The 130507-nt window shown below is 37.9% G+C and overlaps 1 protein-coding gene across 4 annotated transcripts; it reads left to right on the top strand.

Moving 5' to 3' along the window:
* The first annotated feature begins 16715 nt into the window (after positions 1–16715).
* Positions 16716–128643, top strand: GALNT3 (polypeptide N-acetylgalactosaminyltransferase 3). 4 transcript variants are annotated; one of them, XR_008627445.1, is made up of 12 exons: positions 72594–72675; positions 99534–100157; positions 104597–104769; positions 108796–108945; positions 111579–111813; positions 112752–112869; positions 115167–115367; positions 118609–118740; positions 118953–119054; positions 120200–120246; positions 125117–125269; positions 126087–126216. XR_008627445.1 is itself a non-coding variant. In XM_055123404.1 (11 exons), exons 2-11 carry the CDS (start codon positions 99643–99645, stop codon positions 126207–126209), a joined length of 1902 nt encoding a protein of 633 aa, XP_054979379.1. In that variant the 5' UTR covers positions 16716–16914; positions 99534–99642; the 3' UTR covers positions 126210–128643. The 4 variants fall into 4 exon arrangements, 3 of the variants coding, with proteins under 3 accessions (XP_054979379.1, XP_054979378.1, XP_004601179.1); XM_055123404.1 differs by lacking the exons at positions 72594–72675; positions 120200–120246 and adding an exon at positions 16716–16914 and having other exon boundaries at positions 126087–128643; XM_055123403.1 differs by lacking the exons at positions 72594–72675; positions 120200–120246 and adding an exon at positions 72257–72358 and having other exon boundaries at positions 126087–128643.
* Positions 128644–130507: the final 1864 nt, after the last annotated feature.

Raw genomic sequence — 130507 nt, 5'->3', positions numbered from 1 at the left:
ATACTGTAACACCTAGAAGAGAAGGTACACAGACTATATTTGGGGCCCCTGGGGACTCACAAAGCTTGCCCTGCACAAGGAACTGATTAACTTACTGTGCCTCACAGAATTAGTGGAGCAGTTGTCTTTTATTTTCAATTTAATGCAATCATAATAAACTCAGTTATTAGCATTGTTTCTGACATTTGTTTTTCTATCTGTTTCAGTTGTCTTTAAAAATACAATCACATTCTTGAATTTCAGTTGCATTTTTAATAACAAGTATTTTAAATTTCTGCCCTCTTCATGTTCTGTTTATTTTGAGCTACAGTCTCCTGTTTCTGATCACTTCTTCAATTACCCAAAGTCTCTTTAATTCCAGTTACATGTTAAAAATTCCAGTCCTCTTTTGCACCTTCCTCTAATTGTTCTAGGGAATGTGCATCCTGGAATGCTAGAGTTCGGGAATTTGAATGAAATAAGTAGAACATCTGATCTCCCAGCATGACCTTTCCCAGTTCTCCTGTTTAGAATGTGGTGTTTGATTTTATTTCTTAAGCAATAGCTTATTTTATATCTGCTGGTACATGTTAGGTACTGTTCTAGGACCTTTCCTTAGGTAATTACTTTCAATTCCCTTTCACCTCTCTGGAGAAATACTACCCTTGTTTTTCAGTTGTAGAAGATGAAATGCAAACTAAGTGCTTCAGGTCACAGGAAAAGCAAAGCATCAGAACCTGGATTTTGTGCTGCCCAAGCCAACACCAAAGCCCTTCCCTTATTTCCTGTAAGATTCCTTTCAGAACTAAAAGACTGGGTCTATTTTTAAAAAGGGGTAAAAAACCAAAAATCTGCATCTGGCTAGCAGATGAAACTAAGCATTTTATCATAGAGATAGCAATAATGAAGATAGAGATGAACTGAGTGGAATGAACAGTCATTACAAATGTAGAAACTATCAAAAAGAAGTCTCAAGAAGAGCACTGTGATGAAGCAATAGGATTTGAAATCAGACCAGCCTCAGTTGAAACTTTGGTCCGACTACTTACCAGATGTTTCTGGAACTTTATAAGCTCATCTGAGAAGCCCAGGACAATGAGCCTGATTTAGATTGTTGTAAGAATTAAGTGAGAGAACATGTATAAGACCTATAATGAATTTAGCACTCAAGCACTTAATAACAGTAGCACTGCTTAATTATTTTAAGTGGAACAGGGCCAAGTGATAATTGCAGCTGAGAAGAACTTCCTTAAAAGAAATGACAACACAATTCAAGATGAAGAGAGCCCAGTAAAATCCCTCTAAAGGCATCAGCTCAGAGCGTTTAGCTTCTCTAATTTTCTCTTCTCCCCTACCTCTTCTTTTCCACCCTTTATTTTTCCCTCTATATCTTTTCCCCTCTCTGCTCTCATGCAATATTCTAACTTTGATCTTATTTTACTCATCTGGAGAACATTATTTTGCCCTCCCCTATCCTCTATCTTCAATTTTCTTCCTCTCCTCCCTTAGCCTACTCTGTCTCAGGCTTCCCTTTTACCCTTTGTAATGGCATATACCCATTTCTTATCACCTTCTCAAGCTCTGTTCACATCCACAACCTACAGCAGCCAGCCTGTTACTATATATCACGTCATCTTTTTAAAAACTCTATTTGGCACTTACTGATTCTTCTTCGCCCCCCACCCCCAGAGGTTTGGGCGCCTTAAACTGAGGTGCTCAGGCTTCACTCCTGACTTTATGCTCAGACATCACAGCTGGTGGTGCTCAGGGAACCATATGCGGTTCTGGGAATCGAGCCATACCTGCTCATATTCGAGGCAAGTACCTTAACCCTCATAACTAATAGTGTTTTCTAAAAAAGACCAGCTTTCTCAAACTTGCTTTTTGTTCTTTATAGTTATTTTGCTGGGAAAAAAAATGAATAGATGAAGAATAAAAGTTGGCATCCTTGAAGCTTAATACCCACCTCCTAATTAATTTTTTGAACAAATATAATCTAGAACTAGATTGTATTTCAACTGTCAGAGAAAAGGGTTCAGGAAGTTACAGACACAGAAATACTGCCAGAAAAAAAATGCAGTTGGAGAGGCAAGAGCTGAGTAGCAGGAGGACACTGTAGTAACTGAAGGGGGAAGAGAGGTTCAGCCCTGTGACCTCAGGAAAGAGTGAGAGCAGAAACCTAGTCTCTGCGCTCAGCAACCGAGTTTTAATGACGATGCTAGCCACAAGTGCCAAGTATCTGTAGGCTTAACTGAGCCCACACAGGGTCATAATGTGTAGTGGGCAGCCTGTGTCCTGAGCAGTGATGGGGGAGTTGTGGAGGCTGAAAGCACCTGCATGCCTTGAAGGGATCTCTTTTTTCTAAGCTAAACAGTGTCCTTATAGATTATTGATCACCATGAGGGCAGAAAGAACTAAAGACAGTACAGGAGAAGCAGGAGAGGGAGGGATTGGTTTTAATGTATTTTTAGCAAAATGGGAGTTTTTTTGAACATTTTGGGATACTTATGAGGAAAAGCCAAGACACTGATGCAAAGAGAAAGAAAGGGTGTTTCTGGGGAGTTTAGAAGCCTTAGAGCTGGGGACACAGACTGAAGGGTGGAACCTTATCGTGCGGGATACCTAGGTTCAATCCCCAGCACTGCCTGGAGCAACATCCATACCAAGCTGCAGTAGTCCCCACCCCCACACCACAGCGTGTGGCCCCCAAACAGAACAGATTCTGGGCGCTCCCCCCCTAAAAAAATTAGGAGTTTTCCAATTATAAAGGATGTGTATTTTTCTAAACACCTGAACAAAATAACTGCAGGGGGGAAAAAGTGCTACATACACAGATGGTCTCAGGAGTCCTTATGCCAATTAGCTCCAATAGTTTTAACAAGTAAAACGAACTTTAACCCGAAGGCAGTACCACTCCTTCATAATTTAGGAATTTAGGGCCTCTGTTTTCCTTGGGCTAGGAAGTATTTTTCACTTACTTCCAGGTCCCTGGTTGTGGTTGCTGGAAGTGAGCCGGCCAGATTAGAGGGGGTTTACTGTACCATTATAAATCATGATTCTGAGCAAAAAGACTGCTCCTAACTTTTAATATTCTCCTTAAGAACCAGATGTTTTCTAGAAAAATCTGCCTTACTGTGCACATAAATGAATCTGGCATCATGCCTGTAATAGCAATTTGATCCCATAAATGAGGAAAGCTGAGTAATGAGCAGGTTCTAAATGTCTTCCTTCCGAGTGGTATAACCTTAGAATCTATGGCAATCTTTAAACCAGGTTGTTTTCAAATAGTGTGTATGTTATTTTTAACTTTCTTCAAACAAAATCTTTTGGCAATGTTAAAGAAACTCTGTTTTAAAAAAAACATAGAGTATTTTAAGAAGGTAATTACTATTTCAGTTTCCGCCAAAGGCAGGCTAGTTTTATTTTTAATGGGGAAATGATGTAAGCCTTGAAAAAAAAACAAAAACACTTGAAATGTGAAGAATAGGGGTGTGAAGTGTTCAGTAGTATCCTCACTTATAATGAGTCAGGATAATAGATCCTGTTTCACAGTTAGAGATTAAACTTTCTTTGAAAAAAAAACACTATGCTTAAGAACTTTGATGGGGGAAGATGTGCTAAAATGCTAAGCAGTTATGTAAATGCTCTTTTCAGTTAAAATTAAATACTTGGAGTTGCTCTAGTCAATGAATGAAAACTAACATATATAATCTCTTGAGAAATATCTGCACAGTTTTTCATGTTGAGTTAAATCACACATTGAAAATGATACTTTGAGGAGGATTTGAGAGTAAGGTAAAGTCTGGGATATTGAGAAAACCCAAGAGCACCGTTAAAATGATTTAACATAGGGGAGAAGAAATGGAACCAATGAGGTATGTTAGAAACTTAATGTCAAACCTAATATGCTAACCACATAACTCAACTGCCTCTTAAGCAGTGTAATATCTCAATTTGGGTGTTAGGTAACTAACTTTCATAGATTAAACTTTTTTTTTTAATTTATTTTTTGGTATCTTGCAGTGCTGGGAATCAACTTTGGTGTTCCTACATACAAAGCAAGCTTTTCTATCTCAGAGCCACATTCTCAGCCCTGTGTTTTCGTAGATATTTAAAATGACAATTATTTATTATTTTCCCAATAAGATATCCTTTATTCATCCCCCAGAATATTAGTGGGAGTTTATTTTTCTTAATTTCTCAATTAGAAATAATTTCAAACTTAGAGGTAGGAATATGAAAAGTATGAAGAGCAACCAACATACCGTTTACCCAGACACATTACCCATGTATAATCACCTTAAAAATTGATATTTTACCTCATTGGCGTAATCCTTCTCAGTACATAGAAACTTTTGTATATAAGTTTAGACATTTTTTATATAAGTTTAGACACATGTACATAGTCAGAGACAAAATATTTTTCTGATCATTTTGTGAGTAACATATACCTCACAGATGCCGTTTTTGTGCGTATTTATCAGTACTTGATTATATATTTTTCCAAGAACAGATATATTTCCCAACATAATCACACAACAGCTATCGACTGGAGTAAATAACATGGACACATTACTTTAGCTACCTCTTTTTATACCAATTCAACCAGAGGTGTCCTTTATAGTATCCTTTATCACTGGTCAGGTTCTGCTCTGGGATCAGGTCCTGCATTTACTTGTCCTGTCTCTCTGGTCTTCTTTCATCCGGAGCAGTTGTTATACAGCCTCTCTTGGCCTCTTCACCATTTTTGAAGAATACAGTCCCCAGCTACTCCTTTTTCCACTAAAGTAGCCTTCATTTTGGTCTGCTATTACCTCGATTCTTATTTCTGTCCTATACAGGTGATGCTGTATAGCATCATGTATAGTACTCAGATAACCCACTACACCCTCTGCCCTCATTAGTGGAATTAATTTTAGTTTACGAACGTTTTCCATAGTTACTATTTTCTTCCCCTTGAAACAATCTGTGAAGAGACACTTTTAGGTCCTACAACTTGCCTTTCCTCTTCCACTTAGTGTTCTCTCTTGCTCTCCCAGGTTTTATTCCTTTCTCTACCCTGAAACCTTGGATCCCAACAGCCTCAATTTACTCAGAATTTTTCCACTTGAACATGATTAACAGCAACAACAAATTGACAGGGAACGTAGCACTTAAAGGTAGCACTTAAAGTGCTTTCCTTGCACGTGACTTGACCCCAGTTCCACCTCCAGCTCCACTTTTGGTCCCTTGAGTACTTTGGGTGTGGCTCAAAAACTCAAAACAAAACAAATCTACTAAAAGAAACCTCAAGATTTGTTTGCTGTCTGCTGCCTTGCTACCTGCCACAGCACAACTCATTTTTTAAAATATTTTTTTAGTTGTTACAAAGTTGTTCATGATTGGGTTTCAGTCATACAGTGTTCCAGCACCAGTCCCTTGTCCCTTCATTAGTGTACTAGTGTACATTTCCCCAACACCAATGTTCCTAGTTTCCCTCCGGGCCCCTCCACCCCTACCCCTAACCCTGCCCCCACCTGCCTCTATGGCAGACACTTTTCCTCTCTCTCTCTCTCTCTCTCTCTCTCTCTCTCTCTCTCTCTCTCTCTCTCTCTCTCAGCATCATTCATTTTAATTGAGTTTTAATGCAGATTAATTTATCTTAAAATATTTTCATAAGCATACTGCAATATGCAAATATGATGTATTTAAAAAGTCAAACTGAATAATTTATTGATGACAAGAGTGTATGCTTTGCTCCATGCCCAGCTTCTCAGTCTCCTTCCAGAGATAAACTTCCATGCAAAATAAATGCTCTTCCTCTTTCATTCCAGTCAGTGTCACATTGATGATGCAATGGTAGGAAGGAGAGATGGAGACGCTGAAACTCAGCAAAACATGGCATGAAGCTTGAGCACTATGCTTTCTATTAAACATATGTAGTAGTTCAGATTATCAGATTAATTTATTATATATTTGTCCTTGAGGGTTTTCAGATCTTTGGATGTCATAGTTTACATGGCAGTTATAAAGATCTCTAAAGAGAGGTTTTGAGCAAATTTTCTACTTAGAGCATTCCAAACACAAGATTTGGGTTTGTAGCAATTTTACCCTGTTTGTTATTTTTTTCAGATTGCTTTCTTTTCTCATTGAGTGAATCCTAGTCTTTGCTGGAAAATGTTAGATTTATTTCCTCTCATCTTTATTTTTGTATTTATATTTTATATCTTTTTTTCTGGAGTCCGACAGCCTCACAGAAATGGTTTTGAATAGCAGAGCTCCAGAGAGGATGGGGAGGTCAGCTATGTTAATTTCAAAGCACCCCAGTCTTGGTGTGAGGTTGCCTAGCAACCCATCTCTCAGGCCGCCTTTGTGGATGCAAGGAGAGGAAGCAATTCTATTCACTCTACAACCAAGGTGGTTTTATCAAGTGAAAAACCTCCTCTTGCAAAGGGTCCAACACAACCCCATCTCTCCTTTCCTGACCACCTGGTACACTTCACACACCATGTGAGAACTACTCCATCCCTTGATGCTTTCTGTCTAAAGCAGATATAAAATGGAGCGATGCACGCCATGGTCAAAAAGTGGAAGTGACCCGTCTTTCTATGTGAAATTGAGACACATTAATTAAACCATTCGTCTCTCCCTTTCTTCTAACATGAAAGCATACTTTCCCCTCAAGTTCTAAAAGCCAGTTATGTTAAATGCAACAGCAATTGCCTGCTGAGCATCAGTTACCATAGCGACGCGAGGTAGGAGTGGTGTTTTTCTCTTCAGGCGCAGGATGGCTGAAATGTGTTCCACCCGGGACTCGGCAGCATGCTGACTGGAAACCCGGCATCTGGGCAGCCCCCTCTATGCCTTTTTCTCTATACTGACTTGAAAAAAATAACCCACCCCTCCACTTCCCCAAATCGGGAGCTTTTTAGAACTGAAGTTCAGTGGGTGGTCCAAGTGCCCTACCTTCAGACACTGTGGAGAAGGAAGCAGACAAACAAGCTAGAAAAACCCACAGGAACAGCTGAGAGGTGGAGAAACAAGTGCTAAGGCAGAGACTTTGCCCCTTCGGAATCTTGGGAAATACAGAGTGAAAGCTACAGGTATTCTTCTATTTTCACATAGCAAAAAATATTCAGGACAAATGTCTGAATCATTTGGGATCCCATAACTTAATTTTGTATGTGGATGATGCTAATCAGGAGAACATTTGGGTTCTGCTCAATAGTAGGTTCTAGAGAGTCTTTAGAATTGCTAATTAAATTTGAAATTAGGCAAAATGCTTTGTGTTGTTCTCATTGCCTGCAATTATGACCGAGCAGGGAGATAGTTTTGCATCCTCTATTGGTTATTAGCAGGGTGATTTCAGGCAGGTTCCTTCATCTCTCCAAGCTGCGTCTCCTAATATTTAAAATGGAGCTCAATGGAGGATGATTGGTAGCTGGAAGTAAGACAATGGGTGGAAAGCACTGTGAATTTCAGACACTGAGCGATGTCCTTATAGATTTGATTCAGTCATACACCCAGAGCTTTTAAAGACCCAGCAAGTGCTTTATGTGGGAGGAGTGCTGAGTTCCCAGGCAGCAAAAGGGCAACCAGGTTTGCATTGAAGGCTTAACCACATTCAATTTCCGGGACATTCTCACGACTGTGCCATCTGACATGACACAACACGTTTTGCTGGTCTGCCTGCAAGGCCAGTTCATGGGGAAAGTCGCTGTTTGACAGCTAGTTCCTGCTTGTCTACACAGACCGGTGTTATCAGCAACTTCTTTCACCATATTGGATGGACAGATCTGCCTCCATGGAGTGGGTTAAAATAACGTACAACCGGTTCTGAATGCACTTCCCCAAAGACTTGCCAAACTGTTTTTAAAGCAATAGCATCACCTGGATAGTATAGGAATTGCCAGAGTCTCTATCTTGGATTCTTTTTTTTTCTGACAATTGTCTACACTCTAATGATTTACTTACAAATCATCCTAGTTCTTAAAAAGCATTTTCTCTTAAAAATCCAGATCAGGGGTCAGAGAGATAGTAAATAGGCTGATTTCAAGCTTTGCATATGTGTGACCAAGACTTAATTCTAGCACTTCATGAGTTAAAGTTGAGCACTGAGGCAGGAGTACTCCTGGAGTATTGCCAGGTGTGACTCCCAAACAGAACACAAAATATTTAGACACTTAGTCTAACCCCTTCATTTTATTCCACCCTGCTTTCCCTTCATTATTGCTAGTGTTGCAATGACTAGGGGTTACAGACTTGCCTAAATGTTGATGCTCCCACTTTTAGCTATGGTGCTCACATTGTGTATATGAACTGAGGGGGTGACCCATCAAATTGCATTACTCACTTGAATGAGGTGCTCACAGAGGGTGACACACCTTTGGTTATGATGCTGTGCACATACTCCCTGCAGGTCCCACTCTTTTGTTTTGTTTTTAGGCCATCCTTGACTGTGTTCAGGGCTTAATCCTAGCTCTGTGCTCAAGGATCACTCCTGGTGGGGTTTGGAGATCCGTCTGGATTGCCTGGAATTGAATCTGGGTCAGCCACATTCAAAGCAAGTTCCTTACCTGTATACTATCTCTCCGGCCCTGGGGTCCAGGGCTCTATTTGTGATGCTCACATGTTGTGATCATAGTGCTCAATTTACCGTTGCTATGGAGCTCACAAACATGCTCATCGGAAGCTGCACTTCTAGACTGTGGTGCTCACGCACATCTTTAGTTGCAGTGCGCAAGGGGCTGTGTTTTTTTGTTCTGGTATACACATATACATGGCTCCAATGCAGCTTATACTTGTGGCATTAAGGATTATGAGTAGAACTGCCAATATCATGCTGGGTCTTTGGGACTGCATCAGTGCAGGAACCGGAGAACTTATACTGCAAGGTGTCATTTTAAGCCACTGAGCTCTTTATTCCTCAGAACAAAGATCAGAGATATAGATAAGTGTATGCAGTAACTTGGAGCTATCTATATACACACAAATGTGTATAAATACCAGTGTGAATATTTGTTCATGCATCTATACATAATAGTACATATATATTATATATGCACACATATACACCTTTTAATTTAAATGCATACATATAAAGAGAAAAAAAATCTTTAAGAGTTTTTTTTTTCATATTTAGCTCAACCTCTGCCCCTCTCAGAGAGCCTGGCAAGCTACTAAGAGTATCTCACCTGCACGGCAGAGCCTGGCAAGCTACCCCGTGGCATATTTGATATGCCAAAAACAGTAACAACAAGTCTCATAATGGAGACATTACTGGTGCCTGCTTGAGCAAATCAGTGAGCAATGGAATAACAGTGACAATGAATTAGCTCAAGGTAGTCTTCAAACTCTTTTATATTGTTACTTGTTACAATTTGAAAGTAGGAGAACAAACTTTGGATATCCCAAATTATAGGCAAGGCTTTAAGAACTTTGTAAATCCTACTAAGGTCAACACAGGATTTAGGTGTTTACCTAAGCCTAGAGTCAGGGCAAGACTCCACACCATTCCTCTAGTGTTTTCTGCATGTTTGTTCATTCAGATACTCAGAAATTGACTAAATGAAGTGATTAAACAGATACAGAAGACCTGTCCTAAGGCAGCTCTATTCAAACTAGTCATCAAGTCCTTTGTACCTTTTCCTCCACTTAGTCCAATATTCATACACACAAAGACAGGCATGTAGGCTGCTGTCCAGATGACCAACTTCTAAAAAAAGCACACATTTCAGTTCACTAGAGGAGAAAATTGCTTTCATTGATAAAGTAATTATAACACGATAGATTATTTGCTCAAAATCATAATTCTACCTTCTGTTTTCTTTCTGCCAGATGTATGAAAAACCCAAAAAAGGGCATCAAGGATTGCATATCTTCAGTGTAGAACTAAAGATGAATAGGTCCTAGATTGCTGAAAGGTTCAACAGGTTGAATTACCCAGGAAATTAGGACAAATTCTTTCTCCCAAGTTAGGAAGATGCCACCATAGAGATCAATATACCCCCATAACAGTATAGTAAGCAATTTCAAATAGGAAGATATGAAAGGTATGACCTTTATTTTCCTACTTCTGTGCAAAATGGCTTCTATATTTACAGGTTATTTTGTTAACATATAAAGGAAGCCACTTATAGACTAACATCTCAGCTGTGAAAATGACAAGGGAATGTTGATATGTATGCTGCAAGAGATTAAGTCAGTTCCATCAGCTCCCAAGGATTCCTTGCTATACGTCCAGGGCTAGACTTCCTATTTCTTAGGCCCACTGTGTCCAGGGGAGCTGTGAGACAATGAAAATAAGTCAGACCAAACAGGAACCAAGAAAATGTAGGAAAATGGGTGCTGCATTTTGGAAGATGCTAGCAGATAGTATGAAATCTATAGGATAAGCAGGAATGTACTGCTGACTGATCCTAAAGGGTAGGATACACTCATCTGCACAAATGCTAAGGATTCCTGTTGATGACTCTGTCCTATGAGTTGACTGACAGGCGAACCATTTCTTTTATTCATTTGGAGCTAGAACACCAGTGTAAGGTGTTTAGAAGGTTCGTCAGCACTACCCCTAGCCTCTTATCTCTCCCATCCCTACTCATGCATATGTGGGACTTTCCTCTTTTTCATAACAGAGCTTCCTTGCCTGCAGCAAAGCCCTACTTTCTGCTTCAAGTTATTTTCCTGACGCCCCAAATTATCTTGTTCTAGCTTTTACCCAAAATATCTTGCTTTATTCTCTTGCCCGCATGCCTAGCTGTCTTCCCCGGTGCCCCTCGGAGGGGATGGGCTCCAGCTTCCCTCCCCACACTGAGCAGAGCTCCCGGCGGCCGAGGACCACCAGAACCTAGCTACAGCCATGCTGGAGGCCCCTCTCCACACGTTTGGACAGGCCTCATGCATGAAGGTACCGGCAGAGGAACCCAGGTGTGTGTAATCCCATCAACAGCCAACATCCAGAGAGACTTAAAAGCAAGCTTTCAGAAGCAATATCTTTAGCCTACTTCTCCCTCTAGGAGAAACTGGCAATCTTCTGAGAGTTTCCTGCCCACATGGGACAGCCTTGCAAGCTTCCCATGGTGTATTCATATGCAAAATCTAGTAACAAGCTGGATCTCATTCCCCTGACCCTGAAGAGGCCCCATTGCAACATCGTTGGGAGGGCCAAGTCCAGATGGACTTCTAAGATCTCAGGGAAAGAACAGAATGAGATGTTACTGGGCCTGCCCGAGAAATCGGTGATTAACGGGCTATCGTGATCATGATCATGATTTTGCTTTATATATTCTTTAAACTAATCTAAGTATAAATCTCTTTACTATTTTTCTTCTTTATAATAAATCTTGGACTAGAGCAATAGTACAGTGCATAGGGCATTGCACGCCTTGCATGCAGCCGACCCGGGTTTGATTCCTCCATCCCTCTTGGAGAGCCCAACAAGCTACCGAGAGTATCCTGCCCGCACAGCAGAGCCTGGCAAGCTACCCAGTGTGTATTTGATATGCCAAAAACAGTAATAACAATTCTCACAATGGAGACATTACTGGTGCCCATTCAAGCAAATCAATGAACAATGGGATGACAGTGCTACAGTGCTACATAATAAATTTTGATGATCCATCAGACCCAAGTATATAACCAACAAGAGCAAAAGAATATTTATTTTTGCTTTAATGCAGGCAGAGTTTAAACTCCACACTACCAGGGTGCAGCAAGGGAGGAGAAGAAAAACAGAACAGTTGGTTTTATATCAAAATAATAGTAATTCAATATCCACAACTCAAAGGATATTACTACAGAATCAGAGAAGTGGAAAAGGTGCTTTGTAGAGCTTTTTGCAGACCTTTCTGTATCAATCACTTCTCTCCTTTTTATCCTGTAGAGGGCCCCGCCTGTGCTGGACTGCCATCTGTCATTGGGAGAACACAACCATCTGGAGTCGGAACAGATCATCAATCCTTGCATAGATCCAAGTTCTTTCCAATTTAAAAGCCATATATATATGCATGTGGTGTGTGTGTGTGTGTGTGTGTGTGTGTGTGTGTGTGGTGTGTTACACCTCTGAAGGTTAGAAGTCCAAAAGCATTTTATGGGACTCAAATCAAGGTGACCGCAAACTGTGTTTCTTCTAGAGTCAGAGAGCATCTTTTCTTGACTTTTTCTTGACTTTTTCTTGACTTTTCCAGCTTCTGCCATCTCTGACTGGTGGTCACATGACTCTACTCTCTACTTCCAGTATCACATCTTTTCTGACTTTCTCCACTTCCTTCCTGGTTCCCTAATAACACCTCCTGGGGTTATTTTGAGACCAGCTGGAAATATGGTAAAATCTTCCCATCTTAACACCCTCAATGCAATCACCTTTACAAAGATCCTTTTGCCAATTAAGTGAACACATGTATAGGTTCTGGGACCGTTATCTTATCTATTATGGGGTCTGACATGAACAAAACATTTAATTCCTAGAAATGTTGAAGCCTAATTTCCAGTCAACTATTAGGAATTTCAAGCAGAAAAGTGCAGGGGGGTGTTGGCGTCTCGGTTTTATTTAGCGGTAACCTAATCTTTGGCTCTAATCTTTTGGAGTGTAGGGGTTGTAAATTAGATTCTGAGGAGAAAGGAGCAAGGGCTCTTAGACTAGACTAAGCATCCCCTATCTGCCACTTAGGTGGTCTGAGAACTTGGGCACATCCTTTTGCCACTCAGGACTTTAATTTTCATTGCTCTTTTATGGACTGTTTAGGGAAAACAGATTCCTAGACAGACACTTTCCTGCAGGAATTCACTTCAAAATCACACTGTTAAGGGAGTGAGGAAAGTAAAGCTGGACAGTAATTAAATCACAAGAAAGGCTTCAAGGAACCCAACTGAGCCTCAATTGCTGGGATGACTCTTTCGGATGGTCCCCCTGCAGGGCAAAGAGGCAGGCACTGAGATCTCCCCTAGGGCTGGGAGTTAGGAGAAGTGAGCAAAGCATTCACTTCAAAGAGAAAATTAAGGGGTAGCAGAATTGATCATCAAGATAAATAAGAGTGTAATGCATAATTTTTAGAAATCCTAATGAATGTAATAAAACACATGCTAAAATTACTAAACATTAGGCCAGAGCAATAGCACACATGGTAGGGTTCTTGGCTTTCACATGGTTGACCCAGGTTCAATCTCCAGCATCCCTTATGGTCCTTCAAGACCTATCAGGCATAATCTCTGAGCCCAGAGTCAGGGAGTAAACCTCAAGCGAGGTGTGGACCAAAATCAAAAAACAAAACAAAATTACTGAACACTGAAAATGAAGACCAAATTGATAGTGCACTCAGAAGAGCATATTGGAGCCTCCGCAAAAGGTGGAAATGCTTGTGACTGAGTCTATCTTTACTTATTATTGTGATTTGTTCAACATCAAATCTCCGCATCTAAAAAAAATCAAGATTGTGCTTAAATTTGATTTGATTCACTTGATTACTGAATTTTTGTCAACCTTTAAATCAGGCAACCTCATTTGCCCTGACTTTTGTAGGAGCTACCCCTTTTTCTGCTCCAGGTAAACATAATCTTAAAAGACAACTGCTGGAAAGAGGATGACTGGAGGCAGTCAATAGCTAACATTTGGGGTGTCCAGGGAAAAGAATACCTTGTCCTGAATATGGAGAGGGTCCTACCATCACATACACTGGCAGAAGAATGATGTCCACCAAATAATTAATTTTTGTCATGTAGTTTTCCACTCATTGGGATAGACAGACAGACCTGAAGTATTTAATGTCTTAAGTAGCTACTAAGGCAAATAGTTTCAGAACCTACGACAGCAGTCAACCTTGGCCTGACTCTTTCATTCTATCTTCCTGACAGGTGAACATCTGAGCAAAATTTTCTGATAATTTTCTTAGACCTGAGACTGCCATCAATATTGCTGTCAACATATGGCTTTGACAGATGGTACATTTGGTTAGGATCACCAAACAAAACAGAGTTAAAATTCATTCTATCCTCTGGTCAGTGTAGACACTTTCTTTAAAAAAAATTATTTATTTTATTGAATCACCATGTGGAAAGTTACAAAGTTCTCAGGCTTATGTCTCAGTTATACAATAGTCAAACACCCATCCCTTCACCAGTGCCCATATTCCACCACCAAAGACCCCAGTATACCTCCCACCCCCACCCCCCACCCCCCATCCCTGCCTGCGTAATTGATAAATTTCACTTCATTTTCTCTTTGCCTTGATTACATTCCATATTTCAACACAAAACTCACTATTGTTGGAGTTTTCCCCCAAGAAAGACAGCCCTACTGCCAAGGAAGCATTTGATAATTAGTTTTCCATTGCTGAGAATGGAGAAATATGAAGTCCCACTGTTTCAAGTACATAGAATATTTTTTCCTTCTTCCCGCGTCACCAAGTTCATGCCTACTTAATAAATAGTCCTCATACTATGGCTGACACCACGCTGCCCGATGAGAAAAAAGGGTATTTCCCATCCTCGGCTGGCGTGGGGCTATGGCTTAGTTCACAGTCTAGAGACATGGCTGCAACAGTTTCTGGAACCAAAAGTAGTCTAGTTGGCCTCCGGATTCTGGTTGATCAGCAGCAACGCGGCCGCACAAAAGTGTGGCCACCCGGGTCGAATCTTGGTGGAGTATGCGCTGATATTGGCCTGAGACTGCCCAAGCATCCCGCTGTTCCAAGTACATAATTTTTTTCCCCCTCCAATTCCCGTGCCTCTAAGTTCGTGCCTGCTTAATAGACCTCATAATATGGTGGACGCCACACCGTGTTTTTCCCCGAAAATGGAAAAGAACCGAGGAAGGAGGATATTTCCTTTCCTTGGCCGGCATGGGCTGTGGCTTAGTTCACAGTCTAGAGAAATGGCTGCTACTTTGATAACCTTCAATATTTCAACAAAAAACTCAGTATTATTGTTTGGAGTTTCTCCCCACAGTCAGACCTGCTAACAAGGAACCATTTCACTTTGCTGACAATTAAGAGATATTAGGTCTTGGATTTTTGTATGAAGTCCAGGGAAAATTCTGCCAGTAATTGCATCACTGCAAGCTTTTACTTCCCTTTTGTGGTGCTCATATGATGGAGAAGCCTGGAGAGAGAAACCCTGCCCCACTGGCGCTGCATGGGTCAGTGGCTCCGATCACAGTCTGGAGGCATTTCTGCGAGCTGCTCGTGTCCAAAGTAGTTCAGTTGCCACCGGGATCATGCTCATGCAGCAGCGGTAAAGCAGTCAGTGTAGACTCTTAAATGAAGACAATGCTCTTATTCTGGTGACCACAACCAAATGGTGAATAGGTTGAAAATCTTCACTGCTCTAAGAAGAAAAAAAAATTATGTGCAGGGGACCCCAGATTAACAGGCCTGAAGCAGAGGGTGCCACTAGGATTAAGAAAAAAAGACAGAACTAAGAGTAAAATAGCATAGGATCAGAAGTCTAAACAGCCTCATTGTCTGAGATCCCCAACTGTCCTCCATGAACAGTATTCATTGCTTAGAACCAATAAGCATTAAAAGGAGAAGAACAACATTCTTCTCCGTAGGTCAGGCGCCTAACGATCTTGATCCATCCAGGTTAGCCTATTCCATATGAGAGAGCATTATTTTATCAGGATAAACATAAATGTAAAAGCCTTTTTAAAGGAAAAATCCTTCCAGGAGGGGGAACATAGATATAACAGATGATACCCCCGCTGGGGTCAGCATTCCAGAGCAGCGGTACATAATCTGGACTCCAGCATTCTGGATTCTGGTTCCCAACATCTATGTGCATATTTACACATCAGAATCCAAGCAAGACTTCCCAAATGTGCTTTAACTGAAAGCCCTTGATGAATCTGGCATATACCATATTCTAGGAGCTTATTAGTTGGCATGAAGAAAAAGTGTAATTATTTGTTTTCATTCAAAGATGAGTAATTTCCAGAAAAAAAAGACTGGAAGCCAGGAAGATGAGTTATCCTCAAAAGGGAGTTTACAATCCTAGGAATGAGAACGACACCAGAATCTCTGAAGCAAATATGAATGACATACAAAAAGGGCATCATTTATAGAAATAGCTGCTTTGTTTCAGGAATATTGGAAATTTCTAGTTTTTATATTTTAGCTTAAGGGAAAAGATGGTAACTTTATTACAGTTTACTAAGCCTTCTCCATTGGGAAATGAGCATTCATCCTCCCATGTACTCTAAGAGCCTGATACTAATGCTTTAGTTTTCCTCTTTAAAAAAAATAATAACTTCAGCATCCATCCTTACTAATGCAAACCACACATTGTTTCTGATGAAAGAGGCAACAGAATTTCTGGACACTGTGTACTTTTCAGATAATGAATCTCCACAATGAATCAGTCTCTTTTTCTAATTTTGTAGATCATTTAGCAAAATGTGCATCCTAAAATGGATTATGTAAATGCTGTCTCATCTGTGAGCTTTTTATATTTCCTCTGGAATTTTTCTTTATGATTTTAACATCTTCTAGGATAGGGTGGCAATATTTTATGTTTACTTTTTTTTTCTGATTGCCTCTTAAACCAAACCATCACTTCTCTTTCCTCAGGATAGTCATTTCCTTTATTATCTGAAGCACATTGTTGCATGGGGTAGGTTTTTGTGTTTTGTTTTTGTTTTTGCTTTTTGCTGCTGCAATTCTAGTTGATTAAACAGTATCTTCATTGTTACTCAGTGCTTAAGTCTTTGAGGTCTTAGCTGCAGTGTTCAAGTCATGATGAGTTTCAGTCACAGCCACTGAGGAAATCTCGTGCTTTACAGCGCTCTTTGGAATAATCTTATTTATTACGGATTTTTAGGTGTAAAACAGTGGTGCATCTAGATGATGTGATAGAGGTTACACTTTCTTGGACTGCAAAAGACATTTTTCTGTTGTTTATTAAGAAGGAAAAAAGAAAGAAAACAAAATGAGCTAATAGAAGAATCTGCATGGCAATTATCTTTTTGTGAGTATTTTCCCCTTAATTCCTTCCCAAGTTGTACAAGATAGTGTGTAACTGAATGCACACTCCGTTTTCATAGCTTTTTGCAAAACAGTAACTTCTATATTTCAGGGGGGAGAAAATAACAATATTTTGGAAACTATGAAGAACCTTGAGTCCTAGAATGTTAAAACAAATTTGTAGACATATTAATCTTTCAAGAACTAAATTGAAATAAGATGCAAAATAAATTATGATAACATGGTGAATTCCTGAGCTTAATGGTGGAAAGTGTAAGGATGATTTTCAATGTCATGAATTGTTGATTTTTAATTATTACAAAATTGATCATTTAAAGTGGCTCAATTTTAAACCAAGTGGACAATTTTAAACCAAGTTTTAGATTTATATTAAAAATAAATGTCATTAAAGTTCTTTTGTCATGTGTATATGTGCAGCAGATAAAAATATGTATATTTTTACATATTTCTTTGTTGGAAACTTTCTATAGTATCATAGTATTTATCAAGTTTAATTTATTTTATTTCTGACACAAGTGCTAGATTGATTAGACTCTTCTCCAAAGTTTATTCTTTGAAAATAATCACCTATCATATGCTTATGGTCTTTATTTACATGTCAAAAATATGCTTAACTGCTTTGTCACTTCTTAGGCATGGGGCTTTGGGGTAAATCCATTACTCGTAAAAATTTTATACACTCACATCTATGACTTGGGATAATGCTAAATTTACACAGAAATATTGTCTTTGTGACATCGTGATTGACTGTACGTTATTGTTTCATGACATTAAAGAAAGGATTCTAGAGATAATCTAGCATTTTTCATTCCTTTCACAAAAATAGCCTATGAACATTTGAAAAAAGATCTTTTCTTAATACTTATTTTAAACATTATTAGATTTGAGTGTGATTGTGGAAAGCCACATGGAGTTTATGGTTTTGAGACCTTCTAAGTGTTGCTCTACTGTGTACCTCTGACTCCACTCTCCATGCTGAAAAATACTCATGAAGCATTCATCTGTCTTCATGCTTTCTGATTACTATTTGATTGAATTGGCAGGCATGACAGGGTGTAGATCCCAGACCACCCAACACTCCCTCAACTCTAACAATTACACTTTGGCAGAGCAGGAGAGTTGCTGATGCTTAAGGGAGCCCCTAAGTTAGACAAATGCAGATCAATGCAGAAATGTTTTTACTGCTGAACTTCTCAAACCAGCTGGGTCATCAGATATGTCCTTCTTTGTAACAAAGGAGCGAGTGGTCATTATTATTATTTTATTTCATTCTGAAACAGGATACAAATCATAATTAGTTAAGGTTATTTTGAAGCTTAAGAGAAGAAAATGGTGCTTTAATTATAAAATACCTACTATGAATGAGATGTGTATTTTGTATTTGAAGGTTTATGTTTACAGGCTATTGTTTGGGTCAGCCATACTAAAAATTCAGCTTCAGAAGAGTTCAGTGAAAAAAATAGATAATTGCAGTTTTATTAGAACTCTGCTGCTAAGTATGGAAACATTGTCTCGCTCTTTTAAGTTGATTCTATATAGTTGGAGAGTAACGTTCTATTTTTTTTTAGTCTGGAAATTTTTAATTCTATCTTTTCAGATTAAGTAATGCTCAGATATACCAGTGGTAACTTTTACTATAGTTCTAACTAGAACAAGTAGAAATCATATTTCAACCTCTGAACACTTTGAATTTGCAAAAGAGAGGAAAGAGAAACTTATTTTGGACTTCTTAGTAAAATATACAGGTGGCACAATAGAATATATAATACTAAAATTTTAGTAGACAGGAAAATTATAGTAAAAGTTATTTGTTTATTTTCATATAGTTTGGGGCTCAAAGGATTCACTGCCTGGAAAAATTACTAGGTATTTAGAATTTTCAATGGGCATGTAGTTAGATGTACACTCCAGAAAGTAAGAAGAAAATAACTTCCTCCATTGCACTCACAAAGTTTTGTGGGTTTTGCACATGGGGGGATGTGAAGATAACTGTACAAGCCTGGCCAAAGGAATGAGAAAAAAGCTAAAATAAATAAGGTAAAATAAAATCATGGCAAAAAGAAATTAGAGAAGGCAGAAAGAAGATGCCATTGTGGTGTGTAATGTGTGTCACTACAACGCTATTTGCAAAAAATCCATCCTATAACACAAACTCTCTGAACTTACTGTTTTATGTCACAGTAAATAGCTGGAGATTCTCTGATTACAAGTGCATAGCTAACACTTTCTAATTGCCACCAACCAAATGAAAAGAAGAGATGTCTTGCTTTAATTTCCTTGGCCCTGATTGCTGGGGAGGTTGACTATGTCACCATACATGTCTTAGTCATTTGGAGTTCTTTTTTGTGCATTGATTTTCACAATATTTAAATTTGCCTCATTCATGAACATATTGAAGAACTTTTTAAAAATACAAAGATTGGAATGAATCAGGATTACCTTTATAGCATCCTTGGGCATAAAGTATAGCAGCAGAGTTTAACATTAGATTGTTTTGGGTAGATTGCAGATAGTGAAAAATATAAGCATTTTTTTTGCTGGATAATTTGGAGCAAGGTACTACTTGTACGTCTCTGGCTATCGATGCATGTGTGTGTGTGCTAAAAATATGAAAAATAATTTGTTACTTACTGTAAAAGATTTAATGTTTAATATTTTTAAAAGTTTGTGGTACAGAACATGAACAGATATAGGTGTTCTATAAATATTTATTTCTGCATCTGGGGTGATAACTAAAGTTATCTATGTCTAAAGATCAGGTACCTAATATGTGGAAGGCACTGAGTTTGATGCCCACTGCCAGATACACTCCCTGGCTCTGCTTCTGCCAGATACAGCTCTACTGATCCTCGGGCATGCCCTGGGCTAAGCATTCGACTATCAGTCCCTACAATTTTGAGCCAAGTAACAGAAGGAGAAGCCATACTGCTCTCTCAGCACTACTGGAGTGACCACTATTTTTTAAAAAATATATCAGTTACTTATTTAATCTGACATTTATACACAGTTTCAAGAAGTTGAAACATAATAAATGACATCATCATCAGCATTGCATCTGATAAGGTTTCTTGTTTTGAATTTTTTTAGGACTACACCTGGCAATGATCAGGGGTAAATCCTAGTTCCATGCTCAATAATCACTTCTGGCAGTGCTCAGGGGACTATGTCAAACACCAGGGATGGCACCCTGGTTGGCTACATGCAAGGCAAGTGCCCTACCTGCTCTGGAGCCCTATATCATCAGTTGTAAGCTCTTTTTCATTCCTGTGTGTTCACAGAATTTATCCATATGAACTTGCCTAAACCTCTATTGGCAGTAAATTGTTATATTTCTTACATTCTCTCCCAGTCTAAGTAAATATTTGATTTTTCTATTTTCTTAAAATCTTATAATTTCCTTTTTGTGTTTTCTGTATGATTTTTAAATTGTCAAATTAAGTCTTCAAAAATTCATAAACTGGGGCTAGAGCAATAGCACAGCTATTGCTAGGGCGTTTGTCTTGCATGCAGCCGACCCAGGTTTGATTCCCAGCATCCCATATAGTTTCCTGAATACCACCAGGAGTAATTGTAAGTGCATGGGCCAGGAGTAACCCCTGTTGCATCACCAGGTGTGACCCAAAAAGAAAAAAAAATCCATAAACTTCGACTGGAGGAATATTTCTTCCTTCCTTCCTTCCTTCCTTCCTTCCTTCCTTCCTTCCTTCCTTCCTTCCTTCCTTCCTTCCTTCCTTCCTTCCTTCCTTCGGCTATTTATTTTCAGACTCTTTTTATTACTTGACACCTTTTATGAGATATCTCATGCAGTATAATGAATTAGCATACACTCTGTGGCTTTTATTATCTCACAGTTTTGTGAATCTGGAATGTAGGCAGACATGGTTTAGTTTGTTTCTTTGCTTAAGGTCTGCAAGACTGCAAGCAGAGAGTGAGCTGGACTGAATCTCATCTGGAGACTAAACTAAGAAGTAATCCACTTCCAAGTTCATTTTATTTGTTGATAAAATTCATTTATTGCAGTTATAGGACTGAGAGGCCTGACTTTATGCTGGTGTCTCCTGGGGATAACCCACACATCCTCGCAGTCTCCCCTAGGTGCTAGAGGCCACGTGGATATTCCTGTGAATTATTTCACCTGACTAGCAAGGAGAGTCTCTAGAGAAGTCTGCTAGTAAGAAAGAGCCATTTATAACAATCACTTAATCACAGTGACAGCTCATTGCCTTTGTCACGTTTATGGGTTTGAAGTAGATCGCAGGTCTTGATCACTTTACAAGAGAGGAATATTGCACGTAAGTGTGGACTCCAAAGGCCAGGAGCCATGGGAAGTTACCTACCTGAGAATGTGTCTGCCACTTCATAACTCCCTCCATAAACAAAGGTACATAAAAGCCAAGACATGGGACTGAGACCTTCACTCAGGTCTCTCAACTGGTGGAGGCCAAACTTGCACCAGCAAAGCTTTTCTGTGACTTGAAAGACTGGCTCTCCCACTCCTGGTGAATCCCTTACAGAAATTAAGGCAGAGCTTTTCAAGGACAGAGGGATAAATGAAGGAAAGCAAGAAATCATATGATGACATTGAGTTCAGAGTTATTTCTAATCTAATTAGGACCACAGAAGACTCTAGTAGCTGATATACTGAAGGTAGCAACAAAGATCCAGTGGCAGCATAATGGGGGTTCTGATACAATTTAGTTGGGGTGAGTTTGGAGTACTGGGAACAGTGTACCAGGGAGAATGGTACACTGGTGATGTGTATAGCACTGGAATTATGTCCATGAAAACAGTATCAAAGTCCCCTGCCACAAAATTCTAAAAAAGAATTTAAAACTTTTTTTTTTAAAAGACTTCAGCGTTGTCACTCAAGAAGTCAGAAATACTCTGCAAGAGAAATAGTTGATGATATGCTGCCGATTACTAGTAATTTATAAGCAACCGATTCATAAATAATTGATTAAGTTACTTATAAATTTCTGAGCTGTAGGGTAGGAGCTACTCTTGGTTTTATTTTTTTTTAGCAATATTTACCTGGACTTCTATTTTGAAGGCAGAATTATGAGTAATTTAAAAAATAATTTTATTTAAGTATTTTTTTACTTGGACGTACTGATTGGCAGTGTTGTTATATTAGAGTTTCAGATATACAACGTTTCCACCTCCAAATCACCACCTCCAACCCTTATCCCAGGTTCCCTCCCACCTCCCAACCTCAATAGCTGACAGATACATTTCTAAAAATGTAATCACTAGTCTGTGTCTCATGCTTCCCGGAGTGTTGGGTCTAGTGGTTCAGACATATAGAGTTATGTTGCTTCTACACAGACAAGCCCAAGCAAAGCCCCTGTGCTTTGGGCCCTATGCTACTTCCAGATCTTCTCTTTTTCTCCCCCACTCCGTGTCTCTTCTACTTTGGCAATTTTGCTTCTGTCACCTAGAATTGTGTGCATTTTTTAAAAATCTATTTGGGGCTGAGAGTGGGGCTCACACAAGCCTTCCACGTGAAAAAAAATCCTACCCAGACTTTTCTAGGCTTGGCTGTAATTATAGTTTAGACATTAAAGAAATGCAAACTAATCAGCTTTACAGGTCAATGGAATTATTATTTATTTTTTATTATTAGGGGTTTTTGTTTGTTTGTTCATTTTTGACCCTTCTGGGTGACAGCTTCTGTCACAGCCCTTCCTCAGCTCCAGGGTCAACACAACCTCATTCCTTGTCTGTTTAGAAGCTCAGCCAGGTCATTGCTCCTCCCAGGAACTTGCCACCCACACCAGGCACTCCCTGTGATTCATGACGCAGGGCAGCCTGATCACCAGTTGTCAGGTAAGAGTCATTAGATTCACTTCAATCTCTGCAGGTATCAAAGGTCTGGCTAAGCCTTGGTGAACCCCACTAAGCAGGCATCCTTCCAACAACTGTTCATTTAGTTTCCCGAATGCTCCTGTAGCTGAATACATTACTTGTTGCCTCATTATCTGGCAGATGAATGAAGTGTGATTTGGGTTCAGTTTTGACACTGAATGGTTAGTCATAGAGTAGGAAGATCCTGGAAAAAATAAAACCAATATGACACATACCACTACCATACAACAGAGCCCATATATACATATGTAGTCTATGTAGAAGAATAAGCTACTTCTCTGACAATAAATATTGACACTAAGCTCAGAGATAAGGCCAAGCCAATATTTCTGTTTATTATTTTCAATATGTGCCAGAGCTTTGACTAAATACTCCCAAATTACCTAATGAAATTTTACACAGTTGTTCCATGCTATTTTATGAGCGGCCTCCTTCATTTTTACAATTGATTTCAAATAATAAAGATGTTTAAAAGTTGAGACAGAGCTGTGGAACAAAGTTAAATTAGAAAACAAAATAAAATATAAAGCTCCTACAGAAAATTACTTCCTGGAATTTTTAACTTCCTGAAAAGCATCATCCCTTTTCTTATTTATGTATTTATGTCAGCTTTGTGCTTGGGAGCTCCTTCTAGCAGATGCTCAGGATTATGCCTAGGATTACTGCATGCAAATCATGCACTCCAGCTCTTAGAGTCATCTCCCCTGACCTTTGTCCCATCTTTTTGTAAAGAGAATATGTGTTTCTGTATCATTGTACAAATAATAATAATAATAATAATAGGTATTGAGTCACAAAAAATATATCATTAAATTTTTGGCATAGTTTATTCCAAAGAATAGGTGATTTTAAAAAGGAAGATGTCAGACTCCCCTCATATTTTTCTCAAGTCCTTACTATTTATTTTAACAACAAATACTGCATTGATTTTTTGGGGGAGTAAATGAATGAAAGATGACATAGTCATACGTTTTTAAACACTTTACACTATCCTGATGAGCATTTCACCTATGTCATAAAGCATCAGCATAATAAATGACAAGCCTATAAACATTCATAGTTGCATAAAGTTAAGTAAATCCAACAAAATAAAGAAGTATATATTTCTTAGTTCATTTCCATGCATTGATCCATGTAGTACGTGTGCAATTGCTAATACAAGTGCCAGCGTGTTAGTAATTATATCAGTATAAATGATGGTGGCTATAACTATGACCAATTTAGCAAAAAGAAGAGAGGAATAAACAGATGTTGGAATAAAACTAGCCATCACTGTCACAGTGTGTCACCATTCTACACATGAGGTGAGCAAATTAAGAGATAAACATGTTTTATAGTTAGTAAGCAATAAAATCAAGTTTGTTTCACTCTGACATCTATTCTGGTTCCAGTTTCATGTCATCTTAGTTAATCTGTTTCTCAAGATAGTTAGAGTTCAACCAATCATTCAAAGTGCATTTTAATGTTTGCTACTGGTCTGAGGATCTGTTTGCACTATTATTTATTCTGTTTGCCAAAAGTTAACAGTCACTCTATGCATGTTTACCTTTGGTCAGTACATACTTTATTTTAATTTCTTTCTTTCTTGGGGGCCTTCCAAGTACTCAGGAAGCCTGCCCTACATTCAATTCTCTGCCAACCAGTCTGGGTGGTTCAATACAAAAGCCCAAAGATGTGAAGTTGCAGTCCTGGAGGTCCCCAGAGCCACACATGATGGTTTTTCCACAGGGAGCTTCCAGGACTACACTTGGTAAAAAGGGGACTAAGTGGTGTTGGAAATTAAATACTGATCAGGTGATGCTAGTGTGCACCTTAACTGTTGTATTATTTCTCCCGTCCCTCAGTGCATAGGTTAAAAGTAGGAGTCTGTAAGTTGAAAAAATGTTTTCGTGTGGTAACTATACAAGTGGTATTCACAGTAAATAATATGAAAATCCTTGAATAAAAAAAAAGGGCTTCCACAGGACCTATCAAGAAGATTGCTCCTCAAAATGGAAAATTTTTAGAAAATGGAAAAATAGATCAGATTGAGTAAACTGGACAGAGGGTAGGGGTGACACTAGTTTAATGATGATTGCATTGGCAAGGCAATGCAGTTACCAAATCAAAAGATATGTAGCTATAAGTATTATGGTCTAACAGAATATGTGTGCCCAGCTAAAACGGCATGTCTGTTGAGCACTGAAAATATGGTTAGTTCAAAGTGAGAAGTGCTAAATGTCAAATGTGCACAGAATTTTAAATGCTGTACAGAAGAAAGCAAAATAATTCGTTCATGATTTCATATTGACTAATTTTCAAAATATTTTAGATATAATGGCTTAAATATAATAACTACATTTAATTTCACCTCCTCCTGCCCCCTTTAAAATGTGGCTCCTAGAAATCTTTTTTACTAAAATTGAGGCTTTTGTTACATTGCTATTTGATGGTGGTGGTTTATAACCTAGCCTCTTAAACTGGATTTGCTTAACTGAATATTGGGGGTCATGAAAACTATTGGCAACAGTAGAAAGCTTCTGAATATACAATGACCAAAAATTAATTTTAAATCAACCACATAATGAATTTAAGGTGTCTCTGACAGTTTTGGCTGCTGGTGCATTTCTCAGGTTAAAAGGAGTCACAAGTGTAACTATTTAAGAAGCTTTGGTCTAAAGCCATTTCCCAGTTAATAATTTAACTCCATCTGTACCACCTAGTTAAAAATTCTGGATTTCCTCGGGAGACATCTCCAAACTCTACAACACTTATAACCCAGTAGTAGCACACCAGATTGGATGGGATGTAATGTGGAAGTCAACCAATTTCAACTAACAAAAACACTAACACAGGAGACTTAACTTGTAATATTTTAGTAATTCCTAAGACAAGGATTTAACGTCTCCATGGTGATAAACCACAATTTTCACTAATTTTCTTCTAAGGAAATATTTTTGATTATTCTGTTAGCAAGTTATTGGTTAACTCTGGGCCTGCTATGGGGACAGGCTTGAGGGGTGGTTGGGAAAGTTGAAGACAATAATGGAGGGAAGGTGATAGTGGTGGTGGGATTAGTGTTGGAATATTGAATGCCTGTAATAAATCATCATGAACAATTTCGTAAGCCACAGTGTTTAAATCAAGTCTGTGGGCGAGGGGAAAAATGCTTGGTCTATAGTAACAGGAACAAGGAAGACAAGGACAGAAGGTATCCACCATATTCTAGGAGGAAAAGAAAAAGAGTTTTCCTGGGGTACATCAAAATTTCCAGTCATGAGAGGTGACTCTGTTTGTGTCTAAAAATATTTCAACCCTAACTTGAGGAAAGAGGAAAAAATAGAAACAGACAAGTTATAAACATAGAACTAGAGAAAAGAGAGAGAAAGTTTGGGGACTTCCTAGATCTTTCATAATGGAAGGGAGTTCCTGGAGTAGGAGATAAAGGTGTTTTTTTTTAATTTTTGGAAATATATTTTAGTGAAACTAAATGCAGTGGTGCTAAATTAGAGAGAATGCTTCTAACACTCCACAATTAAAAAAAAAACTGCTTGAGCAATAAGGGAAATGTTGAGGGCACATACCTGATATTACTCAGGAGAACTTACAGTTCCAGATTTAATCTAGGACTCCCGCAAGTAAATCGTGTGCTCTAGTCCATTGAACCATCTTTCTGATATGCTAAGGCCAGAGATGAGAAGGGCACAGCAAGATATACTCTCTGCTTGTCATTGACTTTTCTTCAAATTATGTTTATAATAATAAACTGGTGACTCTGCTTCTTCTCATTGTTATGATTTTTTTCTTCATGATTAAAATTCCAGAGTAGATTTTATAATATTGAATGTAATAAATTATTGTGAACAACTTTATAAAAATAAAATTAAAATAAGAAATAAAATTAATAAGTGAAAACAAACCCCCAAAAATTCCAAAGTAGAATCACATCATTATTTCACAAGTTTTTTTTTCTGGCACTTGTATATATATTTACTTATTAAGTACTTACAATGCAATGTTCCAAGCATAGTTACTGCTTTTATGATGTTGTTGTCTCTATCCTTCTCAATATAATAAAAATCAAAATGACAAAAATCATATTCTCACTTTTGTCAAATGTTTGGTGAAAATAGCCCTTCAATATGCTGAAATCTACCTATAGCACAAACACAGCTTTACATGCTTACATCTGTTGAGATTTAGCAGTTAAATTGGGTGGAAGAGTCACCCCTGTCAGCTCAAGTCCTTCCTGACATGAAACTTGTATCAACATGCTTTTTTGTTCTTCAGTGATTTAGATCTTTAGTGACTAATCCTCAAAGGGTGATTCTATGGAGATTCCTGCCAAACATCTTTGTCCAAAAAAGGAGAGCAAGTCACAATCGCCATGGTTCTTTGTGCTTGCTTCTGCCTATTTTATTCAGAGACTCTATTGGGCATGATTCTAGGAGAATACAAGGCTGAGCCTGGATGCCAACTGAATTTATGGCACTGGCTTCATCTGTTTAAGCATGTCTCAGAGCCATGAGTGGAAGGGGTCTCAGAGAGACACAAAATATGCTCTCACTTGTAGTTGTGAGGTGCTTTTTCTGGAGCTTTCATTTGGCTCTTGTAAATTCAACCAGTCTATGGTTCAAGTTCCTGATGGTGATTCTGGATATGTTTTCTCACAGTGATAAATAGGTTGATTGGGGACTCTCTCTCTAATTCTTTGTGAAGTATGCTTCATTTTGTTTTTGTATCTGTCTGAAACAGGAGAAAATTCATGTTCAGAAAATAAGTGACCCCATGACCTCCTAGTTCATAAACACAGAGACATTAGGGGTCCTGATATAATGACTTGAAATAGATTAGCGGTCCCCAAAGAGTGTTTTCTCAATCAGCAATAGCACCTGTGTCTTGTTTGAAATGTAAATTCTCAGGGTCCAGTTTAGACTTGTTGAATCAAAAGCAATTAGGGACAGAAAAATGTGTGGTTCTTCCACCCTCCAGGTAGTTCTAAGATTTTGTTGAAGTTTGAAACTGATGTTTTATTCCACAGTTTACAGTGACAAGGGGTTATCACCATGTTACTTATTAACAGTGAGCTCTTATTTTTTTGCTTTTAATTTTTATTTTAGTTGAGATAAGATAGTTATAATAGTATTTACCTTTATGCTTATGGTGTTCAAAATTACTGCCCTCCACCACCACCACCAGTTTCAGTTTTACTTTTACTCCCCCTCTTCATTTCCTCATTCTTCTTCATAACATCAGTTCTGAATTTAAGGTCCAAGAGGTTCTCATTACATACTGCCTGCTTCTTTGCTTTATATATATATATATATATATATATATATATGTATATGTATATATATAACATATATATTGCATACAAATGAATTCATCAAATATTTATATTTCTCCTTCTGACTTCCATATTCCATTGTCTATTATACCACAATTCATTTGTTTGCATTTCTTGGCTATTGAAATAGTGCTGAAATGAACATAAGTGTGTGCAAACTAACTTGAATTAATGTTTTTTATTCTTGGGAAAGATGTCAAGGATTGGAATCCTGAATCGTACTGGAGTTCAACCTTTTAAACCTTTAAACCTAAGGACAGGCAGCTGGCCAAGAACCAGTCCAAGAACCAGCAGTTAATAACCACTGTGGTAGATCAGTATTTTTCAACCATTTTATGCCTGGGGACCAACATCTGTTAATGGAATAGCATTTGAAAACCACTAGGCCACATCCCCTTTTGCAGATGCACTTCACAAAGAGTTGATCTATTAAAACAATGAATGTATTGTTTTTGAAGCAGTGTTAAATTGGAACTATGTAAACCTTTCACTGAATGTGGCACTTAAACTATAGACGCATAATATACTATACATAATTGACGTACAATATAATACATGTTCTTACACACAGCACTAAACTGCCAAAGTTTAGGGATCAACCTGTGATTGTTAACAACAGAAGTTTTCAGAAAATATCTTCCAGGCAACTTTCACTGTTCCTATAGTTTACTGTAACTGAATAAAACTAGAATAGGTAAAATTTCCCCTGCTAACCTAATGCGATATTTATCTTAAATTTAGAATTTTAAATAAACATTTCAAATAAACACTGACTAAAATTTCAACAAGAGAAGTTCAATTTGACAGTTATATTTTGAATAATTGATTTCATAGTTTATAGTTGTTTAAATTTAAATGTTTCCATGTGGGTGCTTAGTTACCTTTTCCCCTGTGAGATCTCCTTGACTACTCTCTGTTTTTACCAACCCTTGTAGCAAAGACTACTTTAGAAGTCTAATCTCATTCTCTGTGGCAGAAATGAAATGAACAGTGAAATGTAAGCAATGTCTAGTGACTTGATATAAATATATTTTAGACACAAGGTCTCTGTCAAGATTATCAAAGTCCAAATACTATCTCCTCAGTGAAATGGTTGCACCAGAGTTTAAACATATATACTTCAAAAAATTATGTTGCATTTTATTTAATACTGGTTTATCTGTTCCTAAAAGACAAAACTTACTGTTTGTGGACATCTCTTTTCCAAAAGTGTTTTAACTTATAAGGTTTCTCTGACACATAGAATTCCACTTTCTTTCCCCTTAATTTGAAGTACTCCTTTGAGTTTTCAAAAGGATATATTCCTTAAAATACTGCTTTTTAATTAAAAAATTAAAATTTCTATAATCCTAATTATAGAAATTAATTTGGATGATATTAGCTAAGAGAACTGATGACACACAAAGAGAAAAAAATCACTAATCCAGACAACAATTTTATTATCTTTATTAGAGGTGGCTTATCATAGGTATAGTCTTAGTACTTAGAAAATAGTTTATTAATATGCCTTAGTGGGAGGTCTCCTCTTAAATTCCTCATATATACTTCTATGACTAAGTTAAATGTAGTAGAGATAGACATTTTTAGTCTACTGAGAATCAAGCAACAATGTTGTCTAGTAGACTTTAAAATAAGAGATATGCAGGGGCCAATGATAAGTACAGGGATTAAAGCACCTGTCTTGCATTTTACCTATCCTAGTTTAATCCCCAGCACCACACATGGTCGCTATGTACCACCAGGAGTGATTCTTGCATACTGTTGAGTGTGGCTTCAAAATCAACAAAGAAAAGAGCAGCCATCAGTGTTATTTCTGGACAACTAGCTGAAACTCACAAATCTCAAACTATACTGCTTTCTTAGTGCTTCTTAGAGTAGTACTACCACTTTCTCCCATAGATCTATAGCATATATGTATGTATACATGTATGTTTGGGGGTCACATGTAGTGATGCTCAGAGATTACTCCTTACTCTGCGCTCAGGAATCACTTCTGGTGGTGCTCAGGGACCATATGGGGTGTTGGGAATAAAAACCCAGCCAACTGCATGTAAGCCAAATGCCCTACCTGCTGTACTATCTCTCCAGCGCCCCTCTCTATTGTTTTTCTGCATAATTTAGAGATATAAACCAACAGAAATATGATGATGATGATGATGATGAAGACGACGATGACGACTTCTTCGGGTTCGGGAAGCTGGATGGTCTCAGTGCACTCACTGATTTTCACTTGGCGAGTTTTTAGTTATTGGCGTGATTCCAAAGGTGGATGCTCCTCACGAGTGCTCTTTTATTGTATGATCTCTTGAGCAAAACATCAGGGAATTAGGCTTCCTGCGAGGGAGCTCCAGGCTCCCAAGGCACACAAAGAACTTGCAATTGACTCTTTGGTTCCTCCCTCTAAAATATGAACACATAACCATTAATTACCAGACCTTGAGAACAGCCGTCTAACACAAAGACTAAAATAAACCTAAATAGAAAGAGAACTCCGAGGAAATGAATATAATAACATACCATACAGGCTTACTATTTTTCGACACTCATGTTCTAAGTGACTTGCATATATTAATCTCATTTGTACTTCCCCAAAATTCTATGCAATAGATATCATATTATCTTAGTTCTATTGAGAAAATTGGTAACTACCAGTAAGGTAACTTTCCCAAGGTCATTGATCAATGTCAATGGTAAACTGGCATTTGAATCTAATACAGAGTAAAAGTTCCTTATAATTATTCCATTCTCTAGAAACAATTCAATAGAGCAGCTGGAAAACATTCTGCACAGTATCTTCAGAGACTAAAATAGATGTTGCACAAACAAATAAAATGGAAGAACACTATATTTAAAAAACCTTTCAGAAAAAAAAGTCATTTAAGGTTAAAAAGAATGCAGTGATACAAACAAAAAAAAGCAAGAACTGAAATAAAAATTTTAAGATTTTTTTTTCAGAAACTTGAATAAAAAACAAAGGTGGAAAATACAACAGAAAACCCAAACCTCAGAAACTTCATTATTAAAAGACTTAGAAAATGTGTTTTACGGTAATAGATTAATGAGGTGACATTATCAAAGAGGATAAAAATGTTTGGGTTGAAGGATATTTTCAAATTAAAGGAACTTATCAAGGGTTCAGTGCAATGAAGACTATCCAAATCAAGATGTATTGTTAGAAGGTCAAAGATACAGAAAAGAAATTAAATGTTTTTCCAAAGAGAGAGAAAGAGAGAGAAAATGTTCTCGTGAAAAGGATATGAAATCAGGAGGGATTTCACTGAACTTTTCAACAGTAACACAGACCATGTGCCAGTTGAAGGACTACCTTTAACATTCAGAGGGAAAATGAGTTTTAAGCTTGAATCCTGTATCAAGCCAAGCCACAATCAAGCTCAAAGACACAATAAAAATATTTTCTGACTTGCAATACCACAAACCATTTACCTCGCAACTCTCCATTCTGAAAAGGCCCTTGAACGATTTGTTACTTCACAGTGGACTAAGGCTTTTTAAAAGGAAGGCATTTCAGGGGCTGGAGCAATAGCACAGCAGGTAGGGCGTTTGCCTTGCACGGGGCCGACCCGGGTTCGATCCCCGGCATCCCATATGTTCCCCCAAGCACCGCCAGGAGTAATTCCTGAGTGTAAAGCCAGGAGTAACCCCTGAGCATCGCTGGGTTGTGACCCAAAAAGCAAAAAAAAAAAAAAAAAAAAAAGGAAGGCATTTCAACCATGTTATTAGGAGTAGACTACAAATGAGAAAGGATGGGCGTACTCAGTGTAAGAGCAAAAGAACTGCAGAGGAGCAGCAGGCCGAGAGCACAAAAGGACAGACAGCTGCCGAAAGACTGTCTCCATGGAAAAGGAAACTGAAAGTTCATCTAAAATGTCAGAGTCTAGTGAGAGTTCAACTTAAGTGTCAGAAACACACAGGAGACTATGGGAACAAAACAAGCTCTTTTAAAATCTAGGAAAAGCAACTTAATACAAGAAATATAAGCCACAAAATAAGGTGTAGTTCGGCCCTCGGTGATATACACAGTTATGGCATTAAATACTGATTTATCCCTAATGCAGGCTGAATTGAGTGGAAAGATGAGGGGTCTGTGCTGGAAAAATGAGTCTGATCTCTTCATCTTTATTTTTCATACAGGGAAGTCAATCAATTATGTCAAGTTGAAAACTCAGTGGAGAGATAAGATAGATGGGAAATTGGAATATTCATATTGCAAACAAATCCAGCATAGAAACTTCTTTTTTTTCCTTTTTAGGTCACACCCATTGATGCACAGGGGTTACTCCTAGCTATGCACTCAGCAATTACTCTTGGCGGTGTGCAGGGGAACATATGAGATGCTGGGAATTAAACCCAGGTCGGCCTCGTGCAAGGCAAACGTCCTACCTGCTGTGCTACTTTGCTCCACACCCCCAGCATAGAAACTTCTACTTTTTGATGTAGTGTGATGGAGATGGAATGATGGAGCAGGGGCAAGCTATCTTAATGAGACGTTGTAGAGTTTTGTTTTATTTATTAAATTTATGTCAGATTGGAGAGATAGTTCAGAGGTTAAGGTACTTGCCTTGCCTTTGGCTAACCGGGTTCACCCACGCACACTGCATGTGGTTTCCCAAATACCACTACGAGTGATGCTGGAGCATGGGACCAGGAGTAAGCCCTAAGTTTTACCAGTGGGCTTATTATTAAAATATTAAATTATTTTTATTTTATAAATATTAAAGCTTTGCAGAAATGGCATTTGTCACTGCCTTTCTACCAATATCTATACTTTTGACCAGAAGCCCAAGAACTGCTGTCTTCTTTGATGGAGTTGAGTGAAAATGTCCAGTTTGGAGTTTGGAGGCATGACCCCGTAGTGCAAGACCCCTCTTACAAAATGTCTTGGGGTATATTAACTTTCTAAACCTCAGTTTAGCTATGTGAAATATGGAAATAATAATAGTGTTTATGAAGAGAGAATGAAGGAAGACGGGGGGTGGGGGCTGGGGGGGGGAAGCATCTGGAAAGTGTCTGTGTACCAGGGGAGGAGACGAGGTGGTGGTGGATGCGGCCGCAGGCAGGAGAACGAGCAGAACCTGCAGCAGCTTGCAGAACTCTGAGCAGTGGGGGGTCTGTGGGGTCAGAAATTGTCAGGGCGAAAGACTGTAAGTGCCTTTTCAATATTTTCTCTCCAAAATAGTGACTTTAAGTGGAGCCAAACTGGTGCCCGCGAAGGAGTGCCGGTTGGAGTGTGCCTCATGAGGGTGGCCGGGAGCTACGAGAGCTACTGCAGCTCCCAGCGCGATGGGCAGCTGGCCGCTGCAGAAATTTAGCAGGATGAATCGGGCTCCACGAGTCCAACTTGGCACGGCCATAGAGCATGGGCCCCAGAGTTGAAGGGGTACCTACCTGGGTTCCCACCAGGGGAGGCCGGCTCACGCAAGTCGCCGCTGACAGGGTGTCGCCACCTCCATTTCTTCCCCAGACCAGCCTAGTGCTGCCACTGCCGCCTGCAGCATATTATGGGGAAACCCTTGCTGAGCACCAACTGTCTGGAGATAGGAGTGAGCCCCCAGGCAGGTTCTGCCAGAATGGTGGCTACAGCCCACCCAGAGCGCAGGAGCCACTGACAGTAGCAACTCTGGCTATTGTGTCATGGCCCCTGCAGGGGCCACAGCTGCCACTGCCACTAGGGCCCAGAGAGCACAGCAGTACTGGCGGGTTTACCTGGACATAGTGGGACAAGGCCATCAGCAGCTTCATGGTACCCTCTGCCTCCTGACACCCCCAAATCGCCACCATAACTCTGGTTAACAACTCAGGACCAAGTTTTCCAAGAAATTAAACTCCCAAAAGTTTAAAAAACCACCTCGGTCTCAGCCATTCAAGCTCATCTATCGGTCTTGCTCCAGAGACCCTGAATCAATCTCGAAAGAAATTCAAAGCACCAGTTAATCTCTGACCCCCACAGAACTGAATAGACTAGGACAGATTGGCGGGAGGTGGTTTTGCCCGGTGCCCGCCCAAATAGAGCCCCAGCAGCTGCTTGTTCCCATAACCCATAATCGCTGCCATGACCCCAGTCAGACTGCACTGTTTGGGCACAGACCTTACCAAGATATGAGTCTGTTGAAAATTCGGGAATGTGTGTTTTGTGACTGAAATCTCTAGGCTCTCCTGTTGTCGGGATGGATTATCTCCTCTTGCCCCTCCTCCGCCCTCCCCCCCCCCCCCGCCCCCGTTCCTGCATCCCCCCCCCCCACACGCTCTGGAAGACCTGGCAGTCAAGTCCATACCCCAAAGCTGCCACGCAGTTAAAAAAAAAAAGCTACTCCAGCTGTACAGCTATAACTTCCTGATAAAAATACTGAATGCCCTGAACAAATATGATGACTTCTTAGCTATTGCACATAATGATACACAAAAGGAAAGTGAGGGGGCCAGAGCGATAGCACAGCGGGTAGGGCATTTGCCTTGCACGCAGCCGATCCGGAGTCAATTCCCAGCATCCCATAGGGTCCCCCTAGCACCGCCAGGAGTGATTCCTGAGGCAGAGCCAGGAGTCAGCCCTGAGCATTGCCAGGTGTGACCCAAAAAGCCAAAAAAAAAAAAAAAAAGGAAAGCGAGAGGTGAGAGCATGAGTGAGTGGAGACAGAGACAGAGACAGAGATAGAGAAGAAAGGTCCTGCCATAGAGAGAAGCATGGGGAGGGTATTTGGGATGGTAGTGGTAGGGAAACTGGGGACACTGGTGTTGGGAAATGTACACTGGTGGAAGGACGGGTGTTGGAAAATTGTATGACTGAAACCCAATCATGAACAGCTTTGTAATGGTTTATATCAGTGATTCGATAAAAAGGAAAGAAAATGTCCTGTTTGAAATAACCTGGATTCCCTTTATACATTAGATCTTTCGATACTGAGTCTTTTAAGGTATGTCTTAACTTGATCTTGGTACTTCCAGTAGTAACACACTGAACTCAGTTATGAATGGTCAGAGAGTACATCAGATCTCCGAGCAGCTAGGGAGATCCCAGCTGGCTCTCCCTTTCGCTGCCTGGGTTTGGTGGGCTTGGGCCACTCCCTGACTCAAGGCAGCCCATGCCATTGGGCATATGAAGGAGGAAACGAGAGCCAAGCTGATTAATTGATGATCAGTTGCCGTTTATTCCATTCTCCCCATGCACCTGTTCCAATCTCACTAAGCTCCCCATTAACTGTCCTCAGGACATTGCTCTGAATTAACTATGTAAAGGACTTAAGGAGAAGAGAAAAGCAATATTTACAAGTTAACAGAACACAAAGAAAAAGATTCCAAATAAACACAGAGGAATGGGAGCACTGTGATGGGAGTAACCCAATAAACCTAAGCTTCAGCAAGGTGGAAAGGACAAACCAATGTTATCCTACAATTTACAAGTGTGGTGAAGAAATGAAGCTAAAGTTGATGTAGAAAGTGAGGTAAAAATGAATATGAGGGCCCCATACATTAATACTTTCTTAAAGAATCAGAGCTGGACTAAAGGAGAGGAAACTTGGGCTGAACAGAATCAATGGAGAGTTTACACATCTGAGAATAGTGGGAAGATGGAAAGAAAGTAACCAAATGGAAATAGTTTTATCTTCCATACATGTACAGAGAGCTAGTTTTGTAGGAAAGATATCCTCTGTGGTTTTACTCATTTAAAAACACACCTTGAATTAAAAATTTGTAGAACAGTGTAAGATGTATCATAATTGTCTGTGAAAGGAAAATTTTAACATAACTTCTATTGTCTAAATGAGTTTAATTCCTCGAGGTTGTTTGTTGACCTAACTTAACTTGGTAGGTTCATGTCAAGTTAAGGTCTTTGAGATAGGGGGAAAGGGAAGCATTGCTTACTACAAGAGTGTAGTAGAAAAAAGGAGAACTTGTTTAACAGCCCTTTGAATAACTAGGAACATCAAAATAGATTCAGAAACCAGCTCTTGTATCTTGTCCAATCTGAACATAAGACTTATAAGACTTTCTTGTTCATTTAAGCTAAAAGTTTTGGGTTTATCTATTTTAGTTAATTTGGAACAGAGCGTGAACTTTCAGCAACTTATTTTAAGTAATACCTGACTTCAAACAAGATACTCCTCATTAAATTTTTTTTAAATCTCCAAGCTATACTCATTTTCTATCATCCAATGAACAATTTTAAAACATATTGTATATATATATATATATATATATATAATATATGTACCATTTTCTTCAGCTTCAATGGAGAACAGTATGGAATGGAGAATTTTCCAATAAGTGTGGCCATATGGTCCAGCAATTCCACTTCTTAGCATCTACCACCCCAAACCAAAAACATTAATTTGAATATACATATGCATATATATATAGAGAGAGAGAGAGAAAGAGAGAGAGAGAGAGAGAGATCTGTGGACATAGAGTTTTGGCGGCAGTGCACACAGTGGCTCATCCACTGTGGGGTGCTGTCAGCCAACCACTGGGTGACCTGGGACTCAGCATGGGTGTTTGACCTGGCGCAGACCCTCTGCTATAGGGTCCTGCTCTGCCAGCTGCTCAACAACCTCTGGGCACACTCCATCAACCTCAAGATCAACCTGAGGCCGCAGATGTCTCAGGTGCTGCCCAGAGACACAGGCAGGTGTGTGCTTGTCAATGTGCAGATTGTTACAACATGCCAATCAACCAAAAGCTTACATTCAGTACACTGGGAGCACCTGTAAAAGCTATTAGAGGCTGCCCCCAAAGTCTTCATCGTCCATCTCGGAGAATCTAGCAAGCTACCAAGAATATCCCGCCTGCATGGCAGACCCTGGCAATCTACCCATGATATACTCCATATGCCAAAAACAGTAACAACAATGGTCCTCATTCCCCTGACCCTGAAAGAGCCCCCAATATGCCATTGGGCTACACTAGCACGAGACAGGGATGAATAGAGATGTTACTGGTGCCCACTGGAACTAATCGATGAACAACGGGATGACAGTGATACCGTGATACAGTGATATATACCAGATAGTCTTGCTCATCTGTGGCATATAGAGAAATAAAACATGGGGATGCAAGATGCCAAATGATAATAATCCCTTGGTCCTAGATTACAGCACTGAGAAGGGCAAGTAAGGAGGAAAGTGGGTGAGGGTGAATTATGAGGTATATTGGATGCAACACAAAGATTTTGGTTGAGTGTCTTTGGCACTTTGATGGTAGTGAGGTTAAGTGTACATCAAAACTGTAATTGTTAGCAATTTCACATTGCAATCATGTGAAACAAGCTATAATAATTTTAAAAATGAACTTGCAAAGATAGGGTGGGAAAAGGACTTGAGATTTTGATGGAGGGATGCTGGCACTGGGAAGAGGGCAGTGGAATTGAAACACTGCACATCTAAAATTATTATTAACAATATTATAAATTACAGTACCGAAATGAAAATTGGGAGGAAAAAAATCCCATCTTCCCCTGCCAGTCCTCCATCCCTCTTCACCATTTCCTTTTACCAAAACTTCTTTTTAAATAACATTTTTTGTGAAGTAGAAACCTTCTTTTAAGGATATGAAAACCAGGATTTAAGTTTTTAACATTTTTGAGGACAAGTTAAAAACATAGTCCAAATATTTTTAATATCCATTGTCAGTAACTGTTAATAATAAGGCATAAAGATACAATTTTCCCACACACGGTGATTTGTGTAATCTGAAATTGAACAGAATTACTTAATTTTCATTAAAAGTGGACTTATAAAAAAAGTGAACTTATAAAATTGTGCAATAAAAGAAATTTCACATGCAGGATTATGAATGGTGAGGTAGAGAATTATCTGCTTTTTAAAGTTATAGCTTAATATTTTAATTTTTATATATTGAATACAAATATTCAAAAGTCCTCAAGATTATATTGTTAATTTTGTCTTTCAAAGTTGTGTATGGGGCTAAGGGAGTGACTCATGTGGCAGAACACTTGCCTAGATTGTTTGAATCCCAGAGTTGAAGTTCAGACATCTCATACTCTTCCTCCACCCTCAGTACCTCTGGGTGTTGCCCATGTAAAAAATTAGAAGTAAGTTCTATTTATATATAAAAGTATATATGTGTACCTGATATTGATTCACATAAATGACCAGAAGACTGTACCTAAAATATTTAGTTATTTTATGAGCACTTTGAAACATGGGTTGATTTCTTTTTTGTTTTATTTTGTTTTATGTTTATTTCACCACAAATACACATTATTTTACAGAAAGAAACGATTGTCTAAAAATATATACCACAGTAAATTGCCTCTTGATTTAAATTTTTTAACAAATTCTTTCAATAATGAATTTACTCCATTTCCCATAAATGCAAAATAACTCTTGGGGAAAATAGTTAAACAACTTGTGACTCATAAAAAGAATAGCCCAATTCCAAGAAATTTTCCCTATTGTTGAGCAAGTTATTAAGTTATATAAGTTTTTCTATTTTTCTTGGGGAAAACATTTAGGGGTAGTGTTGAGGGCTCTACAAGATTAACGGTGAATTTTAAAGAGAGTTATTGATGCCCACTGGAGGCAGAAACTGCTTTTATAAATTGAATGAAAATAGCTGACAAAATGCTTTTACATGTACATAAGACAGGTCAAAAACATGATTGCTCTATTAACAAATTGGGAAATAAAGTTTGCTTCCTCATCTAGAATCCTAAAATACAACTGTGAGCTTTAAGAATTTCTAGAGTATAACAGAAGCCTGTGCAAAAGTTTTGATGATACCACACAAATATTGTCTGCTCATCAGCATAAGACAGAACAACTTGATTAGAATAATTGATCAGAGAGACACTGGAGCCTCTAGAACAGAAAGATCCCATTGACCTGCAAACCTCAAACCCACTGAATGGAAACGAAGCAGCAGATCTTCTCGGAGATTTTAAGAGTCCCCAATGTCAAATACCAGCTGAGCCAAATTTCCTTTCCTGCCAGTAAATATGTATTGCCTTTGTAAAAATCTTTCTTTTAAGCTGAGTTTGTCATTACTCTTCCTACTAATGAGGACAAGAAGCTTGGTTTAGATCCAATTTAAGGTCTGGGGAAATTAGTTTGGTTTTCTTCCAGACTAAGCCAATGAAAATAACTGGTTCCATTCATTTATTAGTCCAGATAAACAAAACCGGTTTTATTCTGGGCATAATGCTTATCTGTGTGAGTGACCTGCACTGAAGCAGAGGGGAAGATAGAAACCATAAAAAGCAGAAACTGAAAAGTTGGACTCCTTCCCTAAAAGCTGACTGTGTTCCAGAGCAAAGAGAAAGATTACTCAAATGAACTGCAGTTGAGAGCGATCGGCTCTCTGTTATTTTAGACCTTTGACTCTAGGAAAATCAAAGCAATTCTGCTATTTAATCCTCCAGACAATTTTCTTAGTTTGTCCTACATTTAAAGATACATAGGAAGGCAAGTCAATTATTATTTAGGCATGATTACTACCCTTTCCTTTTACCCAGAAGTGTTTTTATTTTTATTTTTTAGGCCACATCCTGTGGTACTGAGGGCTTACTCCTGGCTCTGTGCTTGGGGATCACTCCTAGTAGTTTCAGGAGATAATAAGCTGTGCCAAATATTGAACCAGGGTTGACTGTGGGCAAGGTAACACTCTTGTACTACTTCTGTACTACTTCTCTGATCCAAATTTTTTTTTAAATAAAAATAAGGTATCATCTCTTTTTTATTTTGAGATCTTAAAATAATCTGGTGTACAATTGAGCTATTCAGAAATTGATTTGCCATAAAAATAGAACTGGAAAGTACTAATCTAGATGTTAATGTGCAGATTGTATATAACCAGGCCAAGCAGCAGAGAATCTTGTCTTCTATAGATGTTCAAGGTACTGAGTTTGATCCCTGACACTACATGACTCTTGCATGACCACTCCCACCACAGCAAACCTAAGTATAGTGCTAGTGGTTCTGAGTACCATCATGAGTGGATGTCACAAACACATAAACATACAAAACTCTGTAATTTTTACTTAGTCTTCAGAAATCCACCATGTATTTGATAAAACACAAAAAACACAAAACTGATTTCTCTCCCTTAGTTTTTTTTTTCAATTTAAACAAATAACAACAACAAAATTATATTAGCATGGTGGAACACGCACAATACAAATAATGGGCAGAGAAAGTACAGCTGTTGTCTAGTTTAGATTTCCACCCAGAAGTAATCATTATTTGAATTTTCTGGTTCATATTTTCAGAAACTTTCTGTATATAAATAGCATTCACATGTAATAAATGATTATTATAATTCATATACAAAAACAAATATTTGTTTATTAGAAATAGGAACTTTCTTATTTATATCTTTATAGATTTATTTTTATCTTTTATTTATATTGTTAGATACAATTAGTATAACTAGGACATAATTAAAAATTATGTTCCAACTATTATTTCAAATGTCATTATAGATTATTTACAATACTCTTTCTAATAACTACCTGATATTTAATTATGTTATTTAATTATATTTATGAATATAATTTAATTATAAAGTACCTGAATTTATCAGTTATTGATTCATTTAATTTAGATTATCAATTATCATACTGAAGGATAAATGGATTGCTACCTTCTTTTTCTTTTTTCTTACAAATAATGCTTACAGATAAGCAATGAGTATCCATATATATCTATATATGTCTCTGTGTAGATGTGAAAGTATATGTAAGTAGGAGCAACTCCCAGAAGTAGAACTGAGATATTGAGAAACAATAAGGTCTAAATTTAGCCCCTTACTGCAATTAAGAATCATAACCTATTAATCCTTCACAGCTAGTTAAATAACTCTCAACACAGGTGCTCTCAAGGTCAAATACCATCCAATCTACATCTCCTTTAGGGCGAAATAGGCAGGCAGTAATGAACCTTCTTAGTGGCTCCCAAACTGTTGATGTAAATATTATTGATAGTCCCAATTTTCAGTCTTTTGACCAAATGCTTCAGTCCCCAGTTAGACACAGGCAGACAAGTGATCTTGAATTCCCAAAGCAGAGTGCAATTTTCAACAGATAAGGAATTTGCTGAATTGAATGGAAGCTATATGCCAAAAATAGTAACAAGAAGTCTCACAATGGAGACGTTACTGGTGCCCACTCGAGCTTTTGAATTGCCAGAGCTGGAGCTTAAAACCCAGGTTCCCAGGGCTGGAGCAATAGTACAGAGGGGAGGGCATTTGCCTTGCACGTGGCCGACCCGGGTTCGATTCCCAGCATCTCTTATGGTCCTCTGAGCACCGCCAGGGGTGATTCCTGAGTGCAGAGCCAGGAGTAACCTCTGTGCATTGCCGGGTGTGACCCAAAAGATTAAAAAAAACCCAGGTTCCCTTGAGGAGTCAACCATGACATTCTGTCCTGTGCTACTTCCCTTATGATCAGAGATAATAGCTTGTACTCCTATCTTTCCACTAGACTGCTCCAACCAACTGTCAGGGAAAAAGAGTTTTGTTCTCTTACACATTTCTTTTTCTTTTTCTTTTATCCCCCTTGGCTTCTGGGCCATGCCCAGCCGTGCACAGGGTTTATTCCTGTCTCTGTACTCAGGAATTAATCCTGGGGGCGTTCTGGGGACCCCATATGGTGTCAAAGATCTAACCTGGGTTGGCCGTGTGTAAAGCAGGGGACTTAACCACTGTACTATAGCTCTGGCCCCAACATTTCCATTCTTTGAACACAAAGAATCTGAGTTCTGTGACAAAACTGCTAGTTCAAAGTCTCTATATCACTAAAAAATTTTCCAGAATCATTTCAAAATAAAAATATGAAAAATCAAGGAATTTACAATATAAAAGGAATCAGTAATGGACATTGATTTTATGTCAGGGAAACACTGTGTGTGTGTGTGTGTGTGTGTGTTAAAGGGGATGAATCAGGGTTGCCTGGGACAGAACCTAAGGTCTCCGCATGCAAGCAAGTGCTCTATCTCTGAGCCACATCCCTGGCTTCAAGCACTTAAGTGTTCATGTTCAATGTCTATAAAATCAACATCCAGATACTGTTAGGCCAAAGAGAAACCCTACATGGGGCTGGAGCTATAGCACAGTGGGTAGAGCTTTTGGCTTGCACATGGCCCACCCAAGTTCGATTCCCAGCATCCAGTAGGGCATTTAAAGTCTCAAAGTTCATTATTGCATTATTTATTGTCTACAGTTCTTTGCCAGGCTCACCTAGAGTGTACTAAGAATACTCTGCTCATCATACAAGAACATGGGAGTGAGTGAAGAAAAGTGTACAGGCAAAGTATTTCATGAAAGAGTTATAATGGGATGTTGGTGGTGGAAAATGTGCACTGATGGAGGGATGAGTGTTCCACCATTGTATGGCTGAATCTCAAACATGAAAGCTTTGTAACTATCTCATGGTGATACAATTTAAAAAAATGCAATGTGGAGTTCATGCCCAATTCAATCAGCTTAATTAATGGCTGGACAAATAGCAGTACTCCTATATTATTTTTAAAAAGGGGGGGCTGGAGCGATAGTACAGCGGGTAGGGTGTTTGCCTTGCATGCAGCTGACCCGGGTTCAATTCCCGGCATCCCATATGGTCCCCTGAGCACCACCAGGAGTAATTCCTGAGTGCATGAGCCATGAGTAACCCCTGTGCATCACCAGGTGTGACCCCAAAAGAAAAAGAGTTATAATGGGGGCCTCATTCATAGTAACCTGGAAAAACTTTTATCCTTTTTTTCTCACGTGATATAACTTTGTCTTTTGAGAATATGAAGGAACATCAATTATACCACTTCTCACATGGCAAAAGTTTGTCATGCAAGCCATAATAGAATGGAGGACACATTTTTCCTAGCACAGATGAATATCAACAAATGTATTTTAAAGGTAGGAATACAAGGGCAGGATAGGAGGAAACAAAAATAGGCAAAGAAAAATAGAAATAATCTCAGCATGCATCATCTGAAGATTTCCATATGTCTGATTCTTTTCAGTATACAAATAAGGGAAGTGACAGCCGCTAGTTGGTACATTAAAACCTTAAAACCTATCTTCTTTGAATGGTTTGCTTTTCTCTGCAACATAATCAACTCTTTACTTTCTCAAGCTTTTTCTAAACTCCTGAATACATGTTGGTTTTTGCCAGGAAAGTCTTCCGTGTATTAGTCCTAACAGTAGCCCACTTATTCATGCATCACTGACTCAAGTGTTAATATTTTGCTATTTTGCTTTCCACCCAAAATGATTCATCCAACCCTTCCCAAGACATATCTGCATCATAGTTTTTTTTCTTCCTGACCTTTTATTGTTCTGACCAATACGAATTTTGTTTTTTACAAAATTCATTAAAAACTGTCAATAATAGTGACTTGCTAATATTGTCTGTTACAAGGCTATTATATCTTTGTCTTCACTAAACAGGCAGGCTTGAATTTCTCACAATGGTTAGCATAGTGTTTTATATTTAAGAATAATAAAAAAACCTTACTAGTGATGAAGTGATAGTACAGTGGGTAGAGTGCTTGCTTTGCACACAGCAACTCAAGTTTGATCTGTAGCTCTCCATATGGCCCCTTGATCCCCTCCAGGAGTAATGCTTGGATATAGAGCTAGGAATAACTCTTGAGCATTACCGGCTGGCTTAAAAACAAAAACAAAAACAAAAACAATTTTTTTAAATAACATACCAGGCATATACTATGCAGGCAGCAAGTAAATTTAATGGTTTGCATTCCATCATTAAACACTTTATTAGAAAATGATTATAGGTGTTATCCTGTGTAGACACATTTTAAAAAACTCTACCTAATTGACTTAATTCTCACCATATTCATGAAATGGATTGGAGCAATAGCACAGGGGGTAGGGCCTTGCACACGGCTGACCTGGGTTTGATTCCTCCATCCATCTCGGAGAGCCTGGCAAGCTACCCACATAGCAGATCCTGGCAAACTACCCGTGGCATATTTGATATGCCAAAAACAGTAACAGCAAGTCTCACAATGGAGACATTACTGGTACCCTCTCAAACAACAGGAAGACAGTGCTACAGTGCTACTCATGGAGTATAGGATTTCTACTGTGATGGTTGCGAATTTCATATGTGAAAACTGAGGCTCTAGCATTTTTCAGTAATATGCCCAAATGTTCCGTTTTGACACCAGATACTTGGAACCATTATTTGAGGTTGATGCAAGGTGTGAGTATATCACAAATACCATTCCAAAGCCAAAAGCAAACTTGTTTGTCGTGTCTTAGGAGAAAGCCAATGATGATGTTAACCATGGATAAAAATGTTCACTCCCTCTGTACACTGACCCTGATTGAGAATGACTACTCAAGAGCTTCTTTTTATTTCCTCAATGGTTGACATTTACTTTTCTTATGCAAAATATGTCATTTATTTCTTTTTACCCACAGTGACATTATCCTGAGTGTTTTCTCAGAAGAAAATTGTTCTAACAGCTGTCAGGCAATAAAGTGCTTTGTGGTTGCTCATGTAAAGGGCATTCCATCTCATTCATTGTTAGTATCATGCCACAACACTGCTAATTGTCATATTAGCAGTATTAGAAAAATAAGTGTACCTAGGATAATATTGTGGGTCCCAATACTGGCAGTTAGAAGCCCTAAGTACTATGAAACCAAGGAAAAGTGAAAGAGATTAGCAAAAATGTGGAAATTCAACAAAATGTAAATAATTTTGTCTTTTTTGGCATCACAACTCTAATCCCTGTTCCTGACTAAAGACCCCAATAGGGGCTGGAGCAATAGTGTAGGGGGTAGGGCATTTGCCTTGCACGCGACCAACCCAGGTTCGATTCCCAACATCCCATATGGTCCCCTGAGCACCGCCAGGAGTAATTGCTAAGTGCAGAGCCAGGAGTAACCTCTGAGCATAGTCAGGTGTGACCCAAAAAGCAAAATAAATAAATAGATAAATAAATAAATAAATACCCCAATAGTTCAGTTAATTTCCAGTCTCTTGTGCTTAGTTTAGAAAGATTATACTCTTTTTTGTACAAGGACAAAAGATTGTGGGTATCCTAGGCAGTAGTATAAAAGAGGAAGTATTTATTAAGAGAACATTTAGCTGAGATCACTTCTGCCCCATGTCACAGTCATATTTCTTCTCTTTTTGCTACTTTTCTCCTACATTTCCCTCATTCTCTCTCTATTTACTGGATGACAGTACTGAGCAGAGTGGAACCTGGAGAGGAAGGAGCTCAAAGGAGAGTCTGGATAATCGCTATTTGGTGCTCACAAAGTGGCAGTCACTGTGCTAAGACTTGGATCATCATGTAAATTCACTACCCCACAATTATTAAACTAAGTTTGCAAATAAGGAAGTGAAGGCGTGGAAATATTTTTTTTTAAGGGATCAAGGTCACACAATCTGTGCTCCACTTGCTAAGCAAAAATGAAAATGTGAGGTTGCAATAGGTGAGTGTGAAAGTCTTGGTGACAGAAATCAAAAAAACCTATACAGGAATCCCAGGTTGATTGTTGTTTATCCTTTTAAAATTCTCTGAGTCCCAGTGGTTCAGCTGCTTGTATTATGAGGCAATTGTGAAAATCTACTAAGACAATATTTACTTTACGGGGTTTGTCAGTGTGTGCGAACCACAACAATGCAGTGCACTATTTTAGTAAATGTAACAAAAGAGAATGTTTTGTCAGGGACTTCTCCGAGCATTGATGTGGAGGGAGACCAGGCTGAAGATTAACTGGGGTACAGAAGTTTGATAGTTGAGAAAAAGTAGGATCCCATAGAGAAGGCTGCACCCAACACACTTCTGGGAGAGCAACAGGAAGTACCAAGTGGAAATGAGTAAGTGGTTGGTGATCTAAGACTAAAAAAAGAAAGAGAAAGGGGTGAGGAGAAGACGTGGGAGGAGGTAGAGAGAACAGTGAATGCTGAGGAAATAGTTAAAACCCAACTTATCCTGCATAGGAGAAAACTGCAACACTGTACCTTGCTTTTCATGTGTGTGTTCTAGGGACTGACTCCAGAGGTATCTGAGTTATTTCTTTGAATGAGTTAAAGAGAGAGTCATACATTCAATTTGAGATTTCTTCTAAATTTCTTAGAACTTTGGTCGTCAGATTAAAATGTAAAGATCCATGGTGCAGCTTTGTAAGTATTAACAATTAAAATAAAAGATACCCAATCAAATTCAAATTTCAGACCAAGAACATATGAGTTTTTGATCAGAGGTACTGTAAGGACATTTATATTCTATCACAAATTATTTTTATCGTAGTTTTTAATTAAACCAATAAAATGTAGTGCTTTTAATTAAAAATATCTTAGAAAAAATTATAAATGCCTACTCATGGGCTGTGATGTACCTTAAGTAGTAGACTTTGTAGACTTCATGGCTTGCCTGAGATTTTAGGTTTGATTCCCTGGTAGGTCTGAACACCAGAGCACAGAATTCACTGAAATGGAGGAGGCAGAGAGAGAGAGGAAGGAAGGAAAGAAGGAAGGAGCTCGTGTATTCATGAATCACTACTTGTGGTGATTTGGGGACCATATGGGATATCAGGGATCTAACCCTGGTCAGCCACATGCAACAATAACCAATTTTATCACAATTTCAGTAGATAAGGAAATGATTGCCCAAGATTAGGGAACTTGCCAAAGGCCACATAGGTAACATTTAGTGGAGTCAGAGTTTACTCTCAGACCAATTGTTTCAAGGTCTGCACTAAGTTCAGAACCTGACAGAGGCAACAGCAGGAAATATGGGTGCATTTGCCAACACAAATACTTTTCTTTATTCTCACTTCCTTCAAATCACTACATTTTCTAAAGCATAGTCAGGGATATGATTTTCTTCTTTCTAGAATTGCTCTAAAACTGCATATTTTGATGAATAATACTCAGAGTTTGGTAGTCTTTGAAAAGTTTGAAAGAAAAATATGGTGAACTATTAGAGAAGGTACTATTTAAATAATTCATAAAAAAATCCAGAGAGGGGCTGGAGTGATAGCACAGCGGGTAGGGCGTTTGCCTTGCACGCGACCGACCCGGGTTCGAATCCCAGCATCCCATATGGTCCCCTGAGCACCGCCAGGGGTGATTCCTGAGTGCAGAGCCAGGAGTAACCCCTGTGCATCACCGGGTGTGACCCAAAAAGCAAAATAAAATAAAATAAAATAAAATAATAAAATGTACTTATCTTTAAAAAAAAAAAATCCAGAGAGTTACTACTAGCTAAATCCCATCATCATGAAGGAATATGTCAAAGGAGAATTAACCATATCAGGAACAGGTCAATGAAAGAATTAACTGCAGCCGATTAGATTAGAAGGGGAACAGCTCAAAAGAAACAAACATGTCTACAGTTTTCTAGCAATTGCAGAACTGGCAGAAAGGACATGGGTTAAATATTACTTGGATAGAAAAGAACTTTGACTCAAATAATATGGAGATTGTATTTTTAGAGAGATAGCACAGCAGGTAGGGTGTTTGCCTTGCACACAGCCAACCTGGGTTCGATTCCTCTGCCCCTCTCAGAGAGCCCAGCAAGCTACTGAGACTATCTTGCCCACACAACAGAGCCTGGCAAGCTACTCATGGTGTTTTCGATATACCAAAAACAGTAACAACAAGTCTCACAATGGAGATGTTACTGGTGCCCACTAGAGCAAATCGATGAACAATGGGATGCAGTCCTACAGTGCTATTAAAGATATATGCCATTTGTTTTTCTGGGATCTCCACCCCCACTTTCTGCATTGTCCCACCTTGAGGGATAAACCTATACAATTTGTGTTGAGCAGTGAAATGTGAGAATATTAAAGACTGCTGCATAATTCACCAGTTTCTTTTGCCATGGACCTGGAGTCCCAGATAAGGGCTTTCATATTCACCAGGAACACAGAGAGAAAATTATGTTAAACAGAGCCAAACTGACCTATGATAGGCACATAATGCAAGCTAATTAAGACTTAGTTACTAAAAATCACTGACAGTTAGGCTGGAGATTGTAGCTCAAGGGGCTGGTCCTGGTTTGATCCCTGGCACTGTGTGATCCTTTAGAACTGTCAGGAGCACTTCCAGAGCACAGAGCCAGGAATAGTCTATGAGTGCAGCTGGGTGTGGCCCCAACCCATCTGCATGTGAATTACTGACCTTTTAGGGCTTTTTGTTACTGCAGAATAGCTCAATTATCAGGACTGGGGAAGTAAGAAATTTCTCACTAAAGTGCCAGTGTCCTGTGAGAGAGGAAGAGGAACCTAAGGAAGTAGTGATGTTCCTGGACTGAAAGTACTCGGCTAAAGCTAATGCGCATTTTGAGATGGCATTAAATGGAAGAAGAGAAAAGAAAATAGGAGAGAGTGCATGCAAGATGAGGTGGGTTGAAATAGTGGCTCAGTGGTTAGGACCACTTGCCACATAGACATTCTAGGCAACATTAGCAGTGAGCTAAAAGTAGGTGCAAAATAGTCAAGGCATTTTGCACATCCATGTGTAAAACTGCTTTGAAGAGGAGAAACATGGTGACTAGGGTAGAGTAATCTCAGCTTGTGGTTACTGAAATTTGGAGTATTAATTTATGCTTGTTTGAGAACAGACTTTTGGAATGTAACTAAAAGGAGAGTTAAATATTTATGTGGTTTGAGATTAACCATAAAGGACCTTCAGGGGAGATTTAGAACACAAGAATAGCTAGGGAAAGTATAATTCAGCCACTACCATGAGTCTCTCCCAGAGTCCTGCTAACTGTTAGATGTACGGTGCCAAAGCCACAGGCTTGGCCAGAGATCAGAGGGCAGAAATGTGGAGTGGGATACTGCCATTCCATCGATCCACAGCCCAGAGAAATACTCTGTCAGTATTCACTCCTTCTTCTCTCCACTCTCTTTGGTCCCTTCTCAGCCTCACATTTTTCTTTTAGCTCTTTTTCCACTCTAAAATTAGCCTCTCATTCTTAACATTGTATCTCTTCATAATCTGATTTTCATCATTTTAGCATCTCTCATTAATTCACTCTGGTTTCCCGCCTCTCATTTATCCAAGTCATCAGTGAGAAAACAAGGAATGAAAAGGAGTAAATGCAACATTTTAAGATGAAGGAAGCTCCATTCACAGAATGAAGCAAGCCTTTTGTGGTGTTATGTACGCAGTAAGCAAACCTGAATTAGAAGAGACCTCATCCATTTTCTGCTCCATTGAATGACTTAGTAACCTCAAGCAAGTTACTTAAGATCTCAGAGTTCCAGTTTCCGAACCTTAAATTAGGTCAATAACTGCTCAGCATGATTGTTGGGAAGATAAGTGAAGTAAGATCTGATTTGTTGTTAATATGTAATAGGTATTAAGTGAAAAGACTATATTATTCTCTAGATTACATAGCATTTTATGCTAGTTTGCACCTGTGTTTAAAGTTTTTAATCTTGATTTAAATGCCTTAAAATCTGGAACAAGTTTCTGTTGGCTTCTATTGTATTGTTGGTTATAGAAATGTGTAAAACGTACTGATATGAAACCAAAACCTACTCCAGATGTATTCTATACTCTTTCTCTCTCTTTCCAAGTATATGTACACACATATATAAGTATATATATAATGTATTTATAATATATGCATAATGTGTTTATTTTCATGATTGTGTTTATTTATATATGTTTATATGGCATATATTTCAGATATGTATTATTACACATTCTAGCTATGTAATACTATTAGGTTTTGAGTCAAACCTGGTGATACTTGACTTATACTCCTAGATCTGCTTTCAGGGATCACTCATGATGGTGCTTGGGGGACTCTATGGGGAGTCGGGGATCAGTTTGGTTACATGCAAGGCAAGCATCCTGCATGCTGTGCTCTCTCTAACACCAGCTATGTAATATTTATCATGTCTTTTCACTTTCTTAAGTATAGGACTTACTCATTACAAAAATTGTTGGCACTAAACATTCTATTTCAAAGATAGGTAATAAACACTACTATCTTTGTACTAAGGCAATGCCCCCAATGCAATTGTAATACTGCAGTATTTCATAGTATATAAAATGTATATAAAATGTATATTGTGTTTGTTTTTCCCTTCCCAATTCATTGTAGGACCGTAGCTTCTACTGTGGAGGTTTAATGTTTGGAAGTAGGGCTGTTGGAGAGTAGGAAAGAAATCAGGTTTGATGAAGTCATGAAATGGGGATCCAAGTTAGGATTAATGATCATATAAAAAGAGAAAGAGGGACCAGAGCATTTTCTCTCCATCATCTGAGGAGAATCAAAAAGGTAATAGGTCTTCTCTGCAAGCCAGTAGAAATGCACTCTCCTTAAGAACTGCATGTGGAGGCATACTGGTCTTGGATAAATGTCTGTTGTCTAGGCCACCCAGTCTAGGGTGTTCTGTTATAACTGCCTCTGCTGACTGATACATAAGTACCTATGTATAACACTTTCCATTGCTACAACTTAGTGTAATTTGGGGATTAGCTTTAATATATTGATGTATCATGTCAATTAATCTAGATATCTATCCATTCATCAGTCTCTGACTCGTGTGTGTGTGTGTGTGTGTGTGTGTGTGTGTGTGTGTGTGTGTGTGTGCTGTAATGCTGAAAATTGAACCCAGGGCCTCATACCTGTAAGGCATGCACTCTTTTGGAGGCATAACCACAACTCGGTTGTGTCAACATTTTTTTGAAATAAGCTAAGTCCTATACATAAGGAATGTATTATGTACAATGCCAGTCTTTAAAGATTTCACATTTCACATGAGCTAGGACATTTCACAGCCACATTTTGTTCTTATCACGTAACCATCTTATGTCTTCTTTGCTGGCAGACTTTATGATTTTGCTTGAAACGTACTCATGCCTAGTTAGTGACTGGAAAGGTCTGATTCAGTCATGAAGCGTTCCTGATTCTTGATCATCGATGGAGGTTGGAACTCCAGATTCCTCCTCTCGAGTGAAACGTAATACTCCAAGGATAGCTCTTTCGATTCCTCTTTGGGAGACCCAAATAGTGTTCTCATCCTGTTTTCGTAGGGCCCAGGTCTCTGAGGCGTATGTTAGTGCAGGAAGAACAGTGGAGTCGAAAAGATGTGCCCAGAGCCGAGGTTCTTTGTCCTCTTAACAACTTCTTCAACGCTCTTGAAGGTGTTCCACACTGCTCTCTTCCTCCTACACAGCTCAGGTGCCAAGTCGTTTGTCATGTTGAGAAACATGGCACACATAACTGCTGCATTGGGAGATGTTCGGGGATGTTTATAACTGGTGTGTGTGGAGGGCTTTCCCAAGCAGTGCTCAGGAGGTCTGAGAACTACGAATCACTCAGTGTTTCTCCATAAACTGGGCAGTCACTCAGTGCAAGGGCCCAAGGATACAACACTCTTCTGCAGTGGGGGATACTGGGACCACGCACAAGTTCCTAGGGGTCTCTAGGGCCACACCCAAGATGCTCAGGTGACTATGTGATCAAGTTTATGCCAGTGTGCACCCTAACTTTTCTACTATCTCCTGGCATAATCTTTATTTTGGAGGGGGAGAGGCGTAAATTACAAGTTATCCATACCACCTTCCCTTCCCCTTATTATTATTGTTGCTGTTGACTGAGGGTAATATATATTTAGTTGTGGCATTGAGATCACACAAAGTAGTGGTGTGAAAACAATAAAAAGGAGAACTTTCTGAAGAGCTATTTTTCTCAGAAGATTACATTTTAATGGGATTATATAAGATTATGTTAGATAGCTGAAAGGCTGGAATGCATGTATTGCAGGTAGGAGACACTGGTTTGGTCCTCAACACCACATGATTTCTCCAGGCATCCATGGGTGAAATCCTCAAGCCCCAGCCCGAGAACCACCAGATGTGGTCCCAAAACAAAAGCAAAAAGGAGAGTACATTTTATTTGAACAACTAAAACCTTTATTACCAAGAAACCAAGCAGAGTCAATGGCGTTTTATAGTAAAGCAGTTTGATTTTCAGTGTTTAGAAAATTCTTAGAGTAAATACGATAAAGAACACAAAACTTTATACTTTGAGTGAAAAGAGCCATAGTACAGTGGAGAGTGCACTTGCCTTGCACACAATTGACCCAGGTTATGTCCTTGTCACCACCATAGGATCTCCTGGACCCACCAGAAGTGATCCCTAAATGCAAAGACAGCAGTAAGCCCTGAGCACTGCCAGGTGTGGCCCCAAAGCAAAACAAAAATTTCTCTGTACATTAATTCTGAAAGGAGAAAGAATATATTGTATATACATTTCAAAGCATTCACAGAGAAAGCTAGGCATGTGTGATTACCTTACATGAAGGAAATTTTGAAGGAGAAAAATTTTATAGTAAATATTACTTATGTAGTGTTGGCAATTAACACACAGTTTTACCAGCTGTCTCCACATTTGTCAATATCATGTGTTAAGATATTTTAAAGAAAAAAAAAATAAGCATCAGTAAATTTCATTAAAACAAATTTTGTTTTTTGATGCTTCTGGAGGTGCATGTAAGGATTGAAGCCTCTGCTCCAGCCCATTGAGCTATTTCTCCCTGACTTTTCATTTAAATTTTTGAAGTGTCAGGCTGCTGCTGTATGATTTTAAGGAGGGAGTCACACTCAGAGATGCTTAGAGGATCATGTGGTACTGGAGACTTAACCCAGAGCTTACATTATAAAATGCTCTGCAGCAATTTAAGTCATCTTAAATGTTTATTTGTAAGATAAAAATAAAAACATTTGTAACTAATAGAACTGATCCTGCTGACTACTACCACAATTTTGTTGTCTGTACACTCATGGTAGCTCTGTAGCACTGTTGCCCCATTGCTCATTGATTTGCTTGAGCGGGCACCAGAAAAGTCTCCATTGTGAGACTTATTGTTACTGTTTTTGGCATATCAGATATGCCACGGGTAGCTTGCCCGGCTCTGCTGTGTGGGCAGAATACTCTCAGTATCTTGCCGAGCTCTTTGAGAGGGACGGAGGAATCTTCGAACCTGGGTCGGCTGCATGCAAGGCAAATGCTCTACCAGCTGTGCTATTGCTCCAGCCTCATTTTGAAGTGTTTGCATTACTGTTATCTTTTTTTCTTTTTTTTTGCTTTTTGGGTCACAACTGGCGATGCACAGGGGTTACTCCTGGCTCTGCACTCAGGAATTACCGCTGGCTGTGCTCAGGGGACCATATGGGATGCTGGGATTTGAACCCGGGTCGGCTGCGTGCAAGGTAAACGCCCTACCCACTGTGCTATCTCTCCAGCCCCGCATTACTGTTATTTTCTATTGAGATATTATCACTTAAGGATGAATTCTGTAAGCTTTACTTTTTTACTTTTGTGAATCTCTGAATTTTGTGTTTCTAATGCTGCAAATTTTCTATAAAAGCAGGTCTTATTCACAGCCTTGTTTTCATGAAGGTGTTGTTCATGGTGGAAAACTTTATATATGGGCTTTTCCTGTTAACCTCTTTTAAAACTGGTTTCCTTATATTTGCAATTTGCAATTTGGTCATTATCAAAATTTCCAGATTAAATAGCTTCTTTTGATTTGTGATGTGATTTGATTTGTGATTTTTGATTTGTGATCCAAAATCCAAGGATCAGAGTTGATTCAGAAATTCAGAAATTCCAGAGAAATTCCTTGAGCATGTATATCTATATAGTTATAGTGGCAATTTATACAGTGCTATCAATCGATGTGTATAGTCTGAAGTTCCAGAAATTTGTCCCACTGTGTTCTGATATGCAACAATATGCCTTAAGTGATCAAATAAAATTTTAATAGCGATTGGAATGAATAAATATTTCATATATCTGTAAACACACTCAATAATTCAGATTAACTATGCAAGTGTTTCTCTTCCCCACCCCTTCCACTTCCTCTCTTGATGTTGTTTTAGTGTCTGAGGTTGCATACACACTTGGTCGTGGAGTTTGCCAGGAGCCATGCATTTGTTTGCTGTGCTTGAGTTTTCAGCTGCAGTGCCTGCCAGGGGGGGTTGTTCTCTTTGAGTCCTGGGACTTGTAAGTTGTAGTGCTTGCACATGTGCCCACCAGGAGTCATACCCCTTCACAGTGATGGTCTTATACATTTGGACTGTGGTGCTTGCAAGGGTGTGCCACTGATGCCCACTTGGGGATCATGAACAACAAACTTGATGGGATAAAGCAGAAGATTCTGCCAGGATTGTGCTCAGCATCTGCACTAGCACCCACGATCAAACATTAAACCTCAAGTTTGAAAGGCAGGTGTTTAATGCTCCTTAATAAAAAAAGGTCAGTATTTAATGCTATTTTAAAAGAAATTTAAGTGGTAGCAGAACTCAAAATTATTTTCTTTGTTTATCATCACAGTATATCTCATGTGGCTCTTGTCATGTTTTGATTTTGATTACGTGTATTTGTGTTTGTATTTTTCTTCTCATTTATGCTGCAATTTCTTTGGAAAGGATGGTGAATGAGTCCTTGTTACCACATCATAATAAGCACAGTAGGCATTTCTTTCTGTTGTAATATAATGTTTATGTCTAGTGTTAGGGCAATCAGAATTTCTAGATATGAAAAGGAAGATGCTAAAGGAAAACATAGTCTTAGTATTAAACAGTGTAGTTATGGACAGACCTTTCTGAATTAGTTTGTATGGGTTGAATCCTTCTGCTGCTCAATAACTTATAGCCTTAGGTGGCAGATAATCTTTTAACCCTTAGTTTTTGCTTCTGTAACATGGGAATATGTATGTTCTAGGAATTTTATGAAAATTTAATTTTAAAAGTTATGTAACTGCATAGCATATATGATTAGCATTTGATAATGTTCATGCTAATAACATTGCTTGAACTTAATAAACTTAATTTTTTTCTGACTGATAGAACTTTGCAATATGCTGTCATAGTTTAGAAATCATCTCTGTATTGAATGATCCTCATTAACAAAATAATAACAATGACCAAGTAATTTAAGATTCATATAAATTTTGCCTGGCACTCTGTAATTGTCCATTTAATTTTTGTAATAAATGTAATATCTTTCTTATAATAATATTAGATACAAATAATTTCCAATTATGTTAATAGTAAATATTTCTTGGAATGCCCTGGATTACTTATGATTACTCATTATGAAACTCATTAATCCTTTCAAGGAAATTGCAGTATAAGTAGGAGGACAAAATATGAACACAAATATACATAATTAAATATACATAATAAAAATCAGAACATGGCAAGTGCCACATGAGATATACAGTTATGATACACAAAGGAAATAATCTGGGATTCTGTTACCATTATGTTATGTTACATATAACATAATGTATATAAATATACATATTATATATACATATTTTAGTGAATGTACTACCCCATTGAAATGAATACTTCATGAAAGAACTGAATTACTATATCTTTTTTTATAATTTATTTATTTTTAATTAGTGAATCACCATGAGGGTACAGTTACAGGTTTATACATTTTTGTGCTCATGTTTCCCCCATACAAAGTTCGAGAACCCAAAAGTTACTATATCTTAACTGTAAGAGTTGTACAGTTTTCTGGGCCTTGTACAGGAGAATATCAGGGACAAACATGAATTAATTGTGCACAAGGGCTGATTGGGGAGGAATACACAGTCAAGGAACTTTCAAGATAATTTTACCATTTGTTTGATTCTAACTTAAATAATTTGAAGTTGTTAAAACACTGGGAAACTTTGAAAAGTAGGATGTTTACACAAAGGGAATAAAAAAGAAAAAAAATTGGCAATTTGCAAAATGTTCCTTTAAAAAAACATGTTTTTATGGGCCTGCACTGATTAAAGAAATCTTATTAGATATAAATGAGAAGCATGTGCTTCTGGTAGTATTATACCCAGAGGATTTTAGTTAAGTAAAGTCTAAAATTTTAGAGTATTTGAAATATACCCAGTTGGGCAGTAAATGGACCCTTTTCAACTTACAGTGGAGAATTGTTAGTCCCTCAAAAAACAAACAAAAAAACCTCCAGAAATGTACTTTTCAAAAAATTATTGATAAAACTAAAAGATACTGAAATATTTTTGGTGTTTCTATTATGATTAAACTTTCAGAATTATAGTTAAAGAAGTATACCTTCTCTCCATTGCTGAAATTGCATTCTTCCATAAAATGTTGTTTTGAATGCCAGCAATTATCTCTTGGTCCCCTTCTGCAGAGGACCAAACTCAACAATGGAGTGAATGACTATTTCAGTCCTTCAAGACATAAGTGGAGTAATAAGAGACAAGTGAAAGATAAATACATTTGTTTTTCCTTCTGTTAAGACATAACTAAAACATTCTTCCCATTTTTTCCTTAATATTTTGTTTCCTGGCAACAAATAACAAAAATTCCCACATCTTTCACAATTCTTGGTTCATTGAAAAAACAGTATTGATACTATTATTTAGATTTTCAGCATATTAATATATTTTGTAAAGAAAGTAATTATTTCAGAAAAGAAAATAATTTCAGAAAAGATTAATATATTGCATATATTATGATATGAAATTACATAAAATAAAAGAGCATGTGGCCAACTAAAGGATATATTATATAAACAACTGAGAATTATTGGTAAGTCTTCTATAACTCATCAATTTCACTTTGATGTATTTACCCAAGATAAATCTTTTCATAAGTACAGGAGAGCAAGAATAAAATTATTTCTTTTTCTTTTCTTTTTTTTGCTTTTTGGGTCACACCCAGATGCTCAGGGGTTACTCCTGGCTTTACACTCAGGAATTACTCCTGGCAGTGCTTGGGGGACCATATGGAATGCCAGGGATCGATCCCGGGTCGGCCGCATGCAAGGCAAATGCCCTACCCGCTGTGCTATCGCTCCAGCCCCAAATAAGATTATTTCTTAGAAGCACTGTTTGTTATTTCTTTCTTGTTCATGCAAACTAGAATATTTTTCAAATGTTAATCAATAGCCAAACAGATAAGCCCTAAACAATGTGTATATTAATTAGTGATAGCAGTATGCAAGAATATGTGTAAATTATGTGCACACTGAGAACAAAAAATACCAAGTAGAATGTTGCACAAATATTTCCGTAATATAGAAAGTAAAAAAAATACAGTATTTTGCTTAGGCATACAAATAAATGTGGCAAAACCCAAAAGAAAATACTGTCACTGTCACTGTCATACCATTGTTCATTGATTTACTTGAGTGAGCACAAGTAACGTTTTCATTTGTCCCTGTCATGTGCTAGTGTAGCCCACTGGCATCTGCTCGCTCTAGGAACACTAAGAGCATGCTGTTGTTACTGTTTTTGGCACATCAAATATGTCATGCATAGCTTGCCAGGCTCTGCCATGCGGGAAAAATAAATTAATTAATCAATTTAAAAAAATAGAAATAAAGAGGTTGCACAGCCACAAATGCAACCGCGTGCTCCAGGAAAAATTGTGTTGCTCTCTGCTGGGAGCTTTGTTTTATAGTCTCTGGATCTTGGCCACTGATGGGATTACACAGCGCTGGGGGAAGTTTGTGGGGTGTGACTGCCAAGCTACTGGAAAACTGGGAATCTGGGTGGAGGAGGCCCAGTCCTGACCCAAGCAGGCTTGGAGATCTCAGCCACACGTCCTGCATACTTGGGTTCCTCTGTCGGTTTCTTCATGGGTGAGGCTCATCCGAGCATGTGGAGTGTGGCCTTCAGCATGGCTGTGGCTGGGTTCTGGAGGTTTTTGGTCGCCAGAGTTCTTCTTGGGGCTGGGAGGGAAACTCAACCCGCCCCCCTCCAAGGGGACCCTGATGAAGACAGCCTGGCTCGGGGACAGGAGATTCTGCATTGCTCTCTTCTGGGAGCTTTGTTTTATAGTCTCTGTATCTTGGAAAGAAAATAAGGGAAGGATTAATGCAAAATTCAAAATTGTGGGGGGACAGAACCTGAATGAGACCCAATGAGGATACCAGAATAATCTTCTTTTTTAAGTAGATCAAAGTTTCATAGTTGTTCACTAGACTGTGATTCTTTTTTTTTTTTTCACTTTTTTTTGTTGTTGTTGAATCACTATGTGGAAAGTTACAAAGCTTTCAGGCTTAAGTCTCAGTTACACAATGCTCAAACACACATCCCTTCACCAGTGCACATTTTCCACCACCAAAAACCACATTAAACCTCCTCCCTACCCCCCCAAGGTCTGTGATTCTTTATATATTGCATATACTTAAGAAATATTCGTTCAGTATTAGATTAAAAAATAAAAAGTTAAAAGTTAGGGTGCTCTACAATCATTGCTATTATAATTTCAAAACAAAATATTTTTATAATAAGGTAACCTTTCAAGCCTTCATAAATCATCTACTTGTATTTGGGATGTTATTTCCTGATTTCTGTGGGACTGTGGCAGTTTTTAATTGCTATTACAAAATAGAAGATGACAAAACTGGTCAGTCCAGTTTATTATGATCTGTGATGCCATGAAAGGTCAAATTGCACTTTACATTTGACTTTTTTTTTTTGCTTCTTGGGTCACACTCAGCGGTGCACAAGGGTTACTCCTGGCTCTGCACTAAGGAATCACCCCTGGTGGTGCTCAGGGGACCATATGGGATGCTGGGAATTGAACCTGGGCTGGCCACGTGCAAAGCAAATGCCCTCTCCGCTGTGCTATCGCTCCAGCCCCCCATTTGACATTCTTTATATCACTGTACCACTGTATCACTGCCATCCCATTGCTCATTGATTTGCTCGAGCAGGAACCAGTAACGTCTCCATTGTGAGACTTATTGTTACTGTTTTTGGCATATCGTGCAAGCGAGATACTCTTGGTAGCTTGCTGGGCTCTCCAAGAAGGACAGAGGAATCAAAGTTGGGTCTGCTGCATGCAAGGCAAATGCTCTACCCGCTGTGCTAGCGCTCCAGCCCATTTAGTCTAGATAGATAGACGAAAAAGAGTATTGTATTATTACAGGGCGCTAGAGAGAGAATTAAAGGGTAGGTGCTTGCCCTGTACACAGATGAACTTGGTTTGATCCTTGGTACCACGTATGGTCCCCCAAGCACCACCAGGAGTAATTCCTGAGCATAGAGCTAGGAGTAGCCCTAAGTGTGGTCCCAAAACAAACCACCCCCCAAAAAAATTACTATCACTAGTATCATAGTACATTCAATATTTTTAAAGCTTTTTTCTACATTTTAGGCACTGTGATTTATAATACTGTTAATGATAGGGTTTCATACATAAACTATTTCAACACCACACCCTCCACCAATACTCCCCAATATACCACACTATCCCTACTGATGATCTGTATAATCATTTTATTGGGTTCACTTCTTAATTATGAATGGACCACAGGTCTAGAGACATTCTTTATAACACAAAGTTCTTTTGAAAAACTCTCTTACTTTGATATTATAAAATATGTGAGAAGTTTAATTTGTGTCTACCCTTCTCATAGAGTTTATATTATATACTTCTAATTTATTCCTTAAATACATTCTAGGCACTATAGTTCCATATTCTAATATGTATTTATTCAATTAAATTACAAAACACCACATTTCATTAATTTATTTTTGGTTTTGAGCCACACTCAAAGATGCTCAGGGGTTACTACTAGCCCTGTCCTCATGGTGCCTTTCCCACTGTGCTATATCCAGCCTTCCAATTCCATTTTTTATATGAATGAAAATAATTAGATAGTTTCAATTCATACTTTTTACTATTTAAAGACATTAAGTTAAAAACTACTGATCCAAATGAAATAAAATTGAAAAACAAGAAGAAAACCATCACATCTATGTCAGTTGACAATGACCATGGCAGCAAGAGCATGAAATACAGGAAAAAAAATAAGAAAACCTCTTGAATAAAGTACGTTGGGAAACTGGATAACTACAAGAAAAAGCATAAGATTTTACACCATAAACAAAGGTTAACTTAAAAAGAATTAGATATCTTGATGCTAGACCCAAATCCATAAATTACATTGAAGTAAACCTAGGCAGAACTCTACACGCATGACATTGACATTGAGTTTAGAGATGCCTTCCAGTGATTTGATTCCATTGGCAACAAAAACAATCACTGTCACTGTCATCCCATTGCTCATCGATTTGTTCAAGCGGGTACCAGTAACGTCTCCATTGTGAGACTTGTTACTCTTTTTGGCATATCGAATACGCCATGGGTAGCTTGCCAGACTCTGCTGTGCAGGCAAGATACTCTTGGTCGCTTGCCGGGCTCTCTGAGAGGGACAGAGGAATCAAACCCGGGTCAGCCACATGCAAGGCGAACTCCCTAGCTTCTGTGCTATCGCTCCAGCCCAACAAAAACAATAGCAAAATTAAACATTTGTGGTTACATCAAACTGAAAAGTTTCTGCACTGTAAAAAAATTTATTGCTAAAATTAAAAGGCATGTTACTGAATTGGAGAAAAAAATTGTATATCATACATCTGACAAAGTATTCAAGATAAGTAAAGAACTTGCATAATTCACCAACAAAGAATAAACAACACCATCAAAATTAGTGGAAGAACTGAACAGATACCCTCCCAAAAACCATACAAACATCTAGAAACTGCTCATTACCAGGAAAACACATATCGAAATGCAATAAGATATCATCTCACAACATTGAGAATGGCTTATATCAAAAAGGCCAGGAACAAGTGTTGGGTGGGGTGTGAAGGAAAAAGAGCCCTCACACAGTGTTGGTGAAACTGCAAACTGACTTCCTCTATGCAGAATAGTGAGAAGAGTTCTCAAAAAATTAAAAAATAGAATTACCATGTTATCCAGCAATCCTATTTTTAGGTATTTATCCTAAGAACACGAATACATTAGTTTGAAAAGACATATATACTTTTATTTTCACTGCAGGGGTATTTACAAAATCTACCATTGGACTGGAACGATAGCACAGCAGGTAGGGCATTTGCCTTGCACATGGCCTACCCATGTTCAATTGCTCCATCCCTCTCGGAGAGCCCAGCAAGCTACCAAGAGTATCTTGCCCACACGGCAGAGCCTGGCAAGCTACCTGTGGCATATTCAATATGCCAAAAACAATAACAACAAGTCTAACCTAGAGACGTTACTGGTGCCTGCTTGAGCAAATCAATGAGCTATGGGATGACAGTGATACCGTGATCCTTCTGTGGCTAACTGAGCTTTAGCTGTGTCAGCCTATCCTTCATCACTGGAAAATAACCCAAGTAGCCAAGGACAAATGAATAGATTTTAAAAAGTTGTGAATACATAACAGGATACTACTCAGCTATAAGCAAAGATGTATCACTGTATCACTGTCATCCCATTGATCATCGATTTGCTTGAGCGGGAACTAGTAACGTCTCCATTGTGAGGCTTGTTGCTGTTTTTGGCATATCAGATATGCCACGGGTAGCTTGCCAGGCTCTGCTCTCAGGGTGGTATACTCTCGGTAGCTTGCCGGGCTCTCCGAGAGGGCTGAAGGAATCGAACCCGGGTCGGCCGCGTGCAATGCAAATGCCTTACCCGCTGTGCTATCTCTCCAGCCAAAGCAAAGATGAAATCTAACTTTTCATTACAATTAAAAAGGAACTAGAGGTTGTCATGTTAAGCAAAATAGGACAGAAAGAGAAAGACAAATACCTGATGCTATCATTTATTTATAGGAAGTATGGTATCTGAAGACACACTGCAAGGGAAGATATAATGCCTAATGAAAACAAACGCATAAGAGAACTGTAGTTACTAAGAGGGTAGGTAAGTGTATGAACAGGAAGAGTCCTAAGAACTGTAGAGTTGCTGTCAAACTCAGGGTGTGTGTTTGACAGCACCGTATCACCCAAACACAGAACATTTACATTCTTGTAAACTTGTCACTTCAATAAAAAAAGAAATAAAATCTTAATATGATAAGCATCTAAACATTTAATATATTTTAACGTCTTAATGTTCTTAAGATATTAAAAATATGTTAAAATGGAGAGAAAAAGAATCACTGACTTACTCTTTCAAGCCTGTGTTCCTCCATGAACAACTCTCCTCTCTCTTAATAGAAACTATTTTGCTTCAAAAAAGATTCATTGGTCCAAAAGCCTTTATAAGCATTTTATTTTCAACTAAAGTTTATGTATTACTTAAACATGAATTCCTGAACCAGGGATGTAGCTCAGTAATTGAGTATTTGCTTTGCATGTATGAGGTCCTTGGTTTTGTCTCTGCCATTGCCAAAACCCCCCAAAAAGCCAGGGTGAATATATTTCTTAATGTTCTCTATATATAATAAGTGGGAATATTAAAGTATTAAATATCATAACTTGTTATTTTAGAGGACTTAGTTTCATTTTTAAAATGCCACAAATAGGGAATGAAGCAAGAGTACAGAGAATATGGCATTTACCTTGCACATGGACGACCTGAGTTCAAACTCTGGCGTCTCATACGTTCCCATGAACACCACCAGGAACAGTTCCTGAGTGAAGAGTCAGGTTTAACCCCTGAGAATTACTGGTGTGGTCCATCCCCAAATACCATAAATAATTATCTAGTATGCATTGCGTTTTGTACGGTATATAAATTTTATATGACATATAGCTATGCAGTTTTTCCTCTTGGAGAGCTCAGCAAGCTACCAAGAGTAACTCGCCTGCACGGCAGAGCCTGGCAAGCTACCGGTGATATATTTGATATGCCAAAAACAGTAACAATAACGAGCTTCATTCCCCTGACCCTGAAAGAGCCCCCAATACAGCAGCATTGTGAAGGACGAGTAAGGAGAGGCTGCAAAAATCTCAGGCTCTTTGTGTTCCTGTAGCGAGCAGACGCCATTGGGCTACGCTAGTACGTGACAGGGATGAATGGAGATGTTACTGGTATCTGCTCGAGCAAATCGGTGAACAACAGGATGACAGTGATACAGTGATAGCTATGCAAAACATTTTGGGGTGGGAGCAAACTGGGAGACCACTTGTAGTTCTGGGCATTGTATTAGGGTCGATTGCATGCTTTCTTTCCAGGTCAAGATAGTTTTTTTTTCTTTATTCCCCCTTAGTTCTTCTGAATTACCTAGAGGTTCTAGTGATTCTCAGCAGTTTGTAATAAAATCAGTATTCTGTTTTTTTTGATATAACAAATCCATAGATTTTTGTATTTAAAAAATCTATACATGAAAAAAATTAACAATTTTTATTTAACTATGTTCAAAGTTGTAGTAGTATTTGTATAACCCTGGCACAAATTTTCTTCCAGTCCCACATCCCAGCTCAAAGTAAAAAATAAAATGTTCTTAGATGGGGGCATAACTCATACACAGGACTATAGCATGTGCTTTGCATACAGAAGGCCTGGATTTAATCCCTGGCACTGCCCACAGATGTGACCAAAAATTACACCCCCCAACCACCCTCCCCAACACACACAAATGAAAACCTCAAAACGCAATAAAAGTAGAAAATTTTCTTAATCACAAAACATCAGATTATTGCAACAGATGATAAACAACTTCCTTATCATTCAAAGCACTTACCAGTGTTTTTTTTTGTGATATAAACCACAGACCTCAGAATGCTTACTCCACTGTTTCCTTCCACTCATTTAGAGGATTTCCAACTCGCTGTTTTTCTTTTAGTTTGGGTGTTTAGGACAAGAAAGAAAAATGGTTGTCTCAGGGAATGCAAAAAAACTTACAATGGAGAAAGATTGAAATTAATAGATTGTGCTGTTCACTATGGAATGTATTGAAGTAGGTCCTGGTTTCTGAAGGTAGAATTAGACATATAAGAAATTTAATGCAGCATTGCTTTACTATGTATATGCATAAAGTTAATTTTTCTCCCAATACCTAGTACACCAAACATTGCTACACATTACATAAGTAATGCTTAAGTAAAGTTGGGAATTTTCCCTGTTTAGCAAGGAATGACATTATACTCCATAGATCTAAAGTGTATGGTTTTGTGGGACACAATCAGTGTTAGGCTGCCAGATGCTGCTTTTTGGCTATGATCAATAGTGTTTATTTTCGTTTTGTGTTATAAATCAAGATTTGGCTTTCCTAATTTTCTGGTCTTCATAAAGATCTGCAAAATTTTCTTCTACAAGGGGCCTAAATGAAATCTCAAATATTTTATATATTGTAGAACATATAATTTCTGCCACAAGGAACCACAGACAACAAAGAAATGATATGCCTTCCTTCCAATAATATTTAATTTACAAAATTAAAGTGATACACAGCTAAATCATCCTAACCGATATAAGAAAATTAGTGGTTTTTTTATATCAAAACATTTGTTTTTCGATATTTGAATTTTTTCCTGGGTCACAAGATGCTCTGTCATATGTGCCTGAAGACCCCATTAAAAAATGTGCTTTGTTTTTACTCATATTGGCCAAAGATTTAAGCTGGCATTTTAGGGTTCTCCTAGGTATAGTTTATAAACCTAGTTTATTTTTCACTCTAGGGGTCCCCTCTTCAATCTGTGTCTTAGGGTCAAGTTGGCATTAATGCACATCTTATCTATGCGACTAGTGGTCCATGAGTTGTGCAGTCTTGCATGGTGAGATGGCAGGGATTCTTTCATGCAAGCTGCCAAAGACCCAGCCCCAGTCTACCTGTCTAGTCTCTGTGCTCATTATACACATACATTATCAATACTTGGAATGTAATAGAAAACTGATTCAAACTTTAAAATATATGGCTTATGTCATATTTTATACATAATATTTAAGAATTAGACTTAAAATTCCAACAAAACTGAGTATTTGCATATCAAAAGGGTTTTTTTAATATGAGGAGGGCACAAAGAGGGTACTGATGTAAAAGGCATTTATGTCCCTTCTTTCCCTTTTCAATTCCTGGCAGTGCTCAAAGGTTCATGCGGTGCCAGGAAGTGAACTGAGGCCTCTCCCATTCTCCCATGCAAAGCATGTGATGCTTTGAATCATCTTTCCTACCCAATGTTATTGCTCTTATTGATAGAAAAACACAACAGTAAAAAAAAAAAAAACCACGACAGTGTCATGGCAGCATTCCAGAAGAGTAAAAGTGTAAGGTAAAATGTCTCCCACAACCTGGTACTAGAAATCTTATCACATACCTTTTATCTTATTGTATGAGTCAACATTAGCAACACCAATACTTCAGATTCAGAGTGAGGACACAGATTTCACCTGACTGAACACAGGTTGTGTATTTTGTGCTCTGCACAAAGGTATCCTGTCAAAGGGCAAGGAAGGCTGAACTGTAGCTTAAATTCCCTTCTGCCACATGGATGCTCTGAAATAGATTTACTTTCACCCTAAGGAAAGGGTCAGTCATTTGCCTCGTCATATGCTCCTGGTCTCTGCTCAGTGGCTTTAAAAAAAAAAACAAAATCAAACAACTGTGAGTTACTAAAGGCCCTGCTGAAGCTTGCTGAGGCCCTTGCTAAATTCAATATACATAGAATCTTGATAAAGATCTTTACTACAAAGTTTAGGTAGTTATTCTAAAGTTGTATTGGAGTGTGGAGAGAAGGGGAAAGAATAGAAATTGGTTTGTTCTTTCTTCTCTACTCATTATTCCCAGGGAGTAAAGTCCCATTACCTAGACTTTGGCAGTAAGTGTCCCCAGAAATCTTCCTTAAGACATCGGGGATATTCTTTGAGAAATTGGATGAGTTTTCTCAGTCCACTCTTCCTCATTATCACATCCCAGATCCCCTAACTCTTTCCTACAATATCTCCATCTCCACTCTATTTTCTTAGTTATCCACCAACCCTCCCACAAGATTTACATATAGTCATGGTCTCTTGTGCAACTCCAAATGACAACTGCATGTTTGACTCTGGAAGTCTTTCAGAAGAGTGGAGTGAGATCTTGAAATCTACTGATTTCCTTGGGATGAGAGAACAAGGGCCCTCTTATTCTGATGAGATGGAGGGAAAGATGTGATGCTAGGGTTCGATCTTGAGCTATGGCTATGACTTTTTTCTTTATTCTTTTTAATTTTGTGTCAATAAACTAAAGCCTAGGAATTTAGAACAATAATTTCCTTTAAACACTTTATTTTTATTGTAATTGAGATAACAGTTACAGTAGTGTTTACTTTCATGCTTGAGATGTACAAAAGTAAACTTGTGCCACCATCATCACAATGCCCAAACCCTCCCATCACTGTTCCATTTCACCTCATCCTTCCTTTCACCTCTCTCCAATAATTTGTAACCTCAATATTCAAAGTCAAGGAGTTGCCCTTACAACTTTTAAAACTTTAATTACAATAATGCTGTTTCTTTTGGTCTAATATCTTGGGTATATTATATAAAAGAGCATTCTTGTTATTTGTGTAAGCAATAAATAATGCCAGTCCCTGATGTCTCCACAATGCTCCCTTGATGATACTAGAGCAAAAAGTACATTGGAGGGTGGGTTCAGGGAAAGAGGAAACTTTATTTTATTTCACTGCTCTGGAATATAAATACTAAGGTGATCTGGGTTGATCGAGGAGATTCTATGAGTGTAGGGCGTTCAGATGGGTAAGAGGGAATTGGAGGAGCAAAAAGAGAGAAACATGTCATATTAAAAGATACACAAATCAGAGCTGGTCATGTGGCTCAGTGGTAGAGTTCATACCTCCCATGTGTGAGGTTCTGGGTTTGGTTCTTAGCACCACAGGTAAAAGATTTTACTTCTGTGAAATAAATGGAAGACTCTGTTCCCATTTTTCTAAAGAGGTAAGGTTTTAATTATAGTAATCATCTTTTACATAAAGGTTTGATAACTAGGATAAATATCCTTACAATAAGAAAATGTTAAATTCTTAATATTCTTTCTATAATTTGTTTTTTATGTGATACCTCTAATTACACAGTTAATTGTTTAGGATCTTGTATGATGATAGAAAGTGCTTTACAAAAATAAGAAGGAAGTCATTACAAATGTTTGAACAGATGAAGAGTGATCACAAGATGATAATCACAGCACTGCTGGCAACAGCAAAAGCTGAAAACAATATTCTTGTCCTTATAAGTGACTCATTTTCCATATAAAACAAACCATGCCATAATTTAAAATGATAATTGCTAAAATAATTTTTTTGAGATGAAAAATTGTTTAGTAGAAAGCTCTGGCTACAAACAAAATCCTTCAGGATGCTTTTACTTTAGAAGCATCTTCCTTCCTCCCAGACTCCCATTCCTTTTCCCACAAATTTTCCATCAAATAAAGCTTCTGGAAACACACACACAATACATATATATAAACATATATTCTATTTATATATGATACATAATTTATATGAATCTGATAATACTGGTTCATTTTCACAGGAGAAATTTTTGATATTTCTCATTTATCATTTTTCTTTATTTCCTGATATTTCTATAATGATCATGTATTGCTTTATAAAAAATTATTTTATAGAAAAATAAAAACAAGTTTGGGAAAGTATGAGTCAAAGATAGCCGAAGTCCATCCTGAGGTCAACATATTGCAGTACTGTCATATTTTCCCAGAAAATATTCTTTGGTGCCACTGTCAGAATTTAAAACTCACTAGATTGAATATTAGCCTGACTCAGCATGGCATATTTTTTGTGTTCTTATACTAATGCTTAAAAGCTTTGAAACTCTGTACTCTAGTCAATCCATCTCATCAAATATTTATTGAACACCTACTATGTGCCAAACATTAAGGATACTAAATTAACAAGGCATAGTTCTATTGCAGTTTAACCAAGTGCCATATTAAAAAAAATAATTAAAAATCGTGCTTCTTTGAAAGACACAGATAATTGTTTAATGATAGTTTTTAATGATAGGTTGAACAATAATGACAACAACAAAGCCAAGCTACTGGGATGTGGCTTAGCAGTGGTGTACATGCATGTGCAAGGCACAGGATTTGAAGTCTGGCATTGCGCGTGCGCACACACACACACACACACACACACACAGATATAAAACACCTGAATACAAATTTATACCCAAGAAAGTTCATATTACAAATAAAATGTGTTTTCTATTTAATCTTGTAATATTATGTTGTAATATTGTTGAAGATAAACACCTTGTATCTCTTCACTATTCCAGCACCATTCTTTTGAATCAGTAGCCTTCTCAATAATTTCAGCAGAAATTACTTAAATCTTTTTCATCTTTGAACCAATATCTCAATTTGACTTTGAGATACCGATGGGAGACTAGTTCTCAAATGAGACAAATTTCTTGTTAAAGGCTAACTAAGTCAGTATGTTTCAAAACAAAAAGGCCTGGGTAAGCAAAAAATGACTGAAATCTTTTAAAATTGGATTTAGGAATATAATTTTTTAAATTATATATTAATAATCAATTATAAGTTAAAATACAATTTCAGTTAATTAATATACATTTCTTCACCTTGTTTTCCATTATTATTTCTATATCCAGAAAGTATTTTTTCTTTATTAACATTCTCTTTTCATAGAGTTCTATGAATCAGAGTGCAAAGGAACATGGAGGTCCCCTTGTACCACCAATTTATTCTGTGGGGAAAAAAACAACCTAAGCACTGAATTAAAGCAATTTTTAGGGTTATCAGTTGACTTGCATATGCCTTATGAAATAATAGCCACAATAATTGGCTATTATTATTATCAGAAGTTTGTTCCTTATATTCCTAATCCATTACTCACATTTGTCTTAGATTATTCCATGTTTGGAATATTATTTGGTTTATTTGGTTAAGCAGGTCTTTGGACTTTGTGTTCCACTATGCATTTTGGTCTTCTCATGGTATTTAATAAAACAATGTATTCAGTTAGCAAATATTTGAGATCTTATTAAGCACCAGATACTGTTCTTGGCATTACTTTAAATATTTAGTGTTAACAGATTATTAAACAGTTGATACAATTTCAAATTTATATATATTTTATATCTAGTCCTGTGTGTGAATGTTGAAAAGGAAGGGAGAGAGAAGGATGAGGGTTTGGGGGAAGAGGGATGAAAAAAAAGTGGGAGAGTGGAATGGGGTATGTTTTTCCTCTTCTTACCTAATAAAATCTAGTAACTTTTCCATTTTAACTTCATTATAAGTCAAATACATACTATTAAAATAAGCTTGTGTCTACAAAGCATGTTTATACTGTGCTTTATTTAAGATGAAATGCTAATTTCCTCACAAGAATTCTTTATAATTTGAATAGCATGATACTTTCAAGCCCTTTATTTGATAAGATTTAGGACTTTAAACATGTAAGCATAATAATGTTTTTTTCTGGGCCTGCCCTGCAGCATGTTAATTTTTTAAATGAAAAACTTTAAAACTTTAATTATAAGACTCCCTTTATAGGACAAAATGAAATAGTATATGTAATGTTGGTAGGTATGCCAGACCTAAAAATACTATTCTCCTTGTTTAAACTACCTCTATTTTAAGTAATTTGATTTCATATGTTTTATACTTTTGACTCCTCGTGAAGCATTTGGTCCTATTTATTCTTTTTTTTTAAAAAAATAGATTTGCCATAGCTTTTCTTTTCTGTTGTTATTTGACATTACTAGTCTTGCTGTCAATGCATGTTACTCCTTGGGTTCCAGATTGCTTTTCTATATCCATCTGTGCTGTCCCTCTCTGTCAGTGAAAATTGCTGCTTTTTGCCCGGAAGGACATCAAAACTCTGATAATCTTTGACTAGTGCCAGAAGGATAGCCTTTCATCAGTGATGTAGGACAAAAGATAATAGATTTTTTTTAACCATACACTTATAATTTCTCCCAAATTTTCATTTAGAAGTAAGCAGGAAAGAAAGTTGCAGAAATTCAAAAACAGTGGTGTTGGGCAGTGTGAAAATTTGGGGGTGTTTCCATCTTTGGACCTAAGGTCAAATATCATTGTGACAATACATAGCTATAGTAGTTTTTGGAATTTTTTGTATGGATCAAAGGAAAACTTAACCATTTCTTAGGGCCAAAGAGATAGCTAAGGATGTGCCTGGGTATACACTAGGCCCCAGTTTGATCACCAGCACATCAGGGTCCCCCCAGGTACAAAAGGGCTGTAGCCTTTGTGGCCCCAAGTAATGGACCAAAGCCTTGAGCAATTTGGGGCCACCATCAAGCTTGTAACAGCAGGAGCAGGTATCACTGACAGGTGCCCTGTGGCTTTCTGTGTAATACTTGGGAGGGGATTCTCTCCAAAGAAATTATTGGTAGGCATAGATACCAACATGTCAAAGACAGCTGGAGGTTCCTTGATGCTTGCAAAACCACATTACAGACAAAGAACAACTTAAAGTTTGAAAGCTGAGTTCTAAGTGTGGTATAAAATAATACTTTGGGTGTTAAAACCAACGGCAGACTGCTAAATTCTCAATCTGCACCTCTTAATACTGTACTAACCAGTGTTTCTCAACTTTACTTTTAGGTCTAGCTTAGCCCTAATGTGTCCCAGTAAAAAGAAAAACCCTGAAAGTCTATGTGAACATGCAGGAGAAAGGCCAGTGCTAAACTTTATTGGAAATCCTGCCACCAGATAATAACTAGGTGTGGCTCCATAATTTTAAGCTATCTTTTCCTCTTATTCTTGTATGTACACTGAAGATAGAGCCAGAGAGAAGACAGAGTTCACAGAACACTGTCAAGGTCCTTTCAGTCTGTGTTTCAGGTATGTCAATGTTTGTTATAACACCAGAGGATATTCTGAAACACAAAATGGTAAATAGCATTAAAAAATCTCCATAAAACGTAACAATTTTTACTTTATTTTTATTTAGACACTGTGAAGTTGTTCATAAGACAGTTGTTTCAGGCACCCAATGTTCCACCATCAGTCCCATCACTAGTGTGAACTTCCCTCCACCAAAGTCCTCAAACTTCCCTCTTGCACAGTTTCAAATTCTGCCCCCTTGGCAGGCACAAACTTCCTCCATACAGCTTGTCACAACAAAATGGCCAATGGAATTATCAAGAAACACTATATCAATAAAAGAGAATCCGTGATAATTATTATACTTAAAATGGTGCTACTGAAGTCATTGTCCGAGTACTTTACTGAACTGCTTGGTGCTTGTAATTGAGCATGGTGAGTTTCTAAACAATTTTCCCATCAAATTGGCTGTGCTCCTGCTGGGCTGTCAGTAATATGAAATTTGGAGGTGTGGGGCCCTGCTCTCCAAGGAGCTGTGGAGAGCTGGGACAATTTGGTGGCTTGACAGACTGCTGAGGATCAGTTGTGGCGCAGGGCCATTTCTATGCCTCAGAATGTTAGGTGCAGGTGGGGGGCTGCTGCGCCCACCAGCAGGAAGGGAAATCTGCACTCCCCCCCACCCCCCCCACCCATTCAGGAGGGCTCAGGATTCTCAGCAATACAATACTTTTTCATCTTAAAAGTTTCAAGGCAAAATTTTAAGGTCACCTCTCCTATGTCCGTTCTTCTAGGGTCTGTTTTCTCACCTCCTTGGTAGAAGTTGCTTAAAAAAAAAATTTTTTTTTCCCCTTCTTCTTCTTCTAGCAGACCTGCAGACGGCAAAACCTCTCCAGGAAACCACAAACTCTTTCCAAAAGCGGACAGCAGTTTTCTCTGTTGATTGCTGCCTCCCTCTCATCTAGGCATTGGTTTGCAACCCAGGGGTGAGTGGTGTGCGCCTTAAATTAGCGAGGCTCTGCCACATACCAGAGGCTTTTCTGGGGCCCGCCCTCGGAATATATATGTGTGCGTGTGTGTGTGTGTGTGTGTGTGTGTGTGTGTGTGTGTGTGTGTGTGTGTGTATATATATATATATATATATATATACTTTTTTTTTTTAAGGTGGTGGTAGGGGGTGGGGGTGGGAGACGTGAAGCGCCCAGACCCGGGCTCGTGCTTACACAAACGGAAACCACTAGCTGCGCCTAAGTGAGTCAAATGATGAAATCAAGACTGCCGGGGAAGGAAGCTCCCCCCAGGGCTCACGAACCTCATTGGTGACAGAGACTGCCGAACCGAGCCCGAGGAAACCTTTGGAGCCCCACCGTCGCTGCCCCGAATGGGGGACTCCTCGGAGGCACTGAATCCCCCCAGTGACCGAGCGGCGCGTCCCTTCCTTTTGAGAACCGCGGAGGAAGAGAAGTGTGCGGGGAACATCTAGACTTGCAGACTCCCCAGAGCCTCCTCCCCGCCCCCGTCCCCAGACCGTGGCGGGACTACAAGGTGACCGCGGCCACCGGGTCACGGCACGCCGCCGCCGCTGCCGCCGAGGCAGAGCAGCGAAGACGGGCGGCGCGCGGAGAAGAGACACGCGGGCTGCGGCCGTCTCGCGCCCGGACGGCGCCCCCCGGCCCGCGCGCGCGCTCCGCGCCGCACACCTGGAGGCTCAGGTAGGGCTTGGGCGGGGCCGGAGGCTGGCGCGCAGGCGCGGGACGGGGGCCTCGCCCCTGCCGACGTCGCAGGCTGGAGCTCACCTGGGAGCCTCCGAGAGGAAGCGGAGCCTGGGTTCGGCCTTTCCTGGCAACGCCGGAGGCCCATCGGGGAGGCTGGAGGCGGCGGCGGAGGAGGAGCCGGACTGAGCGGCAACTGTAGCGACAGCAACCGGAGCCGCCAGCGCTGCCACCTGCACCTGGCGACCGGCCCACGTCCAGCGCCCTCCGCTGCCCGCCGCCCTGCCCCGCCCCGCCCCGCCCTGCCCACTAGCCAGGTAAGCGGGCGGGGGCCTCAGGGGCCGGGGACCTCCGGGGATGCGTCGGAGGCAGAGGTAGGACGGCGCGGAGCTTCACGTGGTGGGGACCGATCGGAGTTGGGGGACCGAGGGCTTTTTGGGGACGGTCCGGAGGGCGACCTTTCAGTTGCTCCTCTGGGGAAGCCGGCTGGGGCGCCCGAAGCTCAGGGGCGGGGGCGGGGTGGCGTCCCGGGGGGTCGCCTGGTACCCCCCGGTGCCCTCTGCCCGTTTTCTGTAGCGAGGCTCCGGGCCCAAGTCTGGGTGGTAGGAGCTTGGTGTCCGGGAGCTTGGGTTCCAGCGAGGACAGAGGGGACCCGGAGTCGGGGTGCGGCTCCAGGCGGCGGCGTTTCCTCCGGGGCCAACAGGTTGCTGGGTGTCCTCTGGCCCCCGGACCCCAGGGAAACCCTCCCGCGGCGACAGCCGGGCCGGACCGGCAACTTTCCCCACGCGCGGCTCCCCGAGCGTGTCCTGCGCCGGGAGCGCGGCCGCGGCGGCCGTTGAACTGGCCGCGGGCGGGCGGGGAGCGCTCCACGGGGGCAACGCGGACCTCCTCGGCTGCTTCTGTCTCTGCACTTTCTCGGGTGCGCTCTCCTCGCCGGCGCTGCGCCCACTTTCCGCTTTGATAGGGGGCTGTTATTTGCTTCGTGGCGGGAGGAAACCCAACCGCCACTCAACTAACCGCACGGCCGCCGCCTCTTAGAAGGAACCTGTTGACTCTAACCGACCTGAGTATCGCGACTCTTGCTTTGCATGTGGCATATGACTCAAAGGTTATTTTCTTAAAAAAAGAAAGAGACAATCCCAAACAGCAGACCGACTTTGCTTCAGGATCCTGCCACGTCTAAATCGGGGTGTGCCAAGCCTAAATTCTTTTCCTTGCCTTAATTAGGCTTTTCTGGAGCCTTCTGATGGCTGATGAAGCCAGTGCATAACCTTGGACTGGCGTTTTCTTCTCGAAAGTTCATCACACCACTTCCTTCTCATTTTCTTCTTCTTGAAAGTTTATCAAAACACAGCACTCAGAATTCAACAATGAATGATTTCTAGTGTTTTAGAATCACTACTAGGCACTTCTCCACCTTGATACTTGGAAAATGTTATTAAGTGGACAGAACGTGCTATAGAAGTTATACTACATAGTAAAGACATTTAAACTCAAATTCTACTGTTAAAAATCCAGAAAGTTGTTTGAACTTGAGAGTTTTTGGTTGTGGGAAAACCAACTGCTGCTTTTACTGCATACATTTTTTTCCCTTTTGAGTCTCTTTAACTTATGAGATTAAAATCTTGCCCTACAAGCTACAGACCTAGATTTCACTAAATTTAACTTTAATATCTGAAGTCCAGCATCCATATTAGTTAAACCATTCTGAACAGTGTCTTTGTACTATCCGTCTTTTTTTAAAAAAATCACTTTAAACTAGCTTTTTTACATAGAAGTTTGGAATAGACATGACAACCCCATTTTATAGATTCGTTTAGTCCTATCTTTGATGATATTTAAAAATATTTTAAAAACACACATTTAATATAAATGCCTTGGGCAACACAGACTTTTAAAAAATTTGTGTAATTAAAAGCAAAAAGTTAGCCACAGCAAACTATCACTAATTATATTTTAACCAGTACTTTTTGCTTTTCTCAAAAAAGCTTCTTTTGTCTCCACACAGATATAAGTGTACCAAATAGGTGTTGCTTCCTGAGTTTAGGGTGTTAAATTTAATATCATTGGTTATTAGGCCAGATGTTACTAGAATATCTTTACTCTCAACACTAGGAAGATATGTGACATATTTGTTTTAGCTAGAGGAATGTTGTGCCTCAGTTTAACTCTCAGTAATGTAGGAAAATCATGCCTAGATTCAGATGCACCCTTAAAGTAAATCTGGAATCTCCTCTAGCGTTAGCATTTTCATGGTCCCTTTCTTACTTGGAATATCTAGTGAGTTCATCCACTTGTGATGTACTAAAGCTGGAAGAAGTTTCTAACTTCAGTTTACCCAACATCTTAGTGGATTCAGCATTATTGTTACAGTAACTTGACCCAAAGCTCATGCTGTCTTTACTTTTCACCACCTAAATTCTCACTTGTCATAAGATGTTTATCTTTTTGTCATTTATATTGTTTTTAAGACCTTGCAATTACAGAATACTTGATTATCCTTTGTCCAGTTCCAGTTTACCTTATTTCTGCCTCTCTCTGAAGTCTGACTCCAGAGAGACTGAGCTAGCTCTCATTTTTACTCTCTTAGTGTTGATCACATAACTATTTGTGATGCCATGTAGATTGAGATTTTTAATTCTTCCACAGTTAATTTCTTGACTCAAATTGGAAAACATAATTTCATCTTCTGTTCTTTTATTTTATTGGCTTAAAATGTACTTTATGAGATAGCGACCCAAGGTCATCCCTTTATTTGCAACAGTCTAGATTTTTCTTTGGCAAGCAAATTTTTTCACCATTCATGATTTCTAAACTTTTATTTTTCTTTGGACTGCAGTCTTCAGTAAGAAAAACAGCCTATTCTTAAAGTGTAAACTTTACTTTAAAACACAAATGTTCTCAATTCTTTCATCTTAAAAAATAATGGTCTCAACACACTGAATTGATTTTATGACCACAAATGGGCTTGGAGCACACAATGAAAATAGTGGTGTTCTACTGGCTTCATATCTTGTAAAGCCAACCAGTATACTCACTTATACGTGTACATGCATGCACTTGCAAGAAAGAAGGCTAAACTCATATTTTTAAGACAGAATATTATGCTATGATCTTTATTACATAGTTTTGGAGAATTTCTGATTCTTGAGTGTCATGCTTGCTAGGTTAAAACTCCCATGAGGCCTCTTTCTGTATTACTGTATTTTAGGGATGTGGTGTGACAATGCCGGGACTGGCAGGTGCTTGGACGCAGCACTGTGATGCTGATCTGGAATTCAGTCCCAGCACTGTATGATTCTCCTTATCCTCTCCTCACAGCCAGGTGTTGCCCTGGGATATGGAGAGATTCTGTCTAAATAACCTAGAAGCATGTAGGTTTGGAAAATGCGTGACTAAGACTTCTATAGAAGCTTTTAATTTTGTATTTTAATTTTTTTTTTAGGTAACACTCCCAGTGTTGCCTGGCTGTTTAGAGAATCATGCTGTTCTGAGCAATAAACCCTGGCCCTCCTGCATTTATGTTTCAGCCCAAAACTATCTCCTAGGGCCAGAAACTTTAATTTTACATTCACATTCCTGTAGGAGAATTTTTTTTTCCCTAAAGGTAGTATAAGTGTGATCAGTGACCAAATAATCTTCAGATACATTTAATTCCCTAGCTTATAAAGTATAAAAGTATGTTGGTGGAAGAGAACCTTTATGTATATAAAATCTATTTAAGAAGGAAATATATTTAAACCACCTATCTAATTAGGCACTAGAACAATTAGTTCTATGTAAGTTGGGTAGTCTTGACACCATTAATGTATGGCCAGTAGCAACAATAAAATCAAATCAATGCCAGCATCAGCAGGATACCACATTGCTTTAATGTAGAGCAAAACAAAGACAGAGAAAGACTCTCAGTTTTAGGTCATTGTATAATAGTTTCAAGTTCAAACTTTCTAAACTTGTTTGCTCATCTATCCCATTGACTGATGTATATCTTTAAGATGGCTTAATTATCTTAGATTATACATACATAAGCCAGAATCTTATCCCATTAAAAATATTTTACTTCCGATATTTTATTTCAACTCCTTGTATGCTTAGCAATCTCACCCTCTATTCAAAACCTAAGAGCTCTCTGAAAAATTGAATTGTGGAGAGCTAGTGAGAGGGGCACACTCTGTAGTGCCCAGCGACTGCTCCTGGTTAGTTAGTCACTCAGGAGAGACACTCTGGATTTTCCCAGTCTGCAGGTGAAATGTGTCCTCCCACTTTTGAGCTAGCTTTCCAGCCTAGAATTTGAAAACATTATATAAAAATGTTCAATAGACTGCAGCGAGGGAGCTGTTTAGAAGAGCCTAGCAAGATCCTTGTGGCATATTCAATATGCCAAATATAGTAACAATGACAGGTCTTATTCCCCTGACCCCGAAAAGAGCCTCCAGTCGTTGGGAAATACAAGTAAGGAGAGGCTGCTAAAATTTCAGGGCTGGGATGAATGGAGACATTACTGGTGCCCGCTCGAGTAAATTGATGAACAATGGGATGACAGTGATACAGTGACAGTGATATAAAAATGCTTGTCAGCAGAACTTGAATTTTTTTGTTTCTGTGAATCTCTCTATTATTTATCCTATGTGGTTGCTGCAGGCATAATACTGCCTAGGGATATACTAGTCTCATTTTAGTCATGTTACCTTTCTAATATTTAAAATATTCTGAATTTGAAAACATTTTTCTCTAGAGATTTTTGAAGAATACTTTGTAGATTGATACTTGGATAGGTGACACACTAGAAATCCAGGCTTATATGTTATTCTTAGTGTCTACAACTAAAGAGTGCTGAATCTGTTGATGTTTTCCAGCTATTTTTTCCCCCTTCACAAATGCCTCTCCTATTTCTACTCTAGTTCAGGGCTTCCTTTAACATTTGACTGGGGTACCCCAGCCACATGCTACTTGATTGTTGTATCTTGAGATGGTGTTAGCTCCTCTTCACTAGAACCATGAGGTGTTATTCCCTTTGTAAACCTGAATTTTTCTTTTAAAATCTCTGCTTTAAATCTTCAGAAATCTTTTCATGTCCCACAAGATCTGACCTTTGCTTGACTATGGAATTAAACTTCATAAACTGAAGTTTTTTTTTTATTCTAGCAAAATAATTTACTGGTTTTTTGTGGGTTTTTTTTTGTTGTTAGCCTTATTGTTAGATTCCCTTCTCATGTGTTCTCTCTCCCCCACCTCTTGTGCGCATTTGTTCTCTCTCTCTTTCTCTCCCTCCCTCTCTCTCTCCTCTCTCTCTCTCTCTCTCTCTCTCTCTCTCTCTCTCTCTCTCTCGCCCACTCTCCACTCTCACTCGCTCTTTTGCTCTCTCGCACTCTCACTCTCCCTCCCCCTCAACGCCCCTTTACCTTTAGCCAGTAAGAGTTACCTTCTCTTTCTCAACTCTATGATTCTTACTGGTTCTCTGAGCTGAGATCTTTCCTCCTTTAGGAAAGTGACCCTCTTCTCTCACTCCCTACTTATACTTCATGAAGCAAGCTGGGTGACTATCCTGGGTATAATTATATCAGATTCTTTACATATGTTTATAATATAGTCTATCGTATACCTGTGTTTGCACCCATAAGATTATTTGCAAAGCATATAAAATTCATTTTTTCCTATGAACCTATGGTAGCATGAAAAGTATTATAATAAAATGGTATAGGAAAGGAAGGGGCATTGGGCATTGGCCTTTTTATGTGTGTCAGAAATTTGGAAGTAGGAAGCTTGTTTCAATGTGTTTAATTAATTTGTTTAATTCACAGTGCTGTCATTTTCATCTCTTTTATTTGTCCCATTTGAATTTCATGTTATTCTTGTGTCTTTTGGTTCTGTTCCAAGATATGCATTTTTTACTTGTAGAGAAGTTAAACGTTAATTTCTGATTGAACTGTCTTACAGCTTTTGTTTCACAAATATTCTACAATCAAGTACATTACTATTGGTAAGGAGTTTAGTAGGGGCAACTTTTACTTAAGTAAGAATAGAATTCAGTTAGGTTACCACAGGTGAGAAAAAAAAAGTATTTCTTGGAGTCTTCCCTCAAGTTCTGTCAGTTTTACCTTCTAAATAATATTTCTCAAATTTATTGCTACAATACTCTTTGGACTGTTCTTTTGAAGTAGCCTCCCCTTTTTGTCTATCTTAATTATTTCTGGGCTGGAGCTATAGCACAGCGGTTGGGCATTCGACTTCATGCAGCCAACCCGAGTTCGATTCCTCCGCCCCTCTCGGAGAGCCCGGCAAGCTACCAAGAGTATCGAGCCCTCGTGCCAGAGCCTAGCAAGCTACCCGTGCGTATTGGATATGCCAAAAACAGTAACAATAAGTCTCACAATGAGAGACGTTACTGGTGCCCGCTTGAACAAATCAATAAGCAACGGGATGACAGTGACAGTGACAGTGAATTATTTCTGGGTTCTTCCTATGTGGCTTCCCAGCTCACACACCAAGTGGCCTTTTCATTTTCATTTGAACTTAGTACTCTTTGCTTAAAACCCTTCCTTGCCTTTGGCTAAGCAAATTCCTTCAGGCCTAGATTGATTTAGCTCTTACCCAACACACTTGTGTTATCATTCCTCCTTTCTTTGGGTCTACTAGTCATTTGTTGTTGTTGTTGTTTTAATTGCTATGATTTTTTTTTAGCATTTTCTATTAAAACTGGGGGGAACTTCACCTATCTTTTCCCTTTCTTTTGCAGTTAAGGGCTAGAGTGAGCACTGTAAATTAAAGAAATAGTTTTTGGCTGGAGTAAAAGCTCAATAGTTTTGGTTTAATTCCTGGCATCACATGGTTCCCTCAACATCACCTGGAGTGACCCCCAGCATCAAGTGGGCATAGACCCTGAACGCTGGCTGGATGAAGGAATTGACAAAAGGAAGGAGGGAAGGAAGGGAGGGACGGAGGGAGGAAAGGTGAGAGGAAGGGAGATTGGAACTCCTACTTAGTATCCAGATATATTAACTGTAAAAAAATATATATATTTCTCATAAAGGTAGCTGACTTTAATAAGTATTTTATGTTTTCTACATTCAGATTTTTATACAAAAGGCTTTATATTTGTATCAGGCCATAGTAAACATTTATTGTTATTATTATTGTTAGTCTGTACTATGTTTCTATTTTGCCTTTGTACGTTAGGAATATTTTAAACAATTTGCCTGAATTAATCATTAAAGTTTTAAGGGAACTCTAGGAAGCATTTAATATTCCTCTTGCTATTTTAAATATAGAAAAATTGGGCAAATATATAATTTTCTTTTTTCTTTTTGAGTTGCACCCGGCGATGCACAGGGGTTACTCCTGGCTCTTCACTCAGGAATTACTACTAGCGGTGCTCAGGGGACCATATGGGATGCTGGGATTCGAACCCGGGTCGGCCGCGTGCAAGGCAAACGCCCTACCCGCTATGGTATCGCTCCAGCCCCAAATATATAATCTTTTTTACTCTGTAAGATTAGTTAAAATATATCAAATTCAAATTCAAGCAGGCTGATTCAAAATCCTATGCTTTCAACCTACTTATATGTGTAAATAAAACAAAATATGATTATTTAAAGACTTATGACAATAACAGAAACCACCATCTCCCCAGTTCTGCTGTCCACGGGCAACCACTTTTACTTTTTTCAGTGTTCCTTTTAGTATTTACCTTTTGAAGTATATGCTTATACTGTTGTTTCTCATTGCATAAATTTTGGCATTATACACAACTTTCCTAAACAAATAGTTAGCTTTTTGTATTCCCACATTGGTTTTTCCTTCCTAAACCTCCTCATACAATTTTCACATTCTGTTGTTTGCATCTTAGTACTTATTCTGATTATATATTATTGATGACTAGTTTATTTCCAAGTTACATCTCTATATTAAAATCTCTATACTAATTAAAAACTTTTCATTACCCACCGTGAAAAGTGGGTAATGTGGGAATTTTAGATGGTAATTGGTTAAGTGGAAGGATGTTATGTATTACAGGTGCTACATGTATAGCCTGATCTTAAAGGCCTTATGCATCTTTTTAAATTTCACTGTTACAGAATTATGAAGAAATAATGTTGTTCTTTTACATTGGGAATTGTGGTAGCAAATGCAATAGAGTAAGAACGGGAAAATACATAAATGTGGGTTTTTTGCGGGGAGGGATGGGGTCACACCCAACAGTACTCACCCAGCAGGGCTACTCCTGGCTCTTAACTCAGGAAGTACTCCTGGACTGCTCAGGGAATGAATGGGATGCAGGGGATTTAATCCGAGTTAGTCATGTGAAAAGCAAATGCCCTACCTTGAAAATACACAAATGTTGAAGGTGAAGTTATTAAAAAAATTCTAGACCAGGGACTCAAGCCATAGCCCTCTTTTGTAAACACAATTTTACTAGAATGCTATGTATCTGTAACTGCTTTTGAGCCACAAAAATGGAATGGAGTAGTCACAATAGAGATTTGCAAGTAAAAAGTTACTATTTGACTCTTTACACAAAATCTGCCAACTTCTAGATGGCAATAGGAGTTAAGAGATGGACTATAAGTATTTGCTGCATTGTTGTTAAACGTTGGAAAGGTGAAAGCAAAGTGGTTGTAATTGAGCAGGTACCCCTCTTATCTTGTTCCCCCATTCCTGTACCCTAATATTTGGGGACCTCAAGAAAAGAGTGAAGGCGTAACCCGCATATCCACTCTACAGCCCAATTCCACGGTAAGACCTAGTAGACGTTCCCTTCAGCTACTGAATAAAATATTATTAGTAGTGAGGGTTAGAATGTTAGCCCTTATGTTAGTGAAAATAATGCTAATTCTTGCTCATCTTTGGTGACATTGAAATTAGATCCATGATTTATGTGCAGATGATGGGATCCAAAAATAACTAACTAATTGTGCTTAAATACCAAGGACAAAGTGTAAGTAAATGTAATGGAATGCAGATTCCTAGATGTATTTAGAAGACATTGGTCTACAAATGTTTTTGGTAGATAAATTAATGTCTTCAGTAGACTTTGAGAAAAATCTTATGTCTGGTAACAATAGTATTTTAAAACTGGTCTGGAAATTAGAGAGAACTGAAGCACACAATCCTTCTGAGCACCCCTGGGAGCAATTCCCAAGCACTTAGCAAGGAGTAGGCTACAAGAACTGTTGGAGATGGCCCTCCCCACCCCAAATTTGAAAGTTGACATCAGCTACCACATTTGATTTCCATAGTTTCCAAATCTAGTCAATTTACAAACCAGATTTCTTTGATTTAAGTGGTAGCCTGGGGGCTGGAGAGATAGTACAGAGGTTAGTGTACATGCTATGCATGCTAAATTTGATCCCTAGTATCACATGGTCTCTGGAGCATAGCCAGGCGTGGCCCTCAAGAACCCTTAGCACCACCTAGCTGGCCTTGGCAAGCCTGCCATCTCAGGGCACAAGAAGCAACAAAGCCCTTTTCCTTTGCGTTGAACTACAGACCTAGTTGGCAGAGAGTCATTGGGAAGGGTCCTGGAATCACTGAGCACATCTTGGGAAGCCAACCCTCAAATAAAGTAGGTGCCTGCTCTCTTTGAGAAAAGCTTTGAGAAAAGATGCTTACTGTACATCAGCCATGCAGCATAAATTTTCCTGTAAGCATTCCAAAAGGGACCTAGGACCATACTTCAGAGAGACTTTGGAAAAGTTTTAGAAAGTTTTTGAGAAATGGGCCCTCTCAGACCTTTTCTGTGAATTTCTGGGGACACAACCCAGAATGACATTGTGGTCTATGAGTCAGAATGGTGAATTATAGAGGTCAGGTGCTTGATAGATTGTTAGCTTACATCTGACTCAGTGACCCCAGTGAGTCACCGGCTCCAACATGTGCTTATTACCTCAGTTCCTTAATGTATAATTGGGAGTTAACTGGATAACTGACAGTTTCCCTGTATTGGTGCTCTAATCATGGATTGAGGACTATTGTGAGAGGTGAGTTAAGTGGAAGCCTAGAGCATTCTTCTCCCTTCTAAGATAGTAAATATGAAGGAATATTTTTGTTCTTGTGAAAAAATGTTGAGATTGATGCCATCATCAATAATTTAAAATAAGACTTGTAATAACTACTGCATCTTTATTTACCTCACTTATTAGAATTGTGCAGAAGTTACACGGATCTTATAACTGTACTATTGTGAACATAATCATTGATTGGCCACAAGATTAGTTATTGACCCAAATATAGTATTATGAACAAATAAATATAGCCCCTCACTTTTGGTATGTACCTATTGACTTGGTTATTTTCTTTATCTCCATGCCACACTAGAAACAATTCACATCATTTAACAGGACCATCAGTGTGTATTAACAGTCTGCCCCAGAAAATGGTCAGTTGTCCTATCCTGGAAATCTTAATCATCCCAAGATAATATGTAACCTCAGTGTGGTTCAATATGTTGGTGATATAATATTTATTTGCTCCGATGAACAGAAAGTGGCAAGTAAATTAGATAGCTTAATGAAGGTTTTAAACCAGGGAGAAATAAATTAGGCAGTTAAAAATGCAGAGGCAGGGACTGGAAAGATAGTTCAGTGATTAGGGCACTTACCTTGCATGTGTCCTACCTGGGTTTCATCCCCGACATCCCATATGGTCCCTTGAGCACCACCAGGAGTAATTCCTGAGTGTAGGAGTAACACCTGAGCATTGCTGGGTATGACCAAAAAACTAAAATATTAGTAATAAATAAATAAAATTCAAAGAGGTCTGAATTTAGTAATAGTTCTGAGTCTTCAGTGGTCATTATACTCACTAGGCCTTTCTGATTTTGCAGGCCTGTATGCCATGTTTGATTATATGTTCTTTTAATCTACCTAGAGTAATTTTTAAGCCTGCTAATTTTGAATGATTAAAGAGGAAAAGAAGATTGTAGCAAATCCAGGATACAGTGCACACTTCATGCATTCTTGCTCTATGACCAAACAGATCTAATGATTTTTATGTGTGTGTGGGAAATAGGAATGTTGTACAGAAGCAAGATCTAGCAAGCATCAGTAGCAGAATCACAGTGTAGATGACTGAGGTTTTAAAGTAAATCTCTAAATCAGATAACTACTGACCCTTTGATAAAATAGTTCTTTTTGTGACTAAGTAGACATTGAATAAGTGACCTTGAAGTGTCAGATTACCATATGCACCAGACTTTCTTATCACTGTCTGAGTGTTGTTTGACCTACTTAGCCATAATTTGGTGTGTCTGGCAGCACTCTCAGCCAGTGGAAATGGTATGTAAGAAAAAGAATATGGGCATATCTGGAAAGTATAGTAAGCTGCATGAGCAACTATTGAGACTCTTAATACCAATTCCTAGTGTACGCCTCCTTTTCATTTCATGCCTTTTGCCTCTTGTGGGTTTTCTTTACCTAGCTGATGGAGAAATAAAAGAGGCAGGCTCTGGGGTACAGGGTGGGGGTGGTGGGAAGAAAACCGGGAGCATTGGTGCTGGGAAATATACACTGGTGGAAGGATGGGTGTTGGAACACTGTATGACTGCAACCTATCATGAACAGCTTTGTAAGAGTCTATCATACAGTGGTTCAATAACAAAAAACTAAGAAAAAACAAACTCAAAGATTTTTTTAACCTGCATGTCCTCAGGATATGCTGTGATTGACTGGACATAGAACAACTGCAGCACTGTAGTTGTACCCATGAGTAATCCATGAAAGGCAAAAGTGAAGGAACATTGTTACATCTTTCAGCCAGATATAGTTGTCCCACTATGTTGGCCACTGTATCTGAAGTACTTAATCTATAACTATCCATGGACAGTTGTTTATGGTTAGACTGGTAAGGAACAGAATTAGAAGAATGATGACAGGAACATTTGAGGAAGCTGTCTGGGGATGAATCTTTGAAGAAAGGGAGACCTTGAAGAAATCTATGCCCCATCTAAATCCCCAACATAAAAATCTTTTGCTCTTAAAAATCAAATAGACAAACTGACACATTTTGTGGATGTCAGTCAGTCTCTCTGCATAGGCACTTTAATTCCTGTGTAGTGGATCCATGAACATAGTGGAGGGAGTATGTGTGCATGAATGAAGCAACATAGAATTCTTTTATGCAGTTGAGTGTCTGCAGAAACCAGCACTAAGTGCCCTAGGAACTCCATTCTGCCATTGAGTGGCATGCTGATTGTATTCGCTATTTTTTCCCATTGAGGGAACAGAGATTATCATAATTAAAATGCAATAGTATTCTGGATATGGATGTTCCCTTTCTGCCAGTGACAACTTCTGGGGACACACTGAATGCCTGAGCATGAGGTAACATACAGAACTGATCATAGAAAGAAGCCATAATTATCAATTGTAGTCTTGTGGATTATAGATTAATGAAGATTGTGATTGTAGTATTTTTGTACATTTTTTATCCTTATAGGTTTATGTTTATTTGTATATGGTGACCGTTTTTTCTTTTCATTTTCCTAATTAAAATATATATTTACTCTATTCTGTACTCATTAGTGTCTCAGCTTATAATTCCTACTTTCTCTTATTTTATGGGCCCCTCTCTCTCTCTCTCTCTTTTCCTCTCTCTCTCTTTTTCTCTCTCTCTGACTGACCTCTCACATTTTCTAAATAAAACATTCTATGTTACTAAATGAATTTTAAAGTAACAGAACATTTGTTAGAGATTAAGTTTACAATTTAGTTTTAGGCAATAATATTAGGTGGCACTATGAGAGAATTTGAGAAATAGTTCACATAGTCACTCCAATGAATCAATGACTTGCTAGAGCTATACATCTCCTCTCCTCTCTTGAAAAATAGGATGCTTGCATCTAGGGAGGACCATAGGAATTTACTTTTTGTACAAGAATTGAGATGTGTTATTGTACAGGAAAGTGTGTACGTTGTTGGATAACATTGGGTTGTCCTTTCTCCTCTGTATCCACATTTTGAACTCACACATATAAGTTAAGTAGTCATAAGGTGAGGCAATACTGCTTATTAATTTATTATCTTTCAGCTCCCACTCCATTCTATTCACCATTTTTGTAGTAATGGCACTGGGTCTTATATTTTCCTTATATTTGCTCATCCAGTGCAATGTGAAACTTGTTAGTAGAGGTTACTGGGGAGACAATGGAGTGAAAAGGGTGGAGTGAAAAAGGTAGCTCCCTGGCCAGGATCTTCACTAAAGACATGTTTGCCACTGTTTTCCCCATGGATAGTTTTCTCTAGTGCTAGGTAACTTTTTCTATACTTGTCACTGCTGCCTGGTGCATTTTGTCCAGAGGTGGACAACAGTTGTCTGCTTGGGAGCTGCAGACAGTGCCATCCATGAACGCACCCTTGACTCCTGCAGAAGGCAGCTGCACTGCTCCAGGTTTCCATGTACTAACAACATCAGTTCTTGGTACCTAGCAAGTTCTTTATTTCCACACTTTTCTATGAATAGTTCTTCACCTGCTTCACCTCACACGGATTCAAAAGGATGATTTTCAGGCAGATCTCTTCTGTGAGGCACATTTTCCACCCTCAGAAAAATCATTGCTGTGTTTCCTTTGGAGCTTTTTTGCATCTTAGTCCTGGTAAGAGGAAGATTTTACTTTGATCCTTAGGGCTTTTGGATCAAAGTAAAAAGCCCTTTGACCTTAGGGAGAGTGATTGCCCCTTATGGGTACTATTCCTATGTTTTTCGGAGGGTGACTTCCTATCAGAGCTTAGGGTTCCCAGGGGTCACTCCCAGCAATAGTCAGCCAACAGGACCCAATAGTTCAAGTCTGAGACCTGGCAATATAGTGCTGCTCAGGCCAAATAGTTCTGAAGCCACCAGGACCACCATAAGGGTGCTGGGAATCAGACATGAGGACTCGCATCTGCAAGACATGCCCCTAATCCTTGAACTATCTCCCCATCCCCACTCCTATATGTATTCTTTTTGATTACCTTTGACTCACTAATTCCGTGTTAGTTTTAATGATTAACTTTATTTGTTCAAAACAGTGTGCATTTGTCTCCTTACAAATCCAAAAACCGGCAAATATGTTTCAAAGCAAATAGACAAATCTTGTAGCATGCACTACTTCTGCCTGTTAGAACTATCAGCTAAGTGGAACTCCTAAAACCACTTCTCAAATTCCTGTAATCTCTAGTATGCCATAAGTAGTGATTTTTTTTTCATGCATTGTGTGCAATTGATTCATAAGTGCAAGATGGCAGCAAAGAGTTGTGGGCTGTCCCAGCCGCCAGCTTAGTGAATAGAGACTATTCACTAAATAGTTACTAATTTGCTCTAAGTTGTGAAGATAGAGTTGTCCACAAGTCAAGAGCTTCTCCAGACCTTTAACCTTCAGAGATAAGTTAGTGGAGTGTTTCATTAGCTACGCAAAAATAATAGAAGTTGTATGCTTGATCATAGTCTCCTTGGTATTAAAATCTTTGCTTCATAGTTGCTGGTGGTTAACTGTCATTCTGATTCCCTCCCCCTAGAAGCTTTTTTCAGAAAGTCTTCCCGCTTCATATCCCACTTTATAACAAAAAAATCTTATTTCATGAGATTTACAGCTGTCTGCCTAGAGGTGTTTTTCAGCTCCCACAGTGACACTACTTAATCTTGAGCTAGGTTTTTTTTGAGGCATGTCTGCTGCTGCCTTCTGTGAAACAAACAGCATGTGCCTTGTCTGTCTCAATGCAGTGTTCTTTCATGTTTGTCACTTATCAGACATCTACGAGTCACTTCCTTTTCAGAATATTTTTTGGTGAAGATGTAAACGTGGATTTAGGCATAATCAAAACTAACAAACCACAGTAGCAATCACCCTGAAATTTGATTCTACCAATAAATATAGGCAGAAATTATTTCCTGTTACTCCTCCATCCCCTAAGACTTTGTCAGCTGATTAGGGGACCCTAATAAAGTTTCTGCCCAAGTACTTAAGGGTTTATTATCATGGTAAAGATTTTTTTTTTTTCTTCCTTAAGTCTAGTGAGGAAATTCAGATGATAATGCATGGCACAGATTACTCAGTAAGTATTAATTCACAATAGTGTACTTTACTTAATCTTCAGTGTAATCTAGAATTTAGGGATTAATTTTGTATTTTTTTTGCATTGTGTGGTACCCTTAACTCTTTATAGCATACTTTAACTCAGTAGCGGGCAAGTTTCATATAGCAATTAGGCTTTCTGCCAGTTAAACTCAACAAGAACCAGACCTTAATTCCCTGAAGCTGTAAAGGTTTATTACAAATACAGAAATACTATCTTCTAACTGTATTATATGTTGCATTCACATGCAGTTATATTGTTTTGCTTTTCATTGCTATAGAAGATTGCTTCAGTTCGTATTTTTAAATTAAGCTAATATTATTGCACTGGGTGCTTTTCCACCTGGAGAAAAAGCCATGATTCCTGTAAAGATGGATCTTAACTTGATATTTTCCTATCTGAATTAGAATTAAACAGGTGAATCGTTGTCACATTAAATTTTGAAAAATATAATCTAGATCAGCATATATCAACTGGAAGCCAAATGGTGGGCCCCTGGGATATTGCAAATCCATATGTGGGTGCGACAATATGACAAAATGTCAACTAATAGCATGGTGGGGAGTGGAGGCAAGGGGTGGAGAGGGTAAAGGGATGGCATAGAAAGGAAGCAAGAGGTCACAAGCAGGCCACAGTCAGTAAAAGGTTGAGAAACACTATGCAAAAGTCACAGCATTGTAGTAGGATTATTTTAGTTTGTTAGATTTTAGTTCTTTCTGTTCAGATTGAGACATAATTTTGCTCTTGAAAATAACCCATTGATTTTTAAGCCAGTCTCACACACTGTTAGAATTATGCCCATGGTGTTTTTATATATATTATTAACTATTAATACTTCTCTGCAATTTCTGCATAGATACCAGACAATCTCTGTAATTAACTTTTCCCTAATTTTAGATATTTATATTTGCAATTAAACGAGATCTGTGATTTTTATCCCCTAGCTTAACTAGAAATACCATGCTATTTTATGGTATTCCCTTTGTGAATGTAATCTTTTATTAGCAAATGACCATTTGAATAGGCCTGTTTAAAGTTTTAAAAGCAGTACAGGTACAACCCTTCATGCTAAGCAGTTCTAATGTGCAAATATAGCATCCTGAATTTCTTATTGTGCTTGTATTTTTTGTCCAACTGAAATTTGATTCTAGGAGAGAATATTTGTGTTTTGTTTTATTACTCTTTTTTAAATAGGTCTTCAAGTGTGACAAGTAGTATTGTCTAGGAACATGGCAGTGTTCCCTAGGAATAAGAATTAAGAATATGGTTTAATTTTGTGCTTTTTTTTCCGAGTATGTATTTTATTGTTAAGAGTCTTGATTTTTTTCCACCTCTATATGAAATATATCAAGAGTCTTACCCTCAGTCTCATCATCAGCCATTATTATCCCAAAAGAGCATGAATAATAGCTCTTTTTTAAAAGCTTATTTAAACATAAAACTATCCTTGAGTGATAAGAATTATTTGCAGGCTTTTCCTAGCTTTTTTCTCTAACTGCTTTAAATTTAAGGTATCAGTTTTATGTGTGGTACCTGGGATAATACCCAAGGCACTTAATCTAACCATTAAACAACATCCCCCAGTCTTTGGATATAGATTCTAAAAGGTCTTATTTAGGATAATTTCAGCCCAGTTTTTTTTTTTTTTTGAAATTCTGTACCTGTACTAAAATGAACATTAGCCAAACTGTTTAATTTTCTTTGACACTCAGTGTCAGTAAGTGAATATAAAAGACTTGCTAAGATTGTTGCAAGATTGCATAAGAATTTATGCACTGAGCATGAAAGCGTTATGAACCCAATAAACACTGAAACAAATTCACTATCATATTTCTAAAAGTAAACAAAATATTCTTCTTTTTTTCTTCCTTTTTATCTTAAATATGCATATTTTTTAATGTAGGAGTACTGCTTTTTATTCAGCCATTGATTAAGCTGATTGAATTGGGCATGAATTCCACATTACTATATATATATATATATAGATATACATAGAGAGAGAGATTCACTGTGAGATAGTTACAAAGCTTTCATGTTCAAGATTCAGCCGTACAATGATGAAACATCCATCCCTCCACCAGTGCACACTTTCCACCACCAATGTCCCCAGTATATCCCCACCCTCATCCCATTCCTCACCCTGCCTTCATGGCAGGCAATTTCCCCAATACTCTCTACTTTTGGGCATTATGTTTTGCTTGAACTTTCCCACCACTATTCAAGGCTATCAGCCAGGGGCAGATGCTAGATCATTTATTGTCCATTGCTCATTTTTAATATCTTGGGTTCTGCGGCCTCATGCTTTTGGTATCCTAGATAATAAATGGTTGGATTCCAGAGACATTTCTGTAGGGCACTTTGGGATTCAATTGGGCGACTCTGGGCCAGGGCTGTTGGTGCGCTAAGATGGCACTCAGAGGCACATTGTGGGCATGACAGCCAGGCCGAGGAGTGGGTGGGGAGCTGGAGAGGGACTGCCCTGCATCTCTGCTGGCATGCAGCATGGAGATTTAGTCCTGGAACCCACATACCTAAGCCTTACTTGTGGAAGCACTTGGTCGCCGGGATTACACCTGGAGTAGATGGGGAGACTGCACCTGCGCCATCTGGGATACCCCAGTGAAATTGGCTGAGTATGGGGCCCAAAAGATCTCCGGTTCTGTAGTGTCTTCTGGGACTTGCTTCGGTGTCTCTGGTTTTTGATCCCTTTCGAGATTTATTTTGGTCTCTGAAGTAAGGCCAGTAATAGTTTATAGGTGCTGCTGGATTTGGTTCATGGGGGTGACTGCCAGTGCTTCCATGTGTATTGGGAATTGGGAGTGGTAGCCCACCCCAATTTTGTGAAAACCTGGAGATTTTAGTCAGAATGCTCGCATACCCAAATTTTCAGCAGATTATATCTTGCTGAGGTCTGTTCTGAGATGGTGGAGTAAGGCCAGGGGTATGGTGGCGATTTTGGATTGTGGAAGCAAGCAATTGCTAGCAGCACTGCTTGGGAAGGCACAGGCCAACCTGACCCTCTCCAATTTACCCCAGTCTGTTCAGCCATGTGCCATCCCGAGATTAACTGTGGCTTTTGGTGTCTTTCGAAATTCATATACTGTAAAAAAATATAAAGAGCGCTTGCGTGTGGAGCAGGGAGATGTGATGTGTGTGTTGTTGTTCGCTTGTTTGAGGGCTCTCGGGGTGGCTCTCTCTCTCTCTCTCTCTCTCTCTCTATCTATCTATCTATCTATCTATCTTATCTATCTCTCTCTCTCTCTCTCTCTGCTCGCGTTCGGTGCTCTCAAGCCACTATGTATAGACCAGATCGGGATGGCTCCTCCTTTGTGGTTTGCTTCTGTTTGTGCCGCTTTGCTCTCTTTTGTCTGTCTCTCTGTCTCTGTCTCTGTAGTCTCTCCTCTGGTCTCTTCCGACCTCTCTGTCTCTGCTTCTGTGTCTTCTCTCTTGCTTCTGTGTCTTCTCTGCTGCTTCTGTCTCCTCTCTTGCTTCTGTGTCTTTTCCCTTTGTGTCTTTTCTCTTCTGTCTTGCCTCTGTCTCTTCTCCCTCTCTTCTGTGTCTTCTCCTTGCTTCTGTCTTACTCAGCCCTCTTCTCCCTTGCTTCTGTGTCTTCTCTGCTGTTTCTGTCTTGCCTCTCTCTTTCTGTGCCTTATTCTGTTACAGTCTTAGTTTATATAGCAATCACATAGGGTGGTAACACAAAGGTGGGTTGACCATTAACAAATCAACACAGAGGGGTAAGACCATTTCTCTAGATTAACAAAATCTCATCTAAGGAGATTGCTCCAGATTACTAGGAGATCCGCTCAAGGGTGGGATCCAAACAAAGGTGTGTCACTTTCTTCCATCTTCAGCTAGTAATCCACTTAAATAGTTATAGTAAATTTACTTATAATATTTCTAGCAATGTCATTCTGTATGAGCACAGTAAGAGATATATCAGACTTAAAGTTTGGTTCTTCCTGAGGACATTCACTATACATTCCAGACCATAGTCCTCAGGCCAGGTTAGTCTTCCTAACCCCAGCAGGGTCCTAATCTCGTCGTCGTTACTTTTGGATCATGACAGCATTTGTTTATAACCATGTGGTGCTTTGGCCTGGCCCATTTCGGTGCCAAGGTAGCTCACAGCTTGCCCTGGATCCATTCTGTCCTTCATCAGGACCCTGCTTCTGGGTGCTAGAAACTAAGGGCAAGTGAGTTGAGAAAGCAGATGCCCAGGAGTAAATATTATTGGAATCAATCATCTCCCAAATTACAAAGCATAATATTAACTGTCTTCCTGTGTCCATACAGAAAGGACATTTTTTAAGGTAAACTAAGTTCCCTGTGGCAAGGCTAAAAGGACAAACCCAATGTTATCCTACAATATATGGGTTTCTGAAATAAGGCCAATAAATGAGCTTGTATGGCTGAGTCAAAGGTGGTTTATGGGCATGGCTTCCACATACCTAAATTTTGGCCATTTAATTTCTTGGTAAACTTGGTGCCAAGTTGTTGGGGTCTGGCCAAAGGCACTGTGGCAATTTTGGGGTATCAGGAAGTCTGAGGGCACCACCATGCTGCTGATGCACTTGCCCCGCAGGTACAGGTTGACCTGTTGTCTCAAATATTTTGTTGAGGCCTACTGTGTGACCAACAGTGAGTGTGGTATGAGTTTCTAAGAAAAACATGTGAGGGCATGAGTGACTCCAGCTGTGGTGGCTGAGAGCCGCCTCCCTAGGCTGGTCCATGATGGCAATGAATGGATGAAGAACCTGGGAATGGAAAAACTGGGCCCAGGCTCCAGGGTGGAAGAGTGTTTCTCTCTCTTCCCAGCATAGAACATTGTTGTCATTTAGTCCTCCTTCCAGTCATTGACTTTCTAGTTTTTAAAGACTTCAAAGTCCCCAAGTCCCCAAGTCCCCAAGTCTAAAAGTCTTGGTTCTCATCCTCTCCTCTTTCCCCTTACAGCATACTTATATAGGAATCATGAAGGGTGGGTATCCAGGTAGGTGGTGTTAAACACTGTCATAACAACAAACAGAGGTAAAACCACTTTGTCAGGGGAAGTTCTAGGAGGTTAACTCAAGGACAAAATCTCATCTGAGAGTTCAGCACTCCAGATTACTAGGAGATCCGCTCAACGGCGGGATTCCATCCAGGGTGTATTGCTTTATCCTTTCCTCAGCTAGTAATCCATTTAAACAATGATAGCAGGTTTACTTCTTATAATATTTCTAGTTATTTTGTATGAACACGGTAAGAGATATATTAAGCTTAAAGGTTGGTTCTTCCTGGCAACATCTCACGATAAATTCCAGACTATAGTCTATATAGTCTATAGGCCAGGTTAGTCTTTCCTAACCCCAGTAGGGTCCTTATTCAGTTAACTTTTTTTTTTTTTGGGTCATGACAGAGTTTGTCCCATGATCATTCTCTTAACTTATTATACTTATGGTGCTTAGTTTCTGCCCGTTCAATGCCAGGGCAGTTTAAAGTTTGCCCTGCATCCATCTAGTCCCTTTGTTGGGACCATGCTTTTGAGGATCTAAGGGCAACTGAGGCTTAAGTCAAGTAAATATAAATGCCCAGGAGTAAATATTATTTTGGTGTTGATTAACTCCCATGTTACAAAGCATAGCACCAACTGTCTCCCTGTGTCTACACAAAAAGGATATTGCTAAACCATGCCAGTGACATAAATGAAAGAGAAAAGCAATATAGGATTATTAATGTTTGATGGAATTGGGTGTGCCTCAGGGGCACTGTTGTGGGAGTAGCTCAATAAACCTAAGCTCCCTGTGGGGGGAGCAAGGACAGCCCAATTTTATCCAACAGTGTGGCAACTGACAGAACAACCATCAAGAGTAGAGAGACACCCTGTTTTTCATGAGATTTTCTTGAATCCCCTACACAATCATACACATGATAGGATTGATTCACCATTAATGAAGAACTCCTCTGGTTCATAATTTATTCTTAAAAAAAGAACCCTTCAGCAGCCTCATTAATTTCACCATTTTTTAATCTCCTTTTCCCTTACACAAATATGTTTTCTGGCCTGAAGTGTTTTTGGAAAACTATCACTATTGTAACATGATGTATTGTATCATTCTGTCATTGCTGGCTACTGCTCTGTGCTTTCCTTGGACCCTTATTTAATGTTGTGTCACAACACCTTGAATCTGTCAATTCATTCTGTCTCACATTCTTAACCTGTTGAAATCTAGTTTCACTAAGTAGAACTGGAGAGAAGGTGATTTTTTTGTTGTTCTCACAGGGACAGAAAGGATGAATATATGTTTATTTATGATTTATCAATCTGTAGCTAAGAAAGGAATTAGCTTCCTTCCTTCCTTCTTGTTTTGGAGTCATACCCAGTTCTACTCAGGGCCTACTCCTACTTCTGTGCTCAGGAGTAATCCCTAGCAGTACTCAGAGACCCACAAGCCAGGGATCCAACCGGGATTAGCCACAGCAAGATAGGTGTCTTACCTTCTAAACTATTTTTTGGACAACTGTATTTTTTTTAATAAAAGTATTTTGTGTTTTTTTTTTTAATTTATTCTTCTTCCCTTCCATTTTTTTCCTAATGGCAACCCATGTTGGTTATGCAGCTCACCCAAATTTGTCTTCTGTGGTTGTAGAGCTTGGGCATATTTAGTTGTGTCCACACTCATTTAGTTGCAGTGTGCCAGAGATCAAACACTTTGTTGTGGCAGCAGTTATTTCTATTTGCAGTTTCACAGGGATCGTGCTCAGCACATATACAAGGTGGCAGGGATCAAGCTCGGATAAACATGCTTTCAAACAAGGGCACCTTTGCCAATGAGTTATTCCTGACCTTCAGAATGTATTTTTTAGATTGTGGTAATGATAATGATAATGTCCTATGAAAATTCAAGATTTTGTCTATTCACCTTCCTGGAGCATTTCAGATCAGGTTGTTGCCCTGTTAGTCAGAAATTGTCTGAATCGTAGTCCTAACATCTTGGGCATGACTATACTTAGTCTGTTGGATTCATTGCCAATGTTTATTTCTAGTATTGCATTAAGACCCATTGACCAGGGCCAGAGTGTTTGTACAGTGGGTAGAGTGTTTGCCTTGAACGTGGCTGACCCGGGTTTGATCCCTGCCATTCCATGTTCTCTGAGTACCACCAGGAGTAATTCCTGAGTGCAGAGACAGGAGTAACACCCCTGAGCATTGCCAGGCATGACCCCAAAAAGCCAAAAAATATAAATAAAAGTAAATAAATAAAGCTCATTGACCATGAACAATGAAATTGTGTTAGAGATCAACCAGCTGTCAAACAGCATCTCAAGAATAAAATGCAGATTAGGTCCAAGATATAGTACAGTGGATAAGGTGCTTGCCTTGCACATGATAGATTCAGATTCGATCCCCAGACCTTATATCGTCCTCTGAGTACTGCCAAGAGTGATGGAATAATCCCTGAGTACAGAATCTGGAAAACCAGGAAAAACAAAACAAAGAACAGATAAAAATTTAAAATTAAAATTAATTTATTTGACATGGAGATGGAGATTTTATCTGGAAATTAATTCCAGACACATTCTTTTGTGTTTTTTTTTCATATTTTATTCCCCTTGGTCTCTTTTTAGTTTCTCTTTTTTTACCACCTTTACTCCTTAAATAGCTGTTTCTTTGACCTTTGTATATTCTCTGTGGGCAGTCTTTTATATGCCAAAACTGACTTTTTTAAATCTCTTTCTACCATAGAGTTTCCCTGATTTTCAGTTCTGCGTTATTTACAGAAACTGGAAGTCATAACATCTCATATATATTATCCCCTAAATTGTCCAAGTGTCTCCTAAATTCCTCCAATTTCTTCTGGTCGTCTCTTCATTTTATGGGTAGAAAATATTGGCCACGGGTCATATAATACCCAGGAAATCCCTGGTTTTTCCTTGATATGGACAGAGATGTCTGATTTTCATTAGCTGTCCATTTCTTTTGTACGGGCTGGCAATGAAATTGTAAATATCCAAATGACCCTTAGCAGAAAAAAATTCCCTACTCCTAGCCACCCACCTCCCTCCCATTCTTTTCTTTCTCCTCTGTGTGATTTCACTTTCTGGATCTGTTGAATTTATCCTCTTTGTCAGTTCTATTCATCTCTGGTATTCCATCACCTTTATTGGTGAAGAGGAACCTGTAATTTGCTAAAATATAAGTAGGTTTATAACTTTCCTTAAAACAGTTTAGTTGTGTTTACTCAATAAAATCAACAGATTCCAAGTTCACGTTGTGAATTAGTCTTTGACTGACCTTCCTGCTTTACCTGCCATTTTTTTTTTCTTTTTGGGTCTCACCCGGGGATGTACAGGGGTTACTCCTGGCTCTGCACTCAGGCGGTGCTCAGGGGACCATATGGGATGCTGGGAATCGAACCCGGTTCGACCGCATGCAAGGCAAACGCCCTACCTGCTGTGCTATTGCTCCAGCCCTCACCTGCCATTTTGTATCTGTGCCTGTTTTTCAAATTTATTTTTTAGGATACAAAAATAAATAATAAAGGTACATAATACTGCAACACTAGTCATACTACCCATGTCCTCTTTCCTTCACTATTATCCCTGGGTTCACTCCCACCTCACATTCTGCCCCTTAGCACACATGTAATAAGTTTATTTTATATCACTTGCTCTAATGAATAGCAAATAGAATTATCATAAAATAAATCAATAAAAATCAATTTGGGATGATTTATTGCTATATATTTTTAACCTTTCGGGCAACCATATGCACCAAGGGTGAGTACTGTCCTCAATGCCCTATGTTGGGAAGCTTTTCCTTTCCTTTAAAGGAACTCTTTTAACACATCTTGCAGAATTTGTTTCAAGTCTATGGATTCCCTAAACTCTGGCCTGACCTATATTGAAAATGAAGCTCTGTATTGTTCCTACAAGTTTAAATGATAATCTAGTTGGATAGAGTATTCTTGGTGAGATGTTTATTTTGTTGAGTTTTGGTACTATATCCTTCCATATTCTTCTGGCGTGTAGAGTCTCATTTTATCAAATGATACTCATTTTATCAAACCTGCTGTATATCTTAAGAACTTAGCCTTTGCATGTAAGTTCCTTTTATCGTCTTGCTGCTTTTGGAATTCTGTTTCTATCTCTGAATTTTGTTATTTTGAGTAAAATTTATTTTGGAGTTTTCCTAATTGAATCTATTTTCACGGAAACCCTTCGGGCCTCTTGGATCTTTGTGCCAGTAATCCTCAATTCTTGGAAGTTCTTGTAAAGACCATTTCTTCATCACATTTGTCTTCCTGTTCTTCAGAGACTCTGGTAATTCTTAGATAGTTTCTCTTGAATCGATCTTACAGTTCTCTGGTTTGCTGTTAATTTTTTTTTTTCTCACTATTTCCACCTTCTACTATGACCTCTTTCCCATCTTGGAGATCCTTGATCTTTTGCTCAACTTCTGTTATTCTGCTGTTCAGAGTTTCTATTGACTTTTATATCACTATGTTCTTCATTTCTGTCATTTCTGACTCAGGCTTTCTTGTGCTTTGCTAACTACCTGAGCTATCGTTTCTTTGAACTCACTGAATATTCTCATCATAGTGTCACTAAAAACACTGAGTATATACTGTATTTTTATGCCTTTTGTGATACTGTTTTAAACTCATTGAACTTGGTGGACTTCATTGTTTTGTTGTTCTTTCTGTGTTGAGGGTGATTCTTTATAGTTTGAAACCCTAGAAGATGCTGAGGAAATAGGCTGAAGGTTATTTTCTTTTTTTTCCTCTACCCAACCTCACAAAATGACAGGAAGAATAATTTTCAGAAGCCGTGTGCTGGTGCAGGTCAGTTTGGGTGCGGAGACTGCTGTGAAACCCACTTGGTAGTGAGGCATTCTGCTTCCCATTCCAGAGTAGGCCCAGTGAGACCAGCCAGAGGCAAGGCTCAAGACTGCCCTAGTGCAGGAGCAAACAGGTCAGAGTACTTGTGCCTTTCACTGTGTATGTAAAAAAGTGAAAATATTCACATTGAATATTCAAAGATGAATTTGACCGCATTTCCTTGCTGTACTTTTGCTCTTCTGCCTAAAAATTGCTTACTTTTCAAGATTATTCTCAGTGGATCTATCTCTAGAAAATTTTCTCTAACATTTCTGGTTACCTTCCATATTGTCTTTATAGTCTCACATTATGGTATGTATCACACTGTTTTGTGGTTGCCTATCGACATGCCATATTTCATGCTGGCTTTGCACCTTGAAAGAAGTATATTTAATTTTGTGGCTATAGCCCAGCACACTATTTGATATATAAGCAATTAAATAATCAAAATTGTGTGGTTATGAAACTCCTTATATTATGAATTGAAACAATTTAACAGCTTAAGAAGCCATTTCAGCCTTTTTATGAGGCTCTTAATGCAACCAAAGCTCAGTAGCATCGAATCTTATTTTTATGACAATGTTCATCATAATTGTGGTATCTTTTGGTGCCAACATGTCCATTCCAAACTAAAAAGAATATTATGAACGAAAAAAATTAGATTATGTAGAATTACATATTCAACTTCCATTTTATTTAGTGTAACATTACTTGTTAAAGAAAGTAGAATAAGGGCTGGAGCAATAGCACAGCAGGTAGGGTGTTTGCCTTGCACGTGGCCGACCCGGGTTCGATTCCCAGCATCCCATATGGTCCCCTGAGCACCACCAGGAGTGATTCCTGAGTGCAAAGCCAGAGTAGCCCCTGTGCATCGACAGGTTTGACCCAAAAAGAAAAAAAAGAGTAGAATAATATTAGAACTTGGCTTACTTTTTAAGATACAGTGACAGCTTTGGAAAAGAAATCGAAGAATAGAGTGCCAAAGTCAGCTTTCATTTCTGTTAGCAACATTTTTCAGAATATATCTAGAATAAAGAAAGAAGAGGCATTTTCCTTCACCTTTGAGCCAGAAAAATTACTTGACTATAATGTTTTATATTGAAATCCTTTTACAATGCATGTTTTAAAGCATCACGAAGAAAATCAATCTTTACTGTTATCCAGCCTCCATCTTCCCTTCCTCCCCTTCTCTCCCCTCCCCTTCCCCTCTCCTTCCCCTCCCCTTCCCTTCTCCTCCCTTCCTCTTTCATCCCCTTCACTTCCCTCTCCTCTCTCCCCTTCCTTTCCCTACCTTCCCTTCTCCTTCAATCCCCTTCCATATTCTCCCCTCCCCTCCCCTCTCCTCCCCTCCCCTCCACTCCGCTCCCCTCCCCTCATCTCCTCTCCCCTCCCTTCCCCTCCCCTCCCATTTCTGGTAGCATGTATCAGGGTTTATTTAGTAAAGTTAGTGCTCTTTGTTCATATCATCAACTGAAAGTAGTATTTTTTTTATTTCACCAGACATTGCTTTTATAACACTATAATCTCTATTATCTCCTCAGAAACAGCAAAGGGAGCCTTATGTTTTTTTCTTTGCTATAAGATTTTATATTAATGTGATCTATTAAAACTAGGTACTACGTTATGACACATTAGATGTTCTTAATTTTCTAGTCTTCATTGGTTCTGTCATGATACACAAATGCTATCAGGTGTATTAATTTAGAAGAATGCCAATTTGTTTACTCGTTGAAGCTAATTTGTTAATTGGAATAGAGTCATAGATTTGTAATCTTAAGTGGTTCTGTTGGACAAAATTTGAGGTTTAGAAATTAAAGGCAAAATTCATAAAATAAATTTCACCCATTTAGCTATGTAACTCACAGTTCCTTTCAGTATACCTTTGTTTTCATATGTCTTCCCCCTTTCTTTAAAATTGGTTTTGTGAAATTCCTTGGCCCTGTGGTGATGATTTAGTTACAATGCTCTTTTTTAATTCTCACTACTTATAAAATAATTTTATGCTTGCTATATAGAAGATAGTAATCTGAATTAGCATTTTTTTATTTCCCACTAGAGAGGAATCCCTAATATTTAATAGCCCCAACACATTATTTTAATTATGCCAATTGTGTTCTGCTAAAAGTGTAATTTTCTTGATATCTTTTTTATCCTTTTTACTGCAAGAGTACCTTGTAGCTTGCATTTTGTTGTAGGTAGAATGAATGAACTGAATTATGTCTACAGCAATAAATAGCTAATAACATCTTCTATCATTTCTGTTTATAGGTATTATCATTTAAAGAAAACTTTCTGCCAGCAAATCTATGATAAAAATTATAAGTAACAGAGAAAACTGTAACTGTTCTTTGTCAAGTGACAACCTTTTAATGTCAGAATGGCTCACATAAAGCGACTAATAAAATTACACCTTAAAAGATATTACCACAAGAAGTTTTGGAAACTTGGCGCAGTAATTTTTTTCTTTGTAATATTTTTGATTTTAATGCAAAGAGAAGTAAGTGTTCAATATTCCAAAGAGGAATCAAGGATGGAAAAAAACATGAAAAGCAAAAACAAGATGCTTGATTTAATGCTGGAAGCTGTAAACAATATTAAAGATGCGATGCCAAAAATGCAAATAGGAGCACCTGACAGACAAAATATTGACACTGCTGAGAGACCCTGTTTGCAAGGATATTATACAGCAGCAGAGTTGAAACCTCTTTTTGATCGCCCACCTCAGGATTCGAATGCCCCTGGTGCTTCTGGTAAAGCATTCAAGAACACCAATTTAAGTATTGAAGAGCAGAAGGAAAAAGAACGTGGAGAAGCAAAACACTGTTTTAATGCTTTTGCAAGTGACAGAATTTCTTTACACCGAGATCTTGGTCCAGACACTCGACCTCCTGAGTATGTTAAAGCATATTCACTGTTTACTCTTTGTCACATAAATGAAAATGCAGAATAGGCACTGTAGCAAAATAAGTTATTATTTAGCCAGCTGGAGGCAAAACATAAAAATTGCTCTTTAATATGTTTCAATTATTTTTTAATAGGGCCCCACTCAGTGGTTCTGGAGAAGGGAGGTCCCGGTACTATGACCTAGGAGAGGAACTGCAGTGCTGGAAATATAGTATTGCCTCCTATGTACTAGGCATGTGCTCTCGCATTTGAGCTGTCTCCCAGGCTCAATTTCCATTGCCCTGCTTGGTAAGGCATTGCAGATGTGAAAAGTTGCTATAACTCTGAAAACTAAATTCTAGATACGATTCCTGAAAAACCACAAAGAAATTATTTTAAAATGATTTAGTTTTCTTGTTTGGTAAGGAAGCAGTACTGGGCTGTATTTATGGGAATGGTGGGAGGTGTAGGAGTTGTTTCTGTTCCTCTGTGTATTGCTGTAGAATAGAAATGTTCAAAATGTGCCAAGATATTGAAGCAATTAGATAACAATATTTTCTGATCTAAAATATTGATATTTTTAGATAACAAAGTAGACTTTGTTGCTGCTTTAAATGTTTTAATTATTTTTTAGATGTCCTATTTTTTTTTTAGTGACAGTATTGGTATTGTTATAACTACTAATTTAACCACAATTCTTAAACTTAGCATTTTTTAAAAGTTCTCATGTGTAAAGTTGTGTCCCTGTCTCCATTTAGTGAGTTATTGAGTTTATTTCTGAAGTACATAGTAGTTTGACTAACATTCTTCTCCCCCCAATTCTGTGGTGCTGGGTTTTTTTGTCCTTCGTAAACCACTTTGTGTCTTTAATTTTAATGTTCAAATGCTTTTTTCACATTAAAATGGCTAAAATGTTTCCTTTTACTATTAAGACATTTGTAGATTTGTTAAAGGTACAGAATAGACAAATTCTAACTAAAGAGTGCCTATGCATTTTACTTTCTGATTGCAACAGAATTACACTGGAAGTAAGCATGAACCTCTGCCAGTTTAGATCATTTGTTTCACTTCTGTTTTTCTAGATTTATTATCACAAAATTCTGCTCAGTCCCTCAGTGTTTAACCTGTGTAGATTAAATTCCAGTTGCTCTATATTAATTCAGGTGATCTGAAGTTACGTTGTTCATTATCACTAATACGAAGAAACAAATGAGTGCACAAAATAATCTAACTTAAATAGGGCACATTTATAGCTATTTTATATATTAATAGGTTATAAAACAGTATTGTACTTATATGACAAATTAAGAATCATGGTTTTTATTTATTTGTTTCTGGCCAATACCCAGTTGTGCTCAGGAGTTATTCTTCAGTCTGGTGTTCAGGGATCACTGCTGGCAATCTCAGGAGACTCTGTGGGGTGCTGGGGATTTAATATAGATCAGCAATGTACAAAGCAAATACTTAACCTTGCACTATCTTTTTATTTATTTATTTATTTATTTATTTATTTATTTTCTTTTTGGGTCACACCCAGTTACTTCTGGCTCATGCAACCAGGAATTATTCCTGGTGTTCGGTGGACCATATGCTGGAAATCGAACCTGGGTCAGCTGCATGCAAGGCAAAGCACCCTACGTGTTGTGCTATCGCTCTAGCCCCCTATCTTTTTATTCTTGACCTGATTGTCACTGTTACTTCAAGATAAGCTCCCCTCGCTGCTTTAATAAGCTACAATAATATTCAATATGTTAACAATCAAATAAAAATTAATCACAGAAAACCTTTTTGTTTGTTTATAAATAGGAATAAATGTCTAAAGCATTGGTGAAAATGTAACACTTTTATGGGCCCTGCAGATTAAAGTAAGATAATTTAGAGGCTCAAGGCACTTGCCTTGCACATGGCTAAGCATGGTTTAATTCCAGGCACTGTGTATTGTCCCTTCAGCACTGATCCCAGAGCAAAGAACCAGGAATAAGCCCTGAGCACTGCCAAGTGTGACCCCAAAACTAAATTAAAAAAAATTAAAGTTGAAATAAATTTAACCTCTATCAGCAAAGAGCATATTTTCTGAAAAATTGCTAAATTTCTAAGGTTTTTAGAACTAGATATCCATTTTTCCCCAAATCAAATGATCACATAAATAATAATACAAGCACATTTCTACGTGTCAAAATTTTAAAATAGATTGACTGTTAATGTGCAGTTACTTTGGCAAGTTATTTTAGTTTTAGTATTTTACATGATATATGAAACAATTTTTAAAGTATAAATTTAATGATTTAATTGTTTCAATAAATTAAGTTACTGTGGAATTTTATTATCACTTGCATTCATGATATGGAATGATTCTTTTACTCTTATTAGTAATTATCAGTTGAGCAAATAGATTTTTTTCTCTATATAGAGTGAAAATCTTGCAAAATTAGCTTAATAGATTTTTTTATTTGTGTGAATTTTGTGAGGTTTTACACTTTAAATCTTCAAAAGTTTTGTAGTTCTTATATCAATCTTGTAGAAAATATAGAATTCTTTTTAATCTCTAAACTATCTCCAGAATAAAGGACAGGAAATTAAAAGATTTCTGAAAGGAAAATGCTGTTGTATAGAGTTTTTCCTCAATTTTTACTTATAGTTTGTTTATAAATGTTTATGTTTAAAAGATGAGGTTTTGGAGCCAACGAGATAGTACAATGGATAAGATAATTACCTTGCAGATGGTTGGCACAGGTTAGATTCCTTATACCACATATGTAATACGTGAGTACAGAGCCAAAAAGTAGCTCTGACCAGAATCAGGTGTGGTCCCCACACCAAAATACTACTACTACTACTACTACTACTACTACTACTACTACTACTACTACTACTACTGATACATTTAGTCATTTGGGGCTAAAACTATGAGTCAAGGATATATGTGAATAGGTAGCATTTCTTTATTAATTTATTTGTAATTGGTAGTTCATCCAAAGTTTAATTTAGTATAAATCATTTGCTTTCATCTCCATATAGATAATGTGATTATTTACTTCTGACCACAAATGTATATTACTACACTTTGAAATGATGAAGTCACTAGAGAACAAAATCACTTTTACTTGGGAAACTTCCTCTCCTTTTCCTGTTCAGCAGGATTGATACTGTCACAATATTTTATCCCTAATCTATTTCCCTTTTTTAAAATTATATATATGCTACCCCAAAGACCTCTTCTCAGAGTGATCTGAAACATTCATATTGAAGTTTAACTATAAAAGTCATGAATGCAATATGGTAGAATTTCAGTTTTAGTGTAGCATTCTCAAGCCTTTGATACCCCACTGAGGTTAGTGGTTTCGCCATGGTCCCTGGCAGAGCAACTGAAGTGTGCTGGGCTCTTTTCTCCTTGAGTCAGGGATTTATTTCCTCATCTTTGGTTTTGAACATCACTGTTTGATTATTTATACATTATAGTGACTTTTGACTCTGTGAATATTTCCTATGCTGTGGTCTAAAATTATACATCTATTTATGGTCTTCAAGAGAACGTAAGATATAGTTATTTTGTTTATCTTTACTATAGACCACACATGTTTTCTATCTCAGACTTGGTCTGTTTGCTTTACAGTATTTGAAGTCATCCTGTATATGTTATTATTTTTTTTTGTATATGTTATTTTATTTGATTCTTACCCTAATTCAAATTGCAAGCATTGTGATCATCTTCAGTCTCAAAGTCAGGCACCTATCCACACTTACCCCTGTGACGTAATGTAAAGATTTTATTGAAAGAGGAATTGTTATAAAAATGAATTTAAGATTAATGCTGATGTTTTTAGTTAATAGGTAAAAAAATTACTTGGGCTGGGTCTCTCGTGTCTGTTTTTTCAGAGGGTCATAGGAACACTGAATGATCTAGAACTTTTAATTTTCATTTCTAAGTATAATTTCTTAAGAAATAATTAAAAATGCTATATCTTGTTAAACAGTATATTATATTATCAAAGCAAAGTTTTTAAACTAAGCATGGCACATAGCATATTGGAGGTACTGAAGTTTTGACTAAATAATGAGCATCCTAAGAAATTATACTGTGGAGCAAGTTGCTTTATCTTTTTGGCACAAATATATATTAATTAAATTGACTGAATAAATGGCAAATATATGCTTAGGAAAGTAGATACTTTCCATGAATACAATATTCATTTAATAAAGCTGTCCTGTTTTAAAAGTTGCAAATCATAAACAGTCAAATCATTTCAAAGAGGAAAGAAAGCTTGGATTTATTTGTAACCCTGCCATTTTTACAAGTTATTTTTTTAGGCTATATTTATTATTACTTAGGCTATATTCCTTATTTAAAATGTACTTAAATTTTGATAGCTTATATAATAGTGTAATTTTATAACTGTGAAATAAAGTAATACAATTAATCATTGTTCTTCTATTTCTTTGACTTCTAGATGTATTGAACAAAAATTTAAGCGCTGTCCTCCCCTGCCTACCACCAGTGTCATAATAGTTTTTCATAATGAGGCGTGGTCAACGCTTCTTAGGACAGTCCACAGTGTGCTCTATTCTTCACCTGCTATTCTGCTGAAGGAAATAATTTTGGTGGATGATGCTAGTGTAGATGGTAAGAAAGCATCTGAAAATTAGACTGTTACCTGAGCAAACCGATGTGGTGTTTTCCAAAATCTATTTGGTTATGTTGTGTTCTCCGCATGCCATTTTAGAGTTTGAGTATTTTAGAGTCTGGCTGGTACGTGTATGAGGGATAAGAATAGGATCCAAGAATATCTATTTAAAAAGGCATGAAACACCAATATTTATAACTTTGTGGTCTTCATGGTGAGAAAATTATTGTAGGCCTAGTGCTTAAGAGCATAGATTCGAGTTTGGAGGCTGACTGATTACATTGGCTCGTAGCCCCCTCTCATCCTAAACAACAGTGTAACTCAAGCTAGTTACTTAAACACCCACCCCCATGTCTTATCTTCTTTGTCTTTAAAATGGGCTGACTTCAGTATTTCATCAAAATTTGTTGTGTGACACATCATTAGTTTTTACGCCACTAGAATAAAATCCCTCCATAGACAGAATAGCATGTAATCACTAATTGTAAGAAATTTCCAGTTGTATAGTTAGAAATGAAGAGACACTTAATTCCTAGATTGATGATGTTATAGAAATATATATTAATAATATAAGTACTTAAAAATTACAAAAGAGCCATTACATTTTCTTTTATTTTGACTTTTTTTAAATATCTAGGAATTATTTACAAGGATAGCCAAATTCTTCAATGCATTTCATATAAATCTGGATAAGTTAATTAATTCACACATTTTAAATTGAAACTACAAGGCCAATCTGAGAAATATCTAATTAGCTAAATTTTCAAACATCGTAAATATTTTTAAATACCAGACAGATACACAGTATTTCAGTGACTACAGAATTTATTCCTGAATGATCCCAAGTTTGAGGCCATTTCCTTAAGGTCAAATTCTAGCTTTCACACTAATTAGCTGTTTCCTAATCTGTTAAGTGGTAGTAATCATCAAACCAAAAAAAGCATCTGTTGTAAGATAAAACATTACCACAGTAGTTTCAAAAATCTTTTCTTTTTCTTTTTAAATTGCCGTTTAAGTAAACATGTTGGAATTAAACATATTCATGAAGAAATCCAGATTTAAAATAATGACTTCTTCACATCACACCTTATAGTCTGCTTTTTCTAATCTGCAAAACTTTATTTTTTAATACCTCTGATAAGTTAGATGGATTTTACTTAAGCACATACCTTGATTCATCCTGTATTATCATGCAGTGAATGATCTTGTGCTTATTTAATTTCCATTTATTTATTTATTTATTTATTGTTTTTGAACCATCTGCTGCAGTGCTTATGGACTATTTCTGGGTTTTGTGCTCATGAGTGACTCCTGATAGTGATCAGGAAATATTTGAGATGTAGGGTATTGAAACTGGGGTTATAGAATACAAGGCAAGTACGTTAACCTCTGTATTCTCTCTGGCTCTATTTTACTATTATTGAAGTCTGTTTGATAGGTTAGAAGTAGGAATATTTAGTAAAGGAGTCTGAAAAATTTTGTAACTATAGTAATCAATCAGAGAAATCATTCCCCTGATCCTGAAAGAGCCCCCAATACGCCATCAAGCTACACTAGCACACAACAGGGATGAATGGAGATATTACTGGTGCCTGCTTGAGCAAATCGATGAATAACAGGCTGGCAATGATATAGTGATAGTAATCAATAATCAATAATAGATTTGAAATTTTCCTGGTGAGGATAATTGTCTTTGCACACTAGTGTAATTTTTCCTATTGAATCAAAGAATTATCTAATAAGCACACACTGGGTGCTCATAAACCTCAGTTTTTTATGAGCCACACCCAACTCTGGGCTTACTACTGGCTCAGATCTTGGGGGTCACTGCTGGAGTTCATATGGGATACCAGGGGTTGAACCCAGGTCAGTTGCATGCAAGACAGATGCCTTACCCAGTGTACTATCTCTCCAGCCCTAAACAATTTGTTTTTTTCTTTTGTTTTGGAGCCACACCTCGCAGTACTCAGACTCTGTGCTCAGGAATCAGCAGACCATATGGATGTACCAGGAATTGAATCCTGATTGGCTGTGTGCAAGACAAATGCACTAGCCACTGAGCTGTTGCTCTGGCCCCTAAATTGTATTATCTTGCCAACAGTTCCCTGGGAACCAAAGGGAAAAATAATTTGTTCAAAGTTCCAGAACTGAAGTAATGGTAAATTAAACAGATCTGATCTCATACCTTGTGACCTTAACCTAACTCACTGAGGGATATGTTTGGATGCTAAATTACAGTGCAGTAGAAATTTATAGGAAATTTAAGACTGGTTGGTAAATCTATCTCTCTGTGTGTGTGTGTGTGTGTGTGTGTGTGTGTGTGTGTGTGTGTGTGTGTGTGGTGATGGTGGTGGTAGTGGTGGGGATCTAACCTAGGGTCTCATATTTGCAGGCAAGTGCACATCACTGAGATGCATTCTGAGCCTAAATCAGAAATTTGCTAGCAAATTCAAAAATGGTGGAAGGTTTACTGAAAGAAATGTGTGAAGAAACATTTTAATTTTAATTTTAATTTTTGGTAAAAGGTTTTTAAATAATTACTCCTTGTTTAAAACTATTGAAATGCTCCTACTCTATAGGTTTCTATTTTACCAGTCTGATGAAAGCAAAATTACCTGTGTATACTTTTAAGACAAAATGCAATCCAATGTATCTTTCAAAGAATCAGTTGAGATACTAGGTGTTAGGAATAGTAATTTGTTGCTCTGAGACATCTATGTTTAGATTTGTTTTTCTATATAATTTGTTGCAGCACCTCTCATGTGAACCTCTTTTCTGAATTTTTAAACAAGCAACATTTTATTTACACCACTGGAGAACGGAAAACTGTTAGCCTAGATAAGTTATCTGAATTTGCTTCTGAAACTGGCAGAAACAAATGTCTACCCCAGGACCTTACTTGACATTTGTGTGTGTTGGTAGAGAGGGGCTCCCACACAGTTCTCAAAAAAGCTAGGGGGCCCTTCCCTGTGATTCTTGGCTAACTAGCCCTGCATTCAAAGCAAGTGCCATAGGATGCAGTGCTTCATCCCTCCTGTGCAGAGGATTATCTGGGCCACCCAGAGTTGTTCAGGGGAATCCTTTAGTGTCAGGAACTGAACTGGAGTCATCTGTGTGCCTTGCTGAACTGTAACCCCAGTACTATCTCTCTGCTCCTCACTTAATTTTGACACTGAGCCCAAGGAGGCTGCTTGAATAACTTCATTATATTCTTCATAAAGATTAAGAATTTAATGATGAAAAAGAGTTGTTAAAAATATGAACACTTAACGGATTTGTGTTTATCTTTCACCTACCTTAATTCTGACTTTTAGTGTACACTTTTAGTGTATTATTCAAATTGATAAATGTCTTAAATTATGCAGGCATTACTAAAAAATTCTCCTTTTTAAATTTCATTCTTGATTTTCATGCTCCTTTTTTCCATATGTTTATTGGGGAAAAAAGTGTCAGGAAATTCCAAACCTAAGAAAATTTTATGCTCTTTATAGAGCTATTCCCAAGCTCCCTGTCGTCCAGGATATTTCTACCCTTTTCCAACAATGTGCATGTCAGTTATTTGATTTCTGCCTAAATAGCAAAAAAAAAAAAAAATTCCCCTTAATGCTTGGTAATTTTACTTTAATTTATAGATCTAAATATCAATTTTTCAAAGAATACTAAATATTCTTTTGGCCATATTCAGTGATACTCTCATTTATTTCAATCCCTAAGTTAATTTTTTCAGACCTCTAAATAACTCTTTTTGACTCCTAGGTTTTATTCCATTTGAATTTTCTCACTTTCCCCCAAATTTACTATAATCATTGATATGGCATTTGTAGGAAGAATGTATGCTGTAATGTTCTCTGTTAGTCAGAGATTAAGTTGCATATATACTCTTTTGCAGTTTCCATCCTAATGACAGAATTTGTGAAGTTGTTAAGATTATAAATGTGCAGGGTTCTTGGCTTTGTGGTTTCTTTATTTATTTTTGTATGTTCTATGAAAGTAAATTTAAGAGTTAATATGTTTTTTTCTTACAGAGTACTTACATGATAAACTAGAGGAATATATAAAACAATTTTCCATAGTAAAAATAGTCAGACAAAAAGAGAGAAAAGGTCTGATCACAGCACGGTTGCTAGGAGCTACAGTAGCAACAGCTGAAACACTCACATTTTTAGATGCTCACTGTAAGTATACATATATTGACATAGTTGTAACATTCTTCCACCCCCCTTCCCACACTAAAACATACATACATTCTAAAAGGTAAGAAAATATTTTCTTTAAATGCTTAATTGCATTTTCTTTACCATTTTCAATTGATGGCCATAAAAGGGACAGGTCAACCAGAGAGAATTGTCAGCATATACACTGTTCTTACCACCTTTTGTGTTTAAGATTCCTCAGCTTGAATGAAATCCAGAGATCATCTTCCTCAGCAAGTTACCCTTGCATAGATATTTTTCAGATATTCATTCTGTCCAAAAAAAATCAAAAAAGTTTTGTTACATTTGATTTCTACATTGTATTTGTTTTTGTTTTGGACACCATAGTGCAGTGCTCAAGGTCTTTCCTAGCTTTGGCTTAGGAGAGACTCTTGATGGTATTTGGGGGACCATGTGCCATTCTAGGGATCAAACTCCAGCCTCCTACATGCAAAGCCTGTGCCCAGCCCATTAAGTTATCTCTTTTGCCCTAATTTCTACATTTTAAAATGAAAATTTTGCTGTTTCTAATCAGGGATGTCATGTTGTGCCAGGGATTGAACTTTTGGATGGCCACATATGCAAAGCTGCACTCCAGTCTTTTGCACTATCTCCCCAGTCCTTAATGTGCACCTCATTACGAAAACGCTCTTAAGTTTAGTGATGTTTACTGTGTATGAACTTTGAATTTGCCAGCCTTTAGCAAGGGTTTGACTCCCTGACAGTGGTTTTCAGAATATGCTGTAAAGGGCTTTTGAATTTTCTGGCAACTCTTGAAAGCTCTCACATCCAGAATTCTCTTTTAGGGCATTTTAAAAATAGTGGCCTGAAGCATTGTTTTCCAAAGGAGGTGTTACTGCCCCTGCAGGGAATGATGTCTGGGATGGAGGTAGATGGGGTGCAGGGAGTGGTGGTGATAGTAGTTTCCGGTGAAATTATGTGGTACTTTCTGTTTTCTTTTGTTTTTGGCAAGAAAAAGGTAGATTTCCATGAAAACCCTGGATGACCCCTCCTCCCCTCCAAATATAAATATATATATACATATATACACTATATATGCATATATATATGTATATATATATATGTATATCGCTCCAGTCCGGAGTGATAGCACAGCGGGTAGGGCATTTGCCTTTCACACGGCCAACCCAGGTGCTATTCCTCCATTCCTCTCCAAGAGCCCGGCAAGCTACAGAGTATCCCTCCCACGTGTCAGAGCCTGGCAAGCTATCTGTGGCATATTTGATATGCCAAAAACAGTAACAACAAGTCTCACAATGGAGACGTTATTGGTGCCTGCTCAAGCAAATCTATGAACAATGGGACTACAGTGCAGCGCTATGTATATATATATTATATATATATACATAGCGCTGCACTGTCATATAATATATATATGTATTATATATATACATAGCACTGCACTGTCATATATATATATATATATGTATGCATGTATTTGCCAAATAGATTTGGGAACAAATTATTGAGAATTATGGCCCACTCTATAGCCTCTCTAGTATTCTCTCCCTGGTAAAAAATTTCATTGATAATTGACTGGGCCTTTCACCCTCTAGGTTAAAGGGTCTGTGATTCTTCTGTTCCTTGACTACTAAACCTGCTTGTATGAGCAGCCAGAGCAGCACTACAGGTGTCCATGCTGGCGTTTTCTGAGCTATGTATGTGTTATTGAGGTAGTCCATTTCACCCATAGTCAGAGTCCAGATCTTTCATTCATGTTGCTTCTTACCTCACTTCCCATTAGAACTGGGATAGTATTTGATAGTTGGCTCCAGTTAGTTGAATCAGACTCTTTGACTTATTTCCTCCAAAAACTTAGAAAATGATGATTTCAGTTGCTTCCCCTTGCTGTAAGATTCAAACTTAATCATAGCATTTATGGGGCTAGATAGGAAAAATTATTTTTGACTTGTCCATCATAAAGGGCAATGTTATCTGAAATTTTAATACATCAATGACACTTTACTCACTTTTTAATTAAAAAAAATCACAAGTATGAAAATTTACCTTTTTTTTTCTTTTTTCCCCTTTCTTATTTTATTTGGCTTTTTGAATCACACTGGCCAATGTTAAGTAAGGGGTTACTTCTGGCTCTGCACTCAGGAATTACTTCTGGTAGTGCTCTGGGGACCATATGGATGCCGGGGATTAAAAAAACTGGGTCAGCTCTGTGCAAGGTAAATGCCATACCCACTGTACTATTGCTCTGGCCCCCTGAAAATTTTCTTAACAATGATAAAATCTGTTTTATTTTTTTGTCCTCTCTTATTACAAGAGACTTTTTTTGGTGGGGCCGAGGGCGAGCTATGGAGGAGGAGAAATGCCACATCTGGCAGTGCTCAAGGCTTATTTCAGACTGTGCTTAGGGATCACTCCTGGTAGGATTAAGAGGGATCGAAAGCATGAGACTCACTTCCTGTATTATCTCTCCAGCTGTAAAATATGTATTCTCTATCATCACAAGAAACTTTTAAGAAATCTCACCTATAAAAATATACCAAACATAAATGACTGTTATTTTCATTTCTCTATAAATTCTTCCAAAAAACCGTCAGTGTTTTCATTTGATTAACTCAAAATCCTATTCCTTTTAGGTGAGTGTTTCTATGGTTGGTTAGAACCTTTGTTGGCCAGAATAGCTGAGAACTATACTGCTGTCGTGAGTCCAGATATTGCATCCATAGATTTGAACACGTTTGAATTCAGCAAGCCTTCTCCTTATGGAAATAACCATAACCGTGGAAATTTTGACTGGAGTCTTTCATTTGGCTGGGAATCACTTCCTGATCATGAGAAACAAAGAAGAAAAGATGAAACCTACCCAATTAAGTAAGATGATTGCTCTAAAGTTCAGTTCATTTATTTAATGATGTATGTAATCTTTGATTTTTTTTTATAGTTCTTTCCTTCAAGGTACCTTGCACTTACAAATAGAGCACGTTTATTCTGTACATAGAGAGTATGTACAGAATAAATAATACTAGTTATTTACTTGCATGTGATGTCTCCAAATAGGAAGTAAAATTAAATAAACCTTTATATTTTTAATCATTACTAGAGAAACTTTAACCTTGGTTAGAAGACCCTTAGTAATTTTTCTCTACAGAGAAAAGACACAGTAAGTGCCATTTTTACCTTCAAAGAACAAAACAAAAAAATGCTTTATGTTTTGCTTGTTTTACAAAGTTACTGTACCTTCACCACCCAAAGAACCCATAATTCTTTACCACCGTCCTTTAAAAAAATTGCTTTAAATTAAAAATGTTTGGTTTGGCTCCACATCTAGCAGTGCTCATGATTTACTCCTGGCTCTTTGTTCAACAGTCATTTTGGATGGGGATATGAGTCGTAAGAGGTGCTAGGGTAAAGGAAGCACTTTACTTGCTATACTATCTCTCTGGCCCAAATTTTTCATGTTTTGTAATTTATATACACAGTTTTTAAAGTAATATCTATATTATTGTTTTAGAGTTGCAGTGCTGCTATACTATGCTACTACAAGAGTGCCAGGATGCCTCCATTATTCTAAGGCTCCTTTCTACCCCATAATCCGTGGCTCCCTTGGATTACCATTCTATTTACTGTACCTCAATTTTGTTTCAGAAATGACTTTGAAGTTAACATTTTTAGGTGTTCTTACTATGTGCAAGCTTTGCAATTGTGATATCTCTTTAATTTGTGAATTTGATTCAGTTGCTCTGAAAACATGCTCTTTTATTTTATTTGATTATTATAACAGAGTTTGACAATGATTGAATTGTTTTCAGAACACCCACTTTTGCAGGAGGCCTTTTTTCCATATCAAAGGAATATTTTGAATACATTGGAACTTATGATGAAGAAATGGAAATTTGGGGAGGAGAGAACATAGAGATGTCTTTCAGAGTAAGTTTATGAAGATTATATATAGTGTACATATTAAGCAATAAAATATGTTGTGTTCCAGTTGGCAGGTACATACAGATGATTGTGAATATATAAAGTCAATTTCAGCATTTCTCAACAGGGAGCCAAATGGTCTCCCAAGAGCTTTCAGATATTTCAAGGTGGCTATAGGTGAAAATCACATAAATGGGACGCCATAGCATAAGGCATGAGGGCCAACCATTTCCTTTCTGTGCCAACTAGGTGGGGGCACAGGAAATAAATATGTTTGCAATGGAGGACAATTGGGGAAAGATTGAGAAACACTGATCTATTTGGGGGAAGTTCTACAACTAAATGCCAAAACTTTTGGGATATCTAAAATATATCTTATAATAATTTTTGAAAGATAACTTGTTATACTTGTTTCTGCCAATTTAATAAGAAGTATAAGCTAACTTACTGTAATAAGGCAGTAACACAATTAATGCATTTGTAACTACTGAATTCTAGGCAAAGTAAATACAATTAAATATAGTGCACCAGGAAATGAGTTTGTTTTCAAGGGAATCAGAATGGAAAAACATTTATGTATAATTTTAAAGGGTTTAGATTTAATGCTTTGGATTAAATACAATTTAGTTTCCTCCTTCAATTATAAATATTAAAGGTTAACATAAGGAACAAAAAAATGAGTTTTTCTCATGTTGTTGTTTGACTTAATTTTGTGAGTTTATTTTCCTCAGTGACTTTGTCATTCCTTTTATTTATTCCTAAAAAAAAAAAGGAATGACAAAGTGGAGAAAAAATTATGATAGGAGTTTGAAGATTTAAGTTTCGGCTCTGGTCCCATCACATAAAGGCAGTAATGGTCTTACTATTTTTGAAATGCTTAATGAAAGAAATATTACTTATTTTGAAATTTCTAACCCCTACCACATAAGTCTCAAGCTTAGTTTGTTGAATTTAATACATTACTAAGAAACAAGATCACTTGCCTTATTTAGCATATATTGGAGCACTGGAGCACTGTCGTCCAGTTGTTCATCAATTTGCTCGAGCGGGCACCAGTAATGTCACCATTGTGAGACTTGTGACTGTTTTTGGCATATTGAATATACTACGGGTAGCTTGCCAGGCCCTGCCGTGCAGGTAGGATACTCTGGGTAGCTTGCCGGACTCTCCGAGAGGGACGAAGGAATCAAACCTGGGTAGGCTGCATGCTAGGCAAACACCCTACACGCTGTGCTATCACTCCAATTCAAGCATATCTAGTAAACATAATTTTATTTTAGACTTTTTTTTTTTTTTTTTTTTTTTTTGCTTTTTGGGTCACACCTGGCGATGCACAGGGGTTACTCCTGGCTCTGCACTCAGGAATTACCCCTGGCTGTGCTCAGGGGACCATATGGGATGCTGGGATTTGAACCCGGGTCGGCCGCGTGCAAGGCAAACGCCCTACCCGCTGTGCTATCTCTCCAGCCCCTATTTTAGACTTTTTGTGTTGTAATTATTTATGGTAGAATGACCAACTTCTTTAAGTGAAAAGATACTGATTTAATTATCATTTTGGTTAATGCAAGCATTTTATATTGACGCATAATCTATATATAACATTTAATCTCACATTACAGTAATGATTTGGTATTTGTATGAAGTATAAAGTGATTATTATAGTAAATACTATTAATATCTATTTCTGAATCCAGCTAAAAAATTTATTTTCTTGTGTTGAAGACCAGTAAGTTTTTTTATTTTGGCTTCCTAAATAGTTTTGTATTTTTTGTAATAACCAAGTACTTTACAAGTTTAATAATTGTAATTTTGGCAATAGACTATTTGGAATTGTTTTCTCAGTGACAAAACTGAATATTTAAGGGGTAAAGAGAGTCTGGGTTCACTTAAACCAGACTGTTAGTTCATTCCATGTAAGAGGGACTTCAAGTGAAGTAACCATGTAAGTTACTTGTAAGTTGTACAAAATGATGGAAGTAAAAAGATCTCTTATTCTTCTAAACATATTAGATTGCATCATTATTTGCACAAGAAAATAAATTTCATAATTCATTCTTATGAAAAATCTGATATCACTAGTTTGTTAATTTAGCTTCTGACAATATATTTTTGCTTCTTTAGATTTTGTACCACTTAATAAAACCATTATTTATATTTTGGAACTTAAATTGAACTGACAAGAAATAAGTTACTAAAATTTTAGTAGGTCTATTTTCTAAAAAATTTATTTTTATTAGTATATTAGAAGTAAACTTAACAACACTTTGAGTTCCCTAAAATATACAAATATCATTAATTATCAGGTATGGCAATGTGGTGGGCAGTTGGAGATTTTGCCTTGCTCTGTTGTTGGACATGTTTTTCGCAGCAAAAGCCCTCATACCTTTCCAAAAGGCACTCAGGTGATTGCTCGCAACCAAGTTCGACTTGCTGAAGTCTGGATGGATGAATACAAGGAAATATTTTATAGGAGAAACACAGATGCATCAAAAATTGTTAAACAAGTAAGTTGGAGCTAAATAATTTAAATTTCAGTAGGAATTTAGCACATTAAGTTTACATATACTTTTACTAATTTGATTAATTAATCAGAAAACATTTTTTAAAAGATGGAGGCTGGAGCAATAGCATAGCAGGTAGGGCATTTGCCTTGCATGCGGCTGACCTGGGTTTGATTCCCAGCATCCCATATGGTTCTTCTGAGCACCACCAGGAGTGATTCCTGAGTGGAAAGCCAGAAGTAACTCCTGAGCATCGCCGGGTGTGACCCAAAAAGAAAAAACAAAAAAAGACCCAAAAACCTATGCTGAAGCCAATCTGTTTGATTTTAATTTGTTTGCATGTCTGATTAAATATTATAAAATATTTTTTAAATAGTTAATGTTTTGATGCCAGCTTATTCATTTTTAAAGGGAAAAATCTAAGAAAGTATTTTTAAAAATTCAGGCATTCTTATTTTATTATTTTTAAATATGGTAGATACTGAGGTTTAGTCACTGCATTTATTTATAGTGTGCTTAGAGCAAATAAAATAAGTGGAAAAAAATTTTTTATTGGTTCACCATGAGATATAGCTACAAGATTTCATGTCTGGATTACAATAATCACACAATGATCAAATACTCATCCCTCCACCAGTGCACATTCCCCACCCCCAGTATCCCCAGTATATCCTCCTTCCCCACTCTCCCACTGCCTCTAGGGCAGACAATATTCCCCATACTCACTCTCTACTTTTGGGCATTATGGTTTGCAATGCAAATACTTAGAGGTTATAATGTTTGGTCCTTTATCTACTTTCGACACACATCTCCCATCCAGGCCGATTCCTCCAACCATCATTTTCTTAGTGATCCTTTCTCCATTCCAGCTGTCCTCTCCCCACCCGCTTTTGAGGCAGCTTCCAACTATGGAGCAATCTTCCTGACCCTTCTATCTACTGTCCTTAGGATAAGTGGAATTTTAACTGATTTTATGCAATGTATTAATACCTCAAAATGCTGAGTCACTTTTTGAACTGAAAATATAGTGTCAGATTGTATTGTCCCCCACCCCCAAGTTCTGGTTCTACTCTTTGGAGGGGTTACCTTGGCAAAGACTCTGACAGTGTAAGATGAGCATGACACCTCTCAGGGTGGTTCTGAGGTTGTCTGGAGATGGGATATGTACTCAGCTAAGATTCTTCTTTCTCTTTATCTGTCTTGAGAGATGAAACACTCTTACCTATCTTATAGTCGCTATAAAACAGAAATGTGAATGCTAGGAGATGAATGGTAACTGTTGTTACTATTGACTTCTCATAGGGAAGAATTTATTAGAGCCATGATACCTAAAGTTAAAACTGAATTTCTGCAGTTAAATATTTAGTGTTTGGTACATGAAGCAGGTATTAGTTGTTTTTTCTTCTTGTTGTTTTTGAAGAAGTTATCTTTTTTATTTTTCAGAGGGAGGGAAGGATGGGTATGGTGATTCCACATCCAGTGGTGCTAAGAGGTTACTCTTGGCCCTGGTGCTGGGGTGTCAGGCATCTAAGCATGTTTCCTGGTAGATTCAACTAAGCAAAGCACACACTCACCTCTTGAGCTATCTTCCTGGCAACAGTTTAAGGCATGCTAGAGTGAATGAGACCTAGATGTTTGTAAGAAAAGTGTTAATCTGTGTGGAGATATTAAACAGAAGTGGGATTACTGTCACTGTCACTGTCATCCCGTTGCTCATCGATTTGTTTGAGCGGGCACCAGTAACGTCTCTCATTGAGAGACTTATTGTTACTGTTTTTGGCATATCCAATATGCACGGATAGCTTGGCCAGGCTCTGCTGCATGGGCTCAATACTCTCGGTAGCTTGCCAGGTTCTCCAAGAGGGGTGGAGGAATCGAACTCAGATCGACCTTGTGAAAGGCGAATGCCCAACTGCTAGGATTAAATGACTTTAATATTTTTACTGTCTTGAAGATTGATTACCACTGTTCTTTGGTCTCCAGTGTCTCTCTATAATATGTCACTACTAGGTTAGATAACTAAACTTTTTAGTGATCATCCAGACAACTGGGAAGATTGTACTCTGTGCATGAGTACTTGGCTAGAGTCAAGTACTTGGCTAAGCACCATTTATGCTCTTGTCACTGACAAGGACAGAAATTGGCCAAAAAACTTTTTTTTTTCTACAAAGCAAGTAGTTTTACTTCATAATATACATAAGCTGGCCCAATTTTATATGGCATATTTTTCCTTCCTTGGCTAAAACATCTGGGTTCAAGACAGTGAAACTGGCATGAGCAAGTACTTTTTATTTACTTGAAACAGATAGGCTTGAGTGTTTAACTTTTCTTGTATTTAGTATCAAACATGATTTTTCTCTAAAATGTTTCTAATGGATCAAATTTTCTAGTGCTTTTGGATGAAATTGTTCTCTTAGTTCCTTTAGTAAAGGAAAATAAAATGCACAATTCAAAATTTGCCCTTCTCCTATTATACTGTTGGGATATTTTTAATAGTTAGAAACATTATTAGCTCAGACTGGAAAACGTTACTTGCAGCTATGTTTGTGGAAGGGTGAGAGTGGGAAAGAGATAAGGTGAGTGAGAGAGGGATAAAAGATTAAGTGTTTGAAGTGTTGGCAGTGTTTTATTGTTTAAAATTTTTATTTAGCACCAATTTATAAAGTTGTTCACAATAAGTTTTAGGCATATCATGTCCCCACCTCTGTAACCACATCCAGCCATTGATCAGCCCATGTTTTCTCCCATCCTTAAACCTCCAAGCTGAATACTTGACAGATGTATTTTAAATTTTAATTACTGTAGTTTGGTTCACCTTCTTTTAGTAGTGCTGTGTGGTATAGAGGGTGTGTGTGTGTGTGTGTGTGTGTGTGTGTGTGTGTGTGTGTGTGTGTGTGTGTGTGTGTTGCCTCCCTGTCCCTTGCCCCTCTGTTACTTCCAGACCTTCTCCTCTTCTTTCTCCCCTCCAGGCTCTGTTTCTATCATTGTCACACAGGAGAGGTTTGTCATACAAAGGAAGAGTAAAATAGCACTATGTTAGTATCACTGTTGGAACTTGATTCTCTTTGAAGCCAGACTGTGTAGGCAGGCATGCTGTTGCTGAATGGTGAATGCAGTTAAATTGTATCTTGTATTTTAATCTAGATTTTTTTATTAAGACCAAATATAAATAAAAATAGCATTTGAAATACTTTATCAGTGATAGTTTGACTAAGCATTTCTTTCACTGCTCATGTTTTACCAGAAGTCCTTTGGTGATCTTTCAAAAAGATTTGAAATAAAGCATCGCCTTCAATGTAAAAATTTTACGTGGTATCTGAAAAATATTTATCCAGAAGTGTACGTGCCAGATCTTAATCCTGTAATATCTGGATATGTGAGTTTTTTTCTGTTTCTCTTTATTTGGTATACTCTTTGCCACCAACATTTGTGTGGTTCAGGAAAAATTGTTAAAATACTTTGTGGTTCATTGCTTTTGAGAATTTACATGATTATTAATCATATTTATTTTCAAAATTAATTCAATAATAACATATAAGCCATGTAGGTTTTTTTAAAAAAAATTATAGCTTGAAATTTTTTTTTTAGATTAAAAGTGTTGATCAGCCTCTATGTTTAGATGTTGGCGAAAATAATCAAGGAGGCAAACCCTTAATTTTATATACGTGTCATGGACTTGGAGGAAACCAGGTGAGTACAGTATTATTTATTTTCACTGCTCATTTTAATTTACAAGCCCAAGTAGGTTGTTGCAAATATGGGGGAGTACAAAATCAATTTTATACATAGGTAAACTGTAAGAATTTTTTAAGATTCAGTCTAGTAATTAACATTTAATTGTAATATCCTTTACTACAATTTATTAATCGGATTTATTAATCTGAAATCAATTTAAAGTTATTTACCCTTTCAATTGAAGGTTCTTTAAGAAAATAATAGAGTAATGCTGTTTAAAATTTTTAAATGCAGTATCTACTTTGGTTTTTAAAGAATGTGTAGCTATTGGCATTGTTTGCACCTTTAAACATAAAGGTTATATTAATTTGGGTTTAAAAGTAGATATATTAAGTATTGATACTAAGTGGGCAGCATTAGTACATATTTTTGTTGAGTTATAATATTTTAAGATACTTTCCCCAAAATTATCTGCTTGATTCTCTGTGATTGATGACATTTCAGCTTTTACTACTCTTTGACTGTTTTACCAATTAGGACTCAAGTGTCAAATATCACTGTTTAGCTTACTGTGAATAGAGAACATATTAAAATATTGTTTCTAATTTTTAACATCCTTGACTTGCTTTTTTACAACTCCTGGTAGTAGTAGACTCTGATTTGTTCATTCAGTTTCACTGATTGACCCTTATATGCCAATTACTCTATTTTAAGATCAAACTATTTACTGATTTTTAACTCCATGAATTCTATGTTCGAAATCAGCAGTTAATGGCAGTATGATAAAGTGTGAGATAAAGAATCCAGAGTGGTCTGGATTTAAGGGAGTTAAGCTCTGAATTAAATTGGGTGCCCATGAAATGTCTTGGGAAAACTTCTGAGAAGGTTGTGAAAGTAAGTGGAAACTAGTGAGCTTCACACCTGGAACAGAGTATGAAGAACATTGCATTAAGGAGATGAGATGTTATGTCTTTTCTGGGAATCACAAGTATTTGGGGTGTAGAATCCAAGATGTTGTTTAGAATTTTTACAACTGTAAATTCTCTTGAATTTCCTTTTTTAATAGAATGAGACTTTGATGATGTCAGTTTTAAGAAGAAAAAGTCAGTTTATCGCCTAATCTATCCTCTTCCATCTTTCTTCCTACTCTTTAACCTCAGCTGTATCTAGTTCCAGTCTTGACTCATCTAAATCAACCTGTCTGCAGGTAGATGACATTGATGTTCCAAAGTTGAACAGTATCAACTGCTGAAATTGAGTGGGGGTACACACATCCTACTTACACTCACAAATATTACTGTATACATATATGTATGATTATATTTACATATGCATACATAAATGCACACTTTAAAGAATTTCTTTTCCTTCTATATATTAGAAGAAAAAGTTAATTGCATCCCTTTGGAAATCTTATTCTTTTTGAGTGTACTTGTATTCTTAGGGAATTCTTTTGGAAATCTGCACTGAATAATGCTGGTAAAAATTAAGATATTGAGTAAAAAGTTATTTTTCATTTGTAAAAATAATCACTAAATCAAAATACTTATAAATTGACCTTGGCTTTCTCTAGTATTGTACTATTTTTATTATAAAAATTCAAGTATGTAAAAAAATTCAAGTATGTTTTGTGTATTTTTGTCTATTTTTCTGTTATTGCTAGATTATAGGTATGTCTCTAAACTCTTAAAATTTAAATAAAATATTACTGTCTTTTGGAAGTTTGGAAATGGAGACATGATTTGCATGTTATTTCAGCAAATACTTGTTTAGAATCTGTAATCTAACATTCACCATTATAGTAGTAAAAAAAGGTATTGTAAAAAATTAATATGTAATTCTGAATAGGAAGAAATATAAAGCAGAGTTGGGAGATAACATATAATGATGGGATTCTTATCTTCAGAGTTTTAGGAAAATATCTTGTCTCACTCCTTCAGATCTCCACTCTTAGGAGAATCATTTTTCCAGGTGTATAGTATCCTTGAAGAGGGAATGGTATGGAGATTAGAAGTCTAGGGAAAGGTATGGAGCAGGTAAAAAGGAATGTGATTGGAGCAGATTGGTCCAGGAAAAAGAGGGTGGAAAATAAGGTCAGAGCTAGTCCTGTGAAGTTTTTCAGGAACTCAGAGAAATGCCTGAAGGTGACAGAAGCCTTGTAGGAGTGGAGGGGAAGGGGTAAAGCATGAGAATAATAGTTTTCTGATCTTTATTTTCATTTTATTTGGGGGCCACAGCTGGCAGTCATCAGGGTTTATTTCTGGCTTCTATGCTCAGAGGTTGCCCTTGGCAGTGTTCGAGTACCATGAAGTACGAGGGATTGAACTTGGGCCTCTTAGATGCAAAACATGTGCTCCAACTCTCACTGTTGTTGGTTTTGGAGCCACATCTGGCAGTGCTCAGGAGCTTCTCCTGGTTTAGTTCTTGGGTTCATTCCTGGCTGTGGTCAGAAGACCATATTTGGTGCCCATAATAGATAGCAACCAGCCTCCTGCATAAGAGGGCATGCTCCAGCCCATTAACCTATCTGCGGTTCCACTGGTTTACATTTTAAGATGAGTCTGTCATCTAATTCCCTGACAGAGTCCTTGATTTATATTTTGTTTTATTTCCATTAAATTTTATTTCACTTAATCATTTGATTTACAATATCTAGCATTTTATTTCCTCCAGTGCTAAATTTTTATGATGTCATCTACCTTTATCATTTCCTTGCATTCCTTTCTATTTTGGTTGGATAATTTGTAACATTGGAAGGCCAATATGCAGGAAATGTATATACCCAGTTTTATTTATTTATTTATTTATTTTTAATTTTTTTATTTTATTGAATCACCATGTGGAAGGTTACATAGTTCTCAGGGTTATGTCAGTTATACAATACTCAAACACCCTTCCCTTCACCAGTGCCCATATTCCATCACCAACGACCCCAATATACCTCCCGCCACCTCCCGCCCCCTCCCGCCCCCCCAGTCCCCGTCCTTGTAAGTGATAAGTTTCACTTCGTTTATGCTTTAGCTTGATTACATTCCATGTTTCAACACATAACTCACTATTGTTGCTGGAGTTTCCCCCCAAAAAAGAAAAAGACAGTCCTACTGCCAAGGAAGCATTTGATAGTTAGTTTTCCATTGCTGAGAATGTAGAGATATTAAGTCCCGCTGTTTGTTACATAACTTTTCTTTTTTTTGCCCCCCCCCTCGTCCCGTGCCACCAAGTTCATGCCTGCTTAGTAATCGCCACGCTGCCTGACAAAGGGAAAAAAAACGAGAAAGATGGTTATTTCCCATCATCAGCCGGCAGTGGGGCTATGGCTTAGTTGATAGTCTAGTAGAATGTCTGCAAGCAGTTTCTGGAACCAAAAGTAGTGTGCTGGTATCAGCCCCGGCTCAAGATTCCACCAGCGTCCCGCTGTTCCATGTACATAATAATTTTTTTCCCTTATATCCCATTCCCACAACACCAGGTCTGTGTCTGCTTAATGGACATCATACTATGGCTAACGCCACACTGCGTTTCTTCCCGAGAAAGAAGGATATTTCTTCTCCTCAGCTGGCGTGGGGATATATCTTAGTTCAGTCTAGAGAGATGGCTACCACTATGATTGCCTTCAATATTTCAACAAAAGACTTACTATTCTTCTTAGGATTTCCCCCCAAAGTCCGACCCATTAAAAAGGAACCATTTCATATTGCTGATGATTAGATGACATTAGGTTGCACGGCCGCGGCAGTGGCCGCGCGGTTTTGGGTTTCTGTATAAAGTTCAGGGAAAGTACTGCCAGAAATTACATCACTGTAAACTTTTACCCTTTTATGGTGCTCATAAGATGGAAAAACCTAGAGAGAGCTGGATTGGCATCTCCATTTTGTGCTCAAAAAGCGGTGGAAGCTGTGCTGTGCTCAGGAGGAAGGGGTTGAGAGAGAGAGGTTAAAAAAATAGAGAAATACCTGGCTCCCACTGTCGCAGCCTGGCGTAAGCTCTCAGTTCACATTCTGGAAGAATTTCAGTGGGCTGCTGGTGTCCAAAGGAGCTCTTTTGGGCTCTTCGATCATGCGCGGGCGGTAGCAGCGCCCAAAGGGGTGCACACGTGGGTCCACTATACCCAGTTTTAAAAAAGAAGTATTTGATGATATCACTATATTGACTGATAAACTTGAGCATTGCAGTCCAAGTCATTATGTCCTGGAGACAGTGCTTTGCTATTTCAGTTTTCTCTTCCAAGGCATTTGCTCTGGTTATCATTCTCCAATTTCCCTAGCTATTTGGTTCCAGCTATTTAATTCTTTTTTTCATTGTTGTTGTCTAAGACTCTCAACTATTTTCATTCTTTAATTTCTTTTTTAATTATTTTTAAATGAAATAATGTGTGAATTAAAGTGTAAGATGTCCTTTCTTACCTTTCAGATCCTAAGATTTAACATTTTTAAAGAGACTTAGAATGCTGTTATTATGAACTAAATCCAATTTTTTTCCATGTCCTCATCTCAGGAACTGTCAGTTATAAAATTTACTGGTAATATATTTATGGAAGAAGTCAAATTATACATGAGACTAAGAACAGGGAGAGTTAGGATACATAGCTCTACTAATTAAGCTAATATTTATGGTATATCTACTCTAATACACACAAGGAGTTAGAACAGCCTTGCTTAATGCATACAGACTTACTAAATATTAGTGCTAAGACTATTACATTTATTGAAAATCAGCTATGTTGATATATTTTATCTCTGGAATATTAGCCCTATGTAATAATTGATTTTATGCATTTCTCATATATAATATATGTATATATATTGTATATATACACACATATATAAATATATATATATACATATATATATATGCACTGCCTAGCTGTTCAGTGGGAAATCAGCAATCTATACACGTAATTCCAATGGGGCTGCTATAAAGTTTTCTCTGTTGGGGACCAAAGAGATAGATAAAGGGAGTGGCTAGGATACTTGCTTTGCATGTAGCCCACCTGGGTGTGATGAGTTCTTGGCACCACATATGGTCTTCTGAGCATCCCCAGGAGTGAGCCCTGGAGACAGAGATTGGAGTAAGCCCTGAACACAGCCAGGCATGGCCCCAAAACAAAAGGAAACAAAAAAAACATTTTCCGTGATGAATCAATGAACCCTGAAAAGAGTATTAATTCTTTGTAGTAGCACAATCAGGAAAAAATGAAGAAAATTAATATTGAGTTGACTTTTGAAAAATGAAAAGGAATAAGCTAGGCACAGAAGTATCAGAAGAATATTCTTTGGTGGTGGGAAATGGGCCTGGAAGCCACTCCTAAGACTCCGTCTAGCTGTGTTTTCTTGGGCCCAGTCACGCAGGACAATACTTGGCAGATCACATGAGGCGTATTCCCTAGCCCTTTGATTCACCTCTGGAAGGACAGTCTAAGTAGAACACAGGCACCTAGAGTTATGCATATGCATGTTTTACCTTTTCAGGGTTATGCAAAAGGAGCACAGTGTGTAATTGTGGCAATGGTTGATGTGGGAGCGAAAATGACTTGGTGGAGGGATGGAGGTGTTGGAACACTGGTGGAGATGTTGGAACATTGTATGGCTGAGACCTGGTCATGAAAGCTTTGAAACTGTGTATCTCACAGTGATTCAATGTTAAAAAATTATTAATAATTGTATTTATAATTACAAAAAGAGAAAGCAAAGATGAAGATTTCAGGGCTGAAGTGATGACAGTGCAGGTAGTAGGGTGTTTGTCTTGCATGTGGCTGACCCCGGTTTGATTCCTGGTACCACATATGGTCCTCAAGCTGTATCAGGGGATCTCAGAGTACAGAGCAAGTAGTAGTCCTGAGCACTGTCAGGTTGGTGTCAGGTGAGGCCAACAACATAACAAGTGAAAGTTTTTAATGTACCTTATTAAGGAGTATTTAACTATTACAGTGACTCACTTAAGCAAGGGAAATAGAGTATCAAATCAATGTTATAAGAAACCACCTAATGACAGAATTGTTAATTTTTAAAAATTGAACCATTATTTTGCAGCCAAGAAAAAAAGAGTGCTTTTGTTGTAACAGCATTCTTCCTTTATAGTACTTTGAATACTCTGCTCAATATGAAATTCGGCATAACATCCAGAAGGAATTATGTCTTCATGCTGCTCAAGGTTTTGTTCAGTTGAAGGCATGTACCTACAAAGGTCACAAGACAGTTGCCACTGGAGAACAGATATGGGCTATACAGAAGGTAATTCGGTACAATTAATTCACTCCTTTGTGTAATTATTTTGATTCATTCTAGTTCCTTGTCAGAGAAGGTAATGAAACATTAATTTTTCCATCAAAGATTTTCAATCTTTGTTAACTTTGAATGTCTGCCCATATGATAAGAGAGATTATATGAATACTCTGAGAGCCAAAATAATTGTAAAGTTACTTTGATTTAAGCACGAGTTATAAAGATCTTTGCTTTGGTGCATTATTAATAATTGTTATCCATATTTGCATTTTATATAATGCTCCCTTTTTTCCAATAGAGAGGGGAGAAATAATTTTATTTTCTCCACAAAAGTGATTAATTTCTTTTACTTCAGTACTTTATCATTAATCGTGGATTTAGAAAATACATGTAATCTTATCTGTTTTTTAAGATATTTTAAGGCTTAGTTGAAATATAGCAATTTTAACCTAAATATTGTTTCATGTAACACAAGAATACCATAAGACTAAGTTTTATGTCTTACAGTTTTTTAAAATTTCTCATTTAGGGATATCTCAGTAGAATGTTTTTTACCTGAAAACTTGATTCAGACAAAGCTCTATATACATCACTTATTTATGTGATAATGCTTTTTGTATATTGAACAGTAGTGAATGTGTTGTTAACAACCAGAAGTCAGCAAGATTCTACAAATATAGTTGATATTAGAAAGATTAAAAATTAGGAATAGTACTTATTTGGTATGCATATCTACCTTTATTGCCAATAAGACCATAATATCATCTTACATTTCTAAGTTAATTGTCTTTAAAACTAAATGTATGTTGTGTTTCTTTTATTCTAGGATCAACTTCTATATAATGCATTCTTTAAAATGTGCCTTTCAGCAACCGGAGAGCATCCAAGCTTAGTGTCATGCAATCCAACAGATCCACTTCAAAAATGGATTTTTAACCAAAATAATTAAGTGTTCCTTAAAATTAAGGAGATGAAAAGGAGATTTTTTTTCTCATAAAACTGTGACTAGGCATACACTGTAGTTCTTGAAAAATTATGCAAAAGCAGCTAATTGTAACTTATTTCAAGTGCATTTTTATTATTTATACCTTTAAATGTCTAGATAGCACTGCTACAAAAAAATTCCTTAAGCCTCCATTTCAAAGCACAATAACTAGTAATACCAAAGACTATTTTGAAATGTACAGATGTAGGGATTGTTTACAATATGATGAAAATAATTTTTTAAGTAAAGTGTATTTGTGTGTTTTATACACTAAAACATATATAGCTACATCTACACGTTCAAAATTTAAAATATTTCTTCTAGTTTTGAGGGGAGGGAGATTTGATACTGTATTTTTTTAAGTACATAGATATGAATCAGTGAAGGTCAAACATTGACCTTTGTATCCAAACCAGGATATTTTTATAGGTCTAGAATAAAAATACAGGTAAACAATTTATTTGCCCTTTGCTACTTGTCAGATGTTTTCTTAAACATAAAGTTAAGTGAAAAGATGAATATTTTTAACTTCAATTTCTTAGCAAAAGTTAAAACACAGTTTTGTCTTAAGACCGCTTGACTTGAAGCACTTAAGTCTTCCTCAGATGACTTTTCTTCAATGACACGTTGTCTATGTTCCCAAAGCAATTAAAAAGAAATATAAATGGCTGTTTGTTAAAAAGTATCTTTCTCCTTTCTGTTGATCTTTTGATCTCACCAAAATTCACTAATTGTGAATGTTTGTGAATTGAATTTCAGTACCGAGTATTTGAGTCACTTAAACTTTCATTTGTTACTGAATTAATTATACATTGTTTTTGTAATTGGTTTGAAAAAAACTACTTATATCTGTATCACTGTCATCCCGTTGCTCATCAATTTGCGTGAGCGGGCACCAGTAACATCTCTATTGTGAGACTTGTTACTGTTTTTGACATATCGAATATGCCACGGGTAGTTGCCAGGCTCTGCCTTGCAGGAGAGATACTCTTGGTAGCTTGCCAGGCTCTCCAAGAGGGGTGGAAGAATCTAATTTGGGTTGGCCTCGTGCAAGGCAAATGCTTTACTCTCTATGCTATTGCTCCAGCCCATTATATCTATGGAAAATATAAATTAAGGTTATTTATTTGTGGGATAAAATGCAGAATTGACAATAGATGGGGACATATAAATTTTGTATATTGAATTTATAAACAGTTGTAAAACTATTTTTCTCAAGAGTATTCAAGAGGGCTGAAGCGATAGTGCAGTGGGGAGGGCATTTGCCTTGCATGCAGCTGACCCGGGTTCAATCTCCAACATCCCATGTGGTTTCCCAAGTACTGCCAGTTGTAATTCTGAGTACAGAGCCAGGAGTAACCCCGGAGCATCATTGGGTCTGACCCAAAGCATTTTGTGGCAATATCATAAAACAAGAAATTGAGAAGTTTCTGTAGTAAATATTTAGAAAATATTAAACTGACTTCTGATAAATTTACTTGAGCATATGTTAGAATAATTTTATTGTTTTTTGTTTTAACACATTTTTCCTGGAGGCTATATACCTATGCTGCTATGGTGGGCGTAGTGATGGGACATGTAGCATCTGGGAATTGAATCCAGATCCAGTTGTGAATCCAAAGCATGTGTTTTACCTCTTGTGCCACACAGTGACTGTGATAGAGGCATTTTTAAAACTGTGATGGTTACTTAGGAGATAAATACTTTTTTCTTTTTGGTCGTTTTATAGTGAGACTCTATTTTTATTTAAGAGTAGGTGTGTGTTACTTCATATTTTAAACCTGGCAGGTTCATATTTTCAGTCTTTGCCAAGAACAATGTTTTTATATTATTGGCATCATCTTCTCATAGTTTATAAGTTTGCATGTACTTGCATTAAAAAACCTGGCTCTAAAAATAAAAACTACTATGCTAACTCTTACTCCAATTTACCAATTCAGTTGTGTGTTTGACTTTGTGCCATAAGTTAGGACCATAAGATTTACTCTGCTGAACTGTTCTTGTAGAACAGAAAGAGTCAAATAATTTTGAGATCTCATAGTGAGCGACATTATGATATATTTTATAATGCAGATGAAAACTTTATGGTTCATATTTTTATGTAAATGTATTTTTATGACTATAGCTAATTATTGTGAGATAAATATACACTAGTGCGTGCTAATGTATTATTTCTGTTTCTCAATTTATTATGTTATTCTAGAGCAGAGGTTCCCAAACTTATTGGACCTGCTGCTTTCTTTTCAGTGAGAAACATTACTCAGATACTCCCTTCCCCTCTCCAAATCTACTTTCTACCTGCAAATATCTTTTCAGTATATATATTGCAAACTACTATGCCCAAAAGGAGAGAGGTGTGTGTCTGTGTGTGTGTGTGTGTGTGTGAGAGAGAGAGAGAGAGAGAGAGAGAGAAAGAGAGAGAGAGAGAGAGAGAGAGAGAGAGAGAGAGAGAGAGAGAGAGAGAAGGAGGGAGGGGAAAAAAGAAGGAGGGAGGGAGAAGGACAGAGAGGAGGAAGAAGAAAAGCACCAGCCAAAGAGGCAGGCAGGGGGTGGGGGTGGGGGTGGGGATAATGGGAGGGAACCTGGGGACACTGGTGCTGGGAAATGTACACTGGTGGAGGGATGGGTGTTGGAATACTGTATGACTGAAATTCAATAATGAATGGCTTTGTAAGGGTCTGACTCACAGTGATTCAATTTAAAAAAATTAAAAAATAAATAAAAGTAATCCCTGCCACCCAATTGGCCTGAGGCTGCTATCATTCCTTTGGATAATTCCAGTGACTCCCAGGTGGTGACAATCAACCACTTTGGGAACTACAGCTAAAGAGTGAATATACAAGAACATAATGTTATTCTTGGACATGTATTTCGCAACAGAAAAAAACCCCTCAAATATATTTTATAAATAAACTTAGTAAATGAGTACTAAAACAACCCCCCAAATCATGAGTGCCTTCCTTTGTGTTAATTATGTGTCGCCATATTAAGGTCCAACCAAAATCTACTTAGTTTAGATTGGTTTGTTTTGGCTGTGTTAAATGCTTTCAAAGAAGAATTTTACCTGATTTGGGTTCCTAAAGCTGTTACTTAGGTGTAATATATTTCATTAGATATTTGCCATGGGGTGGCATTGTATATTATTGTTTTAGTTTTGTTGTTGGTTTTTTTGTTTTGTTTTAATTTTTTTCTATATTTAATTTTTGTGTGTATTTTTTAATTTTTGAGTTTTGAAATATTGTCTATGGAAAATTATATACCTGGATTACCACCTGTCAGAGATTTACATGTAATTCATTGTTAAATTGTGGAACTCTTGTTTAATCTGGAGCTTAGTGGGAAAATGTCTAGTTTCTACATTTCCTGACAACTTGCCTTCATTCCAAAGGACTCCGTGTTAGGAACTCTGGATTGTAATCTCTGCACTACCTGCTAGTGTTAGCCTGAGGTAGTGTCACTGAATCTGAGATATGATCACACAATCATAATTTATAACAAGCAGTAATAGCTCGGAGATAAAACATAGGGCTTTGAATGCCTGTCTTCCAAGCGTCTGGTCATGAGTTCAGTTTGTTGGTCCTGCCTGTACTATATGAGAGTCCACTTCTGTCTGTGGTCTCTGACACTCCCAACACCACACATGATTTCTGACTGTACCACAGCCAGGTGTGTGCAACTACCATGAAAAGTAGTTGTAGCAAAAAAAAGAGAAAGAAATGTGCAAGTGACATTACTAATAAGTACATCCCTTGACAAGCGCACTTACATACCACAAGTATAATTTATATGCCCCAACTGATTCCCTGGAAGCACAATCAACAACCTATTGTACCACCCACAGGTGAACATTGCAGCCAAAAATGTGCAGAACTACAACCTGGCATATGTTCAACCTAGTCATTGCAGCAACACATGAAGGGGGAAAAGAGGGAAGAAAATAACAACAACATGAAGGGGAAGAAAGGGAATGAAATAAAATAAGCAATACACAAGTGTTGCCTGTTACTAAAATAATTGTAATGTATTTTGTAACTTGATTGCCGGAGGATTAGTCTTGCTCTTGATAAACAATTTCATGAAATATTATGTAAACCATCAACATTGTAAAAATTTGGGATCTGCTATTTCTTTGTGTTTTGGGTTTGTACCTAGTGCTAATAAGGGGTTGCTTCTGGATCAGTGCTTAGGAGTTGCTGACTAGTGCTCTGAGGACCATGCCCTGACAGAATTGAACTAAGTCTCCTGTACACAAAACTCAGGCT

This window comes from Sorex araneus, chromosome X (genome assembly GCF_027595985.1).
Source record: "Sorex araneus isolate mSorAra2 chromosome X, mSorAra2.pri, whole genome shotgun sequence".
Lineage (NCBI taxonomy): Eukaryota > Metazoa > Chordata > Mammalia > Eulipotyphla > Soricidae > Sorex > Sorex araneus.
The sequence above is the reverse complement of the archived record's forward strand: the minus strand, read 5'-3'. Positions and strand labels throughout refer to the sequence as shown.

Coding starts and splice junctions, on each gene's coding strand:
- GALNT3 (XM_055123404.1), top strand. CDS start 99,643: ATGGCTCACATAAAGCGACTAATAAAATTACACCTTAAAAGATATTAC. Junction 115,368..118,608: donor CATCAAAAATTGTTAAACAA/GTAAGTTGGAGC, acceptor ATGTTTTACCAG/AAGTCCTTTGGTGATCTTTC. Junction 118,741..118,952: donor ATCCTGTAATATCTGGATAT/GTGAGTTTTTTT, acceptor TTTTTTTTTTAG/ATTAAAAGTGTTGATCAGCC.